General features: G+C 42.6%; 1 protein-coding gene across 1 annotated transcript; it reads right to left on the bottom strand.

Annotated features, from left to right (window-relative positions):
* Positions 1 to 8,668: 8,668 nt before the first annotated feature.
* ANKRD33B (ankyrin repeat domain 33B) lies at positions 8,669 to 90,614 on the bottom strand. Its single transcript, XM_090048352.1, has 4 exons — positions 90,183 to 90,614; positions 40,925 to 41,054; positions 25,399 to 25,539; positions 8,669 to 13,969 (listed from the first exon to the last, which is right to left on the bottom strand). The coding sequence occupies exons 1-4, from the start codon at positions 90,612 to 90,614 to the stop codon at positions 13,116 to 13,118; spliced, it is 1,557 nt and encodes a 518-aa protein (XP_089904478.1). The 3' UTR covers positions 8,669 to 13,115.
* Between the last annotated feature and the right edge of the window lie 39,153 nt (positions 90,615 to 129,767).

Genomic DNA, 129,767 nt, shown 5'->3' with positions numbered 1-129,767 from the left:
TGTAAATTAAACACTCAGAGAAGGGAAAAGGAAAGACCAGGTCAATGGAAAAGAGAAAGAGAAGAGAACTTAGGCAAAGTATAAAGCCAAGCAGTACGCTACTATTTGAATGTCTGTACTGAATCCAAACTACACTGATAATAATGGAAAGAATCCCAAAGCCAAGTTTTGCATCAAACATTGAGAAGAAAGCAGGGTTGTGGACTAAAAGGAAAGATATGAGGGTTAGGGACATGGCAGTGCATGGAAATTGAATGCAGGAGCCCAGTATCTCTCTGTTTCAGGAATGGAAAAGCAGCTTGTTTGGAAGAAGAATTGTTAGGGAAAAAAACACTGCAGAATCTATGCTTGTTTTGTTTTGTTTGCAGTGGAGACTTGGGTGCCACAATGCACCCACAACTGTGACTTTTTTAAATAGCTGATAAAAACTTTTACAATTTGTATAACTGTGTTCTTCATGGGACAACAGAAATAAAGGGTACATATACATCAAGAACTTACAGAGGTCTTTTTGACCAGGCTGCAAGCTTAGTGCCTGGAGGCTTGCTGATTGTCTATTGTACATGTTAAAATCCTGCCAGCTGAATTCTCTGCAAGCTGCACTTTTGTAAAAGAAGGCCTTGGAGAGGCCTGCAAAGAGGGAATTACTCCAAACTAGCCTGGATGTCACGAAAGCATGGATTAATATTTCATCGTCTGCCTCTGACTATATTGTTGTCAGCCGTACTTTGTTCCTGAGTTGGAGCTATGATCCTCCAAAGACAGCCTTGAATTAAAGATTATACCAGTGTTTACAGTAGACATAAAAAAAAAAACAGTCTTGGGAGAATAGTTGGTGTATTTTTCCAAATTAACCCATCACTGCAAACAGGTGTTTGAAATTCCCCAAATCCAAATGCTGTTGTCAACTAGTAATTTGACATTAGTAGATTGCAAAAGGATTTGGGGTCCCCAACCATGACAAGACAGGAGAGTAAAAGACTGTCAGGCTACTCTTTGAGAGAACACCTCTCTGGGTATATAGGGATTAAAGACTGGCCCCCAGATGCTGTTTGCTTTTGTGTAGTTGTATGAAAAGGATGAGAGATCTGAAAATGACAAGCTTTATAGTAAAGGACAAACAAGTTACTGTGGTGGTAAAAAAAATGAAAGCCAAAAGGAATACAGAAAAATGAGATCACTCTAGAGCTCAAACTAGAACATAAATGGACATGTGGCTTTAAGCCTTCTGTACAACAAAGTGGTGTTAGTGAACTTTGATTAGTTTCCAAATGGATTTAATTAAAGCAGGAGATGCAGGGGTAGAGTGATCAAGATTTCTTGCCATGGTTGCAGAGGGTCAGGCTTGGGCCTTGCTCCAGCTGAAGGCTGTCTCCATTTGAAATAGAGTTGAATTTATCCAGGTGTAAATGGATACCTAGTCATGCAGACTGAAAGTCAAAGACAGTATGATGTGATGCTCACTGCATCACTCCCTTTTGTCCCTCTTGACAACCATCACAATCCTCTGGATCATGGTGTATGCAAGGAGAAGTCTATGTGACCATCACTCCATGACCTTCTGCATGACCATTTTCAATGGTTGTATCCTCTGCCAGAGATCAGCAGATAAGAACTGCTGCTGACTGTGTAATACTGTGTAACAGACAGAATCAGCCCTTTTATAGGTGCATTTAGATATGCCAGACAGGGATCTACCCGTACTCTTTGGGGTGAGATGACATAGCTATGATGCCTTTACTTGCGCAGATGTGAAGAGATGATGGCACAAATCATGGGAATAATGAGTGCAGCTTGTGGAACACTGGTTAAACAATCTGCAGCCTGAAATTCGATCTCTTAAATATTCATTGAATGGTTTCACACATGAAGCAAGTTCATAAAATCTGGCTTGTGAAATGAATCCTGAATACAAGAACATCGCAAAAATAATTTAATAAATTGATTTTCCATAAGTAGTTTGTTCAGCTCCACTCTTCATCTAAGCAACAAGGCTTTATTTCATACATAGTAATACACTGGAGGAAATTTAGGAAACAGCTTTTAAAAGAGAAGTTAAGTTCTTCAAAGTAATCGCTTATTATAAAACTATAGAGCTGGAAGGGACCTCAGGAGATTATCTAGTCCAACCCACTGCGCAAGGTAGTCATCTAGTCCTCAGGAGGTCATCTAGTCCAAACCCCTTGTCTAAATCATGCCAAACAAATGTTTATCTAACCTGAACGTAAAAATCTCCACCACCCCTCTAAGTAATCTGTCCCAATGCTTAGCCACCTTCAGAGTTAGATGGTTCTTCCTTAATATAGCTTCCATGGACATTGCAGGTGTCCTGTGTCATACTGGGGTGGGCATGGGGGCCAGGGGGGGAAGAATAGGAACAGGGCTTGTATGATGCACCGATCTTGCCACATGGTGAAGAAAGCACAGCCATTTAGGTAACCTGTGTCAAAGACTGGAAGTAAATTGTGTAATGCTTGGAACGTTCCAGCTGTTTCATGTTATATGAGGAAACGTCACTGATGACTTTAGTGAGACCGGTGGAATTTCCATTCCAAAGCAGCCTGTGGATGCTTTAAAGTTCTGTGAAATGGAAACCTTGGATGGGATGCCAGGTGTGCCTCTGCAATAAACAGCTGGCTGTATAAACACACAGCCAAACTGATTGCTCAGCCTATCCTGTTGTGAATGGGTCAGACTCCAATTTGAACTGTTTGTTCATTCTATGTGTCCTGCACAATGTGTAAATGCTGAGAAGCCTGTATGGTCGCAATGGAAGTCAAAGTCAGTATTCTTTATCCCAAGGGAGGACTCCCCAGGTAGCCATGCTATTTTGTATTAGGACTCAGGTACATCCAAGAACATACAAGTCTGATTATGTGGCTTGTGAAGTAACTCTCTTTACTTAGCTAACGAGTAACATAATTCCTTCATAATATAGGGGCTGTAGATAACAGAGTTTCTACCATCCCCACCTGAGGAGACCCCTGGTTTTTGAGACTTGACTGTCTCAAGAATATAGATTGCTTTAGCAATTGTTCCATTTTTGGAATGACGTATTTGTTTGGATGTTTCTTTCAAGACAGTTTGGAACACTAGTCTTTGTAGACTCCAGCCTATGCCTTTTACAAGTCTGTTTTCAAAGCCTCATTCAGCAACTGACATATTACAAAAGCCACATGTCTGTTCTCAGCTTCTGATGCAACATTGCAGTCTCAATGCAGGTTATAAATCCATTTATTTCTGGGCTCTACAAGGACAAGGTATTTTTGTGCTGTATGTTTTTCGTACATGTACTGGCAAAGGAGGTAGTCTGATGAATGTGGCTTTATAGTAGGGTAGTTCGTCCACTTAAGGGAATCATTCGTGGATACTGGTTAGGTTGTATAGAATTTCTGTGCTATTTTCTACTTAAATCTGTGGGAATGTTGTGTTGAGATAGTAAGAGCAAAAGCTCCACACTTGAAAGCATGAGTTATTTTATTTTGTCTTGGGGTAGGTCTTGTTTTTCCTTCACACCAAATAAGAACTTAAAAGACTTGTTCTTTGTAGATTCCTTTGGTGTTTTGCAAAGAAACTCAGGAAGCCAGGTTAGAATTTGTTGTTGTAATACCCACATCACAAAGTCTAAGGACGGAAGTTAACTTGCTCAAAAGTGGAGTACAGCCCAACCACTCTTGTATTATAGAAAGTCTGCAAAGGAGTGCAAAAACTATGATTTAAAATGTTTTTAAGTATCAAAGTAGTCCAGGAAACAGACACATGGCTGGTTTTCAGGTTACACTGAGTCCATAACCAAAAGACAGGATACATTGAGTTTTTCAGCCATTAGAAGTATATAGTAGTCTTTGCACTTTCAGCAAACAGGGCATTTTCCATATGGGTGTAATCTGTGATTGACTTCTTTCTAGTCATGGGCATCATTAAAAACTATTATACAGGGAAAGAAAGAGGATCTGCCCCTAAGAAGAGTGGATGTAAGCAAAGGGAGACTGTAGGGGGTAGAAGGTTGTGCTAGGAGTAAAAGACTGTCAGGCTACTCTTTGAGAGAACACCTCTCTGGGTATGTAAGGATTAAAGACTGGTCCCCAGATGCTGTTTGCATTTGTGTCGTTGTATGAAAAGGATGAGAGATCTGAAAATGGCAAGCTTTATAGTAAAGGACAAACAAGTTACTGTGGTGGTAAAAAAAATGAAAGCCAAAAGGAATACAGAAAAATGAGATCACTCTAGAGCTCAAACTAGAACATAAATGGACATATGGCTTTAAGCCTTCTGTACAACAAAGTGGTGTTAGTGAACTTTGATTAATTTCCAAATGGATTTAATTAAAGCAGGAGGTTTACTGGACCTGCTGCAGGGTTAAAATGTTTTAGTCTTTTTCTTTTTTTGGTCAGTGAAGACTCTAATTGTTGTTAAGTTATTCAGGATATCCCTGTTTAATCCTATCACCATTTCCTCCAGTCCTCATGTGTCAAAGGGTTTTCTGTTTCAAACATAGGCTGTCTTCTTGGGTGGTTAGTCTGTGAAGAATTATGCATGGAACTTCTACCATTGACATTGGTTTACTGCATCCAGCGTAGACATACCTGACCTGACTTTCAACTAGCTAAAGCAGGTACTAATAAGGCAAATCTGTACCTCTATTTTGAAATGAGTTGAACTATCCTGAGCCATACAAGTTATCCCTCTCAGTGTATGACACCTTTCTATTTTGCCCTGTAAAGCATAGGAGAGATAATTAATGGTCAGACTGATTTCTAGAAAGGCTTTCCTACACAGGAACAGGAAACTCATGCAGAACCCTTCTAGGAATCATGCTATTACTTGTCTCTGTCTCTTGGGCCACCTTTCATTATGGGCAGTACAGATAAAAAGGACCACTAGCAGACCTCCAGTGCTTCCATCCTGACTGGGTCAAGTGACTACTGAACACGTGGGACCATAGGGAGGGTCTGTGTTGGGAGTGGAGAAGCTTAGCCTCAGGTCTGAAACTCAAATTAGCTTCCAGGTTGTGGCTGGCTTGTTGCCACAAAGTATTGTAAAGGTGGTGTATGTCAGAAGGCAAGAGTGATAAAGCTGGCCAGGGTAGTTGCATAGATCTACTTTTAGTACAAAGTTTGGCATGGATTGCAAATTCCCTATGAGAATCTGAGTCAATACTCAGGTAATTACCCTGACCTGAGCTCCACACTACCATGACCACACTGCTAGCAGCGCATGAGTCAGCGAATTTAAAGCTAACCCAACTCTGGCTGGACAATCTGCAGTCACTGCAGTGGAATAAGGGATTCTGCACTAAAAGTGCAGTCATCTATGCTAAGAGACTTAGTGGAAAAGTAACTAATGTGTCATACATTTGCACTCTATCCACACTAAGGGCATCTATACGCATGCTCCGGAATGGAGAGAGGGGAGGCTCTAAGAGCCTGTCTAATTAAAGTACCTGTGGTGTCACGTGTATTCAGTGCCCTGTGCTTTAAAATGGTGTCAGGGTCACTTTAACTAAAGCTCTTTCAACAAGCTTTAGTTAAAGCACCCCCACTGCCATTTTGAAATAGAGGGACCCTGAATACATGTGACAAGGAAACTGGTAGAGCACACTGGTTAGCACTCTCCAGCAGACCTGCAACAGATTCGATTAATCTAATTAGTACGCAGCAGAGCAGAGCTCCATCACATGTATAAGTGCCCTAAGTCTCCAGCTGGTACACTTGAGAAGCAAATCTGTGTCCCAAATGCTATATGTATATGTATAGAGGCATTTGCTACAACCTGTGACAACCAGAAACAAGAGGTGTGAACTACCCCCTTCCTTTTAATTGGCATTACCCTAAAACATCCATGATGATATTTCAGGTATCATTTTATTAAATATACCCTTCCTCATTATGAAAAGAGAAGTGGTATTATGATGAAGACTTACTCTGACATTTCTGCCTCTGCCCTCCCACTAACAAAAAGATGGAAGTGATCCTTATGAGGAAACTGAAGGACTAGAAAGCTGTGAGTACACAAATTAAACTATGTACATCTTTAATTGCACATCATGAGGGTTGCCTATAATGAAACTGGTTTAATTTTCTGGAAAGGAGTCAGTTTCTGTCAATTTGAGAATTGCCAAACTATTGCCTACCATTTAAAGTAGTGGTTCTCAATTGGTGCCATGATGCTGGCCCCAGCACCTCCACTGCTGCCAGAGAATGAAATTACCCCAGATGCCTTTGTCTTCAGGAAGCATGTCAGAGTTGAACCGACAAGCAGCAGAGCAGTGCACCAGTCTGCATTCTGTTAAGCAGGCATTTTCTCCAGCATTTCTCTTCAGGCTGCTGGTGCCACCAGGGTGAACTGTGTGCCTTCATTTTTCTGGAGGCATGTTGGAGCCAAGCCAGGAAGAACTGTAGCAGAAACAGTGTACCTGCCCACAGGGGCTGATCCAGTGGGGGGTGCAGTGTTGCTGGTGCACCCCCATTCCCTTTTGATTCCTCCTCCACCTAAACTTTAAAACCAACCACCAGGAAGGGCAGCAGCATTTCTCTTCAGGCAACCCTGAGTGAGTCATTTGACTTCATGGCTTATTGTAATGCATCTGAGTCCTGCTAATCTCAGGTGATAGTGACCCTCTCTCTTTTTTATTGATTTTGATGTTTCATGAATCAAGTTATCATTTCTTTTGTAGTTTTGGTGTCTGTTAGCCATTCCTGAGAATACCTCTATTCTGTTTCACAGCCCTGCAGTATGTTTTTAGTTTTAGCTAAAAACCTGAACTCAGGTGAACAATAACTTAAGTGTGGAAATGACTGACAGTGAAGTGTTGGAGGCACTGTCAAGATGATCACAAAGGATAGATTTTGTTTTAAGAATCTGAATAAGAGATGTACATTTAACTATAATGACTATAGGACTAATAAAATGATTTGACTACTTTTTCCTAGTCCATCAGGTTTTTTAAACTTAATCTATAATCTAGCAATTTAGTGCACATTCCAATAAAGTTATTCATTTTTTCTTCACTCCTAAACTGAATAATACAGTCCTAGCCCCCTAAAATATTAGTAAACCTTTTGATATCTTTTTATCTGGAGAGAATAGATATTGTGTTATATGTGATGTTGCACCCCCCTTTTCAAAATCCTAGGTACACCTATGCCTACCCACATAAAGTAATGCACACACCCCTTATTCCACCACTGAACTGCACACCCATGCAAAGCCTAGAGAAGGGAGGGGAAGCCAGGCGACTGTGGCTGCTCTTGCAGCCAGACTGAGTGGAGGAGCAGCAGCCAGGCAAAAACCCAGGGGCTGCAACTTAACCCCTGTGGGCCACCCGTTGGACACCCATTGGGCATCAGACTCTGCCCTATCATCACGCCCTTGCTTGTTAAGCAGAAACAAAAATGGGAGAAAAGAATGACAAGTCTGAAAAACAGTATTTTTCAAATCTAAGAAAAGTGCCTTTCCAATAAGTTCTGATAAAACATGGCAGAGGTCAGGAGAAATGCTCATAATTCTCTTTTGGACAGTGAAACAAATTACTGTATTGTATTACTTTATAGCAAACTGTATTGATGTGAAACCTGCAATGACTATAACAGACTATGTCTATTTCCAATGGGAGCTGCAAGAATGAATCTACTGATTTTATTTAATCATGTTTTTTATAAAGAGAGGACCATCGTTGTAACTATAACAAAAGTTAGGAAGAAATACTTACACGTGGACTTATGCAAAGATCAGGAGAGCCTAAGTTAGTTTTACGAAGTGCCATGGCAAATAACAAATGAAGATCAAACTCTCTGGATAGTCTCCAAATACAAGATTATTTTTTATGAAAAAGTAGTATATTTTATCATCTTATTTTTATATTAGTTTTTTCATAAAGGGTGCCTAAGTATTGATTTAATATGTGGTATATTACAGAGTATCTCTTTTGGGGGCTAGTTATGTTTTGGCCCCTATCCCTGAGGTAAATTATATTTTCAGGAAAACAGTGGGCATGCTTTCGAGTTTATTAAGCAAAACTAGATACTTGCAAGATAAATAGCAAGGGTGAAAATACTGCCAGCTTCTTCAATTGATTTAGCAGACCGGCATCCATGCTGATGGAAGGTGTAGCAGCACTCAAAGGTATGACTGTAGCTTTTATAGATATACCTGAGCTAGCTTTCAATAGTGGGTTTTTCTGTCTGCACTGAATTCTGTGCTGCAATGACTATACAGTGAGCAGCACCAAAGTTAGCTAGTTTAAAAGCTTTCCACTAACTAGCCCCAGCCTCTCTACATCAGCTTCAGTTACATCTTTGCCTGCACTGTAAACAGTTGTTCAGGGACCTTCCCTGACCATGAGGAAATTTCCATATCTGTTCGGCCATTAATCCCTCTGCAGAGACACCAACCAAGAATGCTGGATTAGTGACAAACGTAATGGACTTTTTTCTCATAGCGACATAAGTCTACAAGGAATTTGATGGCCCCTTTTATAATAAATCCTTTCAGAGAGGCTAGACTTCTCTCAGATGGTAGAAACTACCCACTGGTATGGATACGCCAATCAAATGAAAAGCAACGACCCAAAATCTAGCTGAAGAACAAGTCTTGTGACGGTTTTGTCAGATTTTGTTTAATTGTTTTAACTGAAGTGTACAATACATATACATGGACATAGCAAAGTACAAAGGGTTAGAAAATGGGCTTACTTTTCAGCCCCTAATTGTAACATTTTATATGTTCATCCCTGAGAGAGAAAGTACCTGTAAATTATATCTCTACCGCAGGTGTTAGTAAGAGTGCAAATTCATATGTTTACTTTGCAGTAAAGATTGCTTTTCTGATACTGAATCTCAGTTCTGATACTTAAATACAGTAGGTTGCCTGTAAACAAAAAATCCCCTGTAAACAGTTCATCTGCCCTATACACTGTATTGGGATGAAATCCATCCTGACATTCTTGGACTGGACACTGAACAGGTTGACCCTGAAATCCCAAAAATAAATGAGTATCAGTTTCTTCCTTGTAACGTTACATTAAGCTCCCATGAAATCTAATGTTTTATTTCTGTTTATTTTAAAGTGAAATTAGTGCTTACAAAGGGTGAAGAATTGACAGGCTTGCAGAGTGAAGTCTGCTGTATAACCAGAACATCTGGACAGTTTAGACAAAATAGTACAAGCTCCCTTCACTCTCAATCCGAAGGATCATCTTCAGTGTAGTTGAGTCACCAGGTTTCAGCACCATAGTAAGAGGTGACCTCATAAAAATCTAGAGAAAAACCTTGCTTGACAGGCCCACACAGGCTCTGCTTAGACTGCACCCAGGGCTGTTAGGACTGATGTTGATGCTGTATGTGGGCACTAGAATTTTAGGAGCTGGCCTTTGAGTCTGGCCAGGTTGTGGTAAGCCTTAGTGTTTTGGCAAGGAGGGGGGGAAAAAACCTTTGCTGTCCTTGCACTTGCACTTCAGAAAGGAGCCAGCTGCAAATCCAGTAGACCGCTGCCTGTGAACACTCATGGCTGCATTTCACCACATGAGGAGCAGCATGGAGCTGTGCTGTGGTGCTGTGTCCAGGACATTGAGCATCCCTGCACCAGCCAGTGGCACCAGATATCATGAAGCATCATATGTGCTGAGCCCTCCTAGACAGCTTCAGAATATATTGCACTGGAATTCTTGGAGACAGAGCTTCTTCTGGGATACAGGACCCCTATATGCTGCATAGAGCTCTTTTAGCAGGAAATACCTGATCACAGGTGCTAAAGAAGCTCCCTTAAGAGATACTAAAACTGTTCGCTCAAATCAGTGCCACTGAGGTGGATAAAGAGTGTGATACAGGAGAATAGGTGAGGAGGTCCCTTATGGACAGCCTCTTAAAGATTTGCATAGTCCTGTTGGGTTCTGAAGTTACTAAATCTATTAAATACTAGCGTCTACTGAAGCTGCAGCCAGTAAATTGTTTTTTTTTTCTTAGTTCAATACACAACTGTTGAAAAGATGCTAGGAACCAAAACCTAGAGAGACTTGCATTCTTTGTACCAATGGGAACGGAGCCTAATTTGAGAAGGCTATAACTCAGGACACTGCAGAGTAAGGTAAGGAGGGGATTAGAATTAAACACTGGTAAGTGTGAAGTAATGAGCATAGAAAGAAATTACCTTAATTGGACACATACAATTATGGGCTCTGAATTAGCCTCTAGCAATGGGGAAAGAGATGTTGGAGTCACTGCGAATCATTCTTTAAAAACCTTGGCTCAGTGTGCAACAATGGTCAAAAAGACAAATAAATGTTAGGATCCATTAGGAAAGGACTGAAAACATTATACCATTATTCAAATCCATGGTGAACCCATATCTTAAATACTGTCTACAATTCTAGTCATGCCAGAACTAGCAAAGGTGTAGAGAAGGGCAACAAAGATGATCAGTAGCATAAGGTAATTTCTGTATGAGGAGAAATTGAAAAGGCATGGCAATATCATCTTTGAGAACAGACTGAGGGAAGATATGACTAAGCTCTATAAACCATGACCAAGATGTAAAAAAAATAGGGGCTATTAAGCCTCACATCACAGGAGCCAGGGGGCTCCCATGGGAATTGCTAAACAGCAGGTTTAAACCCAAGGAAGTGTTTTTTTGGGTTTTTTTTTTAAATACTACACATAGTTAACTCATGCCCAGGACATGAGGGACAGTTGACTCATGTTCCAAGACATGGGAGAGGACAACAATATTATGGGGTTCAAAAAGAGATTAGACAAATGTATGAAGGGCAGGTCCATCCAGAGCCATCTACTACAACAGTCGGGGATGTGAGTTCAGGTTCAGGACACCCCTAAATCTACAACTGCTGGTAACTGGCAGGATATGACAGAAGATGGATCACTCTACACATGCCCCGTTTCTTATACACTTCCTCTAAAGCTACTACTGGAAATAAGATACTGGGACAGATGTATTTTTGGTTTGATCTATAGTGGCAGTTCATATATGCTTATGGGTTACCTAATTACAGAATTTTTCATTGAAATTCTCATTTAAGTTCTGTCTAGTGTTGAACACTGAGCAACATAATGAAATGAACATTTGAAATGGAAGGAAATAATTATTAAAAATAGGTACCATATTTACTGTGTGTCTTGCTGTTTTCTTTTGTACCCTACTTTGATAAACGTAGCCTTTCTTTAGCAAATAGCAAGGCAATAGTCCATACCAGGATTTGCCAGTTTAGCAACTTAAAAGAAATTCTAAAGCATGTTCCTGAAGACGCAAACATTGTCTATGCCCTTTACACAGTTCTCTTGGTAAAACCAAAACAACTTAATTGGGGGCTAAATGACTTTTTGTCTAATCAGGTAAGCTCTCAGTTTCAAAAGTATCTGTGGATATGGTGCTTTTCTAGGCCCTTAAGTGCTTCTAAATGCCAGCTAAGATTTGGTTTGAGCCTCAGATAATTACTTTGAAGGATACTGGGCTGCTGTCTTGGACCACCACATATGGCAAACACTATTACTTTTATGGCATCCAGAAAAGGTAAGGGAAAGTACGGATGACACTGTGATCCCTCTCTGCTAATAGTGGAACAACCTGAGTCATTCCTGCTCTGACTGGGATGTTAGGAAATGTTTTTCTCTGGAGTTGACATAGGGATGATGGAAATAGTCCTCTGCATTTGGTACCGAGGATGTAGTACAGCAAATCTTCACTATGAGGCTTATCTTGGATTTCCATATACTGGTGGGTAGGTTGCTTGATACAGTACATAAAACTGAATTTTCACAGAATATTATTGGCACTTTATATCCTTGGTGAAGACAGTTCTGTTATCAGAACAATCATTCTCTCCTGATTTAGTTTAGCTCAAGAAAACTTAAAGCATTTTTTTAACAGGACCATCAATATTAAAATAAACTCTATGATTAAAGAGTTAATTTATTTGATAGGTGAATATAATGATGGGGTTCCCTGAGACTAAAGAAGAGAAAATGCAAGGGAGGAGGCAAATCTTAAACTGACAATGCATTAAACAAGTACGTCAGATTTACAAGTGATGCAAAATGGTGGAGCTTCACTGCAACTTATGGACCATACCTGATTTACATCTTCTGGGGCTGATTGTCTTAACTGCCAGTCCTTAGGTATTTGGTATGCAGCTATTTTTATCTGGGAGAAGCACAGTCAACAGCATGAAGAATTAGAATAGGCCCATAGCATAAATAGTGGAGGCAAGAAGGGCACAAGCCCTGGGCACCAGTTTGCCCCCTCTCCATGAGAGTCTTTGCCATAACTGGTGCAGCTCTGCACCCTGACTGCAAGAATCAGGCAGACAGATCCCACACCCAGCCGTATATCTAGGGGAAGGAGGGTGAAGGCACAGTCCTGTGCCCAGGGATGGAGGGAGTGAATGGGACCCCACCGGGCCCATAGTGTTGCCTGTTTCTCAGCTGCACCAGCCCAAGTTGCACTGCTGCAGAATCAACCACAGCATAAACTGTCAGGTTAGACTCCACTTCTCCTTCCCTCCTCCCACCTCTGCCCTGGGCTTTGAAAGATTGCTATACCTCTGGTACAGGTGTAGTGTTAGATACCTTTGATACCTTAAGGTTCTGTTTTACAGAATTAAAATATCCATAAAGTGCTTATTATAGTCAAAATGATCTGCATTATACACACCCACCCCCTCCTCCCCAGATTTTATGCCTTGTACCAGTTGCATGGAGATTGTGGCCTACTTTAAACTTTTTGTGGCTTTCATTTACTAAGTGTTGCGATTCATATGCACCTAAAGAGGAGGAGGGGAGAATGATTAGTGTCAAAAGCTGAGACTCTTAACTTCATCATGATGAATACAAAACATGATCCTTTCATACATATGAGCATTGCAGGCTCCTTCTCACCTGCTCATCCAGGATTAGACAAACCTACCAGAGAGCAAATAATCAACTGTTTTCACTTTTTCAATCCCAATACTTCCTCACATGCCACTAGATGCCTTTAGTGCTAGCTCATGTGGTTTCTGTGCTATAGAGCTATTATTCAGTTCTGCACCCCACAGTTTGACAGCATACAGCCTTCTACCCTGGGTGATGACATCGGGACCTTTTGTGGTAATTCCCATAATTAAATCAAGTCTTTTTTTTTTGATGGAGAGAAATGTGCTTTTGTCTCTGGATCTCTTCCGCCCTTCTCTTCTCCTGCTCTTCTGCCTTCTTCCGTTCCTCTCTCAACTCTTTGTATCTCCATTTAGGAATCTGCAGGTACATGTTGTTTCTGGCACTGCTCTTCCTCCTCACTGGCTCTGGCTGGAAGTTGGATGGAGGAGCCTTGGTAATACGGACTTTGGGGATCACAAATCCTGGTCTTACACTGCTCCTTCTGAGAAGGTGGAGTGGGAGAAGGCTTGCTTTCCTTGTGGCAACCACACTCGCTTGAGATGCAGAGAAGCTTAAAGGCTGCAGACTAGCCCTCCGGTCTTTCCTTTTGGGGACCACCATGATTTTGGAGTTCTGAAATAATTTCTCATAGCTACTAACATGATCTCTGTCCTGAGAGCGGATCTCTTGGACTCTCTGCTTCCTCAGGATTTCCTGCACAGACAGTGTGCGTTTCCCCACACAGGGTGGGCTCCCTGGACACACAGTCCTGCAAGACAGGGCAACAAAGGGACTACCTAAACTTGTTGTCACCCTAACCATGTGATTAAGAACACCATCCTCTTCAGGGTTAGAGGCAACCCTGAATGTCACTGCTGACCTCAAACAGTCTGATATCCTCTGAAAACAGCTTTTTGGTTCCGCAGCCTTCTCAAGAAGTTCCTTCATCTTTGGCCATTCTGGTTTATATTGATCACAAAACTGCTCGGGGCGCGGACTGTCCATCAGCTTCTGCATGAGCATAGCAGATTCTGATCTTCCGGTGTAACAAGCCCATTCCCAGGAAGTCATTCCACGATTCGGGTCAGTTGAATGAACATTTGCCCCTTTAAAGGATAGAGAAGAAGAGCATTAGTGTTAACTGGAAAGACTTACTTGTGACCTACCCCAAGCTGAGTTAGACAAGTATCCTACAGAAAAAACACAGCATGGAATATGTCTTTAAGGATAACGTCATGACATGTAAGACCCAAAGGATCATGTTGCTCCTGACATTTTCTAGCTTTAGACTGTTTGACCTTATGACTTCAATTTTTCATGTAGTTTTTAAAATAATGTTCTTAATTCTTTTTAAACAAAACTCAGAAATGTCATCAGGTAGAACCATATTAGTCCCCACATGGTAAATGAGCAGGGTGTGGACCTTTAGCTCTACAGCTGAGGCTTCTAGCACTTGAACAAATGGTAGTAGAAGTAGACTGTTACCCTCTAAGCTAGTGGGAGCCTTTTTGGCAGGTGAGCCCTGCACTTTCCCTGAGTGCCACTCCAGTCCCCTTCCCTTGCCTGATCCCCAGTTCTCCTTTCTGCTCCCTGCCCTGTCTGCAATGTACAATGCCCCCTCCTTGATCTGCCATGTGCCATATATACAGAGACTGCCCATGTGACTTGTCGCATACATGCCACAGGTTAGCCACTCCTACACTTAGCAAAGTGGCTACTATAAAGGAATGAGAGAGGAATTTTGTCAGAGGAGTTCACATCAATTTGCTGGCCAGCAGAGACTCAAGGATCCTGGATTCAATTTCAGATTCTGACAGGAATAGCCTGTGGTAGTTATAACTCTTTCTGTGCTGTCTCTCAAGTTCCTATGTTGGCTTCCTTCTGTTCCTATGCACTCAGTTCTGAATCTCTTCTTGTTCCTTTTTTCCTTTTCTCTCCTTGCATTTCATTGCTTCTCCTTTTTGGCCCTCCACATTCCTAAATCCATTCTGTGATGCCAGAAGGCTTGCAATGAGACTACTAGGAGCACTGGAGAAGGAATCCTCCTACCTGCATTTCCAGCATCCCACACCTCCTAGGACCCTGGTGGGTAGGAGGAGCAATTCCAGAGAAGGTCCTGCTCAGCCCTAACAGTCCTAGGAAGGAGTATGGTTAGCTGCTTCGTGAAGCTGGACAAGACTCAGTCTGATTGATATAGAAAAGCTGCATGAAGCAGAAGCATGAAAGATAGAGATTTTGGGAGCAAACTGCCAAAATCTAACAAGCCACCACTAAGCATGTGTACACTGACATTATGCAAAAGGCCATAAACTGGTGAAATGTAGCATCTGGGTGCATCTACATGAGACATTTACTCCAGAGCTGACTAATTACTTCCTCAGTACAGTCTCTGTGTCTACATGTGTGTTCCTATGAGGCCTCAGTAAACTAATACAATGCCGTCATAGGTTAGTACTTTGACGAATACAAGTACTATTCTGTGGCAGTGTTATTTATTGTGCAGCAACACGTGCTAGACACTGATGGGACTGGCTGGGGCACAAAGGTGCTTCAGTATACAGGCTGCCTACCAGCTAGCCCCACGCTGGAGTACCTCTCATGCTCCAGCTAGCCCCTCCTCAGCATAGTGAGCTGGGTAGGAGGAGCCCGGGGCTGGCAGGCTGACCCTCCTGGCCCTCTTCCAGCCAGGGCTGTTCTGACCTGGCTCAATGTGCTGTGGTCCCTGGTGCACGTGTAAGCATGGCAACTGGGAGCAAGAAAACCCAGTGCAATATGTGCTGGAGGTTATGAGCATTGCATTAATTTCACATGTAGATGCACCCTGTGTTTCCAAAGTAGCAAAAGGTAAATCCCTAACAGAAGGGCAGCTCCCTGCTACATTTTAATGTCTGCTCTCCAAAATAGAGAGCTGAAAGTGTATCTCACTTAAATGGGTATAACATTTTTTTAACATGTTTGGAACCGGCCTATTTTCAAGCAAATCCTCCAAACAAATTCAGCCTGAGGCAGACACTCAGCATTTCAGCCCAAACAGTTAAACTCTGTCAAAGTTATAAACTCAAAGCAGGTCCCTGTAACTGCGATTGGCAGAAAGCCTTTACTGTAAATGTAGCCCTCCTTTCTGCATTTGTCATGTCCATCATTGAATCTGAATTTCCAAACTTATGATAGCACCCAATACAGTCAGATAACCCAGCCTTGATAATGCAAGGTGTCTCATTTTCAGTTGTTCACGTTCTTAAACTCTAGTCATAGAATCATAGGGCTGGAAGGGACCCCAAAGGATCATCGGGTCCAGCCCCCTGCATGAGCAGGAAAGACATCTTGGGGTCAGACAACCCCAGCCAGGTGACTATCCAGTTTCCTCTTGAAGACATCTAAGGTAGATGATTGCACCACCTCTTGGGGGAGCTTGTTCCATAGTCTGGACACCCTAGTTGTAAAGAATTTTTTCCTAATGTTCAGCCTGAAACTATCTTCCAGGAGTTTGTGGCCATTGTTTCTAGTTTTCCCCCAGGGTGACTTGGTGAACAGCTGTTTACCTTGATGTATGCCTCTGATACAATGGTAAGCCACAATCAGGTCCCCTCTCAGCCTCCTTTTCTTTAGGCTGAAGAGTCTGAGATCCCTCAGCCTCTCCTTGTACGGCTTGCCATGCAAGTCCCGGATCATGCAGGTGGCCCTTCTCAGGACCCTCTCGAGCTTTAGCACATCCTGTTGAAGTGCGATGCCCAGAACTGGATGCAGTACTCCAAGAATGGCCGCACCAATGCTGAGTAAAGTGGGAGAATCATTTCTTTGGATTTACTGGAGATGCATCGATTGATGCATGCCGGAGTTTTATTGGTCCTAGCAGCTAGTGCGTTGCATTGCCAGCTCATATTAATGCTAGGGTCTATTGTTACCCCCAGATCCCTTTCATTTGTAATGCTGGTCAGGTTAGTGGTGCCCAACCTGTAGGTGTGCTGGGGGTTCTTCCTTCCCAGATGCAGCACTTTGCATTTCTCTACATTGAACCTCATCTGGTTCCATTCTACCTGTCTAGGTCTGCTTGTATCTGAAACCTATCTGCGGGTGTGTCCACACAACTCCATATCCTGAAGTTGTCTGCGAACTTGGCCAAAGGGCTTTTCACCCCCACATCTAGGTCGTTGATGAAGATATTGAACAGCACTGGGCCAAGTACTGACCCCTACGGTACACCGCTGCCCACATCTCACCAGGACAACACTGATCCATTCATTTGGACTCTGTGTCCTACCCCACAACCAATTGCACACCCACTTGATGGTGCCACAGTTGAGCCTGATATCGTCCACGTTTCTAATCAGTACCTCATGGGATACCAGGTCAAAGGCTTTCTGGAAGTCGAGGTATATGATGTCAACAGCTTTTCTCTCATCCAGGTGATGAGTCACCTTATTATAGAAAGAAATGAGGTTGGTCAGACAAGACCTGCCCATGACAAAGCCATGCTGGCTGTCATTCAGTATCATGCCTTCTGCAAGTTTGTCACACATAGCTCCTTTGATGAATGTTTCTAGGATTTTCCCCGGAATAGAAGTTAAGCTAATTGGCCTGTAGTTTCCCGGGTCCTCATGCTTCCCCTTCTTGAAGGTGGGCACAGCATTGGCCCTCTTCCAGTTCTCTGGGATTTCTCCAGAGACCCATGATTTTTGATAGACCTTTGCCAGGGGCTTTGTGATTACTTCGGCCAACTCTTGCAGCACTCTTGGGTGGAGTTCATCTGGTCCTGCTGATTTATATGTCTAATTTCTTTAATTGATCGTACACCAGTTCTATGGCAATGGTGGGAATGGTGTCAATCCTGCCCTGCTTGTTCTGTGCTCTACCTGGCATGTTGTTCCCCTTGGTCTTGTGAAAGACCGAGGCAACGTAGTCATTTAGGAGTTTCATTTTTTTCGTGAGTGGCAGTGACCAGGTATCCTGAGGTATTGAGCAGTGGCCCCACACTCCCGTTAGTTTTCCTGTTTTATATTCATTTTCATTCCAAAAGGTACGTTCATGTTGATTTTAAAGTTATACTTTTAAGGTTGAAACATTATACATGGTACTGGCCAAAGGGGATGTCCTAGTCAGTGACCTAAGAATCAATGGGAAGCTGGGTGATAGTGACCACGAGCTGATCACTTTTACTATCAGCAATACAGAAGTCCTTGACTTCAGGAAAGCTGACTTTAACAAGCTCAGGAGGCTCGTCAGGGCCCTAAGGGACCACGACTCAACAGGAAGAGGAGCCCAAGAGGAATGGTTGCTCCTCAAGGGAGAGATTCTGACAGCTCAAGGGATGGCCATCCCATCTCGGAGGAAGGGTAGCAAAAGGGAGCAGCAACACCCTTGGCTCAGCAGGGAACTGGAGGACCTCCTATGTCTCAAAAGAGAGACTTATAAAGGATGGAAGGCTGAGGAGTACTCAGCACTGGTCCGTACCTAAAGGGAGTGGATCAGGAAAGCCAAGGCTGCAACCGAGCTCCACCTGGCTTCACCTATGAAAGACAACAAAAAGTCCTTTTTCAGATATGTAGGGAGTCAAAAAAAAAAAAAGCAAGAGTAACACCGGACCCCTGCTGAACCAAACAGGGCAGCTGATAACCGACACCTGGGAAAAGGCCAATCTACTTAATGGGTACTTTGTGTCAGTCTTTCATCAGTCCAATGGGGCCACCCTGCCTAGCAAGATGCAGGACAGCCAAGATGAGGGCATATTTATACCCAGCATCAGTGCTGATCTAGTAAAGGATCACCTTGAGAGGCTGGACACCTTCAAGTCAGCTGGTCATGACAGATTACACCCTAGAGAACTCAAGGAGCTGGCAGGTGTCATAGCCCAACCATTGGCAAAAATATCTGAAAACTCATGGTGCTCAGGTGAAGTACCTGAAGGCTGGAAGAAGGCCAGTGTGGTACCCATCTTCAAGAAAGGGTGGAAAGTAGACACCAGGAATTACAGGCCAATCAGCTTGATCTCAGTCCCCAGTAAGATTCTGGAGAAAATTATCAAAGAGACCCACTGGATAAGCTGGCTGAGGGCAACATCCTGAGGGACCGCCAGCATGGGTTTGTTGCAGGTAGGTCTTGCCTGACCAATCTCATCTCCTTCTATGACCAGGTGACCTATCACCTGGACAAGGGAGAAGAGATTGATGTCATATATCTTAACTTCAAAAAAGATCTTTGATCTGGTGTCCCATGACCTCCTTATGGAAAAATTGGCCAACTGTGGCCTCAGCTACACCACAGCCTGATGGCTGGGAAATTGGCTCCGAGGTCAGACCCAGAGAGTAGTGGTCGATGGTAGCGAATCATTATGGCGCTCCATGACCAGTGGCGTACCACAAGGCTCTGTCCTTGGATTGGTTTTCTTTAACATCTTTAATAACGATGTGGACATTCATGTCAGAAGTGCACTGGCTAAATTCACCAATGACACTATACTTTGGTGCATAGCGTCCACACCTGAGGACAGGCTAGTGATCCAGGCTGACTTGGATAAACTTAGTAAGTGGGCAGATACAAACCTGATGATGTTCAATACTGATAAGTGTAAGATATTCCACCTCAGGGGAAGAAACCCCACAGCATGCTTATAAGCTTGGCAGTGCCACGCTTGCTAGCACCACTGCTGAAAGAGACTTGGGGGTCATGACTGACCACAAGATGAACATGAGCCACCAATGCAATGTTGCACCTGGTAAAGCAAACAATACTCTGACTTGCATCCATAGATGCTTCTCAAGTAAATCTCAAGATGTCATCCTCCCACTGTACTTGGCCTTGGTAAGGCCACAACTGGAGTACTGCATCCAATTCTGGGCTCCATAATTCAAGATGGATATCGAGAAGCTTGAGAGAGACCAGAGGAGAGCCATGCACATTATTAGCGGTCAAGAGAATAGGCCTTATGAAGAGAGGCTGAGAGTCATAGGACCCTTCAGCCTGGAAAAGCACAGGCTCAGGGGGGACCTGGTGGCTGCCTATAAGTACATAAGGGTTGTACATCAGGATCTGGGAGAACATCTTTTCACCAGAGTGCCCCAAGGTAAAACAAGGACCAATGGTCATAAACTCCTCCAAGACCATTTCAGGCTGGACATAAGAAAATTTTTCTTTACTATCTGAGCCCCCAAGACCTGGAACAGACTCCCTCCAGAAGTGGTGCAGGCACCTACTCTGGACTCTTTCAAGAAATGTTTGGATGCTGATCTTGCTGGGAACCTCTGACCATAGCTGACTTCCTGCCCCTGGGGCAGGGGGCTGGACTTGATGATCTTTGGGGTCCCTTCCAGCTCTGAAGTCTATTATGCTTAAGATTATAAAAAAGATGAATGCCCATATTTTGGTGTCTCTTCCTGAAGCATCTTGAGACAACCCCATTTTTAGAAAAAAACCCAGTTCCCAATCACAGATTTTTACCTACATGTTCTCCTCAGGTAACTGTTGAAGTCTACACTTAAGCAGCTTAGAGGTTGGGCAGAGTCTCTAGCACTCGCCTGTCACATGGCCAGTCTAACCTGCTGGTAGTGATTTATAACATGAACTGCTCCCTAGTACTCTAATCATTTTCATTGTAAGATCAGTCTGGCAAGCTTTAATCTACAGCGGTTTGTATCTGAGACTTCCGTAGAAGCAGAAACTTCATTTTTGTTTCCTGGAATGTAGACAAAAACAAAAGTGTGTGTGTGTGTGTGTGTATCCCACATGCACCACCCAAACACACATAAGAGACAGGTTATCATCATACTAGTTACCTTCTCAATAGCAATGAGTTGGAAAGGCAAAAAGGAAAGGAAAAGAATTAAACCAAAAGACTAAAAACTATGAGGTCTATGGCTTACGAAAACACCATGGCAAACTTGTTTATGATTACTAACTGACTGTTTGTTTGCTTACTGCTCAGTAACATTGGCAAGCTTCATGATTGCCATAGTGTGACATATACACATCTGAAAGTGTCAGACTAAAAACCTCATTAAGCTGGAAATAATAGTGTAAATACATTCCAGTTAGTTATGTTGGAGTGGGAGAAAAGGGAGTAGAATCTTAAAATATCATTGATAACATTGATGGTCCTTTGTTCTTAGCTATTTTTAAACTATTTAAAAAAAACAAATATTAGAAACTATGAAAATGCAGAGTTAAAGGATCCCATAGAAATTAACCTTTCCTTGTAGCCCTGCTAAATTCATGAATATTGTACATTTCTAACATCAGCAATAACACCCACCCTCCTATGCTTTACCTTATTTGACATATGAATGCTTGCAGTATCTTTCTAATTTACAAAGGCCATCTGTGCTGTAACAAATTATCCTTCAGTTCACCCTCCATTGAGCTATACACTTTCTCTTACACTTCATACAGATACTCAAGAATTTATTGCTCTTTATCTTATCTTCCCCATTTCATTTCTCTATGCTATCCTTTGGGTGTCTTACAACCATCACAACTTTCTCTTATCCACAATGTAAAGATCTCCAAAGATGCAAATCATTTAACTGCTGTGCATATGGATAGTTTTGTTATCTGTTTCCTGTGACGTTTTTTAAGTTTTCCAAAGGCTCCAATTTCATCACATGTGAAGGCAAAATATGAGACTACGAGAGGTTAAGTAGGCTCCAGTCTGCAGGATTCATAGCTAGGGACCTACTCAAATCACAATTTCACGGATTTCATTGAAATTGCAAAATCAGGCAATCTGCAAAAAAAAAAAAGATGGCTAAAAATAAAATGCTTGCTGCTCAGTGGGAGCCAGAAATACTCCCATCTGTACAGCTTGGCAAGCAGGGAACTGCCAGCATGTAGGAAAGCAGCCACGATGACTGCCATTTCCACCCCTTGCCACTGATTGGCTGAGAGGGCTGCCTGTTGTGCGGCCCTGTCCCTCTCCACCAATCAGCAGCATGAGGTGGAGCCGCATGATAGATAACCCTCTCAGGCAATCAGTGGCGAGGAGCAGCACCATATGACAGATAACCTTCTCTACCAATCAGTGGCAGGGGATGTGGTCATGGGGGCCTCTTGCCAATCAGAGGCATGGGGGGCCTGCCATGATAAGCCCACAAAAATGGTGGCAAGCCCTGTGATCTGCCAGCCACTATCTCAAGTTGGGTACACCCCCATGGTGCCTATAGAATTTAAAAAGTCATCTCATCAGGCCATTTTTCCTAGGCAAGTGCTTAAGTTTTAGGGAGAGACCACAAAGGTAGGATTAAGAGTGATTTCAATGGTTTCTTATTTTGCCAAATTTAGAATTTACTGCTTTTCCAAGAGATTTTTTTTACTGAAACTTCCAATAATCTTTTGATTCCTTTTTTAAAAATATTCAATTTATTAATATGTGCTGACAACCTTCCATCTAGTTTATTAAAGTTTCTTTTCATCTGGGAACATGGGACAGAATCTTTGCATAGTCACCACACTCTGACATCATCCTACTTTAATCAAGGTTCATAAACTGGAAAATTGCTGATTGTAACGAAACATTCCCCTGGGTATGAACCTCACTGGTTGCCTCAGCCTCACTTCATTCCTCCTCTATTGGCTCCACGATTTACCATTCCTTCCCTGCTCCCAATCTGGTGTGACACTAACATACAAACATCCGTATGCCACAGAAGCAGACAATATATTGAAACATACCATAATATACACTCTGAAGAAACAGGGGTATTCTCTGCTAATACAGATTAAATTTATTCTTTTGCCCAGTCATACCAGTCATGGATGTGCATACCAACTGCTGTTGCAACAGGTACCAAAGGTAATGGAACAGCAGACAAATTAACAGTTGTTATATAAACACTATTTAAACTTACCCATTAGGGATCAATAACTTTAAATGTTTATTATTGTGACAAGGTCTGCAAAGTGCAGAATGCAAAAAGCAATTCTGCAGATTGTCAGAAAGGGAGGTAGGAAAACAAATAGCAAATGATCTGCAACTTAAAACCAAACCAGAATGACTACCTAGACAGAAATGTTATGTTGTTTGCTTAGCAGAGGAAACCAGCTGCTCTGTGGTGTCTTGTGTAATTCAGAAAAGTCCCAAATCCATTTGTGGACACTTGCGCAGTTCAATAGGCATACATGCCAGTGGGAATACTGTCCCACCACAATGAGGCAACAGGGGCCTTAGCTTTTGGAATATGGAGAGTGAGATGCTTCTGGGGGAGGTCAGGTAAATGATTAATTATCATGCAACCTTGTCAAAACTTTGATTCCAAAACACCGAGCTGAGGAAATCTTGCAAAAAAATAACATCTCCAGAATTACCCCAGAGTCTCTGGTAATTAATTCTTCACATCAGACCAACTTGTGGAAATTGGATACTATGAAAAATAGATATGTTAATTCTCCTGATGCAATAAGAAGACTGTCATTCAGCAATGTGCAAATTGAAGAAGAGTCTTTCTTCTGTGATATCAAAATGCATGAAAGAAAGTATTTAATCAAACTTTCCTATTTCATGTATTTTCATTCACAAGGCAACTTCAAAGATAAAGTAGAATAGATAATAGTAAATGAACACAATGAAATGAACTATATATAAATCACATTTCAAAATCAATGCAGAATGCAGTTAAGCTACTATAAACATGTATTTTCCTTTTCCAACTTCATGCCAGTGTAATGAAGTCATTAAGCAAAATGCTTCCTTTACTATAATGGATATTATATGTCCCAAGTTTCAGAAAAAACTAATGACAAATATTCTATAAATGACTGCTAATGGCAGAAGGATATATTTACAGAGAAATAAAAATAGTTCAGAGTATATTTTGTTGTTTGTTTTTTTACACTGATCCACTCCATGTTGGTTTCTCAAAGAGCAACAGTGCCACCTAAGAAAGAGTTACATCTAATTACCACATGCAGTTTGTAATATCTCTGCAGTTAATACCAAGGAGCGTTATAATTCTAACAGTTGCCAAGCAGTTATTGCATAGGAAAAAATGCTTGGAAGAGACTTCAGGTGGTCATCTAGTTCAGTGCCTTGCTCAAGGCAGGATCATCCCTGACCATGCTAGTCAAGTGTTTGTTTAACTTGGACATGAAAATGTCCATTGAATGCCTGACCATACTTATAGTCAGTAAATTCTTTCTGTAATCTGTAAATTTCCTGTGCTGCAATATGGGGCAGTTTTTCCTATTCCTGTCCTCTACAGTCACAGTGAAAAGTCTATTTCTCTCCTGTTTATAATCATGTTTCAGGTATTTGAAGACTGTTTTTATATTCACCTTCAGTCTTGTCTCCTCTGGGCTAAATATCCAAGATGCTTCAGTCCTTCATCATTCATGTTTCCAAAGTCTCTAACCATTTCTTTTTGTCTCCACCAGTTCTTTCTTGCAGTATGGGGCCAAAAACTCTCAACATCTTTCTTGCAGTATGGAGCCTAAAACTCGACACAGTACTCCAGATGAGGCTTTGGCTTCACCAGTGCCAGAGTGGAAGAATCATTTCCCTTGATTTGTAAGAGATGCTCCTGTTACTACAACTCACTATGCTGTTGGCCATTTAGGCAACAAGAGCACTACACTGCTGGCTCATATTCTGCTTATGCTCTACTACAACCCTGGGGTTTTTCTCTGCAGTAGCGCAGCCTAGCCAGTCATTCCCCAATCTGTATTTGTGTCTGCAATTATTCCAAACCAAGTACAAGACTCTGCATTTGTCCTTGTGGAATTTTATTTGACTGATTGCAGACCATTTTTCTACACTATCCAAGTCATCCTGGATCCTAGCCTGACCTCCAAAGTGTCTGCAACTCTACCCATCAATATTGCTGTCCACAAATTTGCTAAGCAATCCTATCATCCAAATCAGTATTGTTTCACCAAAATGTTAAACAATACGGAAACACTGTATCGGGCGTATGCCATTTGGACCCGGCAAAACATTTGTAAGGAAACTCAGAAAGAACCACACAAACCTTCCTGTAAGAACCTTGTTCAATTTTGCAGACTCTTACCTGTTTTTGGGCAACATGTCCTATTCTTTTGCAAAAAAGGTGTCTGACCCTGTATTTCACCAACATTAAAAACCTACAGTGCTCTACTCTGTTCATACAATGAGAAAAAATGCCATATTGATTGGAGCACAACAGTGGGGGAATCTACATTTTGTTCCATGCTTTTCCTAAACTTCTCATTATTACAGTGAACAAGTCAATTAACCTTTCATCCCTCAATTTCCCTGTCTAGAAAATGTAAATAGTAATATATCATTCATGAGAAGTGCGTAAGTAACTAATTTGATGAATGCTTGCAATTTCCTTGGAGATCAGGTGGAAATTCCACAGTAAACCAAAGTGCCATTATCATTAACATTATAAAATCACTGCTTCTCTTCTCTATGTATAGGACATTCCAAATGTACTTACTTACACAGCATAAGCTCCACCCTGGCACTCAATAAAGTAAGAGTGGAAGTGCCAGGTTTTCACTGATGCACAGCACTGTCATGTTTTCCATGAGCAATGAGGATGACAATAAAGAAGCAAAGCACTTCACATACCTGCCAACATTAAGGCTCTCACACACTCTGTTCGGCCTTGCATTGCAGCTTTCATCAGTGCTGTGTATCCGAATACATTCCTCTTCTCAATATCAACACCAGGAAAATAGTTCAATAAGTAGTTTGTAATGGTTATGTGCCCTGTAAAGGAGTAAAACAGAGGGGGAGAAGATTTGTTATTGCTAATTAATACTAGATTTAACAGTCTAAAACAATGATTCTCAACCAGAGTGATGCAGCACCCTGGGATGCTTTAACATCCTTTGGAGGATGCTGCGGGTACCGTGCAATGTTAGCAGTCAAGTGTACTAACCATGTGTTAAAACATTCTGACCTGCTGTGGCCTTTCTGAGTTCTTTGTAACAGAAAAAATGCTCTATTATTTTTCTGTAGGGAGAAAAACAAGTGAAAGAAGAGCTGGCATTTTCCAAGGAGTCACTCAAACCTACCAAGGGTATCAAGCCTAAAAAGATTGAGAATCATCAGCCTAATTTTAGATTGCTTGAAACTTTTGATTCTTTTCTTGTATTCTTTCCCACATGCTATCCTAGCAGTGACTACTAGGTGGCATGACTTAAGGGTTGGAACATGGGAGTATGAACTTGGAATCCTACCTCCCATTTCCAGCTCTGATACTGACTCTGACTCTGGCTGCCCCTTTCCATTCAAAACAATCTACATAATCCTGTAGATTGCCGTATATGGGCAGCAGTTAGGAGCAAGTGTGTGGTGGGTCCTGGGTACCCAGACAGGAGTTAGGTGCCTCTTTTCTGGGCCAGCTATATAGCCTGTGGATAGCAATGTAGAACAGAGAATAGCCCTTTATGAAACTACTATGGGTGCATTCCCACGAGCATGCACATGTATTTGCCCAGGGACAAATAGCAGTGGCACACATTTGTGCTGCTACTTGTCTCTAGGGAACGCTCCTACATGCATGCTGTGGCGCACAGCAAATTGCTCCAGGTTGGGTAAAGGAGATCGGGGGGCCTCCCAGGGCTGCAGCAGCAACAATCCAGGTACGTGAAGCCTGTCTGGCAGCCAGAGCATGGCTCTGGCTGGCCAGCTCCGGTTTTGGGTGGCGCACACTGTAGCCACATGCACGCCCACCACCAGCACCACCCCTCACACACTTTTGGAGCATTTTTTTAGATACCAGGACTTCCTGGTATCTAATTCTGCCCCCACTCTGCAAATATGCAATGCAGCAAATATATTAACATGTGCTATGTGCATTTTGTGGTGCCTCAAAGATTTGGAGGTGTCGCAAACCGAAATTTCCCGCTTCTGGGGATGCAGCCTTGTGTGTCCTTCATGCCTAGTTCAACTTTGCCACAAATCCCTAGGATCCTTTGAAAAAAAGAGGTGTGCAGTGTAAGTAGTTGAACATAAATATCCTCCACATACTAGACTACTAAGGAGATATAAAGAGGGCTGGGTCCTCTTGTACTGAAATTATGGCGTCTAATTAAAATCTGGTTACACAAGGTAGATAGAGCTGAAAATCCTTAACAGAGCACTGGCAGCATTGATATTACACAAAAAGGCATTACTTTAAATATTCCCCTTATACTGTTTCTTACCTATTCTTTTCCACTGGGCTGCTCCCTAGCAATTGGACATAGGGATTACTTTACTAACTTTACAGTAAAATGTATATGTCTAATATTTTACTGTCAAATTTTAGTTTCCAAAAGTGGCTATTGCTGCCTTTCATTAATTTTTGCATGTGTGCCATGGTTGTCAGCATCAGCAAGGATACTCTGAACAGTGAAAGACTATCACTGGTTAAATGGTCTGAAGACCAATTAAAACATCAAACCCTTATAACTGGAGTATCAGAACAAGATAAATATCTAGTGCCATTATGATTCATTCAAAACAGTTTTCCCTTCACTTGTCATTTATTTTATGATGGCTGGATGGTTTATATAATAATGCAGTCTGTCAGGCAGCTGCAACATTCACAGCTTAATTACTGTGAGCTGGAAAAAATATTCTCTGATCTCACTTTGTAGTCCAGTTGAATATTCTCTGATGCATGCCATTTAAATTTACCCAGAAATGTTACTTAAACAGCTTATTATTCATACAAAGCAACTTTTGAAAATTCTCCACTAGTGCATCTGGTGCAGTTTTCATCAGCAGTTGCTTTTCATCAACACAGTTCTATGAGAAGTGACTTTTCTTTACTAGTATTAAATAGTTTGTAGCTAAGGATGCTTTCTCTGTGTCACAATTTCTCTTCCATAGTTTGTTGAACTCCATCAGTTCTGTTGTACGATTGATTATATTCAAACCACATGATACTGCTTTCTATCAATAATGAATTTAAAGTCTTATTTCTAATAGCAGTTACTATGGGATTAGCAGTAACTAATTTAGCTAGAATGAGAGCAGGGTAAAGTATGGACTGTGTGTACAAAGCATAGGCTGCGGAATGGGGTGGGCCACCTGGGCCATGGCCCAACCACCTTTTAGCACGTTAATTTTGCTAACTATGCAGTTAAAAAAATAGCTATACAGTTTTAACCAGAATGACATTTGCACATTCGTGGGTTATATAAATTGACATGCTAAAAGACAGGAGAGAGTTTTTTGTCTTGCAACTTTTAGCACGTCAAGACAAAAAACGTCTCCTACATAAAATATGTGTACACTACTATCTAGCTGAGGTGTGTATTTTTCATTATTACCTGAAAGAAAAACTACCTGAAAACAATCTTACATCATTTACATAATATTATTTCTTCTGTAAATCTTATGAGGTAAACCTTCTTCTTATACATCACATTAAGAGCAACAAAACTAACTTTTCTCTAAAAGAGTGAATCTTGCCTTTAAACTTGCAAAGTAGCAGGTGGTACAGAACTCAGTAAATGAGGGAGTCTATTGACAGCTGCCATTGATGATATCATAACCTGTATATAGGCTGAGCATATTTTCTGTGAAATGAGTCATTACCCTCAACCATAATGCCCTGTGATCTGCTTTACTGAGCAGCTCTGTGAGCTCATTCTGATTAGTCCATTAAGGTCTTTTCTATTTAAGTGGTACAGGGCCCCACACAATGGGGCTTCTAGGCTGTTCAGTGCTATAAATGATGATGATTATTAAATATGGCTGCAACATGATTCCAATTCAGGCTGTTTCCAGTTAATTTTTCTCTCTGCGCTTTGCAAATCTCATAATTGGCATTTTACAGGTGAGGGGACTTAAAACAGGATGGTGAAATGACTTTCCTAAAATCACATACCAGTTAGGTTCCTGTTCCTGGACACTAACCACTGGATCATCCTGTTTGCCTTATTGATATGTCCATGTACCAGTGGGCATGATGCCATGCACTAGCACTAACTGTCCTGCAAGTATGTGTAATTCCTTGTATGGTGAAAGAAAGATGCTTAAAACATCAAATGTAGTGTCCAGTCCTATACAGTACCAAGTGCTTCCTAACAGATCAATGGATGCTGATGATACTCAGCACCTCCCATAACATGCTGGAAACTGTTTGATTGGGCCTTTACAGCCTCCATAATGAAAAGGGATTATTCTGATTCTGTGAAGCTATGTTCTACAACTTCTAGATAGCTGCTTTAAAGGCTGACAAGTAATACCACAGCAGGCATCCAGGATACATTTCAAATGACTGAGTGAATAAGGATTCCCGTAAGTTATCAGTACTCCTATTATTACTGGGTGCCTTTGAGAGTTGGTGGAAGCTATCTGGGGTGCTGTACTCAGTGTCCCCTGAGGGTGCACTTTTTTAAATCTTTGATTCATCTGTACATCCTTGTGTCATTTTTTGTCCCCCATAATCAGTTGGTGCCCTTCTTTTCTCTCTCAGCTCCACTGAGTGGTGCCTCTAAGTAACATGGTGGGCATGAACCCACGTGACCAAGGGCATTAAATAGACCTATTGTTACTGGGGTCTGATGATGACAAGGCTATTTCAGCAACAGCAGTTTTGTGCATCCTGACCCCAAGATGTGATATGAGTTTTCAGCATTCTGATTAAATAAAATCACTATAATCTTCCTCCTTTCTTCCCCTTTCCTTACCTTTTTCTTTGTCCTTCATGACAGTTTCTTTTCTTTTACTCTTATGTGGCATTCTTTTCTTCTTTTTGCATAATTTCCCCCCCTCACATTAATTATTTTTCTCTTGCCCTTATTATTTCATCATTTCATTTCACATTCTCTCTTCTTCCCTTATTATCTTTTGTTACCAGTATCTCAATCCTTTCATTCTTCCTCACTTTTTGTCACTTCTTTATGATTTCCACTTTCACAGGACTCCCATCCTTTCTCCATTGCGCCAGTAAAACAACAAAGAGATCCATTTTGTTTCTCTCTGTTGGTAGTAAAAACATTTAAGAGACATGAAGAACCCACTACCACCTTTTGGGTACCACCTATTTCAAGCTGAATTTGTCATTTTAGAAGGCACGCAGCTTCTGAAAAGAGATGCTAGGCTCTAAGAGATATCGAGAGAGGGGCAGGTAAGTTACAGAGGCACACTGGCTTTTTTCAAATTGGAGTCTTACACTACACTGAGGAAAGTGCAGTTGTTTCTCCATGCTACTAGTGACAGCTCTGCTTTTCAATTTTCCTTCATTACACTATCTCTATACATTAGCAAATGCTGCATCTTTAGTGTACACATGCCACAAAACTTTCACGACTGCACTCAAGGACATTCTAGAATGAGACCCTGTGAGATGATTTCTAACAATGCACTTTCCAGCCCTAAAGTGGATAATCACAAAAATGCCTACACTTGTTGGAACCATTTTATATCGACTTCCAATCAATTGGAGTAATGTGGATTTGCCACCAGGCACCACAACAGTCTTAGCACAATAACTGTACTTTTGTTTTTTAAAACGCTACTACTTCACTAGTCTAGGAGTTAGTTCTGATGCATATTTTAAATGGGAAACACACTCAGGAAAAAATAAATTTTGTTTTTCACTTTGGAAAAAAGAAATGTTGTACCACCAGCAAGTATCCTACCTCCCCAGCTCATCAGTCTGGGGCTTCAGATATTTCCAAATCAATGGCAGGCATCCTACAAGCCCAGAGACCTTGCAGTTTAGATGCTCCCTAGCCTTGCTTGGCCCTAACTGAAAGGCCAAAGGTGCAAACTAGAGGGTAAGCCAGAAAGTAATCCCCCATCACCATAAATGTTGTAGCCAATATCCAATAGCTGTAAAAGTTATGTATGATATTAATCCAAAGCCAAAAGGATGCTCATGATTTACCATATAGTTCATTGGGCTGGGCCCCAGCTGTGTCAACAGTGTTGCTATCCATGGTGACCTGATTGCTCACCATTGCACCATGCACTCCAGATACCCATCATACAGGATCACTATCTGCTCATTATTCCCCAACCCATGACTAGAGCTGGGTATTCTTGTCACAAATCCTGGGATCCTCCAAAAATGTATATGCAGATAAGCCTCAGGTTCCACCTCATGCAGGACAAAGCAACACTAATCATAGGTGACATACTGACAGAGGGATTCTTGGTGAACTGTTTGGTGATGTTTGCCAGATAGTTAAGGCTAGTGAAGAAACGCCTTAAATATCAATATCATTCATTGAAAATAGAAAGGAAAGGCACAGCTCAGCTGTGGGAGTGAAGAGGAAGTCAAAATATATTCATTGTAGAGGTTCATCATGACTTGAAAAAGAGTCGGTGCTAAGGGACACTAAGCACAATGGGCACTACCATCTATCTTATTTACATAGGCTATACTAACTTATTCTTGTGGTAGGTTTGCCCAATATGGACCATGTGTTTTATAGTCATGCTCAGTGTTGGCTGCATTTAATCAACTTTATAGTTTGTTTCCATTGCTGAGTATATGCTGCTTCTGGCATCACTTTAATGATTGATGATGTATTTAATCAGGGTTTTTTTGTATGTGAATATAAGACAAGGAGCATTTTTCCCCATGCTAAATATGGTATATATAACTTCAGAATTGCCCTGCTAGTCAGCAAATTAGAATGGATAGTTTTGTACACAGGCCTTACAGTGACAATGTCCTCTGAGATACTATATTCATAGATTGCTAGGGGCTGAAAGGGACATTGTAGATCATCAGGTCCAGACCCCCTGCACTAGGCAGGAAAAGGCTTTCAGGTGATGGTTCAGTCTCCTTTTGAAGATTTCTAGGGTCAGTGAGTGCACCACCACTGCAGGGAGTTTATTCCACAGTCTGGACACCCTGACTGTGAAGAAGTTTTTCCTGGAATTGAGCCTGAAGCAACCTTCCAGGAGTTTGTATCCATTGCTCCTGGTCTTCTCCAGGGGTGCTCTGGTGAACAGCTGTTCACTGAGTTCTTGATGTACTCCCCTGATATAGCAGGAAGCCGCTATCAAGTCCCCTCTCAGCCTTCTCTTCTGCAGGCTAATAAGGCCCAAGTCCCTCAGCCTTTCCTTGTATGGCTTGTCTTCCAAGTCCCTGATCATATGGGTGGCTCTTCTCTGTACCCTCTCAAGTTTTTTCACATCCTTGTTGAAGTGTGGTGCCCAGAACTGGATACAGTACTCCACCTGTGGTCTCACCAGTGCAAAGTATGGAGAACTGGAGGATACTTACTGGGGGCAGCCCCCTGCACATGAGCATTGGCCTGGTGGGAATAGCACAGCCTTCCTACAGTGGGAACTCTCGATCCACCCAAACTCTACTTTACCAACTCATCAGGTGAGGCGGAGTGGCGGGAATCGGCGGCTGGGTCTATATTCAGGGCCGAGCAGGGCACCCAAGGAGAGAGGGGAGTGAACATGGAAGATGACGGGGAGGTAGGGTGGTTGCCTGGCCCAGCCCAAGACTGAAGTCCCTGGGAACAGGGTGAGAGACCAAACTGGTCCCACTAAAATGAAGGGACAGAAAAGGGAGAGAGGAGAGGGGGAGACGTGCTCTCTCTGTTTGTTCCCATTTGGGTAAGTGGCTGCCATGGGTGGTCAAGTAAGCCCGTGCAGTGGCAATTAAGACCAGAAGGAGTCCAGCTTCTGGGGAAAAGTGGAAACCAAGAAGGGAATCTGTCTGACCCCTCCATAAAAGAAGGGGTATCAGAGTTCGGCAGACAGGAGAGAGATGTTTGTAGATTTTTCGTTATTCTGGCCGGTTGCCAGCAGCGGTTGCTTAAGCCAGCATGACAGCAGTTAGGGTGGGAAAAGCAAAGGGAAAGACCCACTCACCTGTAACACGGGCCTTTAAGTGTCCAGACAAAGATGGGCAAAAGGAGAAGAGGCTGGTTTCAAGTCTCGATAACTGAGGAGGCAACCTCGTGTCCACTACAAGGTGGGGGTTTTTTCATTTTTTTTCTCGCCAGAACTGGACCTGGCAACGCGAACCAAGTGCTAGTTGTTGTTGGGTCACGGAGCCATCACCCCTCCCCTCCTTATCATTGAAAACATCAAAGTCGTGGCAGGAAAGAACAGAGAGAGAGAGAGCCGACCCAACGACATTGGTGGAAGGTGACACGCACAGGAAGAGGACTGTTGAATGCCAATCAGGTGCAGAGGCACGTGCCTGTACCTGGTGATCAACCTGGCACAGTACAGTGCGACTGTCACTTACTTAGTTTTGCATGAGATTCAACAGTTAATGCATACTAGTGTGTTGTTTGCATAGCATCACATTGCTGGCTCATGTTCGTGCATTGCTCAATCACTACCCCTAGCTCCCTTTCGGCGCAAGTCAAATTGTTACCATTGAGCCTGTAGGTATGTTGGGGATTATTTGTCCCTAGATGGAACACCTTACACTTTTGAGTGTTGAACTTCATCCGGTTCTGGTTCACCCAACTCTCCAGCCTGTCCAGGTTGTCAACTATGGATTCTTTGCAGGTGACCCATGTCTCAATCATGATCCTTTACAAAGCAACACAATTGAAAGCAGTGTTCCAGTGTCCTGGACACTTCTCCCTTTTATTACAGCCTTCTTGTCTCCATACTTTGGAACCTGACCCATGGGATTCTATGCAAACTACAGAGTCAGGTACTAGATACATATTCCTAGACTACTCCATGCACATCCTCATCAAACTTCCCTACCCCACCTCTGTCATGCATGTTCAGGAATTCTTCGAGCCTTTGCTCCAGAAGGATGTTAGCTTGCTTCTACAACAAAAGCAAATGGTGGTTGGACCAGATGAGGTCCCTTCTAACCTGACAATACTATGATCCCCTGGGACTTCAGAAGGAAGGACTGCCAATCAAGGTACTTCCTCATCCCCAATAAGGGAAATGTACTCTGCCTCATACTATATCTGAGGATGATAGATGTCCACTTCAGGACTTTGAAATTCAGATAACATACTTGCTCATATACTCATTCCCCCAGAAAAGACAGGCACCTCATTTTAGGGAAGACATAATGAAGGAAAAATGATTTTTCCATAATTATGGCTGCAGAGAGCAGAGTCAGAGCCCAATATTCTGCTCACTTATCCTCCTCTTCCTGCTTAACCAATAACTGAAACCTTAGTTGCTGCTGAAGACTGATTTTAATGGATGAATATATTATTTTGAAAAAAGCTAAAAACAGTCTTCAAGGCTCTAAAATAGGAGAAAATAGATCAAGAGTAGCTAAAACACAGCAAAATTGCCAGAAGAAAGTCTAGTCTGATTAGTGGAATATCAAGACCATTAAAAAGGAGAGATGACTGTTAACACATACGGAATGAAAAACAATGTGCTATTAAGTCAATTGACTCCCTCAGCTGCCTGAAAAAAAAAATGCCATTGCTGCTTTGAGTGAAAATTAGAGGCAGTGTAAGAATCAAAACAGAGTGCTTCTATTCTGGACAGAAAATCAACTTCCCTGCTTAAGACCCACACCACAATTTGGGGGGGAAGCTACATGTGGTATGTGAATGATGTGGTACTTTATGTAGAGATCATCATCCTTTCCATGTCCCAAGGAACCAGATACATGTCCCTTGAACTGTTGTGAAAGAATACTTGAGATTTCATCTTGGAAACCTACACCTACAATACAACATTCTCCCCTATAACTTGTCATCTGTACCAAGAATGTTCGTGAAATGTCTGACACGAGTGGCAGACAATTGTAGGGGAAGAGGAATACGTGTATTTTTCTACCTATACAACTGGCTCTTCCAAGCCAGATCTCAATGAGACTTCCTTTGGTCCCTGGACCCAACCTGTCAGTTATTTCTAATTACACGCGTCAATATCACCTGGGACCATTTCAGCATGCCCTGCTTGTCAGAGGCTCAACTTTACAGGCAAACTAGATTCAAGTGTGAAGTTGAAGAGACTCAACTCCTGCCAGAAGTAAAAAACATCTCTACACTTTCCAAACCGCAAATTCCATAACAGCAACCCTGCCAAGTAATATCTTTGTTCTCTTATGGGAATAATGACTTCTTCCACATATGTGAGCCTTCATATGAAATTCCACAGGGACCCACTTAAGTGCTGTTCACAAGAGTACACAGAGAAAAGACAGTGTATGCAGGCTCCTGACCACCCCAGCAGAAATATCCATCTAGCTCTACTGATGAGCTTTATCTATTCTTCTGAGCTATTTACAATACCACAAAAAAACCTAGCCAATCCATGGCGTCCCTGAAGGTCCATTTGGCTGAAATTTCTGACACTTACACTGTATTAAATAGCCTTACTCATAATCATTATGCCTTCTGGGAAGGTCCATGAACTACAGGCTCTGGCAGTGACCCACATTACAGTCACATAAAGATAAGTTCTTGCAATGTATTCACTTGAAATTAATTCCTAAGATTGTGAGGGACTTCCTTATTAACAGACTATACCTCTTATTGTTTTCACAAGTTCCCTATAATACTAGTGATAGTGCTTGCGAAGTCCAAAAGGTTCTTTCTGGGATAAGGGGAAAGATATAAGACAGGATGTTTCCTAACTGGACGACCTCTGATGTACTACATATAGGATGCATGTACATGAGGCGTTTACTGCACAGTAGACTAATTAGCTGCTTATAAAACATCTCAGCATCTACACGTGCACCCCTATTAGGCTGGAGTAAACTAACTTACTCCACAGCAGGATAGTAGTTGTAAATACATGTACATGGTTTTCAACTCTCTGCCAATCAGGGGCAAGTAGCAGGGCCCCTCCACAATCAGCAGTGGGGGAGCGTAAGCAAGGGAAACTACCACTTCCAGGTTCTGCCTAGGAGACAAAGTTTTATAAACAATGCTTAGTGAATGTGTGAACCAAATCCCAAAGAACTGCTCTTCTACTGGCACCCTCTTGAGATGCCAGTGAAGCAGTAATATGTATATGCAGCAAACTCTAATTATAGGTCAAAACCAGCACTTTGAAATTTGCCTGGAAAGTAGGGGGACAGCTGGGCAAGACCATGCTTGGGGCACTCACTGACAGACAGGGCAGTACCAGCTCCTACCATACTGGATGTTAGGGCTGTGTGAAATTTCACCAGGTGCTTCATTTCAAAGCTGTTTCGGTGTGTTTTAAGCTCAAAACAGTGAAATTGAAATGAAACAAAAGCCTTCAAAACAGCTTTGAAATTAAACGATGGTACTTGAAACATTTTGAAAGTTTCAAAATGTTTTGAGTTTCAAAGCCCGGCTTACTTGGCTTCAGCACTGGTCCTAGCCAGCAGCGGCAGCCTGCTGTCACCCATTGTGCAGATCCGGGGGCTGCACCCCCCGGGAGGAGTCTGGCACAGCCCCACAACCTTTCCAGGAGTGTGGGTCCCTGGATCTGCACACCAAATAACAGGAGGCTGCCGCCTGGGATTGGAGCTGGGCACAGCCCACACCCAGCACTGGGAAGACAGCTGCTGTTGCTGGCCCCAGGCAACAGTGGCAGCCTCCTGTCATCCTGCATGTAGATCTGGGGGCCTGCACCCCCAGGAGGGCTGTGGGGCTGAGCTCCGTGGGGCTGGCGGAGCCATGCAGAGTGTAGTCCAGTGGCAGGAGATGGGAAAGAGCAAGGGCTGTGCTCCACCAGCCCCCCGGAGCTCAGCCCAGTGGCAGGAGGCGGGGGAGAGCCACTGTCCAGGGTTGCGCTCAGGAGAGTGCACTCCAAGTGGCTCCACCACTGGCTCTCCACTGCCTTCCATGGCCAGACTCAGTTCCATGGGGCTGCAGAGTCTCCAGCCACCAGCCTGTGCTCACCAAGGCTGTGCTCCAAGCAGCTCTGCAGCCCCATGGAGGTAAGCCCAGCGGTGGGAGGCAGGGGAGAACCACTGGCCAGGGCTGCACTTGGACCAAGGGTTGCACTCCAAGTAGCTCCACCACTGGCTCTCTGCCATCCCTGTCAGAAAGTGGGTCACTGCATCCTGAACCTGCTGCAGCTTCCAGATGGTCTTCACAAGCAGACCTACATAGAAGACATTTCAATAGACAAGACTTAAAGTTATGAAGCCATGGATGATTGTGGCCAGATATGAATCTGAAACAAGATTGCAGCCTTGTCACTAGTTGGAGTTGGTGAAAGGCACTCCTAGCCCCTGCTGCCATCTGAAAATCTAGGTGCAAAATAGGATCCAGGAATATTCCAATGCTGTGAACCTGAGTGACAAGAGGAGGCTGACCTCCTCCATCACTATCAGGTATCCCAATCCCCCTCAATTCAAGCAGTTTGCCCATGAGCATCACCTCTGGCTTGCCTAGATTCAATTTCAATCAGTTCACCCACATCCAATCCTGAAATGCAGCCAGGCACTGGGAAAGGACAGAGACTCTGGGGTCTCAGTCAGAAGAGAAGGAAAAATAGATCTGGGTATCATCAGCCTAGTGATGGCACCTTAGTCCATATCTTCACACAATCTCAATCAGCAGCCTCATGCACACTTTGAACATAAGCCAGAAATGAGAGATAGGCAGGGTTGGATCTGGAAGGGTCAGGAGAGCGCAGTGATGCAGTAGCACCCGTCCCTGCCTCCCTTTGGATTCCTGGTGTATTCAAAGTTTAAAACCAACTGCCTCACAGTGGCAGCAGCATTTCTATTCAGGCAGCAGTGAGGGATTTATTTGGCTTCAAGGGTTATTATAATCTACCTGATTCCTTCTAAACTCTTCAGTCAACAGGTGATAACAATGCTCTTTCCTTTTTTTTAACAATCCACAAATCAAGCAACCCTTTTTTCTGTAATTCTGCTGTTATCTGCTCCTCCTAATGCAGCTCCTATTTCACAGCCACGCAGACTTTTTTTTTACTTTAGCTAAAAATATTATTTCAGGTGTGGAAACAATAACAGATGAACATTAAGTGAGGCATGGAAATAATTTTCAATGAAGCATTGGATGTACTATCAAGAATCTCAAGGAGGCCAGATTTTGTTTTATTTATCTGACTGAGGAAACATCATCTTTGGATTGCTTTTTGCCTAGTTGGTTGTGTTGTCATACAGTTTATAAAACAGAGAAAATTAATTCACAATCCAATAAAGTCATATTTGTTTTTGCTTTGATCTTGAACTGAATAATATAACCCTCAACCCCTAGTATATTAGTGAAGCTTCTAGTTTCTTTTTACCTGGAGAAAAATGTGCATTGTTTTATGTGATGATGCACCACACCATCTGCACCCCTCTTTTCATAATCCTAGATTTGCCCATGGAGGTGGGAGGTTTGCTGGGGTACACTGATGCTCTTACTGGTACTGACAAACGTCTGGCATGCCTGGCTGGTGAGTTTTACTAACCTCGGCAGGAATAAACTGATTGCCAGATTTGGGTTCAGGAAGGAAACTTCTCAGGCCAGACTGGCAGTAAATGCTTTTATTTGGTTTGGTAATGGGGTTGTCTATTTGTTTGTCTGCTTGCTTTTCTCTGAATACAGGGCAGGGTTCACTTCCTAGGATCATCTAGCCATATATTACCTAAAAAATTCCTTATCCTGGCAACTGCCCAAGACATCATGGTCTCTCTTACTTTCTCCCTGTGGCACATTGTCATTTTTTGAAGGCCTTGCTTTTTTTTTTGTACTTAAAGATCCTAAATTGCTATTGGCCAGTACCTTTGGGCTGTGATGTGTAGGAAAGGTCAGAGGGGATGTTCTTGTGGACCGTTTTGGACTAAGTATCTATTACATGGTTGCCTGCAAGCACAAGGGACTGGACTTGATGACCTAGGTGGTCCTTTCCAGTCTTATGTTCCATGCAGAATCTTTGTTTTCAGTTGCCAAAAGGAGATTGTTCTAGGTTACTGTTCACAATTCAGCAATAATTAAGTGGCACCTCTACCAGTTGCAATGCTGATCACATGACAATCTGTACTAATGCTCCGGCAGTATTTTCTGAAAATGAATAACTGCTGTTGACACTGTAGGTGAGGATTAATATGGGGAAAATAACAGCCAAGTTCTTTGGAGTTTGCATAAGCCCCTGCTGACAAGTCATTCTCAACTGCTTTTGGGATCAATATCAAATACTGATGGACAGTGTCACGCCAATGTCAGCACTGTGGATTAATTCTGAGCTCATTATAATGAAATATAAAGGTCAGAGAGAACTAGCCTTAACTTTTATGGGTCAAACGGATGTTGGAACAGATAAAAACAAAGCAGGTTACAGAGCGTCTGAGCTCTCCTAACTATTATTGGAAAGCTACAGCCATCATTAGCTTGCTAAAAATAAAATGATTCTAAAAGGATTAAAACATTCTACAAGAAAGAATTATTATCACCTAGTGACTTCTTTAATACAATGTAGTCCATAATCTCCTTTGTAAGTGTAATTCAGGCAAAGCCAAACACTTATTAGCAACAAAGGTCAAATTAATTTTCATTGCTACATAAAAAAAGAAACCTATAGATTTCTGTTTAGCTGCCAAACAAATGTTGTCATAATTAAGGCCTAAAAAATGACTGTTAGCCCACATCAGTGGTTTTTAAAACAGCAGTAAACATTTAAGAGGGATTTGATTTGGAGCACCTGTACAATGTTGTACATTACATATAAATGAAATATATACCATAACCCGATCTGTTTGCTGTTAATTATTACTGTTTTCATCTCTTTGGATCTCAGATTTGCAATTTATCAATAGTAAATACAAGTTCTCCTTATTTATGTCTCAGAATTAGTTATCATCAGGTACACACTTTCAGTGTGGTGGAATCTTATTTACTGACAGTCAGCCACGCTTTAGGCTCATGTCTGCTCTCTATAGCCATATGCAGAGATTCTGGCTCCTTCTTTATTGCTAGAGCTGGGAAACTTGCTTTTTGCTCTGGGGTGCAGTAGCCCTAGTACAGCTACTGTCATAAGGAAGAGAAGAGCTGGAATAGTCTTTTATCATGTGGTGTAACACCCCCCCAAAAAAAAACAAAAACCCCTCAGCCAAACAAAAAAACAAGCCCATCTAACATGATGTCAGGAAAAAGGGTGCTGATAAATGTTTTTTCCCCTCATCCAGGTGTTGGGAGCGGGAGGAATTTTTGACCCAGTCTTCAGCCTTTGGTTGACATCTTTTCATATCTAGCAACAAAGTTTGATGCATGGGATCTTCCCGGATGCCATTCAGTGGGGAGTAGCTGAATATAGAATATCTCATTTCTAGGCTGGCATTTTGGGGAGGAGTGCTACTTCCCGGTACCTCTTCCAACATGCCTACTGCCACAAGTGTGCCATGGATTCCGTATGCAGGATGGGGAGAAGGTTTGGCAGCTACTTTCTCATGTCATAACTGCCTTTGAGGATTAGGCTGGAGGATCTGGCTAGATAACTGCAGTCCAAAGCCTGGCAGGGTAGGGGAGCTATTTTCAGCTGCACACTACACACAAAGGAAGAGCCAACATTTGGCCAGTGCATACAGACCTTTTTCATCTCTCATGAATCTCGTGTTTCAGGCACTTTGTTTCTATAGGCACTTTGTGTCTACTTACAGTTCAACACTACAGCAGCCTTCAGTTATAATAAAAGTGTACTGATAGTAGATTGTAAATATGCACACAGGCTCAGCCATGGATTTGTAGACGGTATGGGATTGTGCTCATGTCTGAATATATTTCTGATTCTTAACTGGGAATGGCTGAATAATATATTTGCAACAAAATACTTTGAGCTATCAGATAGTTCTTTATTTTCCCATATTCAGCAACTACTGAGGGCCCCTCAGTACAATATATGTGAGAAGGCTATAGCTCTGAACACACCATACCTGTGTACAATTGCTAGTATACTCTGTTAGCAGTAGCATGATCAGCTATTTGTAATGGAAAGGAAAAGGCAGAAAAAATGCAGGATTTTAAATTTGTTATTTATTTTTAAATTAAATTATTAAAACCCTTTATTAAGAATCAACTAATGGTTTGCCCTTGTATATCCCACTCAACTGTTGTTTGCAATGAACTAGTAAAATTTTTATGAGAGCTTTCCTTTGGAATGGATTTACCGGAATTATTTTATATAGTCCTTGACCTGTAAAAAAACAACAACCCTAAAAGTACTTTATTTCAGAAGTGATGCCACAACAAACATGCTGCTTTTTAACAGAGTATACAAAGGTGAAACAAAAAGAAAATATTACCTGCTTGTGCAGCTGTTATTAGAGCTGTGTTCCCTTCATTGTCTTGCCAGTTTACATCAAGATGAGGGCACTGTGCTAAGGCTATTACAATATCCACAAAACCTTGGTAGCAGGCAACAATAAGGCCATTCTGCAAATAACAAAATAGTAGGTAGTTAAGAAAAAGCAAACTCGGAGCAAGGCATCGATGAAATACTGTATTGATGAAACAGCATAAGTTGCACAATACTTAAGTGTAGAGCCAGTACAATGAGGCAATTTGGATTAGGCGTTCTGAGTTTCTACAAAGTTTGGTATATGTTGTTACATCTGGAGGTCTTATTCAGGCCAACATTTTTAGGGCCACAGAAATCCTAGAGCTACTCATACTACAAGGAGTGCTCTCTGCAGTATGTCCCAAGAGTGCATAACACTGCAGGGGGCGGAGAACTCATGAGAGTATAACTGTATCCTCCAAGAGCCAGCAATGAAAGAATGTACTGTAGGCACATTCTTCTAAAGACGTGATTTAGAAGAATCCTAAGCACCCTAAGATCCTTTCAAGGACGATGCAGGGTGCCTTACAATGTGAATCATCTCTGTACCCTTACCAGTACTAACAAGGCAAACCCAGAGATTTCAAATAGAAACCCAGTGTGTCAAAAAATTCTGACCTGTTCTGAACTTTCTGCACTTTTTGCAAAGCAGGATTGGCTATTTTTCTGTAGTCAAAAAACAAGTGGAAACTATGAACTGGCATTTTTTGAGGAGAGCCTTGAGTCTATCAAAGGTTATATTAAGTTTATCAATAGTACTTTGACTCTAAACATGTTGAGAGCCGTTCCTTTAAAAGCAACAGTGGGCAAAATATGGCCTGTGAGCCGGATCCAGCCCATGGAGCAATCTTACCCGGCCCATGATGGGTACCTTGACCCCACCCAGCCCAGGTGTGGGGGCAGCCCAGGCTGTGGTACATACAGCAGGTTCTGCTGCCCCTTGGTGTGCAATGGGGCTGAGGTGGCACAGCAGCCAGACTTCATTTCTCAGCAGCCACAGCAGTGGTGGCTCCCTACAGCTGCTGCTGCTGGACTCAGGCCCATCTGCCCAGCACCCACCACTGGGGGCAGGATCCATGCAGGCAGGGTGTGCAGTTGGGCAGCTGGGATGGGGTGTGAGCCAGCAAAGAGCAGCATCTGGGAGCAAATAGGCAGATGGGGCTGGGAAGACCCCAAGAACTTTGGGCGGTGACAGTGTGGGGCTGTGGCCAAGTCGTGATCCACTGCCTGCAACAGGTACCCAGGTAAGAGAGTGTGGGGAGTGGATAGTGGCTCCATCCCAGCCTGGCCCCACACAGTTACCACCCCATGATCCCAACCCCATATGCAGCTCTCTGCCTGGCCATGTGCCCTACCCACACAGCTCTTGGCCCTGGACTGAGATACAACATGTGGCCAGGCAGGGAGCTTGGGGCAGTGACATCACAGGGCTGGGGCAAAGCCATGATCCATTCCCTGAACACCCCTGCCTGCGGAGCCCATGCCAATCATGGGCACGCGGGCAGCGGATCATGGCTTGGCCCTGCTCCTGGCCTTGCATTGTCACTGCCCCATGACCCTGCCCTGTGATCCTGGCTTCACCTGCTCATCCTGCTCCCGAACATTGCTCCCCATGCACCCATGTCCCCCATCCAACATAGGAGTTTTGGTGACTCGTTGTACAGGGGCAGGGCTGACACAGCCCATGACAGCCCAACAAAACCCCCTATGTAGCCCATGGGTCTAAATAATTGTTCACTCTTGCTCTAAAGGTATCGTTATGTGTAACATGCATTACTGACATAAATGACAAATGTCAATGTTGAGTCTATTTAAAGAGTCAGTGGATTACATTTGGGTTGTTATTCTTTTAATTTAAATGGCTTAATTTTTAAAAAACCCACAACTGCTCATAATATATAGTTTAAAAATACTAAATGATCTCAAACAACCCTAAATGACATGGAAAATGTAACCCATATTGCTCCCTTACCTACCATTTGCAAACAGATAGGCAAGAGAAGCAAGGCTTTTTGTGGTTTCTTTTATTGGACCAATTGTTTAGTTGGGGGATTGCCAGACACGTTTTTGGGCTTCAAGTACCCTTCCTCAGGTTGTAGGCAATATTTTTTCTAGTGTAGCTAGCTCATAAGCACACATTTCAATTATTCAGCAATCAGAAGACAACAGAAATTCAGAGACATTTCTGAAAGCACAACAAAGACTAATATTAAAAGACTGACTAGTGGGCTAAGAAAATTGTAAGGTTTTGACTTTAATTCAGGAAAGTCAAATTTAAAGTGCCTATTGCACACTACCCTCTCTGTCTTTATACGTACTACTATGTGATGGGATGTACATGATATTCTCACATGGTAGTAGACAATCCATCATGCCATTGGGCAAATGATTATTTTATAAATATGCTCCAGCTATATGCAACCATATAAATATTTTGTATCCAAATCATAGTAAGTTAGCAGCTGTTATTATACAGCAGGCTGAACACCACAAGTTCCAAGAACATGGAACAATATTTCATTTGGCCATTTAAAAAGAATGTTTTTGTCCAGTGGGTAGTTTTAAGTTCATAATACCTGTGACTAATTTGAAATATTTAAGATATCACTTTGCAACTAACTTTTATCCTACTATAAATAGATTGCTTTAAAAAGTCCCAACTGAATGTTTTTGAGGACAACTGAAAGTTATGTGAAATCTCCAGGAGGAATGAGGTAGGAATTGCACCTGACCAACCAAATTTGACCTCAGCACTGTTTCACTCAAAAGCAAGGAAAAACTGCTCCCATGAAATATAAAAATAGTCTTGCCATTGATTAAGTGGAACCAATGGACTTAATCCAAAACATTTCACTTGCCCATTAAAATTTTTTTAAAGTCTCATTTTTTCAGGATTACTTTTATAGCTCACTATGAATACATTCACACTACTCCGCTGAATGCAAAATAAGAGAAAGGAGGTTTGGAGGGTGTAAGGTCAAAGGTTCTTCTGAGCCTAGTGGCTAATGGGAAGTGCATGGTTAATGCGTGCCAGTTTCTTCAGTCAGTGGCATCCAAGGATATGATGTGGTCAGTTTTTTTGTTTCCCAACTTGAACAGGCAGGATTTTATTTACTAGTGCATCAGTAGGGGGTCATCCTTGGCACCACCACACCTCCAGAAAGAGGCTTGGAGCCACATCTCCAATGCCATAACATGCTGCCTTAATCACTCTGATACCTTGCCCTACAACCAAGAGGGCTTAGTGAAGTTCAGTGGCTTCTCCTACTATCATTATAAGTACTTAGGAGTGCTGGCTGTGATCTCAGAAAATCTAACAGCTCAACAAAAGATGGCAACAAATAGTGCTCACTTCTCTGGTCCTTTCTCCCTGGATGGAAAGTACCAGAGAAGACTTGTTAAATAATTTATGACCACCAAATTATTAGAAAAATGGAAGCTAACTGGATTTTAAAAAATGAACCCAACAGCATGGCAAACACAAACCTCACAATTTTTTTGCTGTTCAAAGGGTCAGCGTAGTTCCACTTGACTCCCATCTGGTCCCTACAAAATCTGAGGGTTGTCAACATTAGCAGGGTCTCCCTTAACTCCTGCTGATTAATGGTCAAAAAGCCCAAGGAAATACCCTTATAGTTTCCCTTAGGCTACAATCCTTTAGAGACAGGGCAGGCAAAGAAATGGAGTGAAGTAAATACAGGTTTCCCTCATTTTATGCAGGTTCTGTATGTGTGAATTCACTCTTACGTGATGACACTTTTTATACCAAGAATTTGTTATATGCAAGGTAAATTCACTCTTATGCGATTGGTGTGGTGGAAACCCACAGTCAGCTGCTTTGTGCAGTGCATTGTGGAAGTGACATACAACAAAATATAGCCTCCTATGTGGATCTGTGCTCCTCACTTGTTGTCTGCAACATGTGTTTCTGTAGTTGTCATCCCCATTATGGTAACATTCATCACCACCCTGTGCTTGTGTGTACTGTCTGCTGTTGGTGAATACCAAAATTGTCTTGTAAAAGTGGTAGAAATGGGTCTGGGGGTCAGTACAGTCGAGGTCTTGGAACATATCCTTATTTGTTACATTGCAAAGTGGGTTCCCTTTATGCAAATTTGAGTTATGCGCTGTTTTCCAGGAACACACGTACAGCATAAAGCAAGGGAAGCCTGTACTGACCATTAATGTGTATTTTCTTTCTTTGAACAAAGTGAAACCAGCTGCAGGGACACCACCTGATGTATAGATGCTTTTCATGAATTACAAATCTCTAAATTTATATATTTTTCATAGCTATTGGTCCAAATGAGCTTGTAAAGGTCTACAGATACCATCTTTAATCTTGTTTTTTTAGTAAAAAAATAAAAAATAAAAATACTGAATCTATTCAAATGTAAGGTTTTTCCCCCCCAATCACCATGGGGAAAAAAACTCTTCCTCTTATAACTGCATACAAGGAAACTATGTTAAATACATTGTCTATCATTAAACTGCTGCCAAAAAACAGCATGTGCTCAGTAACAGAACTCAACTCTGCAGTTGAGTAAATGCAGCCAACTATGAGGATAGGTTAGTGTAGCTCATCTGAATAAAATATATGCTAGTGTCTATTGCATGCAGTCTCCCTCAACACCAACTCTTTTTCAAGTCAGGTGAGTCACTACACGGAATACATTTTTATATTCTTTTCACTCCCACAGCTGAGCTGCACCTTTCTTTCGTATTTCCAGTCATTGCTGTTTGTTCACTTGCCTTAAATGTCTGGCAAAGATCACCAAGTGGGGTCCCAAACAGTTCATCCAGCATCCCTCGATCACCCCCTCTCTCAGCCTGTCATATATGATTAGTGTGGTCACACCTCAGTGAGGTGGAGCTGGGCCATGTTGCCCTGCACCTCATCTGCATTTTTGGAGATCCCGGGATTCGTGGCAAGAACACCCATTTCTTGTCATGAGTGTGAGGGCGCTAATTAGTATGTGGATCCTTTGTGTGTGTGGGGGGGGGATGTATCTGGAGTACAACACATACTGAACAGTGCTGAGCTGTGGGGTCAGCATGGCTTGAAACACTGTTTGGGGCCCAGACCACTGAATTATATAGTAAATCCTGAGCCTTTTGGTTTTGGACTGATCATGTATAGATACAAAAGTGCTGCTTAAAAGTGTATTTGTGGAGTACCTGTGCAAAAAGCATGTAGCATTTTCAAAAAGAAAAAAATGCCTCAATTCTAGATTAACTAAATCTATGGGTACCTGTAGTAATGTGCCTATATGCAAATTTTGCTCCTCTCTTCTATATGTTCAGGGAGAGCAGGGTTTGACAGTAAGGAGGGTGGAAGAAGTTGGCAGGGGAGCAGAGGACATGAGGGCTGCCCCTCTATCACTAGGTGATCTGGTATATTCAAGGCAAATATCCAATAATTGCATATTATTGCTTGGAAATTTTAACAAATGTATACATTGTCTATATACAGAATCTAATTATTGGGGGTGGTTAGCTTATATTCAGGGTCATCTTATAGTCAAGCAAATATGGTAGGTGACATCTTCAGCTGGTATAAATTCACATAATTCAAGTTAATTTAGTGATGTTTTGGCAATTACACATGTTGAAGGCCTGTCCCACTGAATCGACCAAGAAGAAAACAGGCTACCAGGTGCATCTCAGAAGTGTTTCTGAGACACAGGACTTCCTAAGGTTAGTTGTAGGGTGATGTATGTTATACAGTTCTCTTGCTGTGTGTCCTAATGGAAACCTGTATCTGAGCAATCATCAGATCACATCTGGTCTTAAAATTTACCCAGTCTCCAACTAACCATAATCCAGTCCAAGCAGATATGTCCATGTTTCTAAAATGCTCTTACTAAAGCAGTCCCCCCCCCTTCCCGCCATGGACTACTCTCAACACTGACCCTACTGGGTGATAAAAATACAGCTTCCTTGACATGGTATTTCCATTACAACAAGGTTGCTAGCTCAGATCATTAGTGGTTGTTTCAGTTTCCTCATCCCTTTACATTCTGGGCACTCCTTTCTGTTCAGGTAATAAACAGCTTCATTAAGATACAGATACAATGTGTAATCTCTTTGATCATACATAGACCATAAAATTTCTCAATTACACCTTTGAATAAGATTGTTACTTTGATTTATTTTCTACACAATTTGTCCTTCCACCCAATCTTTAACAAAGCTTGGTATTTCTTGATAAAGTATTTTTCAATTTCCTTCGAGTTAATGTGCAATACTTCAAAGCATTCATTTGAAACTGGATAGGGGATCCTGCTAGATAAACACATCCTTATCGTCATACAACTTCAGGTAATACTTACCAAAAGGCAGTTATCCTCCTAGTGAGGCTGTCCAGGCTAACTTAAAAATTATTGCTCTCTCTGCCCTTAACATTACTATATTCCTTTAATAATTACTTCTCATTGAATGCTCAGGAATTAAATGTCACAACTCCAAACCTCTACATAAAAGAAATACACTCTGACTGAGTGGAAAAAAAATTAAATATTAATGACATTGCAAAATAAACGTGCAAAAGCTTAGAAATTAGGAAGTGAGTTGTTTTATTTTCAGAAGAAACTGTTATGTATCACTCTTAATTTCATGGTATTTTCAACAGTGTAGTTCTTTTCAATGGGTAAACCTGTTACTGATTCACTCTGTATTTAAAATTTCAATTGTACAGCAGAATAACAAAATTCTTCAGGGCATCTCAGAAAAAAAATCTCCACTTGGCGACAACTTTACCCTTATATTTTTGGGAAGGTTACTGCCTTACTGCATTTTGGGACTTTCCTCTTATTTTGAACACCTTCTAAGAAAAGTTTCTTTGTCAGGCAGAACAGGACCTATGTACTACCACATATGCATTAAAATCAATGGCAAGTCTGACTTCACTAGAAACTGCAGCAGGTTGTAAAGCGGGGCTCCAGATGCAATACATCTCTCCTGTCACCTGCAAGGAGTTTGCTGATGAACTTCCAGTTTTAGATTAACTGAGTTCAGATACACATTGAGAAAGATATTACAGGTTTAACTCAAAGGCTAAACTCATAAGACCAAATAAAAACAGTAGACGGTACATCTTTCATTCAATTTTGACTTTTACATTGCAGAGAAATGAGTTTAACTGCAAACTTTTTTCAAAGTATCCTTGGTGTAAATGGCATAACTTTACTAAATACATTTGAAATATGCTCACTTTCAGTAGCTGAAGATGTGTCCTTAATAAAAATTTAGAAAAACATTTAGGGGAGTAATCCCTGAGCTTCAGAAACATTAAATAGGTGGCTTTACTGTTAATGTCATTTAACACCTAGACCAGGGACAAAAGTTGGATGTCCATGTACTTTGTGGTCTCAAGGTGACAGTCTGATCCATCAAAACCATTGTAGCCTATTGCAGCCTTCAGCAAAAAAGCTAAGGCCAGAGTCAGAAGTAGAAGAGAAGATACAAAAACTATCTAGGACACTCAGCAAATCACTAATTAAAATTTTACAGAAGTCAGCAGCATTAGTCATGAGAGACCACAGCATCTTGAAAGGCTGTTTTAACATTTAAAACAATGAATATGGCTAACAGATGTCATGATCTGCTTAAAACTGTTTTAATAGTGCCAATGAGAAATACAACTGACATAAAATTGCTGCCCCGCAAACCATTTCTTGAGGCTATTAATAAGGCAAAAAGATAGGGCTGCCTATCCTAATCCACAATAACATACAGTGGTTCACAATAACATACAATTCTGCCCAAGAAGTCTTTAGAAAGCAATTAAAACAAGTTGTGGTCCTAGGAAAAGGTTCCTGGTAGGTAGCTATGGAGTCTGACCCCATCTTGTTTTCTATACAACAGATGCAGAGCTTTCCCTTGCTGCCTCATTAACACTACATTTACAGTGAGCTCAAGGAAGCATCCACAGAGACAAGAACACAGCTTGCTTGCATCTCTGCCCGTTCAGGCCTCTGTCTCAGGTGAAAACAAATAAGAAAAACACCTGTAATCACAACCCTCCTCAATGTTTAGGCATATACTATTAGAGTGGCCCTTCACAAATGCTCCCCAGCCTGCAGAGTTAAGGAAGTTAAGGTTAGTTCCAATCCCAAAAGCATTCCTGTGACCACAGGAGGTAGTCTTAGTGGGCAGTAGCCACACATTTAGGTTGGGGAGGAAGCCAGTAAAGAGTTTGATTTCTCTCCCTGTGGCTGTCCCATCCTTACAGGAAGAGGGAGGAGGAGTCCTTTTCCAACAGTTCTGAAGACAGTACTTGGAAGATAGCTACTCTCTTCCTCTTACTGGAGGAAAGATAGTACTGGGAGGCAACAGATGTTTCCTAATGATGATCCTAGGGGAAGCAGGAGACAGACAGCTTAGCAATGGGATACCAAAAATGAAAGGAAGAGGGAAACAAAGTTGTTGAAAAGCAAAGCAGGGCATCAGGAATAGGGAGCATAGGTACTGACATAAAAGAATAAGGGAATACAACATAGGTATCGACATAAGGGAATACTAGCATAATTCAGAGGCTAGTAGAGAATAGATAGGGGGACCAAGGAGCCCAGAATGAAAGCAGTATAGGGCAAATGCAAAGGATGGACAAGGTGCAGGGTACACTGGGGTAGATTAAGAAAGAGTAATCTGAATGCCACGGGCATGCCCATGCCATGGACACATACATGGAGATACAGGCACTAACACTAAGATAATTTAAACATATAATTTAAATACATGCATATTGATACTAATATATAATAGGCTTAGAAAACATAACATTTACCTATTTTAGGTGTGCTTTATTTCACCTGAGACTGGGAGAATACTGCTTGTATAAAAGTATGTTCAAAACTGTTCAGCAGTATGGAACGGTGTACCTAGCTTAGTAAATTAAAATAAAGGATTTTTATGTTGGGGGAATATTATATACATTAGATCTTATGTTAACAATTATATAGACAATATTACTTGTTCATCACATAATTCTAGAAAATGAAGAAATTGCAAGAAATACCACAGGATTGATAATGAACCCAAGGTGAACAACAAAGCAAAAGAGAGAAGCTGTAAAATGATTTTAGCTTTCCAGAAAATCTCTTCAGACATTAATTTTTTTCCTCCAAGATGGCAAAAATGAAAGTAAATTAATTTAGCATTTCACTATTTGCTTGGGACAAATAAGGTGTTTGGCAGAAGAATAAAATACCATTAGGTTGCTGGAGGCGTCTTAGTAAAACACTAGCAAAAGGCATTTGAGCCTAGACTGCTAAGCTTGTGTGACAGTTTTATGGTAGCTGTAATTAAGCAAATATGTAATTTTACTGAATCAAACGATGATGAACTTTAACAATGTATATTCAGATAGAATTATAGCAAAAGCATTTATAAGTATGCAAATCCAACAGCATTTATAAGCAACAGAAATTTAAAATAGAAATAATAAGAATACTAATAGCATGCAACTTATGTTAAATCTCATCCTTGTTAATTTAGCAAATAATGGTGTCACATATTAAATTTGCAATGTTATGAGAAGCATTAAAATTTATGTCTTTTTTATGTTAAACGACCATAATACAAAGCAAAAGCATCCAAGTGATTCTGTTCATTTCAAAAGAAATTGGCCAAGAATTATTTGATACAGGGCAAATATTGTTCTCGTTAAAACTGTATAAATCAGGAGCCACTCAAAAGTAAAAAGCAAACTTCCAAATTTACATAAGAGCAATTAAAAATAATTTAGTACTGAGCATCAGTATTTGATATCACCCAATACACAAACTGAATGAAATCTTATAAACTCTATATATGCTAGTAAGATAGAAGGCAGAACAAGGTGGCACTGTAACTAGTTTAGAGAAGCATCAGCTTTCATAGGCAACAGCCTAGTTCTTCAGATGCTATGAATAAAGTCTCCTGTACAATGTCACTCTTCCCTGTCTTGTGCCCAACTTGAGACTAATACAGATAACTCTCTCTCTCTCTCTGCTAGTGAGAAAAACATTTGCCATTTGCTTAAAATCATATTTATAATGGGTTTTACTGATTAGGTCAGCAGAGAATGATGCAGTAATTATCCAGATCATTAATCCCGGAAGAAAGGTTGTTTGTGCACTACAGAAATCTGTCAGGCACATATATTTTGATAACACTTATATAAGAGAATTTAAGGTAATGGGGTGCGCGTGTGCGTGTGTGTGTGAGAGAGAGAGAGTGAGTGGACACTCATGGATGCACACACACGTCACACACAGATTGCTGAAAAACTGACAAAAAGAATCAAGAGGTTGAACTAGTAAATTTTTGTTTGAATCAAAATATAGAAGTCAGCAGGAAGATGCTGAGTTTGCCAATGAAAGTAATCAGACAAGTGCAAAAGAGTATATTTCAGGAAGGGCTGAAGCAGCAAGGTGTAAAACATTGTGATTCTGCAAAGGAACATAGTAGCCTAAAGCAGAATGTTGTTTCCAACAGTTAAGCTTAATGATGTTATCCATTCCTCTGCCTGAATAAGAAAAAAATCACAAAAAAATGTCACCTCTACTGCAAAAAATGCCAGGTAGAAACATTACACTTTTACCAGTAGGGATGATGAAAACAAGTCTATACCCATAGCAGAAGAGAAGTTTGGCACACTTAGACTGGTTTAAAAATGGTGAAATCTAGTCTAAGATTTGCCCCCTCTGCCCCACCAAGGGCCAAATGTGCATTCTGTTCGCCACCGATCTAAACTACAATGCTTACAGAAAACCGTGTAACTTACACTGATTCCACCTCAGGCTTTTTGAATATCCATACCTAGCCCAAGAGCTCTAAGAACTCAGACTGGAGTTTAATGCAGCTTTCATTCTATTGTGTAAAAACATGAGATACTTTTTGTAAAGTCTGAAAACTAATATACAACTCTCAGCCTCAATAAAATGAATGAGGCAGGTTCTAACCTTTGTTATGCCCTAAAACACTACATGCCTGTGTTGCTGAACTGATGTAAATAACTGAAAAATTTAGCCTACGTATCATCTCCGCAAAAAATCCCTACCTAATCTACTGTAATCTAAATCTACGGTAATCTCTGCTAAGAATAGCTTGTCTACTTTTCTACCCTTGCAAGAGTTTACATTGCTCAACAAATAATCCAGCACCACTTGGAAAATAAATCAGATAATGGAAAAGAATGTGTTATCTGTTAATAGAGTTAATTTTATAATCATTTTGCTATTGCTAATATAGTAATATTGCTGTTGCTATTTTTTAAATAACCTCATTATCATTAATGTCATATACAAATGAAGAGGGTAGCTTTGCAGAAACTTCAAGTTTATTGAAACTAATTTCCGATTTTCATTAAAAAGCAACTAGGTGCCAAGCCACAATCCCACAAGGACATGGTTACTCCTGTTTCTTACAGATATCCTTTTTAAAAGTATCTTAAAGTGCTTAGGTGAGAGGTAAAATGGAAAGATTTTAGCTAATTATGAACTAGTGACTTGTAATGAGTTAACTAATATCATCAGATTCAAGGTCTTGAGGAGGGAAAGGCTCCAGGGAAAAACACTTTTAGCTTCTGGAGACAGCTGGAGGTTGTTTGCTTCAGCTCCCTGGCTTGCACAATTTATTTGAAAGGATCCCTGAGAGATGAGCTTAGATCAGAGTAAACTTTCCTCTCTGTGTGTTTGCACTAGTTCTATCAGTGAAGAATTTAGTATTCCTATGGTATCAACACTTCCTTGTATCTAGGATGGGAAATAATATTTGAAATAAATTATAGTGCTATCAGATGAAATCCTAAAAACTTCAGCTAATTGCTTGGGATTTTGGTGATCAGAAACTATCCTGTTTCTCTGCCCCTCTTCTTCGCTTCTTTCACCTAGTCTGTTGGCCTTGCAACCATCTTTCCTTTCAGGTTACCCATACCCCCTCCGAACTGTGCTTGAGGAGAAACACAACTGTAAAGTCAGAAGGTAAGAGTCACATCCATAGCCCCAGTAAAGCTGCTTTGCACACATCTAGCAACCTGAAGCAGTCTTACAGCAGGCCATATGGGAAACAGGGAAATTCTCTTGATGTTAGAATAATTTTGGGGTATATGGAGCCTAAAATAGTAACTGACTGTGTCAAGGATCCTCAACTGAGCTCTACTTGGCTGAAGCTATGCACTGAGTCCTAGGTTTAATGCATCCCCAAACATCAGAAGGCCTGCCAAGAATGGAAATCTGGTTCCTATGGACAAAATAAGAGGCCCAACTGTCTTCTCACTCCAGCAGTGTTGTCAGCGATTAGGTTTTTGATCTTCCTGCAAATAAAACACTTTTGTGTGTGAGAGAGAAAGCTCAGGTGGTAAGTTGCATTTTTCCTACCCCTCCAACCCTCACCTGGGGTGTATTAGTAGTAGAAGGAATAAATGTGTTGGGAATTATTACAATTGGTAGGAATGAAAATACTTTTGTGCACTAGCACAGAGAACCTGGCAACCACTATACCAGTGGCCAACAATGTCAATTCATGCATACATATATAGGTACATATATTATAAACATAAACTTTAGCCAGTTCTAATACTTTTCAACTACAAGAACTTGTTGGGTTTTGGGGGGTTTTTTTGCTCTTAACTTTGCTACACTTGAACTGCCCAGGCTAAAGTTTTCCACATTGGGTGTCTAACATGGGCAGAATTGTTTTGGAAAGCTTTGGTAGAATGAGATTAGGAAAAAATACATCTTCTTCATGTTCATAATAACATTAATAAGAAAAATAATAAAGCCAGCTGCCAGAATTTGAGAGGCCCTAGTGCTTCCACATAGTTGGCCAGGAACATTTGATTAGGCATATAAGATGCCTTTACATGTGCTTTGGGGTGGGGAGGCAGGGGGTGTTAATTAGAGCAGCTCTCAGGTGCTGCTCTAATTAAAACACCTACAGTGTTTCATGTATTCAGCACCCTATGCTTCAAAACAGCAATAGGGGCATTTTAACTTGTTTGACAAGTTTTAGTTAAAGCACCCCTGCTACCAGTTTAAAATGCAGGGACACTGAATACATGTGACACTGAGTCTGCTCTGATGTGTTCTAATTAGAACCCATTGGAACGGGTGTCAGGCATGTGTATAAGCCAGCATAAGTGACAATATTAGTAATGTCTGGAGATAAGATTGCCTAACATTCTCTGCTTTTACTATCTATGTGAAAATTCACCCTATTTTGGACAAGGCTTAAGTCTTATTCTCTCCTCACTTCTCCCCTCAAAAATAAAAAAACAAAAAAGTCTGTTTGCCAGTGTTCACTAAGTTGTTAGAGTTTTGAGGTTCCTAGCTAAATTCTCTAAAACACTGATTCTGAATGAGAGTGCCTTGAGATCCTTTCAAGGATGGCATCAGCTTAATACTTAAGGGGTGCATCTACACAAGATGGTACAGTGCACCCAGGACTGCAGCATGTTAAGCCAAGTCAGAGCAGCCCCAGCTGGCAGGGACCTGGGGGCTCAGTCTGCCAACCTGGGGCTGCTCCCTTCAGCTCAAAGTGTTGTGGAATGGCTGGCTAGGGCACAAAGGTGCTCCAGTGCAAGGCTAACCAGAAGGCAGGCCCCTGCACTGAAGCATCCTCATGCACCAGCCAGCTGTGCCAGCATCTACATGTGCACTGCCATGGAGTAAAAAACTCAGTAGCAGGATAGTACTATCCTGCTGTGGAGTTCATTAGTTTATTCCAGCCTCAGGGGCAACACATAGGGGGTGCACATGCACCCCCTGAGCATGGCAGTGCACCCCCTACAAAAAGGCGCTGCCTATATTTTCAGCGGTGCCTGAGGGTGGTTGCCACTTCCTACCCCTCCGCTGGTCTGTGATCCCTGCTGGCCACCCCCCATGCTGCTGCTGGTGACTGGGGGTGGTCACCAATGCTTGATTGGCATGTAACCCCCCCCCCCCCCCACTGAACGTGCCAGCGGCATCTGCAGGAGCTCCTCCACTTATTGCCACTGAGCTCCTGCCGCTGCCATGCCACCCCAGCCTCCAGTTGCATGAGTTGTTCATGTCTAGCCTAATATCCCTGCACATGTAGATGTGAAATGTTGACTGCAGAGCCAATTAGTCTACTCCACAGTAAATGTCTTGCATAGATGTGTCCTGTAAGAGGTTCTTGAGGAGGCAGCTGCGAAGAGAAGGAAGCAGAAGGAGAGAGGATCTGAGGGAGATGAGTTTAAGCGCTGGCAATGAGCAACCTTAATTCTGCAAATTCCTAACTTCTGAAGGCTTGACTTCAGGTTCTTAATATTTTTTAAGTGTAGGGTTTTTCCTGGATATTTGTCCATTTCTCCCCCCTCCCTCACCCCCCCCCTTTTTTGGCAAGATACTGGCATTTATGTACCTGTGTACTCACAATTAACTGCAAATATTAATTTACAGTGGCAGGATAGATCCACTGTACTTGGAGTATTGTGATCAGTCTTAGTCACTTTACGTGAAGAAAAACACAAAGTTACACTTGCTGAAGAGATTAGATTGTAGTGCAGCACAGATGATTAATGGAATGGAGATGGGAAGACATAAAGGGAAGGTGATTAAGCATTGAAATAGATTACCTAGAGAGGTTGTGGAATCTCCATCCTTGAGAGTTTTTAAGAGCAGGTTAGACAAATACTTGTCTGACATGGCTTAGACAGGAATGATCCTGCCTTGAGCAGGGGCTTGGGCAAGATTCCCTCCTGAGGTCCCTTCCAGTGCTATTTTTATTATTCTATGAAAGAGAGAGGCAATATAAGGTTTGTTGTTCAGAGGCACTAGTTGGAAGTATTCCAATAGTTTATAAAACTAAAACTTGGTAGTTTTTTTGAGATCTCTGGATAAAGCAGAGCTGACTAAAGAACGCATATCTTTAGGTAACAAGGAAACATATGCAAGAAGAATTTAAGGAAGTATTATCTTGCTATCAAGGTACTTAAATAAGTGGAATGAACTATCAGCTAAACAGTTACTCCTAACTTAGAGCAGGAAGATAAAAATAAGTCACCCATGGCCCTGTGAACACTGTGCTATGTGTGATTGTAAAAAAGGCAGAGAAGTATGGGGGAAAACTAACCCATGTGTTATTTTTACAAAATCAAATTCTGTATTTCCAGTTTAGTTAGGTTGTCAGATTGGGATTAATACTATTAAGCAGCAGTGATTCCTAACAAATAATACAGCCCTATTCATCTTAGCAACACAGTTTGTACAGTATAGACTAATCAGTATTAATATTGCCAAATATTAGTGCTAAATTTTGATGGTGTTGGCAGGAATAACACAGGTACTTTGGAAAATTGACAGCCCTCCTAGCTCATCCCTACTTCTTGATGTTTATCTGAGTCTGTTTGCTCTCTTTCTTGTTTGCAGGAATGTAATTCAAAGCTGGGAGATAAGACAAAGAGGGCCGATTTGCCAGATACGAATGGGAATGGCACACTTAATTTTAATGAAAGAGGCACTAGTTGGCACCCCACTGTATTTAGAAGACAATTGCCTCATAGTCTCTGTCTGCATTTTGAGATATCAAGAAACTTACCAATGAAAAAAGTCACCTCTCTTTATGCCTCACTGGGGAGCAAGGGTCGAGTGCATTAGACACTCTCCATAATCTCTAACCATTGTTTTGTTGTTTACAGTTTACACACCTCTGCAACAATGCTTTTGCTCTGATATAATCAGGCTATTCTCCAGTCTTTTCCAGGAGCTTCTACAAATATTTTGGCAAAATCTGTCCTCATGAGTTTTCCACCTATGAAAGCTTTGCAGCTGTGCATCTGTTTGTTTTGTGGAAGAGTTAGTTTCTGAGTAATGTGTTTCAGATATGCCAAGTGTCATACATCCTGAATGGTGGAAAGCCCTGTCTCATAAGCATATATCTCAGGTAAAAATCACACATGCAGACAGAGAGTATTTTCCATAAAATATCTCTTGACCAAGTGAGCCAGGAGACCGTGGTTCGTTTCACACCTTACATTGACTGGCACAGATAAATAGATAATTCTATGTAGTCCATAACTCTTATTAACCAAGTAAGGCCTTACCCATCATTGTAGGAAGCAGAGAACTAGTAATACCCCTCTTTTGCACCCTCCTCCCCTGCACCATCTATAAATAAAGTAGTTGAGATATTGCTCAAGATCACTCTCACTTGAAAGGAGAGCCTAGGAAATCTGATTCCCTGATAAGGGGTGCCTCTTCCTGAGAAGGGTATGCTGTCTTTCATAAAATGTAGTACTTACTTGGCAGGGGAAATACCAGGACCACTAAGGCAGTTTTCCTAGTTGCGGGGGGAAATCACTTTTCTGGCAGGGGGCAGTACCCTGGCTAAGGTAATGCCTCCCACTTTCTCTTCCAATGAGAAGATCTTTGCTAAATGCTGACTTTATGGAAATGGGAGACTCCTCCCTAGCTTGTTCCTGTGACCATACAGCTGAGGGCAAGTGAAACTCAAGGGCATCCGAACTCCAGGCCTCTGAGCTTAGACCTGCATGTAGGATGCCCACCAAATGATTTGGAAGCATCTGAAACCCCAGGCTTGGGTGGAGGATGTTTACCAATAGTACGGCCATATATGGTTCTTGAATGACTCACGGATTTGAAATTGATTGGCTGATTTGATTTGGGACACGAAAAATGTTCCTTAACATATATATATAAAAAATACTGAATTAATATTAGTTAAATGATGCTGCTATTGGCTTTGATGCTGCAGACAGTAGCAGTAAACTCATGGTATTAAGCATAGTATTGAGCTCATGGTGATCTTTCTAGATAACAAGATAATTTATTATTTGAGGAGATGAATGCTGCAAGAACAGACTGTTTTGTTCAGGTGAAATTCATCTCTTTGCATCTTGCCACCTATTTTTATAAATAGGGATTTTTAAAGAGAATGGGATGGCTGTAAAGCCTTTTTTTTTAATAATGTGTATCTGGTCTTAGTTGAAGTTCCTTGTTTTATTGACTCAGTTGACTAAATGAAGGTCAGAACCTGCCATGGCTCCCACAGGTAACTAGCAACGTGCAGCCTGCTCAGTTAAATATGGATTTCGCATTTAGAATATCCAACTGAGAGACAGGCATCATAATTTTAGCCATTCTTATTAAATAGGCACATTCATTTGGTTCACAAAGGCCATGTCTACGTGAGGGTGGACTGTACAGTTGTTACTGCACAGTCATTTAGTACTTGCAGAAGTACTACTAGTTTTTTATGATGCTGCAGTAGCAACAAGCTACTGTGCAGTAGCTCCTTGTTACTGTGTGGTAGCATCTCACATAGACGCACCTACAAATACTGCATTTGGAATTGTAGGCAGCAAATAGAGTAGACATTCCCATTTCCATAGTATTGCATCCTGTTACCCCAGGTGCAAGCCCAAAGTGACTAATTCAAGCCTCAAGTGGGGATTTACCCACTAGTTATGTGGTATCTCTTTTATATAAGATCTGGGCTGAGTCAGCAAACCTGAAATGAACATGCAATGAAGGCAGGAAAATAGCTTTTCCTCTTCATCTAGAACTTGCCCAGGAATCTGGACTTCTGTTGAAGTTGCCTCAGTTCAAGCAGAAGTAGAAAGGCATGGACACAAAAACAGGCTATTGCCCGATCAAGAGAGGCAGGACTTTATAGTGTGCCAGCTGCCCAGTATGCACACTTTAACCCCATAATAAATAAAAGCTAATATGCAGTGGCTTATCCCTCCAAACTGGCTCAGTTGGGATAAGACTATAAAGAACAGTTTTGGCTCCCTGCCTGATATATTTTATCTTGATTTGTGAGGCTGGAAAAGGTACAGCTTTTCCTAGTCATAATGATATTACATAAAACAGATTATTTTTAAGAAAGCCCAAAACAGTAAGACTAAATTGGCTGTAGATTTTATGCCTCTAAACATTTTTGTCAAGTTGTCCTGGTCATATTCATGCACTGAAAAATGACACTGAGTTAGTGAATGTGCTGATGCTACCTCAGCTGCTACATCCCTGACAAGCCCTATCCTTTCATCACCAAAGGAACTATGGCTAGAGAAGTCTGCCTGTAATGGGAGGTATTTCTAAATCAGCTTGCACTCAGCACCAGGGCCAAAAGCTATCGCAGTTGATTGAGTCTATTGTTGTTAGTGAGCTCAGTTTAACCAATAAGGCTGATGAACCAAGTAAGCAAGATGTGGTATTTACTACAGATGGAATTGCTGCAACTGTCAATGTCCTTATTGTATGGAGGATTATGCCCAGAACATACGGAAGGTTCATTGATCGAAGGTTGAATATTCTTATCTATTCCTTCAGCTCTAAGTATCTCTGGGTTTGGTGCTCATTTCTTTAGACTGCAAACCAGACCCATGAAAAATGGGAGTGAGGGTAATAGCTTTTCGCTGATTCTTTTAGGTTTCAACAGAACAATACACCTGAAAATGTATGTAAGATTGTCTCTCTTCCATGGCACATATAACAGCAATATTTATCAATGAGTAGATGAAGCAGATAGTTTTTCTGTGGACTCTATGCTTAGCTTTTGCCCTACTCATCTGTTTTTATCCACTTCATTTGTTTCATTTTTCTTCTTGCTTTTTAGCTCAAGTAGAGCATGTCTGGGCTATGGGTCTCAGGGTCCATAGTCAAATTCTAATAACCACCCACACAGCATAAAATCATGTGCTAACTGAAGACTATATCATATTGGCATATAGTGTAGGTGGTATTGTTAGCAATGTGTGGAGGTAAGGCTGAGTACTGGCTTCCAGTACAAGACACTGTTTTAAGGCACTTTTAGGTTTACCAGACTTTAGGAACTGAGGCTGATTTTTTTCTAAACTGGGTGTCTGCCTTAGGCCGATTTTCTTTTTGAAAGTTTTAATAAAAATAGTTCACTTAGATGATGTTGGGGGAGAGGACAAGTTTTGTCCATTCCATGGGATGACATTGCAGAGAATGGATGGTGCACAGACTGAATGATGACTGTGGAGCGAATTAACCTGTTGTTCAGCCTTAAATATCTTTGACTTGTGTTTCAGAAGTTGGAAAGTATGAATGAGAACTGCAGGAAGGAAAACATTGATATAATGGTTAAGTCAGCTTCATGCTACCCTCCAGAACAGAATTCTATTCCTGCCCCTGCCACAAATTTCCTATCCGTAAATGAGAGTTCCTATACACTAAGTCACTTTAACAAAACTTTTGTTTTTTTAAACAGAGATGGCCATTATCTGCGTTCCTCCTTTCATTAGTGTCTAGCTTCAGACTCCTGGGTCTGGTTTCCAGGCTGCCCAAATTAATTTAATTCTGGCATTTCAACATTTGTTAAAAGATCATTAGTATCAAGTAGTCACGTTATACTGTGCGTCATAACAATTCTCTGGTAAATTAGCATTTATTGAGGACTACATGCCTTAAGCATATTACTGATATTACTGATAAGCTATAGCAGGGGTAGGCAATGTTTTTTGGCCTGAGTGCTGAAAAAATCACAATGTCTACCTTGGGAGATGCCGGAGTGACAGCATGCCAGAAAACCAAAATGGGGGAGGGCGGTACAAGGCAGGACGCACTGCATATTAGTATATTTAATAATCATAAATGTTGCCTTTGTTGTTGTGTGCTTTTTTTGGTAAGCGTGTTGCAGTGAATGAGAGAGAAAAAGAAGAAATAAGAGAAAGAGGAAGGAGCAAAAGAGAAAGAGGGAAAGAGAAAGAAAAAAGCGGAGAGAAAGGAGAGCAGAGAGAGAACCAGGCAAATACACACGCACACAGAGAACCGCACACACACAGAGTACCACATGTGCACAAACACAGAGAACTAGAACAGTCACATGCACACACACATCCAGAACCAGACACATGCGTGCATGCACTCCCCCCCCCCCCCAGACAGAGGCAAACAAACATACAGAACCACATGCATGGGTGCACAGAGCCAGGCTGCTGGGCCACTGGACAAAGTCCAACCCAACAATGCCCTGGGCCTGCCGGAGCCCCTGTGATTTCCTGGGAAGCGAGCCCCCAGGTTGCCATGCTGCCAGCCGAGGCCTCAGCCGAGAGCCTGCCCAACAGCTCAACCACCCACCCACTCCACACAGCTAAGCCCGCAAAGGTGCAGCACTCCTGGCAAGGGGCAGCACGAGCCTCATCCCAGTAGGGGGCTGGGCCAGTGGGTTTGGAGTGGGTGGGAATCAGGCTGGCTCAGCTGCAAGCCCTGCTGCAAGCAGCCCAGGCTCTGTAGTTGGCAGCAGGGCTTGCAGCTTCCCAGTCACCTGCTGGGAGCAGCCTGGGCTCTGTGGTTGGCAGCAGCTACCCAAAGCCAGAGCTGGTGGTGGTGTGCTGAGCAAAATGGCCTCGTGTGCAATGCTCGGCACGTGCGCCGGGGGTTGCTGACACCTGCACTGTAGGGTTTTTCGTGTATAGGTCACCAGTTGTTTCTAATGGATTTTTGGTGGCTCCTGTGGAAAAGGACTCCCCTGAGTCTCAATTCCTGTTTCCACATCACCAGCTCCTTATGAGGCTTTGTGCTAATTGGAAGACAAACACAGAGGCCAAGAACTACATAAGCCATGGAGGGTGAACCCACTTGTAACTGGTAAAATGCTGGCAAGGCATTCCAGAAGCCTGCCTGCTGCTCCTGTATTGATAAAGACTCAATGAGGCTGTTTACACTGGGCACTTATTCAATGAAGTCTTTTATCAGCATTAAAGGCCCACTTGATATTTCTCTAGCCATGTTTCAGGAGTAAAATATCTTAAAGTCTTTCTTTCTGTTTTGTATTCAGTGGTCCTACTAACAGCCCATGTTATTGTTTGCTGAAGTCCCATATGGATTTTTCCCCCTCCCCCCACCTCATTTTTCTGTCATTGAAGATACAAGTATTTTTCATTTAATTAAAAAGTGACATGCTATCTCCATAATCTGTGTTTCTAATATATCTTCCTGACTTGGTATGGTTTTTTGTAGGTGGGCTGTTGCTTGGTTTAGTTTTTTGGTTTGGGGCCTTTTTTTTTTGGTTTGTTTTGCACCATTTTATATTTCTACAACAGCTTATCTGGTTCTTGCTCAAAACAATCAAAATAATACACGTGAACCTTCCCCAACACATTTTGGGTACATAAATTGCATGAAATTCTGTCAGCAACATGAATGGACGCCTCTGCTATTCATACAGTAAGTAAAGAACACGTACGTGTTCAGTGATCCCGAAGGGAGACACTGTTCTTTACTCTGCTTTTTTTATTTGGAAGTGATTCTTAACAAAAGATGTGCCAAATGATCACTCAGCTGGTTAGGAAAAAGAGGAGGAATACCCTGACCCTTTCTTTTGTGAGAAATTAGTGACAATTTACAGTTTCCCCTTTTTCATTTCCTGCATAGGGAGAGTAGTTTTTAAAGCCATATTCTGATACTTATATTTTGATGCAATAGCACTTTTCTGCACAGGTCTCATTGTTCATGTCAGTAGAACTATTTGTAGATTAAGGTATTAGTCGGCTTGACATAGACCACTAGTATTTGTGTCAGATATTAAACTTTAGTGTTCCTTGACCTTAATGCTTGGTTAGGGCCAAAATGTTTGGTAAATTTGGCAGAGGTTAGCATCCTTGCAGAGGAAACTAAATAGAACTCCGAAGTAATTTGCTTTTCCTTCATCATGCCCATTAATGGGTTTGCCATTATTTACAAATGAACAGCCTGACTTGGGTTTAGGTTGCAAGTCTGTCACTCCTAATGACTTAATTTCCAGTTCAACAAGTGCTATGGTCATTTAGTACTTTGCAGGAGTCGCTCAGAACCTTGTAAGATTGATTCTGAAAAGCACCAGTGAACTGAAAATAGCAGGAAGCTTTTTTTAGATTTTCTTTAGCTAGCTCTGATCAAAAAAGGGCTGTGTTGCAAAAAAATGAAACAGCAACTAAGAGATGTGAGAGTCTCCCAAATGGCCTGGAAATCTCTTTGTTTTTCATACAGCGTTTGCTAGGGCTAAAGAATATTTCTGGCATTGCTAAAAGACAAATTTCATTTTTAAATAAACATTTAAAAACTGTGAATCAATGATCTGTCAGACTAAGTCATGAAGGTTTTAATCTATTAGCCAAGTTTTGTTGTTTTCCAACTCCATATTTGCTAACATTAAAACTATTAGATAAGGAATGAGTATGTTTGTAAGCATAGATGATTATAGTAACTAGGTTATAGCCTAACGCTGGGAAAATGGGGTGATTTAAGATTTTCCCTTCCTCAATTACCCACCACCAAATCCAATAATAAAGCATAGATGCTGATTCCTCCTTATTTTCCGTAATAGATTTCTATACACTTTCCCAAGCATTCTCTAAACAATACATTTTGGTGGCACACTGATGTAAATAAAGAATAATACCACTGAAGCCAAAGATCTGTATAGGCCTGTAGTTGAGAACAGCACTTTATGACTTCATCTTTCCTGCTTGCCTGTCAGAGGCAAGATGCTTTCTCTCATGTACCTTGAGAGAAACTACCTCTATGTCTCAACTAGCAAAGGCACAAATGGGAGGCAAAAGATTTGAAGTGACGACCACAGGAAAAATTAATGATGTCAGAAGATTTAAAGAATGTATTTTCTGTTTCATGGTCATAAATAATTCACTCGATCAAACCAAAGTCACATGTCAGCACTAATATAAATCAGTTATGATGGGAGGGTGTGTGGGGGGTGGGCTGGGGAGAGTGACTTTATGATAAATTTAGATTGTAAAAAGAATCCTTCAAGTACTTAGTCCTTTGTTGAAAAGAAATTTTTTATTACTCTACAGTTTGACCCAAAGACCACTATGTCAACAGGAAGACATACAACTTTAGTGGTTTTATCTCTCTCTCCTACTTATTATCAGCAGTTAAGTTGTACACAGGAATTTTAAAACCAAGTCTAGCTGAGTGTATATGTAGGCAGGCCATTCACCCAGCTTCCTTAGTAAGGCCAGTGAGCTCCATGCCCAAGGTTTCCAGACAGTTTTTTTACATGGGACAGTCTTGCCCTGACAGTGAAAGAAAACAACAAACCAAGCAAGTGTGCAAACAGCAAAAGAACAAACCTCAAAACCTGTGGTCTTTCTTCAGACCCTGAGAGGAGTAACACAGGTACTATGCTGCTCTCTAAACACCACAGCTTCTTTTCTTTTTCTTTCTCTCCCCCTCTCCTTCTCTTTCTCTTTGTTGTTTCACCCTCATTTACTCATCATGAGCTGCAGTTGGCCTCTTGTCTCCCAGCTAGGAAGCCTATGAACTGCCACCTACCTGCTCCAGTGGCTTCAGCCCCTGAAAGCTGTACCTCCTTACAGTATAGTTGTATGGATCTCAGCATATCAAAATACATACATTTTCCCGTGCGTGCGCACATGCACGCACACACACACGCACAAAATTATCCTGGTGGGTGGCTAATTCCTCCTTAAACTACACTTGACCCATTTAAAGGCATTTGATTACAGTAGATGACCAATCTAAGGGCTCCTATACACGTGCAGAGAGACTGCTCCAATGCACTGAAAAATGGCGGCAGAGGAAATTTAATTAAAGCTTGTTTGATGAACTTTAGTTAAAGTGCCCCTGCCACCATTTTTCAGTGTGGGGACTCTGATACACGTGACACTCTGGGTGCTTTAATTAGCATAGCTCTCAGAGCTTCAGTAATTAAAGCACCCCCCCCACACACACACAAAACACACACCTCCTGGACCATGTCTATAAATGCTCTAAATGTCCTAAAATATTCCAAATGAATTCAATTAATTCCTCACAGCCAGTGAATGTGTTCTGGCTGTTTGTAAGGACAGCAGTTCTTGACTAGATTGCAGTGACAGTGGAACTCAAATAATATCCATGCAGTTTTAACTTGTCACCAACTAAATGGTCTAACACGTCCCACACCTGTTCTTTGCCATCCTGTCAACAACAGACAAGTAGAAAGATTCATCTTTTGGTGCACTTGATACGTGCTACAGCTTGAAATAAAGGTAGCTGACTACACAAGGTTAAAAATATTCTGCTGGCCTATAGTAATATTAATGGTACAAATTTGACACCAGCCAGTTGTTTATATGACAATGTAAGGTATAACCTGAATTTGTTAGAGTCTGCTCCACGAAAGGATGATCTGAAACTGTGATCAGCTAGTTACAGACTGTTGGACCTGACTTCACAGGTTTCATATGGGAAAAACTATTTTATTGGTAACCTGGAGTGATTACATTCAGAGCCAAATGCCTCTTTTACCAGGTAGAGGTGCCACCAAACCCTGAATAAAACTTGGCCATTGAGTTCACTCTCCAAACGTGACATGGGGAAGATGGATATATCAGCTTTCAAGTTCTAATGCAGGCATATGTTCTATACCAGTGACATCTGTTGAAATTAGGACCTACAATATAGCCACACAGGGACTTGTAATAGTGCATGTTAGCGTCACAACTCCATTTCCAGTAAAAAAAAAAAAAGACCCTAAAATGATAGATGTTGCTGATGCAGCTAAAAATGCCTACAATCTTCCAGTTACTGTTATGATGCCTCCAAAATATTTCCCCAAGAGAAGTCATAAAACAACCCTTAGACATGTTTTATATTGTGTTGCATATTTAGTGCCAGTACATTTTATATTTTTGTATCTTTTTATATACTTTTACAGTTAAGGGGAAAGAGTATACAGTGGATAGGAATAGTACAGTATCACTTAAATGGTTCTTTACTGTAGAAACCTGTGATACATCTAGGTTGCGATATGTTAGTGTAATATTTAGAAAAATGGGGTTATTTGGCAACCAACTGTGTCTCTGCAGTTTTTTCATACTGTTTCTATTTTGTAAGAACAAAGGAAAGAAGTATGCCAATCTGTTATCCCACTGGGTCATAGCCTACCTCTGTACATAAAAGCAACTACATTTTGAAATGCCTGGCTGCTGTTCAGGTATGTAATACCAAAAACTCGAGTGATATGAAAGGGCTAGAGAACTTGTACTGAGGGGAAAAGTGAGGTGTGGAATAATTACAGTATTTTCTTGTAAAGTGAATAAAGAAAGTAATTTGTGTAGTGGGGAAGAATGATTGTCATATAATGTGCATTATTTAAGGAGGCAATGTGCCCATTTAAGGGCATTTTAGTGGGCTTGAGGAAGAAACATTTTGGAGAAGGGGGGAGCTATTCTAAAACTAGACAGGTGCAGCTGCTAAGTAACGATTCCCTTATTCTTATAGTCATTCTCTATCCAATTATTTTATTTAATTTTTTATTGTAGCTTGCACTGCAGCTCTCATATCTAGTATTAATTTTTTTGTTCAAATGTTGCATGCATAATGACATTTTGTTTTAAGATATAACATTCATTGTATAAATATTTTTAAAAATTATTGTTGATTTCTATTTTTTTATTGCAATGTCTATATATATATATATATATATATATATATCCCCCCTGGTGCTTTACAATGGTGTTGTTATTTTATTCCTATGACAAACTGTAATCGCATCAAAGTTAACTTCAGATTGTGGGCCTTGTTACGTGGTAATTTTGGATGTCTCCTGGAGTGCTTAGTAACACCTGGATTGTCTGCAAATTAACACCTGGGAAGGATTATCCTTGACCAATGTTACCCATCTCTGTTACACTCAGCTGCAGCCACTCTAGGCTACACCTTAATGTAAACACCCCACCTGGCCCAAATTGGGCCTGTGGCCTCTCCCCTGCTCTCTCCAGCAACCCAGATCCCTGCTTACTGCCTCTCCCATTTCCCTCTGTGCTGTAGCTGTCTACTCTGTCCCAAGGGAGTAAGCAGGGACCTGCCTGACTGGCTGCTACCATTGCTGTCTCCCAGGGCTCAGCCCAGAGAAAAGCAGCAGCCCAGGAGCAGCTGGGCAGGCAGGTTAACCCTTCCCTGCTTGCTCCCCTGGGACAGACAGTACAGGCTGCAGTGGGGAGGGGTGAAGGGGAACCCTAGGGGCAGGGGAAGCAGCGAGGAACCCTGAGGAGGACGGGGAGCTGGTGGAGCCCTGGAGCGGCAGGGGCCAGGGGGAAACCCAGAATGGGATGGGAGTGAGATTTTTACTTTTCAGTCTTCCAAGCCCCTGTTGGCCTGAACGTGTGACTGCTCCAAACTGGAGCTAGTACTAACACCAATCAACATTTGTGTGACTCACAGTGTAAAGTGTAATAAAGTCTTGTGCTATACCAAATACCTTCTGTGGTTGAGAACACATTGAATGTATTCATGTATCTGCCACTTTCCTACAGTAAATAACTATTTTCGTCCGGTCCTTCAATATAAACAAAAGCGAAGCTTCCATTGAAGCTAATGGGGCCTGATTGACTTCTAGGGACTCCGAGAGTCTGCCATATAGAGCACAGGGATTAGGGGATGTCAAGATACAGCTTGCTGAGCATATTGCAGAATCAGGCCCATAAACGCTACAGGGTTGGTCTCCAAAATTAAATGCATAAAAATGTATTGTGCATTAGAAACCTGGAAATGAGTGTGAGCCTCATCTTGAATAAGTCTGGTTTCAAATTGTTCCCTATACAATATAAAAGATGTAGTAAAGAATAATGGAATCAAGAAAAAAAAAACATTTATATATTTCGTATTTTTCACAATGGATGAAATTTGAATTGTTAATTAACTGCCAGATGTGCAGCTACAGACTGTGTGACAACTGTCCTCTTTATGTGGTACATAATTATTCCTTATTGTGAAACATAGGATATGTTTCAAAATCTGATATATAGTACAAACTGGTGGAAGTGGAGAGTAATGGATACATAAATTCAGAAATTTGAAAATACACTACATAATGTGGTTCAATGATTTACTAGGAAAAAAGCTTTCAAATGAAGCACGATATGTAAGCACTGAAGTTAAACTCCTGGAATTAATGGAGTTTTGCTTCACTGTTCCATATTTCAGACTCCTTTTTTCAGTATAAAATCTCACTAGCGAGTTATATGAATCCCTTTGTTTGTACAAAAAATATTCAAACACAAAAGTTGGACCTACTTGCACAATGTAACAGCAGGTACAATGTAGGAAGTATGAGCAGAAGAAATTTATTAGCAAATGATATGTTCAATGTGAATGTAAATCATGCTAAAAAGTTGCCCATGATAATGATATTTGAATTATGTAGTATGGAGTGCGTAGAAAAAGTTCATGCAGTTTGTCAACTCATTCCATAATATAGCACATTTTCACAATAAAACTATAGTACATATTGTCCTATTCAAAATAACCATGTAATTTAGAACTATTACATCTATTATTTTTCATTGCAAAGCAAACAAAATAAAGAAATAATAGTAACCCTTATATTTCAAGGAAGCAATTTTAAAATTAGCAAAAAACTAAAATAATCATTTTGCATCATAAGGTATAAAAATAAGTGTAACTATTCTGAAAAAAAGACTATTCCTGATTTATGTTCATTGATAGTTAACTCTGTTTGAAAGCAACTCTAGCAATGGACGTGCCATTCATAGAATAAAATGCTGCTGAGGATAATAAATGATGTTTCAGGTTTAACAATACAGATATGAAAATGAAAGGGATATAAAACCATGTGAGTATATGTAAATAGTGACTTTGCTAAAATTGTTATTATTTATCCAAACCTTTCAAGAATTTCCCATGAAGAAAAAAATATTCTGGTATGTTTAAATTGACCCAGATATTTGACTCCCACAAGTTCTAATAAATCTAGTGGAGTTAATTCTAAATGATATACCAGGTCTAAACTTCGCTTTCCAACTATTAACCTATCTTAAACACATTTGAAATATTTTACTTAGTTTCTGCATCTTGAATGGGGAATTCGGGTTAAACCTTTTGGAAGTTTATTTGAAAACATGAATGATTTGGTATATAATATAGATCTTCTCTTAGTAATATATACTTCAGGCAAAGACATGAAATTCAGAGGAAAGGATTAATAAAAATGGATTTTTCTTAAACCCTCTATTATCCCAATGAAATAGCATATCAAACAGTTTGTTCAGAATATATAAATGGCAAGGCTATAACATCAACTGGGCAGGTATGTTGCTTTAAATGACCCCAAAGGGGAAGTTCCAGAAGCCAGACTACAAGCATGTGGTGTAAGTGAAGGTGCAAAGGGCCTAAGTGTTTGGTGGTGATGAATCCCACTCTGTTCACTGAATATAATTCTGTCTACTGAAAGGAAATATGTTCCCTGTGACCCTCCAAGTCAGAAAGACTCATAGGAAGTGGAAGGGCATCAGCTCAGGAGGTGGGCCAAGTCATAAAGTACTGCCACTCTCTCCAGGAAGTGCCATTTTTCTGCTGGGAAATCCAGCTTTAAAGCACCGCTGCTTTCTGACTCATCTCAGAACCAGAACGGGTGGGTGGAGACAGCAGGCTCAGTAAAAACAACTTAACTCATTGAGTGCATAGCTGCTTCACAGACGTCCTCTACATGTTATGGGTATTGTGCAATTAACTGGATAATGGCACAAGTATCTGAAGACCAGCTACACGTGCAAAGTGCCTATCACGCAATAAAAAGCTCCAGTCAGCTATGAAGTTAGACCTTTGTACTATCTACTAACTTTGTAGCTGGTTGCTATCAAGCTTTAATCTCAATGTACGACAGTGTCTTTCCTGCAGCAGGGAGCCCTATCAGCTGACAGGGCTTCCAGATGCAGGGGTGCACCATACCCAGCGTAAAACCCCCAAGCCCTTGGGATATGACAGCCATGATTCCCCAGGGTTCAGGAGTTTATGGGAAACACCTGGGTCCTGGGGTTTGCAGCTGCCATGATCCCTAGGGTTCTGGAGTGTGGGAAGCCCTTGGGGCCAAAGGATCACTGCAGGGATGATCCCCCAACCCTGGGAGTGCAGGAAACCCCCAGAACATGAGGATCACAGTGATCCTCCAGCCCCAGGGGTTTCCCACATGCCCGGGGAGAGGAGATCACCATCTTTCAGCCCTGGGGGTTTCCCTGCCCCCTTGGAACAAGGAGATCACCACAGTGGTGATCCTGCAGCCCTGGGGATGCATGGGGTAGCTAGGAGCCCTCAACTGGGGTGCACAGGACTCTGAGCTGCAGAAGCTTGCTTCTTGTCAGTGCAGGGGGAACCCAATCACTTTCTTACTGCTGGCTCCCCCTGCACTGGCAATAAGGCACAACAGGATCTAATGCACGATCCCACAATTACACTTCCTGCTGTGCATGTCTGGCATGGCAGAAGGCGCAACTGTGTGAATTGCACATTAGATCCCATTGCACCCAGTGTTCCCTCTAAGCTGCATGGTGTGCACAGTTGTGCAGGCACGTTCATGCCGCGTTGCCAGGCATGCCTGTGTGGCCACAAATACCACACAGCTTAGAGGGAATGCTGATTGCACCTTTACCTACACATGTAGAGGGGGCAATACTTACATATGGTTCAGCAAATAGAAGGGCTTAAAAAGGCTTTTTTGGCACTATAAGGAGTTGATGATGGTCTTCAGGTGGGGAAGGAGACTGATAAGGTGAATGAAAGTATGTTAGTTGTGATAAAAGGGAGGTGGGATAAGCTTCAAAATAGGGAAAGGAAAGAAAGGTAAGTTAATATGGCCTTCACCACAAAAAACCAAGAAAGTATTCTCATCTTTCTGGTTCAGTTCTTTAATTTTTGTGTTTTTTAATGAAGATTTTCTCCTTGTTAATAAATCTATTTTAATGGGAATAATCAAAGTGAAGGGAACCTTGATCTCCCTGGTTCCAAAGAAACACATTTTTTACTTTTATTAACTAAGGAGGTGAGTTTGTGTGGTGGTTTCTTATGAAATGCCAGAGAAATTCATTAGGAAATTGGATAAAGTACCAATAATATTGCAAAAGTAAATGTTTGACATCTCAGATTCTTTTTTTTTTTTACCATCCATAATGATTCTGTTTTGGAAATCTTCATTCATATTGCACGTATGAAAGGGGAAAGGGGTCCTGTTTACAGGCCATTGAGGCCCATGAGGGCAGTAGATGGCAGGGCTCCACTGTTTCTTTAACGTTGGCACAAGAAGGAGGTGACGTGGTCAGCACCACCCTCCAACCACTTTTACACCTAGTTAGCTCCTGGTATCCACTGGATAACATGGCCTCAGGGCCTACCTGGAAGTAGAAACAATTAGTAGAAATCTACCACCCTCACCTGGGATTGAATCCAGGTCCTTTGAACCCACAGCCAGTCACCTTATTGGTTTTTTTTGAGTTATGTGGCCCACATACTTCACATAGTATCCTGTCATATTGAATTTCTGGAAGTATCAGGAAGAGTAAGAAAAAAAACAAGAATTTGGAGATGCTTAGTCCTTTATAAAAATGCCTGATATTTGTTTACTTACACACAGTTTAGTAGTTACAGTCCAACTATTCAGTTGTTTAGCTGGCTCCCAGATGTTATGATGATAGGTGCCCTAGAAATACATACTATAAAGAGAGCCACAGTAACCCTATGGTATGGCTTTGACACTTTCCAGTACCAAAAATTGTGAGACCATTTTTAGAAGTGCAGATACCTTCACACAACAGCAACAAAACTTGAAATTTGGCAAGGTAGAAGTTCTGGGGTCACGACCTTCACTGCCTTCATAAAAATCTATTCAGATTTGGTCGTTTTATAAATGAAAATGACCACTGTCATGTAAACCACACTAGCTACATTCCAATTTTGATTGCCAGAAATCCTTAAGATATTGCAATACTGAGCACACATCATTCCAGTGTCTCAGCTCAGAGTTTTACACAGTTCTCAAAGACAGACAAGATAAATCCCCAGTCCTGAAATAGGATCAGGGTGCTCTAAACCTAGAAACAGGAGACGAGGTATTCAGAACTTGTGTTTTCCTTTAACTAATGCTAATAGTCCTTTGCCATACACAGTTTTTATTCCAAAATAAATTATTCTGCCTTCTAAGAGATGACATTAGCTGAAAACAGAAAATGTCAGTGGGGGCCAAACTTTTGGGCAGGCATGCCACAAATTAGCCCAGCAACCTTCACCCCAATCCTCTTTCCCTGCCTAATCTCCTACTCTGCTTTCTGCTTCCTTCGCTGCACTCCCTGCATGATCTTCCAATCTCATTTTTACTTCCTGCCCTGTCTTCTGCTGTGCTGCCTGACCCCTCCCACATCTACTGCATGCCACACACTGAGGTTGCTCATGGCACTTGTTTGGCAGGTTGGCCGCCCCCAGAATAGTCATCTCTTTGCCCACATTACATCTCAAAAAATGTATTGATGTTAGAGCTGTCCAATGTTGGCATAGCTGAAGGTCACAGGGAGTGCCAGTGTTTTGTCCCTGGGCCACACAGCACACAAGCCATGTGTCATGGCTGCCCCGAAAACCCTATGCTACATGGACTGTGCTTGTGGCATGTGGCTCCCCCACCCCACTGTGAGTGGTGCATGGCCCACCCCAACCCTCCTGCCATGTGGGCTGTGCCAGTGGTGCTTTGTCCCCCTTGGTTCCCCCCAACTGCTTGGTAGTAGGAGAAGCAGCTACCAGAGCCTGTAGCCTACACATGAAGCACTTGTGGGCTGCATGTAGCCTGTGGCCCACATGCCAGTTTCCCATAGGCTGTGGGCTGTCCATTGGACAGCCTTATTGTAAATACATCTCATGAGGCTCAGTAAGGAGAAGTGCAAAGTCCTGCACTTGTGATGGAATAATCCCGGCGCACCACTACAGACCAGGGACCAACTGGCTAAGCAGCAACTCTGTCAAACAGGACCTAAGGGTTACAACGGACAATAAGCTGAATGTGAGCCAACAGTGTGCCCTTGTTGCAAAGAAGGCTAATGGCATACTGGGGTGCACTAGTAGGAGCACTGACAGCAGATCAAGGAAAGTGATTATTTTCTTCTATGCAGCACTGGTGAGGCTATATCTGGAGTCCTGTGTCCAGTTCTGAGCCCCTCACTACAGAAAAGATGTAGACAAATTGGAGAGAGTTCATCAGAGAACAACAAAAATGGCTAGGGGGCTGAGGCATATAACTTATGAGGAAAGGCTGAGGGAACTGGGCTTATTTAGTTTGCAGAAGAGAAGACTGAGGCGGGGCTATAACCACTATCTGAAGGGTGGTTCTGAAGAGGATGAAGCTAGACTGTTCTCAGTGGTGGCAGATGACAGAACAAGGACCAATGGTCTCAAGCTGCAGTAAGGGAAGTTTAGGTTAGATATTAGGAAAAACCTTCTCACAGGCTACTCAGAGAGGATACAGGCTCTCCATCCTTGGAGATTTTTAAGACCTGGCTAGACAAAGCCTTGCCTGGGATGATCCAATGGTCAAAACTCCTGCAAGACTGTTTTAGGCTGGACATAAGGAAAACCTTCTTTACTGTCCGGACCCCCAAGGCCTAGAACCTAGGGGCTGATACTTCCAGACTCCCCACAGAGGTGGTACAAGCACCTACTCTGGACCCTTTTAAGAAACATCTGGATGCTTATCTTGCTGGGATCCTTTGACCCTAGCTGACTTCCTGTCCCTTAAGCAGGGGGCTGGATCCGATGTTCTTATGAGGTCCCTTCCAGCCCTAATGTCTATGAAATCTATGAGAACTAGTTTGGGGATGGTTCTGCTTGAGCAAGGCCCCTCAAATCTGCACTTTCAGTATTCTTCCTTCACCCACATCCCCAGTTCCCATCACAGTGGGTGCATCTACACAAGACATTTACTGTGGAGTTGCCTAATTAGCTCCACAGTAAAGTCTCTGTGTCTACACACATGGCCCTATTAGGCCACAGTAAACTAATAAAAACCACCATAGGATAGTACTTGTAAACACAAATAGTATCCTGCAGCGCTGTTATTTACTTCACCTCAATATTTGTGTAGATACTGATGGGGCTGGCTGGGGTACAAGGGTGCTTCAGTTTGGGGGCTGCCTGCTGGTTAGCCCCTGCACTGAAGCACACTTGTGCCCCAGCCAGCCCCTCCACAGCATGTTGAGCCAAGTCAGAGCAGCCCCAGGCTGGCAGGCTGACCCCTGTGGCCCCCTGCCAGCTGGGGCTGCTTTGACTCAGTTCAATGTACTGCAGTCCTGGGCACAAATGCAAATATAGCACCTGGGAGCAATAAACTCTGGAACAAACTACACTGGCATTTATTCAGTTGCATTAAGAGCACATGTAGATGTGTGCACTAGTGCAGAAGTATATTATGTAGCCAATGTATGCGCATCAAGCTATGGAGGAAAATGGGATTCTGCAGGGGACATGGGGAAGAGAGTATGTCTTTACAGTCAACAGCTATCCAGGTGCAGAACTATTGGGGATTCATAAAAACTTCTTTAAAAACTTTTGAGACATGCTCTTAAGTACAGGAAAAAGTTTAGTTAAAGCAAACAGTTAAGGATGATGAGTTGAAGCTGCCATCAGCTCAGTCAGGGCTTCCATTTCACACAGAAGCAGCCAGGAAAACTACTAAGAGAACCTGTCTCCTGCAATGAAGAATGAGGATTTATTCCCCTGCCAAGCAAGCCCCAGTCTAACATACTTTAGCAGATGATGATCTGCCCAGTGCTGTGCAATTACTGCTTAGTAACTGTTTACCAGAGATTTGGCTAAAGTAAATGCAAAAAAGAAATTATATAGTTAAAATGTATTTCATTTTACTCTGAATTTTATCACACAACTGGCTAGACTCAGTGCTGTGAGGGAAAACAATATGCTGCCTTGTTTCAAAAGCAAGTGATTTGTTTTCTTAGTAATGTTAAATCTTGGGAGTGGAACAGTTTTCCTCATTCAAATGGTAGCTGTTGTTTATAATTTCATAGTGTTCCAAAAATGCTGTGGCTAGACAAGGATCAGGCAGTCAAAGAAAGATGGACCATAACTAAAATCCCAATCAGGGCTTCTTCTTAGTACCTGGGGAAAACGGGAACCAAATGACTTAAGACATTTACCAAATGAAGTGATAAAGCAATGGAAAATATTCAGGTAGGGAGAAGTACCTTGACCCATATTTGTAGGCCATGTCTATACAAGACACTGACTGTACAGTAACTACTGCACAGTCGTTTAGTATTTGCATACCCAAGTCTCACTGATGTTACTGTGCAGTAGCTTCCCCAGACAGCTTCATGGTGACCCTGACTGCACAGTAGCTCATTGTTACTGTGCAAAAGTGTCACGTCATGGTTCATGCCCTGTGACACTACTGTGCAGTAGTAAAGAGCTATTGCCCAGTAGTAACAAGCTACTGCACAGTAAGCGTCTCATGTAGATGTGGCCATAGTGCATTTGTGTGTCATGATAACATGATAAAATGGTGAGCCCTACCCTACAGTCTCAGTTTTGACCTCCTATTGATTCCCCTAGGAATCAAGTCACAGCACACAGTACTAGTGTACTCGTATTCACGAGTGCACTAGTAGGGCCAGGAGGGAAAGTTTTGATCATTTTGTCTGACCTTTTGCAAAATATAGATCAGGAGTGTCAAACTCATTCAGCCCTGCGGGCTAGAGGAGAGTCCCTGGGCTGGCCTGATTTGGGTCCTAGGCTCTCCAAGCATGCTGGCCCTGTATGTGAGGCCAGTCTGGCAGGGTGCCATATGCCTGCTGTGCTGGCCTGTGCTTCATTCACTGTGAGCCCCAGAGTCAGATTGGCCTGGCTGCACGCACTGAACGCAGCACAGGGAGCCAGTATAGGATGTGTGCTGCATTCAGTTATCCATTTTAACAGCCCTACACTCTGGCTGTGGAATACATGCAGCCCAACCCCCAGACTAACCTTTTGTTCGGCATACAGTGGCTGCAGCACTGGGTCCAGCATACATGCTGCATGCAAGACTGGGGCTGAGATATGCTCTGTGAACTGTGTGGGGTTGGTCTGAGATTCATGGGCTGGACCCGACCCAAGAGCCATGTGTTTGACATCCCTGATATAATATAAACCTTAGGACATCCCTGAAGTCCTGCTTCAAGTACAGTGATGTATTTTAATTGGTGAGCAGATGCCTTGTCTTACAGAAAAACTTCTATTCTCAGTAAATGCAATTTAAAAGAAAGTGAAATTACACTAAGCTTATGACAAGACAAGACAAAAACCTGTAGAGTCACATGGGAGTTAGCATTCAAACCCAAAATCACTCTGCTGTCTGAAAAGAAAATATTACTGAAAATACAAAAGTATTGCATTGACAATACGAGTAAAACATTATTGTAAATTGCCTGCCTTTTTGTTGGCATCTATCACAAAGTAATCATTATTGAAAAATACAGCAGGGTTTTTTGTTTGCTTGCTCGCCTGAGCTTGACTTCATCCCTTTTTGAATTACTGGAAGCACTTATTATTGTTTTGAAACAAAATCTTTGCCAGAAAGTCTAACTATCCCCCAAAAAGTCATTTTGATCTCCTGGTTAAAATTTTCTGAGGGTGTTAGTGTTTTGTATTCACAAACACACATGCACAAGGCACCAGAGGCTAATACGGAAATCAGGTTAGACAAAGATTATTTTTTAGGCTATATGCACCTATGGACATCTTAAAGACCTCTGAAATTATTTCCTGAAAACCTGAAGATATCTCAGATGCAGTGGGGGCCAAGTCAGGAAAATCCAGTACTAAGTTCTCTAAAAAGACTCTTGGCTGAAGAAGAACCATACAAAGTTCACAACATTTTCAGGATTAAAGGATTCAAATGGAATTGAAGGTCTGCCTAACATAGGGTTTACACTCAGAGAATATGGAACTGAGGAACTGCTGTTATCCACATTCCTCTTCTAGACCCATGTCCATAAAGCTGCTTCCACGAAGGAAGTCCTGAGTAAGAAGCTTAAGATGGGAACATTCATATCTATGTGGCTGCCTCCTTGAAGCCCAAAGGAAACTGCAGACCGCGCAAGTGCTGGGCCATGATGGACATCACCGAAGGTGCTGTTAAAATCAAACTTTCTCCACAGCTTAGGCATCTCAGTTGTTGGGAGAGTAGAGGTGGTCACAATTAGGAGTGAATCAGATCAACTGTTAGGCACCAGTGTAATTAGAACTGATACAAACAGCTTGATGCCTCAGTGAAGCCAGAGATCAATTCAAAACGGACTGAAACTGAATAAACTGACTCATTTCTAAAGGGAATGGTGGAACGGTACTGAACACCAGTGCAGAGCAACTGTGTAGGTTTTAGTCCCCTTGTGTCTTTTTCTTTAAAAAAAGTACTGAATTTAAACAAAAATGTTTGTTAAATATATGAAAATTAATCCAGCTGACCACAGAATAAATGTTCATGAAGAGAAGAACCAGAACAGGAGCTGAGGGAAAAAGTCAAGTGAGCCCCTGGGTAGTCTCGCATTAAATAAAGATGTACTTTGTAGATGGTTCTGAACTCGTAGCTGGAAGGATACGTGCATGAGGGTGTATCAAGGTCATTTTCAAGTGACTTGGTTGACTTTCTCATGAATTTTGGAAACACATTTTAGGCTCGATCTTTTCAGACTTAGTGTCTGTGTAAAGGTGAATTAGAGATTTTGATAAAATCAAATCAAGTCATTCTTGAATTATGGGAGTGTGAAGAATATACACTTCTCCATTAGAAATCAACACTGCTACTGAAAAAATGCTTACATTCAGAAACTGACATAGGAAGAACCGGATCTTCATACAAAACTATCATCTTTGTTTGGCTTGGGAAAAAGGAACTTTAAAAAATTTGGACCGTGACAGAAAACTCACTTCTGAGGATTGGTCTGCATCTGCTAACTTTTTTTAGCTGAATACAATAAAGACCTTTTCATTTTGTGACATAACCAGATTCTCCCTAGAACTTATTGGAGAAAAACTGATGTAAACATATTCTGTAAAAGTTGGAGCATTTTCTGAACCAGCTTAAAATGCTAATGGACTGGTTTTTTCTATTTTGAAGAGAAAATAGAAATAACATAGGTATGGTATCAAACTCAACATCATTTTACTTTCAGACCTTGATGATATTGTTCTCTTGGCTTAATATGGTGAATTGCTGTAGTTAACTGGAGATTTGATGGGGAAAGAAACAATTCATGGTGAGCTGGCTATTAATCCAAACAAACCTAAAAATGCAGTAAATGCTATGTGAAGTTGTAGTATGTTTGGGCCAGAAGTACAAGATGCAAGGATTTTTGTGATATCTTTATTAAACATGGCACCTCTTGGAGTAACTAGGAATTGCTGCCACAAACTGACAAAGAGCAGATTTAAGTTAGACATCAGGAAGAACTTCTTTACAGTAAGGGTTGCCAGAATCTGGAATGGACTTCCAAGGGAGGTGGTGCTCTCCCCTATCTTGGGGATCTTTAAGAGGAGGCTAGACCTGTACCTGGCTGGGGTCATCTAACACTAGTGCTCTTTCCTGCCCAGAGCAGGGGGCTTGGTTCAATGATCTACTGAGGTCCCTTCCAGCCCAAACATCTATGAATCTATGAAACTGTATAGTTGGGAAAGATGTTGAATAAACCTTTGGGCCTAAGTCACCCTTTTTCAGGTCTGAGAACAAAGCAGATGCAGTAAATAACACAGGGGAAATAACAGTATGAACTTGGCCAGCTATAATCTGAGCAGGTAGTAATTGGTAGACCTTTCAGACCTATAAACACTACTGGAGTATGTGGAGATTCACACAGCAGTTTACAGCAGTGTTTCAGGGTTTTATATGGTCTCCATGGAGGCATCAGGGCATCAATCAATCAACCGGCAGACTCAGCCCTGAGACCAATGATTGAAATAACCTCTCTTCTCTTTCTTCCAAACAATCACTCTCAATCAGGTTTCAGGAATATTCATGCAACCACAATTGTATGTTCTGCACCTGCGCTGTGGGAGAGCTCTGCTTTGCAAAATGCCTACCACAGAAATACCCAGGACAGTGCCAACAGCAAGCTCAGTGTCTGTCACCAAAGTTTTTCTAACCTTGGAATATGGGAAAAAATTGTCATCTTCTCCCCATTCCAGGTGACAGGGTTTAATCTCTATCTGTCCTAGTTTGAGTGCAATGAGATAGCTGGGACGCTGGCAAAGGCACCTCTGTTACCTTTATGCCTCTGCTGAAGTTGGCCTGGGGGCCCAACTCTCAGTGCCATCTGTCAGTGACTAGTCTGACAAATGGTGATGAGAAGAGCACTTCCATCCCCTCCAGCATGTCATACCTCTTTCCACTCCCACTGGAACACCTACAGCACGGCTCTATGTAAGCTTCCTGCTGAGGGAATCCTCCACTGCCCCTCCAGAGGGCAGATGTAAGGTCTCCTGGTGCTGCCTGGATGCAAAGTGATCTTTGTGCGGAAAGGATTAGGCCTACAGTGTTTAAATTCAGAGTCCTTACTATAAAGTATTTAGGGGGGGAAGACAGGAGTTAAAAGCAGGTATTGAAAGAATGGTATGTAGCCTCATTGGTAGTCCGGCTAGCTGGAAGCGACACTGCCAAAAGGCACATGTAATTCCTTTCTCTTCCCCACCCAGGATATCATTGAATGTTCCCTATCCTATGTTAGCCTGGAGTGAGAAACTGAAGTCTGCTATATGGTAGTTTAGAACCTGCTGCTAGGTAATGAGGCCAGCAAAGTCATCTTCCTTTTCTGTCTCCTTTGTAATAGGAATTAGATATGGCTTTAATAAGGAAAATTATACTCTTTATCTCTTTTCCTCTTGTGCAGCTCTCATTCCCAAAATGTTCTGATTCCACCATTGTTCTCTAAACCTGCTCTGACATCTAACACCAGTGTTAAAAGGCAAGCTAAGTGTAAATTTCCTAGCAATTATAGGGTGTTGACTATATACAAAAGACTTTGAATTTAGTCTTTTGATAATCAAACAAAAATAAAACCAGAAATGCTAAAAACTTTTCTCTAAATTTAGATTTTTTACTGGATGCTATCTTATGTCTCAATGAAATATGAGGTGGGAGAACCCTTTAAGTGACAGATCTGAAGATACTGGAGTTCTTGAAGCAGTATTTCACCAGAGTCCTGTATGAAGAGTCTTTAATGAGATGGAGGAGGGGTAAAGCTCACAGATCCTACCTTAAATCATTAATTCATTAATAACATTACAGCTTGAAAGGAGCATGGTGAAGCTAACCTCAAAGAGCCTCCTGGAAAGTGCAGTAAGGCATACTGAAGTTATATTTCATAAGTGCATTTGAAGCATGCTACATTACAAGTATCTTTTTTATAGTTCTGTCCTTAAATTTGTTCATAACAAATCTCTACTGCTATCAGTATGAGAATTTCATTAGTTTTTAAAGGTAACAGTATTCTGTCAGGTGTGGAGCTGATCTGTGCTTGAATGAGTTAGTCTGTGATTGTTTCTAGGCTTGGAAAAAAGCTCTACAAAAACAATATCTAATTTACTATAAAATATCCATTTGGAGCAATCATCAAACTAGAACAACTATTGACACAGACTCATTTTCTAAGCTACAATCATCCTAAAAGCCTTCCACTTCCTATGTCTCTATATGCAACAGCCTCCAAGCCACTTGAATTAAGTTATTTATGTACTCTCCATTTAGTTTCCCTAAAAGCTCTCCTGAATTCAAATTGAACTGCTGCAACTTTTTTACAGAGACAAGATCCTGGAATCCAGTTTCTATTGATTCCAATGAGAGTGGTGATATAGACCCGGTGTGGCATATAAGACTAAGGATAGGCCTTATTTGGCTAATCATTTCTTGCAGGTGGGTGTAGGAATCTACCTGTACCTATCTGACTGTGCACAACACAACCCCATTTTCCTTATTTATTTCTCCATTTACTGGAAGACATAATCTTTTTTCATGCTTTCCGTTTCTGATATATTTAGAGACATTTATATTTATTTACAGGCCAGATTTCTAAAGGATGTTTAAACACTGAAACATGTAAATTGGTGACTAATAGGGGTTTCCTGACATCTAACCTGTTAGGCACTTTTGAGATAAATCAGACACTTGTCTGCATTTTTAGGTGCATAATAACTTTGTAAATCTCATCTGATCTTTGGGTATTTGTTCATCAATTTCCATTTTAAGCCCCCTGAATTTGCCTAGGTTACACTTATTTTATATTGGTTTCACCTTGGTTGGATTTCCATATTTTAAGGAATACCTATTTGAAGAACATTTATATTTTGCCACTTATTGTTCCTTGCTCACCTGCCTATTTTTTTTAATAAAGAGCTTAAATTGTTTCCACACTCTTTATAAGAATGTTAATTTCTTCACTTTTAACTTCAGGGTCTTAAACATTTTAACCAGCTTTCACATTTACTAATAAGAAAACCCCCTTTCTAAAACAGCATCATGATGCTAAGTTTTAACAAAGTCCCTCCCTCGAGAATACGTTGTGTGAGAGAACACAAGAGACCTGAAACTTTCTACATAACATGTAGAAGGGTTTCTAATATTCTGTAGCAAAACACAAGCCTCTACAGTGGAGCAAAAAGCCTGTTCTCCAGATGTGGCATGTTACTTGTACTATGGCAGTTCTCTTTTTCTTGATGCCAGGAAATCCCCTACAGGTGACAGTTATAACTCGCCCGTTGCAGGTTTGGTCTGGACTGTAAACTTCTAGGGAATCTCTTAGGCCTGGTCTATGCTTAAAGTTTTGCCAACACTGCTTATACTAAAAGAACTTTTGTCAGGGTGGCTTAAACTAGTTCCCTAGAATGGAGTAAGATGTACCAGCAAAAGGGCTTTTCTTTGTTAGTAAGGGCTGTTGTTGGTAAGGTTATTTTACAGTTAAAGAGGAAAAAAGTGACACCCATATGTAAACAAAATCCCAACGAACAACTGAGCTCTATTAACAAAAAAAACCCTTTTGCTCACGTAACTTACTTTGTTTGGAAATTTTATATAACTCATTTAGTATTATAAATTGCTTCTCTACTAGGAGACTTTGCCAGTACAGCTATGACACCCGACCCATTTAAATATAGAAAAAGCTACCTTAAATAACTGTGCAGTGTGTGATCTCTGTTGGCTCCTTTAGTGAGAGTTCCTACAGTAGGGACCAAAATCATGTTGCTATTTCAACATTTACAAAAAAGTCAGGTACCAACAGTCTAGCTCAGGGGTGTCCAACCTTTTTGAATGTGGGGCTGGATCATGAACTTTTAATCACCCAGTGGGCTGGCGAGCCATATTCAAAGACCTCACAGAAAGTGGTATCACATCAGGAAGTGATGTCACGTGACCTTTGACACCAATGAAGTTACAGGAAGTGACAATGAAATGGGTCTGGAAATGTGCCTAGAGAAGTTGTGGTTTTCAGAAAGTATGTAGGTTTGGTATGGCTTAGGAACAGGACATCATTTTTCTGTGCAGGGGGTTGGACTAGATTAGGGCTGCCCAGCTGACTACCTGCAGGCCACATGTAGCCTGCAAAGGGTCAGGATGTCACCCACTGTCTACATGGGGTCTGCAAGCAGTTAAGTATATAGGGCATGGGCCTGGGCAGCCACCTCTCCCACTGCTGTGCAAAGGGGAAAGGCCTGGGGTGGGAGGAGTGGTCCATGTCCTGCAACTGTAGCCTGCATGGCTGAGAATGGGGGTCTGCGTGCTGCTAGAGCAGCCCGTGCAGTGAAGGGATCCTAGGCACCCACCCCCACAGCATGCAGCCTGTGCAACACATGCTGGTGTTATCTGGGGCCCACAGCCTCACCAGATGTGAACAGCCCTGGACTGGCTTATCCTTGAGATCCTTTACTAACTTGATCATGGTCATTGTGGTTAATTAAATAGAAATTGTAGGCATATACTGCAGAGATGTGGAAGAGATCTCAAGGATAAGCTAGTTCAGGGCTGTTCAAATCTGGTGAGGCTGTGGGCCCCAGATAGCACCAGCATGTGTTGCACAGGCTGCATGCTGTGGAGGTGGGCCCCTAGGACCCCCTCACTGCACAGGCTGCTCCAGCAGCATGCAGACCCCCATCCTCAGCCATGCAGGCTACATTAGCAGAACCTGAACCGCCAAGGAGGTGGCTGGAGGTAGAGCGCCTCTGGGCCTGGTTCCTCCTGCCTCCCGCCCAGCCTGGCTCCGGCAACCACATGCCCCGCAGCCCCAGCCTGGCCCCGAGGCACCCCCAGCTCTGCATGGGAACTTGCCTCATGCCTCCGTCCACCACACATGTGGGCAGGGCACAGGCCATGCTGCAGCTCCCCTGGCCACGGGCCGGGGGCAGAGCCAGAGAAGAAGCTGCACCCTGTCCCCAGCTCATCTAATTAGGCATGGTTGGGACAGCCCCACGCTGTGCAGCCCTCAGCACTGATGAGCCTGGCCCCAGTGTAAGCAGCTCCCCTCCCCTGGCTCCCGGCTGGGGCCCGGAGGCCAGCCCTGCCTGCCTTGCCTGGCTGCTGTGGCTCCACTCTCAGCAGCAGCTCCGTGCTCGGCGGCAGCTCCGCAGCAGCAGCTTTGCTGCAGCTCTACGCTCTACAGTGGCAGTGCAGCCGCAGGCCAAATAAAATGGCTTGGCAGGCCATGTGGCGGCTCACAGGCCGTATGTTGGACAAGCCTGGTCTAGCTGAACCAACACCTAGATCAGTGTAAGATAATTTACTCTGCTGAGAAGCAACCCAGAGATTTCAAAAACGAATTCATAGTGTTAATTTTTGGTTTTGATTTGTTATGGTGCGTTCTTTGCAACAGAATATTTGCCCCGTTATTCTTCTGTAGTAAAAAATGAATGAAAACTAAGAGCTGGCATTTTTTGAGGGGTGTCTTGAATCTAAAAAAGTCGAGAACTACTGCCTTTAGGGACTAACTGGTTCAAGAAGGCATAAGCTTTTGCAGGCAAGCACAAATCCCTCATACAACTAAAGCCAGATATATATTGCAGTCAGAGAAGCATTTCTGTTTGACTTTTTAAGTCTCCAACAGAATATATCCCCTAGAAAATCTTCTCCCCTGGCTCCAACCTACTTATTTCAAAGGTTGAGACCAATCCCTTTTTTCCATAACAAGATTTTAAGAGATCATGGGTTCACAGCCTGATGTGATCTTACCCTTTTTTCTGTTTGTTTGTTGTCTGAATAATAGACAGCTAAGGGCTTATGGTGTAATTTTGCCCTCTCCAGTGAATTTTATTATTGGCTGACGCTTAGTGCCAAGCACCTAATGAGAAACTAACTCCAGGGGAGTTAAGATAATGAACAAAAATCACCCTCTACATTTTGCCTGTCTCCTGCAGAAAAAAAAAAAAGAATCAGAAAAGTATGGCCTGTGACAGAACTTTTAAGCCATCATTCCTTGAAAGGGAAAGTTAGCATAGAATAGTACTTTTTAACTCTTTATAGAACACAATCATTATTGTTTAAAATTTTAACTGTGCTTATATTTGCATTTTTTGAGGAGAAGAATGCATGTGAGGAAATGAGGAAAAAATAAGAGCTTACAGGCAGAGGCATGATTTTTGAGTTTTCATAGATTTTAAATGCAGTAAAAGCAAAGAACAATCATAATCTTCATAATGCAGTGTTTAGACACACAAAAATAATAATTCATATGGCTGCAACATGAGTCTTCCCGGTGGTGGTTTCTATCTTTGGCAGAACTGCAGGGGAGATCTATGTAGTACTGGCACTAAGGAAAAAAAAGTGAAAAGCTAGAGAACGAATGTTTGTGGCATCTGATTTAGAAAAAAGCTTGAACTCTAAAAGAAAAGTTAACTATCTGATATTTCTGCAAAAGAAAAACCTTTCCACTCTACATTATTCTCCCAGCTCTACCCTAAAAGTTGTATAGTTACATGGACTCTTATATATGGAAACTGAATCCTTCCATCGCAGTTCCAAACATGCTGACAATGGATCATTACTACCAAAGGACACAGGAATAACCCTGATTAGCTAGTCATGCTAGCTTTCAATAGAGTTGTATGCTTCTGACCTGTCAGGCTGTAAATATGCAAGGTGTTTTGCCCTGTGACCCTACAGATGTACAAGACCAATGCCCCACTTTCTGCTGAAGTAGGTGGGATAAAATGTTCTATCACTTTTCCTGGGACATTGAGGTGTGCGTCTGTAACGTTATTATGGGCTATCTAATAAACTGGCCAGGAAGTGTAATCTCATCAGCTACCTATTGGCAGAGGAGCAGCAATGGAACTTAAGCTATGAACAGATGTCACATTTGTCCCAAGAGAAAGTCTTTTGTCCAATGATTGTATGGACATACATGTCTACTGTCACACTAAGTCCTTCTCCAGTATGCCAGTTAAAATGCTTTTTCCTGGGGTAGCCTGCTGTATATCTGTGCAGTTACTTTGTAGTTCATTTCTGTGACAAGCTAGCCAGGTGATTCAAAAGCCACAAACAAGGGTAATTATAAATGGATCGAAATCAGAATGGCAGGAGGTCTGAATGGAGTCCCACAGGGGCCTGTCCTGGGTACAATGCCATTTTACATGCTTATTAATCATTTGGATGCTAGAATTGAGAATTTCTTGAGCAAGCTGGCAGATAACATTAAACCTGGAAGTCACTCAGAATGCAGTTCCTTTAGAAAGGGGTCTGAATTCAGGCGTCTCACATCCCAGATAAGTATACTACTTGTACCATTTGTTGTTCTCGGCTCAATCTTATTTGTCCTCATGTCTACTGCAAAGAAGCTGAGAGTCTTTGTAAATCATAGACTCAATATGAGTCTTCAGCATGATGCAGTGTCACAAAAGGCAAAGGCAGTTTTGGGATTCATCAATAGAAGTATTAGGTGCAAGACACAAGAGGTAATAGTGCCTCTCTATTCATAACTATTTAAGCCTCATCTGGAGTATTGTGTGCCTCCATAAACTTCTAAAATCCTCACTGTCATTCTGACATGGAATTAAAACAGATTTCAAAACCTCAGTTATTTCTGTGAATCAGAAAAGTATTGTTTTTCAGCCAGATCTAATTCCCAATTATTTTAAATTTATAAAATATAAGTACGTTTGAAATTCAGAATGATGTGATAACAATTCCTCTATGCTTGCATCATGTATACTACCCATTTGATGTATAGCATCACCAGGGTCAATATATGGGTGAAATCCTGATCTCCTTGAAGTGAGGAGAGGTGCCATGAATTGAAGTAAAAGTACAGTTTCAGCCTTTATAAAGTTTTCAATTTTTTTGTAAACTACCCTATATTCTGAATATGGAAGATGTGAGTTTATGAATATTGAAGAGTAAGGAACAGAACCTCCTCTCCCCCATGATCTGTAACTAAAACTAATACACCAAAGGAATCACCATAGTGTATTTCTAAGTGTTTAAGTCCCATATTCAGTTAAAGGAGAAAAAGAGTAGCACTATGTAGGCCTGCTCATATTCTCCACAGAGAGAAGAATGAAATGTTAAGAGGTAGAAATCTGGTGTCTTATGAACCTATATAGACAAAAACATGTAAAACTTGTTGCCTTGCCATGGGAGAGTGAAAGTAGGGAGTGACGTCTTCAGGGTTAATCTTACAGCTAACAGGCTGGACACCTGGATATTGATGAACTTAGCTCTATGTAGGGGGATGAATCTGAGGAAGGGCCTTGCTTAATTCACAGTCTGCAGTTTTATTAGTAAATAGATACATTATGGGAAAGGTATGTTCCTCACCTAGAAAGTGCATAAAAAGATGTGCTGTGGAGATGGAAGACACTCATAGGAGTGGGGTGTTGGAAAGACAAGGTAGGGAAGAAAAGAGGTTATTTATCTGCGGACCTTAGCTCAGAATTTTCGGACTTCCATTTCATCATTAATTAGACTTACCTTAGAATTGCTCTGGTTTTTAGGTCAAGATTTTAAAAATCAGGTGCCTATGACTGTACTCCCATATCCTGAAAAGCCCATTTTTTAAAAGTACATATATTTTTTAAATGTTTAGACTGGATTTATTTCATAACACTGGAATGAGGGATTTTTTTAGTCAAAACAACTGATATCTTTACATTCTTATTTGTATCTTAAGGAAATGCTTTGTTTAGGATTTTTGTTTCTAAGGAAAGAATTTTTAAATTGGAAAAATGGAAATGTGCTCCGGCTTGTTATCTTATCCTGTGACTTGCACTGTATATCACTATCCCTACAACTGTAGCATGAAAAAGAACATTTACACTCTTTAATAAACATGTCAGCATAATGCTGGAAACAAATACTACACTGGCAAAAGTAGCCTTCTGGAAGCTAATGGCATGATCACAGTCACTTAGAAACTGTATGAACACCAGTGAAGTTTATAAACTTGTCCAGACCTGTCACTTTTTAACAGTTGAAAATAAGTTTTGTCTACTTACAGTATAAACATATAGTGTTTATAAATATCAAAGACACTCCATAAAGTTTATAAATATAGCTGGGCAAACTATTTTTGGCAAATAGAAAATTAACTGAAAAATATGGTTTCAGTTATCCCCAGACCATTTGTGAACTTGACCTAAATTTTGCTTTTTAATATTGGTTGGAAAATGAATTTCAAGATTAGATTTGGAAACCCAGAGAAGAAAGAAGAAGTGTCATCCCTTTCTATCCCGTATCCCAGTGGTGAGAGCACTCACCAATGCTATGGAAAGCCAGGGTTCAGTTTCCTCCTATTCCTGAAGTGATTTGTACCCATATTTCCCAGCTCTCTAGAAAGCGTGCTGGCCTCTGAACTACAGGGTACTCAGAGGTGGCACGGTCGCTCAAATCTTTCTTGTTGACACTATCTTTCTTTGTATAACATAATTTGCTTTGTATAACACTTGCTGCAGCCTGGACAAAATTCCCAGTGTCCCACCTCCCAGTTAAGTACCCTAACTTTTACACTGCGTAGTCATCCTCATTCATTTGCTCTTTGTTTCAGTGACTATTTAAGGACAGTACAAATTGAAACAGCTCCAAAAGGAAGGACTGAGAGAACCTGCCCACCCCAAAACATCCTAAAGCTAGCCGGTTAGGTCACTCCTGTGTGAGATGCGGGATCAGAGCCCTTCAGACAGGGGAGGGAAATGAACTCAAGTCTATCACATTCTGGGAGACTTTTCCTCCAACAGTTTTAGGAAAGGAGCCCATCTCTTTCTTTGCTTTTCTTTGACATGCCTGAAATCCATTTCTTGTGCCCTGAATCAGATCTTCCCTTTTCTTTCTGATGCTCAGAGTTTCCCTGTGTTAAACCCCTTTGCATGTGCAAGAGCTTCTTCCTCCCACATTAGAGTTCATGGAGTTTACAGAACCTATATCAGAGCTCAAGAGATTATAATACCTACAGGCTTTCAAGAGAGATTACAGTGACTGTGAGAAAAAATCCTATGAGAATAAAGGTTTATAAATTCCAAAAGAACTAAAACTAGGCCTCTGTGCTAGTTTTAAATTGGGATAAAGAAACAGAAACATTTTTGAGTCTTCAAGTCAGAGTAGATTAAAAAGGGAAAGGCCATAGGTTTTATCACAATTTAAATATCACTTGACAGATTTTAACTCAGCCTGTATTCCAATATTATCCTCTGTAAAGAAGGCATGGAAAATTTCAGGGTGAAAGATTTTTGGAGGGAGAGAGTGGGATGGTATCTGGAGATGGTCAAACTGGGCTTTTAATTAATATTAACTATGTCATAATCCTAAACATCTGAAGTCACTGCTGCAACTCTATAGCTGCTCAGCTGCACTCTGCACATACATGTCTATTGTGTTACCCAGAAAATCTTTCACTAGTCCTCCTCTGCTGCTTCAGTAAAATAAATCTTTGTTCCTCCAATGAATTAAACAGCAAAGTGCCAAACTAATAAAAAGATATTGCACAGATACAGAAACCAGAAAATACATATAATTAGAAAAAATAGCTCTTAGTGTAGGAATTAATGAAATCCTGTTTAGCATTTGAAAACTAAGTGAGTCCTTATATTTTTAGTGAGGATCAGTGATAAAAGAGACAGAAAAGGAGAAAATTATTAACTTCGATCAATTGTTAAAGTTCCAAGAACTGTAAAGTATTTTGGGGAAAATGTGAGAATTAGCAAAGCACTTGGCTTGTTTCTGCAAAGCAGAATGGTTAATAGTAAAATGCCATCCCTTCTAATAATACACATGAATAAGCATTCAATTTAAATTAAGATTGAAACATCAAGTAAATTCCCAAATGTTAAGGAAACATCAAATGTATCCCAATAATTGGAGCCCTGTTGTCAGAGTCATCAACAGTTAGGCTAAACAGTAGTCAGTGCTATTGTCTCCTATTCCTGAGCACATAATTATGCTGCTTTGCCTGAACTCCTTCTCCACCTGGGATGTGGGTCATGTTTCTCCATAAAAGCCTTGGCATTGAAACAAAACCATCACACTTTTATTTTCTGCTCCCATCATATTCACATGTGTATTCTGTGAGTGAGTAAGTGTCACATGGGATGCATGTGCCTGGGGAGTCCAAAGCTGAGTCTGACAACAGTGTCAGGAGCTGGGGAAAGTGCAGGAGGGTGCAAGCATGTGGATGCACTGGATAAGATAAGAAGGGATTCAGAAGGGCAAAAAGCAAATGGATGAACTTAGGGTGCTGCATTGCACCTGAAGGGTGTAGGAAGCAAATTGCAGGAAATGTTTGGAGAGGCCCCATGGCTCTGACCCTTGTTCCTCTGACGAAGTGAGGGACACCCACTATAACCCTCGAAGGGCATGTGCTGCTGTGGGAAGAGGCAAAAGGGGGTTCTATTTCACAGTTTTCAACTGTAGTAAAGGAAGGGGCTTCCTGTTCCTCCCACACCAAGGGAAAGCATAGCAATGATGTGCCTTGAGGTTAGGTTAGAGGCCTGAATTGATTCTACCCACCCCAGGGGATGGGAGTTTTTTAAGCACGAGTGACTGGTGCCTCCTGAATCTGGGGACAGTGTTGGTGTCATCTGTCGGAGGGGGCACATACACCCCCGTGCACCCCCTACCAGTCGCCTATGGTTTTAAGGTGATGCAGTGGCAATGGATCAGAAGTATTGAGTGTGTGTTTGTGGTGTGTGGACTAGAGACTGCATGTCTGCAGCATGCACAAGGCTGCCTGGTAAAACCTAGGTCATGGCAGGGTTCAGCATGGGGGATTAGGCAGAGTGCAGGCACAAAAGGGCACCAGGATGCTGCAGTGATGGGCGCTGACCTCGTGTTATGGGCGCAGGGAGAGTATTGGGGCAGGAGATGCTGGGGGGACATCTAGGGAAGGATGTCTCTATGCATGGGTCTGAGGTGTGCCCTATGAGGCTCTGGCATGGGGGAGGGTGCGGGTCTCTGGAGGTAGGGGTGTGGGATATGAGGCCCACAGGCCAGTGTCTCACCCGGCGGTTGCGGTCGGCCTCGCACACCTCCTCCTCCTCGGGGCCCTGGCGGATCAGTGCCTTGAGCAGGACGGCATTATTGGTGCAGCAGGCACGGAAGAGGGTCAGCGGCTCGGGACTCTCGGACTCAGATTCACCCAGTGACCAAGTCTCACCCCCATCGTCATCACCGCCCGGCGGGTAGAAGGAGTCATCCGAGGCGATGCTGCAAGTGTCAGGTAGCTCCGAGAAGTCTTCATATTCCTCATAGTCCTCCTCACCCTCATCCTCAGCATTCTCATCTTCTTCCCCTTCATCATCACCATCATCCTCCTCCCCCTCAGCTGCTGGCCTCTCCTGCCCTGGGCTCTGCAGTTCCCTCTCCCTGTCTGAGCTGGGACAGACCTGTTGCTGCTGTTCCCCCTTCAGCTTTTCCCCAGACAGCAGCACCATGGTCCACTCTCACTGGGGATGGGCCCTGTTGCTGGACCTTCTCCTCCAAAATAAGAGGGACTCTACAGGTCAGGGAGAGACCCCTTGGCAGGGGAGCAGGGACCTCCCCTCGCCCTGAGATCCCTTATACCTACTGAGACACCCCTGGACACATACTCATGACCCTACACTTGATATACACTGATATACACTGAGACACACACTCACACCCCTACATCCAGAAACACCCCTACACCCACTGAAAATCCCTGCCTCCCCATAAATCAAAGTGCCTTGAGCTCCCACCCTGCCCCTTGTGCATACAGGCAGCCCCTGGCAGTCCTCCACAGGCAGCTTATCTCAGTGCCGCCCACAACTCCCTTATAGAGCCCGTGCCACTCTCCCTCTGCTACCTCAAGGACTCCCCAAGACCCCTCCAAGCAGCTAGATGCAGCCCCCCAGCCTCAGCCCAGCCGCACTGGGGTCCTGCTTGCTTCCCCCAGGAGCTGTGATTTCCAAGAAGAGCATCCGAGCAGCTCCGGCAGGCAGAAAGCCCCGAGGAGACGCAGGGCAGCCTGAGTTTTCTGTGCGAGTCACATGCAGAAAGAGAAACACGCTGGGTTTTCCCCTCCCCAGCCCTGCTTCAGACAATGCCTCCAGCAGTGCCAAACATCCCCTGGCGTGCTGTCATGTCTTTGGGCTGAGCGGATAATCCCACTCCTGGGGGCTAGGAGCCACTACACGTGCCCACGGCAGTCCTCTGTCCTGCCTCAGTTACAATCACAAATAGGTTCCCACAACGCCCCCCCTCAAACCGGATCAAACAAGACTCCCTCCTCCACAAAATCATAGAAAAGGAGGGTTGGAAGAGACCTCAGGAGGTCATCCAGTGTCCAACCCCCTGCTTCAAGTGTGTAGGGGGTGGAGAGCCTGGCTGCTGATAGGAAGAGACATTTGGAAAACTCCTAGTCCATAATCCGATCAGCATCTCTGTGAAATGATTGAGGCTCCAGCTTAGCCTGCTGACAGCAGGGACCCATTTTAAAGCTGTTTAGTGGGGGACCTGCATCTGTCAGGACAGCTTTTTTAAACCACGAGGCAAAATGAAATTGAAAATGACAAGTCATTTGAACTGCAAGAACACCTTCAGCTTCTTCATCCTGTTCAGTGTGTGGCAACCCCCTGCGGTGTATCAGGAACAATCACTACAGCCAACAAGGGGTTTACTCACTTTTATATACAGCGTCCTAGGGATCAGCGTCACAGGCCAATGGGAAGGGATAACTACAGGTAAATAGGCATTTGAAGTACAACAACAGACACTTAACACTTAAAGGGCTAGTAAACAGGCAGTAGTCAGTACTCCTGGAGTACATACATTCAGCACATACGTCCCCCCCACCTTCTGAGGCTTCCCCAAGAACCAGCCTTTAGTCCAGAGTCACTCTGTGCAGGTCTGTAGGTCGGGGATCACATGCTGTTGGTCTGTGGTTCATCTGTGCTGTACAGAAGCTTCCCTTTCACTCCATTCTTGGCTCTCCTCTCTCTCCATCCACCCTAGGCTCTCTGGCACACAGCCAGCATGGCTGTATGTTTCCTTTCTCGTCCTCCAGCTGCCCCGAGATCTCTAGGATTTGCAGTCCACAGAATTACAGAAGCAGTTCTCTGCAGGCTTGCTCATCACTTTCTCTTCCTGCTTCCAGGCGCCTCTGGGATTTGTAGTCCATGGTCACAGCCAGCAGGCCCCCCCGCAGGGCTGTTGGTTTGTACCCAAAAGCTTGCAAAAACAATTTTTCCAACTATTTAATTGGTCTAATAAAATATATCACATCTACCCAAACAACCTTGTCACCTGTTACACATCCATATCACATTTCCAAAGCACACAATGTATTACAATGCATACACGTGGCTCATCTGGATTAAGTCATGTGTTTGCATTTCTGGGTTTTATTACTTCTCTGTGAATAGAGATCACCATGAGATTTGTGGTACAGGCAGTGTGTGTAGGAACAGCTAGTGTGTTAGAAAACAGAGGAAGAGGGATTACAAAGCAGTGCAAACCTAAATGTCTAAAAACTACTGTGTCATGAAAGTCTGTGAAACTTCTCAGCGGTGCTGCAGTCCCTGCAGAATTCCGATTAACTGTATTAATGTTTCCAAACTACTTAAATGCTAAAGGCAACTTTAGAATTAGGAGAAAATCATTATGCACAATTAGAACATGTAGAGGGAATGAGAGCAAGAGAAAGCTTCATTTCAGGTATGAATTCTTTACATCACATAACTCATCAAAAACCTTACCAAATGTAGCTAACATGAAAATAATAAATTCTGGGGGCTGTTAGCAATTCATCTCGGCATCAGTTACTTTAAGAACAAGCTTCTGCCACCTGTATTCACTTGTGGAATACCATAATCCACACAATAGTCCCACTGAAATCAAGATTTTTACTTACCATCAGTAAGAGTGCCAAAATATTGTACAAAAGTGATCCTACTGTTATGAGCTGTTTATTTCATTTTTATTTATTGAAAATATTGCATAGATCAGACAAAAAGTGAAAGGCACAATGCATGTAAAAGTGGAATTCATACATATGTATACTTAATATTTCTTTATTAAATCTTTTGCCAGATTTCTTTTGTGGTCTCCTTCTCCCATCAAATGTGATGAATTAAGACAATTCTACCCTGTCAGCAGGAACATGGAGGGTTTTTTGGAGCCTTTATGAAGGCCTTTAGAAGCCTCTTAATAATGCTTCTTTAGCCAACAAACAGGGTGTATACCTTCACAGCAATATGAAGTGACTCTCCCTACATACCCTCTCAACTTCTAGATGTTTCTCTAGTGCTCCAAACTGTTCTTGGTTTAAGAAGAGAGAAATAAGATTGGATTTCTATGAGTTGCATTGTGTATATAGATTGAAAAGAAAATACAAAATTGATGGCAAAAATTTCTGAATAGCTTTTCAGTGCTAGATTACTGCAGTGAATCAAGTCATTTGTGATCAAAGGCCCAGTGACTTTTGTGTGATCTACAAAGAATTTATAGCGGGGTTTTGGCCCAGGTTCTAAAGTAAATATACCAATAATTAAAAGTAGAAAAATTAGCTCCTAATTGTCTGCTTCAAAAAAAGGTTTAATCTATACAGGATTAAGATTAAACTAGTTTATCACCTTTGAGATTACAGTTGATGTATATTGACAGGGACAGGGACAGGGACAGGGACATTCCTACTGCTGCAGCCTATCTTGTACCTATTCTCTGAAAAAATAAATTATCTCATTCTCTGAGATTATTCATTCACAAATCAAATATAAATTCAGTTCTGGTTGTAAGGTAACTAGCACAAGCGAAGGTTCTAATGCTTATTACATTTCTATTCTTATATTTTGTGTGTACTTCTAGAAAAGTCAGGGTCAATATTCAATCTATTTTGCTATTGAACTTGATCACAAATCTTTTCAATAATGTGTATTTTAAGAGTTTTGCTTAGGCTTTGGTATAACACCATTGCAACTTGCTAACATGTAGCCAGATGGGCATGTTGGGTATTTGATACTTATCAGGCAGTGTACTTGCATCTAGATGATTACTTACCTCATCTGCAAGCACTGAGTATTCTCTTGCCAGTTTGATGAGGGTGAAATTGCAGAAATCTTAAGATTTAGTGTAAAATGTATATATCATTTGTCAAATAAGCCACAGACTCTAATGATGAACAGCAAAAAAAAAAAAAAAAGAATGTTTAAGTTCTAACTAGAGATGAGCAAACATAGGGATGATGTTGATTTGGGAAAAATGCATGGGTTGAAGTCTGTTTTGGATGTCTATCTCATTTTTATCTTAAGTCTCACCACATGGAAGAAGAAGGTTATTAAATAAGTGGTTCTAGTTTGGATCTTTTCTGTGTCTAATATAACAGCGACAGTTGCACCCCCTTTGATTCTGGCTTTATCCAAACTTTAAAACCAACTGCCTGGGAGAAGCAATGGCCTTTATATAGAGGCATCCCTGAGATAGTCAATGTAGGATTCATTATAATCTACCCCCTCCATTAGCTGTTCCTGGGCTGGCAGGAAACAGATGGGGGGATTGGCCAGGGAGGAGGAATTTGCCCACTGCCACTGTTGCTGCTGTCCCCATCTGAGCATGGCTCCTCATGCAGTCTGGCTGAAGCAGGGCAAGAGTGGCTCTGGAGCTCTCCCTGCTGTCGGGTCTGCTGGAGACAGTGGGGGCAGTGGCAGCAGGGGGTAAGGAAGGCAGGAGTGGGAGAGGAGGGGATATGCCACTTAGCATGGAGAGGAGGGGGCAGTACCAAGAGTAATGGGAGGTTTCTTTGTCTAACTCAGGGACTTTAAAAAGTCCTTAACTGCTACTCAAATGGCATGGTCTGCCCATCCCAGTAGGCGGGCAAGAGAAGCTGGAAACAGCCACCTCTGCAGTGCCAATCACTGCTCCCATGGCTCCCTTTACAAAATCCTGAATTCACCCATGGCTGTGCCTGCCATGATCCTACATTATTCTGATATTCTCACTGATGCTCTGAGTGTAGCTGCAGCTGCAGTGATACAAGAATCAGTTGCCATGAATCCTTAACTCTTGCCTTGCAATCTGAGAAGTGCCCCTCCATCAGACTCTCTTGAGTACTCCAGCACCAACATTTCCTTTTTAGACACTATGATCAATATCCAGAATGGTAAAATGCAAATCACCATGTACAAGAAACCCACGAACCAACATATATATCTACACAGAACCAGAAATCATCCTAAACACACCAAGAAAGCTCTAATATACAGCTAAGCCCTCTGATACTGTCAAAGCTGCACTGAAGAGAACACCTGCAATCATCACCTTGCAAATCTCAACAGGACTTTCACCCATAAAGACACTCCTCCAGAGAGATAGATTGCTTTTGAAAGAGCCAGTCGGATACCATGTGAAGAATTGCTGCAATACAACATGAAAATCCCCACGAATCGCACAACGTTAGTTATGACATACCATCTTTCCCTGGAACCTATATGGAAAATCCTCAAACAATTGCAACCCATACTAGAAGACCCAATTCTTAAAGAGATCTTTCCAGAACCACCCAATTCAGCTTTAGCACCTCACCAACCTTATTACCAGAAGCAAACTTCCAGTGGCCAGAGCACACTGAATGGATCCAGACCATGCCAGGACAAGAAATGTAAAACTTGTCAACACATCTCCAGTACTGCCATGATAACTACACCCTACAACAAAACCATCACCATTCCTGTAACTTACACATTCACCTCCAGAAATGTAATACATCTCATCCAGTGCACTAAATGCCCTGATAGAAAAGATGTAGGACAAACTAAACAAAACCAGCAAACCAGAATGAAGAACACACACTGAAAAATCTATCAAAGACAAAAATACCCAGTTACCCCTTGGGTTCACATTTCTCACAAGACAACCACTCTCTCCAATCTTTCAGTTCTAATCCTCAAACAGAATTTATAAAGAAAATGTTTTGTAGACGAGCCTATGAACTTCACTTCATAAATTTAACGGATACAAAAATTCATGGACTAAATATAGACATTGGATTCATAACCTGCCTGCCATCTGGTAACCCCAGCTAACCTCTCTACATTTTACCAGCTATGTTCTATCACCAGGTCCCCTCTTTCACTCCTTGCACACCTATTTGTCTCACATCTGTTGTCTCCTATTCTCTCGGATCCTCACTGCCATGCATTTGCATTTTCATAGCCCTGCTTTTTACATATTGGCTTCTGTTCCACCATGGAGAACATATAACACCAGCAGACTCTTGCTATGCTTGAAAAAGGGTGTTTGTGCCCGAAAGCTTGCTAAGAAAATTTTTTCCAACTACTTAGTTGGTCTAATAAAATATATCACATCTACCCCAAGAATTTTGTCTACACATAGAGGAACTGGACTAGTTCAGCAAGACTGCCTCTGTTTGTCCAGTTCATCTCTCCCTTTGATGATACAACACAACACTATTATGTCAGGCTGTCTCATTCTGTGAGGTTGAGTTTCGAAATAAATGACTTTACAGTTAGTGTTTGGCTTTTTGCTACCAATTGCATGTGATTGAAATGGTTTGGCTCCAGTTCAGATATTTCAGTTTTTCTTTGTACTCATTAGTCTGTTCTGAGCAATATTACATCCTTGTCATGACAGTATCAGGTTAGGGTATTTGTTTTCTTTTGTTTTTCTTAAAGATCTTCTCTATTTTTGGAAAACTGGGCTGTTTGGAGAATAGATAAGCTAATCTTTGTAAGCAATGTGCATACACTTGCCACAATATAAACTTTTCATGCAAACATTACTTAAAAGTTGAACTGTGTACCAGACTTGTGATCTAATGGTTTCTTCTGGCCTTAAAATCCATAACCACAACATTACAGCTCAGATGTCGAGAGAGAGCTATCAGTCATTACAATACCATGCTAGCCTCTATTTCCATGTCCAATAGCATCTATAATTAGTTTGCTTAGTCCACAGGTCAAATGACGATTTTTTTCCTGTAACATTTGGCTCTTCAAATTCAGTTTTGGATTTGAAAATCATCCTTTGTGCTTTCTTCCTCATGCCAATAATAATATTTATGTAGGCAGAATTCAGACAACCACTTTACTGATGCTGCTTGAAGCAGAAAAATATCAGTTTGTCCTCAACGCTGTACTGACTGAGTAGAGCTCACAAAAGTAAAAGCTGCTTTCTGTCATTTGAAAACCAGATGCTTATTCCGCAGGAAAAATGCCACGTTCTGTGAGTTCACAAAGCTACTGCTTACCATAACTATGACAGAATCTGATCAAAATAAATGCCAAGGCGAATGTGGAACAGATACCAGGCATTTTAGGTTGAATAACAAGTTTCTACTTTATTGACTGTGGGTCAATCACCCTACTGACTGTTGGTTATATTCTGCTTTGTGTACTATGCAATGAACAATGATCTAACCTAGAAAGAGACACCAAGTTGTAATATGATTCTGTAGCATGCTTCCACAACTATATCATTTTGTCCACACAACAGATAAGTCAGTCAGCATGGTGCTGCTAACCAGGCCAGATAATGTTACATTGGTATGCTTAAAGTACAGCTGGGACCTAATTCATTCAATGTGTGTGCAAGGTGAGCACGTTTTGACTCTGACTGCACTTTGGTCTGGAAATCAAAATAGATAAACAGAAAGAAAATAATATATAACATAGAACTTGTGGGACAGACCAGCTGCTGATCTGAATTTGCCAGAACAAGGACATGTGAGACCTTCTCACTGTATGTGTAAGAGAACAGACTAGACTCTCCACTCTAAGACATCAGTGTATTCCACTGAAGTTAAAGTCTGTATGTAGGGGTCTGGGAACAAAGGCAAAATAGAATTATTATCTTAAAACAGATGAGCCAATACCAGTAGTGACAATCAATAGCAGTATTCTATTCAAAATTTATTGCAGGAAATTAACCCTGCAGGCAACACAGGCTCAACTGCAGCTACTGCCCCTGCTCTCCCCAAGACAAAACGTAAAGTGTTTGTTTTGGGAGACTCCATCCTGAGGGGGACTGAGGGGGTAATCTGCTGCCCCGACTCCTTAGCCCGGAAAGTCTGCTGCTTCCTGGAGTCCCGCATCCGAGACATTGTGGAGAAGATCCCTAAGCTCCTCAAGCCCACAGACCACTATCCCATGCTTCTTATTCTTGTGGGCACCAATAACATGGCTCAGAGTGCTCCCAGCCAGGTCATGAGGCACTACAGGGATTTGGGAGTGGGGCTAAAGGTCTTGGGGCACAGGTGGTGTTCTCGTCGATCCTCCCAGTCTCGAGCTATGGGCTGGGGACAGAGAGGAGGATCCACGTAGTCAACCAAAGACTATGGCGCTGGTGTCATTGGGAAGGCTTTGGCTTTCATGACCACAGCCCGCTTTTTGGCGAGAGAGGCAGCGAGCTGCTGGGAAGAGATGGCCTCCACCTCTCTCCCCTGGGGAGGAGGCTCTTCTCAGCCAGACTAGCTCCACCGGGCTTTAAACTGAGCCCGCTGGGGGACAGGGAAACTACCGCCACTGTTGGCCCGCTGAGCAACCATTGGAAAGCGAGCAGGCCAAGGCACTTAAGGGAGCCCACCCTGCCCCAGCCCTGGTACAATCTGTGGGCAAGGCAAGAGCCCCCAAGGGGCCACTTGCCTGCCTGTACACAAATGCCAGGAGCTAGGGGAATAACCAGGAGGAACTTGTCCTCCTGCTCAATGCAAATAATTATGATGTCATAGGGATAACGGAGACCTGGTGGGACTCCACCCATGACTGGACCACAGGTATAGATGGCTATACCCTATACAGGAGGGATCGAGTAGATAAAAGGGGCGGGGGTGTAGCTCTCTATGTTAAGGAAAGCTACATGTCCCTGCAAGCTGAAGTTGACGACCAGGTGGATGACTGGAGACCCTCTGGGTTAAAATCCGTGAGGAACACGGCACAGGGGACACAACAGTGGTAGTCTACTACAGACCTCCCACCCAAAGTCAAGAACTTTACAAGGAGTTCTCTCAGGAACTGGCTAAGGCCGCATGCTCCAGGACCATGGTTGTCATGGGTGACTTCAGTTACCTGGACATCTCATGGGAGGATCACTCAGCAAAATCCGAGCAGTCACAAAGCTTCTTATCATATGTGGATGACCTCTACCTGACTCAAGAAGTCTATGGGCCAATGAGAGGCAAAGTGCTGCTTGACCTGGTACTGGCTACTGGGGATCACCTAATCGGTGACCTAGTGATCGATGGGAACCTGGGTGACAGCGACCACAAGCTGATCACCTTCACCATCCTCTGTAAAGCTGGCAAGTCAGTTAGCAACACTGAAGTCCTTGACTTCAGGAAAGCCGACTTTGACAAGCTCAGAAGGCTTGTCAGTGAGGCCCTAAGGGACCCCGACCCCAGGGAGAGGGGAGTTCAGGAAGAGTGGTTGCTCCTCAAGGGAGCAATCCTCAATGCACAAGCTAATTCTATTCCATCTCAGAGGAAAGGCAGCAAGACGGCACAGCAGCCACCCTGGCTCTCCAGGGACCTAGCAGACCTCCTGAGGCTAAAAAGAAAGGCCTGCAAAGGATGGAAGATGGGATTCACCTCCAAGGAGGATTATTCTGCACTGGTCTGGTCCTGCAGGGAGCAAACCAGGAAAGCCAAGGCTGCAACTGAACTCCAACTAGCTTTGAGCATCAAGGAAAATAAAAAGTCCTTTTTCAGATATGTGGGGAGCTGGAGGAAAAGCAAGGGCTACATTGGACCCCTGCTGAACCAGATGGGGCAACTGACAACTGACACCCAGGAAAAAGCCAACCTATTAAATGGGTACTTTGCATCGGTCTTTCATCAGTCCCATGGGACACCCATGCCCGATACAGGACAGGGAGGTCCAGGTGAGGGAGATCCCCTACTCTCCCTTAATGCTGGTCTCGTGAAGGAACACCTTGAGAGGCTGGATACCTTCAAATCAGACGGCCTTGACAATCTACAGCTGGCCCTTGACAATCTACTTAAGGAGCTGGCTAGCATTATAGCCCAGCCCCTGGCACGGATCTTTGAAAACTCCTGGCACTCTGGTGTAGTGCCCGAAGACTGGAAGAAGGCCAATGTGGTGACTATCTTCAAGAAAGGGAGGGAAGTGGATCTGGCTAACTATAAACCCATCAGCCTGACTTCTATCCCGGGGAAGGTCTTAGAAAAGTTTATTAAAGAGGCCATCCTTAATGGATTGGCTGACGCCAACATCCTGAGGGATAGCCAGCATGGGTTTGTTGCAGGTAGGTTTTGCTTGACCAATCTCATTACCTACTACAGCCAGGTGACCTATCACCTGGACAAAGGAGAAGAGATTGATGTCATATATCTTGACTTCAAAAAAGCCTTCGATCTGGTATCCCATGATCACCTCTTGGCAAAACAGCCGAATTGTGGCCTTGGGGCCACCACAATCCACTGGCTGGGGAACTGGCTCTGGGGTCGGACCCAGAGGGTGGTAATTGATGGAAGTCAATCGTCATAGTGCCCTGTGCCCAGTGGGGTCCCCCAAGGCTCTGTCCTCAGACCCATATTGTTCAAGAACTTCATTAATGATGTGGACATTGGAGTCAGAAGCAGACTGGCGAACTTGGCCCCTCCAAAGGGCAGGAAGTCAGCTGGGGTCATAGGATCCCAGCAAGATAAGCATCCAATTTACTCTTGAAGGTGTTCAATGTAGGTGCTTGAACCACCTCCGCTGGCAGACTGTTCCAGACCTTGGGGGCTCGGACAGTAAAGAAATTCTTCCTTATGTCCAGCCTGAAACGGTCTTGCAGGAGTTTGTGACCGTTCGACCTCGTTATCCCTTGGGGCGCTCTGCTGAACAAACGTTCCCCCAGGTACTGGTGGTCACCCTGATAAACTTATAGGTGGCCATCAGATCATCCCTGAGCCTGCGCTTTTCCAGGCTAAAGAGCCCCATTTGTCATCGTAAGATCTGTTTTCCTGACCTCTGATCATGCGCGTGGCTCTTCTCTGGATTCTCTAAAGCTTCTCCACATCCTTTTTGAATTGTGGAGCCCAAAACTGGATGCAGTACTGCAACTGCGGCCTCACCAAGGCCAAGTACAAAGGGAGAATGACATCCCGGGATTTGTTTGAGAAACATCTATGGATGCAAGCCAGCATTTTGGTCGCTTTATGAGCCACAGCATCGTATTGCAGGCTCATGTTCATCTTGTGGTCAATGATGACCCCGAAGTCTCTTTCTTCCATAGTGCTAGCCAGTGTAGCAGTGCCAAGCCTATAAGGATGCTTCAGGTTTTTCCTCCCAAGGTGGAGAACCTTACATTTTTCAGTGTTAAACACCATCAGATTCTCATCCGCCTATTTGCTGAGCCTGTTCAGGTCAGCCTGGATCACCCTCCTGTCTTATGGATGCTTTGCCCCAAAGTTTGGTGTCATCAGCGTTAAATATAAATCTCATATTTAAAAATGTATGCTCAGGGAAAGAGTACAGAGACATAATAATGTTCTTAAAAGTAAGTGTAGACAAAATAGTAAGAAATTATTTTTGTAATTTTAAATACAAATTATTATACATTTTGTTATCTAAATAATTTAAAATTATGTTGAACTTTAAAGTGATGTAATCATACTTTTTGTGATTACTTCCAATTATTAACATAAAGAGAAAACAAAATAAACTTGACTTCCAAGCCTTATATGTGTCTCTGCTTGTTATGGTGTCACTGATTCTGCATAAAAGTCTCTTTTAAAATAGATATTTAATGATTTTCTTTATTGAGACACACAAAATAAACAAAACAGACATACTAAAGGAGTAGATGTTTGATTGTCAGAAGCCTGAAAATAACAATAAGGCTATATATGCGTGTTATTGCTCATCTGCATGTGGGAGTGAAAAGTGCTTGTTACGTATCCACTTCTGAAAATTTTTAACCTTTCTCACGTTTCCTCAGTTTAGCCATCAGTTTAATGGTTGTAATGCTTGTACAGCAATGGAGTTATTATCTTGCTTGATAATTCTTTGTAAAAAACTTTACACTGCTAATGTATCTTCTGAACTAGGGTCATAAATTAGCAATTTAAAAAGATTTTAACTAAAAAGAAGTGAATGTTCTTAATTATTAGGATTGTGTAAAGTCTCAGTTATACCAAAAAAAATGTTAAGAGTAGTTTGGCATGATATCCACTGCCTTTGCAAGTTTCTGTGAGGGTTATGTAAGAAAGATGTGGTCATCTATTGTTACAAGACTATGCAAACAATACTAATGATTTCACACTATTAAACATAATAGTCATCTAGGTTCTGCTTTTTTTCCCCATTGAATGGCTTATAAAAGCTTTTTTGGAAATAAATAAAAGCCTTTCAAGGAACACTGCAAGTTCTTTATTTTTGACAAAGCCTAAGACTGGCAAGGTAATCATACAAAGTGGGGAAAAAAACCTTCTCAAGTAAAGTCTTCTTATCCAGAAAAGGAAAGAGATCAGAAAACTCTTTGAATTCTGCCAAGAATCTTACAGTGCAGGTTCAACTTGCCTAGAAAGTGCTTAGGTTTTAGAGATACAATTTACTGAAAACTCTGACACAAAGAGATGACTTTAGGTGGGCTGATGTAAGATAATCTCTGTTATCAGCTCTTAACAGGCTTTTGTCTTCTGTTGACATTGCTCCACACTATAAAAATGTGCACTGGAGCAGGGGCTGAAACTCACATCTCCCTACTCTCAGGTGTGTGCTTGTAGGCCTTTCAGAAAAGATCAAGCAAGGCTGAGGGCATCTGAACCCCATAGCCTCCAAGCCTGGGGCTTACATGCAGGATGTCTGCCTGGGTTTGGGGAATATCCAAAGCCCCGGACCAATGGGTCTGGGAAGAGAGGATACTTGTCCAGTGGTAGAGCCACACAGTTTGACAACTGATATATATAGCAATGGGCTGCAGGGTCATTCTCTCTCTCTCTCTTTTTCTGGCCTATGTATATGTAAAGATGTATTTAAAATTGAACAGTTTCAACAAGAGGGATTGAGGTCTTGTGAACCCAGCATTCATTCCTGCCTGTGGCAGGGGGTCAGGCTAGATGATCTGTTCAGGTCCCTCCTGACCCTAGCTACTATGAAACTATGGGAAAGCCTCATCCAAAAATGCCTAAAGCCTTCTGGTTAAAGCACTCTCCTGTGATGTGGGAGGTGTGAGTTAAAATCCCTTCAGGCAGAGGGGGATTTTCCTGCATCCCAGGTGAATTGTGTAAATTCAATGATGTTTGACAAAAGATACAGAGATACAATCACAACTTCTGCCAGCCATATTTTGTGGGAGGCATATGTGATCTGAAGATGCTTACCCAATCAGTTCCAACAGGTGAGATAAGCAGAAGAATGCCTATTTTGTGAAACCTACTCAGGTTAGGAATGAGAGAGATATCTAGCAGGTTAGCATTGTCAGGAATTGTGCAGCTGGTCACATGTACAACAGCAGGAATTTAGGTGGCTGGGAACTTTACTGGCACAAACTTAGTTATTGATGGACTTTAGGCACTTGGGTTAAGTGGTGGGGTTGTGAATGTCTGTGGCATCTAAATGGTGGACATAGATGTTAACATCCTCCTTTGTTTAGCCCTATATAACTGGCCGTTTACTTGCCCCATTATTTTTTTTTCAAAGCCAAATGGCCACAGTTTCCACAAATAGATGCCTCATGTTAGATGCTGGGTTTTTGGTTGTAGCCATGTCGGTCTAAGGACATGGTTCTTTGGGTAGATGTGATATCTTTTATTAGAACAATTCAGTAGTTGGAAAAAAGTTCTTTGCAAGAACTTTTTACCAACTACTAACATGATATTTGCAAAGAATTTTTTCCAACTACTCAGATGGTCTAATAAAAGATATCATGTTAGATGCTTAACTCTGTATTTAGGCATTTAAATAAACTGATGAACTTTTAAAGGAGCTGAGCAGCTCCTGCTAATTAACAAATGCACAATTTATTTACCATTTGGTAAAAAATTGATATTTTCCTAGAGCTAATATGGGATCTCAGCAACCAGATGCTGTAAGAGTAAGAATACAATGAATTTAGTTGAGAACAAGTTGTTACTATAATAATTTCAAATGTTGCTGCTGATATGACAGGCATGGAGAAGAGATGTAAGGTGAGATTAAGTAAATTCAGGGGAGACAAGCATAAAATGTTGTGTGTTGATTTGAAGAGTAATTAAAGCAACAAACGAGAACACAAATGTATTTTAATGTTTGCCTGTTTTTGTTTTTCTCTTATTCCAGTCTAAGCTGGACAACCCTCATCCAAAGACAAGAGCTGATCTCACTTAAAAAAATATTTCCAGAGGCTGCAACTGAAATCTCAATTTCTCTGTCCTGCTAAATTCTGGGTATTAGCAGGCAGTAAATCCTATTTGTATAGGGGAGTAACCTCTACTGAAGAGCTGCTGGTAGCAATTAAAATGTCTGACCTAGAGGGCAAATCAGATATGAGCTGCAGGATGTCTGAAACTAGAGACTGAGAAGTGTCAGTCCCTATTTTGCAAAGTCATTGTTCTGTCAGTTGTTTAAATACTTGATCAATGTAAATGCTGTTTAAATATATTTTCAGCACTAACAAATTGGCTTCTATTTTCAAGGCAGTAATTGTAGAAAAAAGGTGTGGTGGTGCCTTAAAGAGCAGCTCTCAGAAAGGCATAAGCATCAATGGACAACAGCCTACTTCCTCACATGTAAAATAGGCTGTTTATAAAATCTTATGACTTTCTGAATAAGGTAGCCCTTAGATGCCACTCTGCTTTGCCTTCTGCCTGACTTCAAACTAACATCTCTCTCAAGATGATAAAGTGAGAGAATATATAAATTCTGAGTATTCTGATACCTGTGATTTTCATTTTCCTTAACTAGTACTGTCTGGATAGCCTTATGTAAATAATGTGATCTGATTGTGGTAATAACCTACCTATTACTGTCTACTTGGAATTTAAAACCGAGACTTCCCTAAAAAAGATGCTTGCTGTTAAGGAATGACACCAGGTCCAGCTGACCTGGTGCTAAACACAGTTTAACTGCAAGTCTAGACTTGAACAATTTGCATTTGGCAGCATTTCATGCAACTATGGGGACTTGCTCCAAGCATTTTTAGGTGAATAGAAATGATGCTAAACACGGTTTGTTTTTCTATGTGCTTGAAGCTAAATCCTATTTAATAGAATGCATGCTGAACCCATTACAAGCTGAGTTGTTAGTAATTCGCATAGGCAGGGCAGATGAGCTCACTCCTTCTACATGCTCAGCATACACTATACAGTTCTTAGCAGGATGCCAGTTCTTTGGCAATGATAATTGTGCTCTCTGATTTTGGTGGATCAAACAGTCTTAACTTCAAGGGTGTGGACACACACACACTTCAACCCCTTTCAAAAGGGGTATGTTTCAAAAAGGGCAGCAGCTGGTACTTTTAATTGTTAAGTGCGAACAAGCTGAGAACAATTCAAATGTAGCAAAACCACTCCAGCTTTAACAGTCCTTCATCCAAGGTTAAAGTTGGAGAGGTTTTGCTACACTTCAGTTATTCTCAGTTCATTCACACATAACAATCAGAACATGCCATTTGCTGGCCTTTTGAAACTGAAATGCTCCAAAGCTAAGTACAGACAGTCAGAAGGCCAGAGGCTGAATTGATTCAATCTTCACATGCTTCCCTGATTAGCTGGAGCAGGGCTAAACCAACCAACCTGTGAGGTGGGCTTGCAGGGAAGGTGAAAAGCTTCCTGGGATGCTGAGGGACTTGTGAGTTACTTGAATCAGGAAGGGATCTGAGACAGAAGTTCAATAGAATGATTTAAGCTAAATCAGTTAAGTCTGATACTACATCCATCCAGGTTTATCTTAAATCCATTTCAGCCACTTTTAAAGGAGTTTATACATACTGAACTTCTGTTGCATTACATATTTGAACTGGTTTCCAATCACTTCTACTGGTTTATGTGAAATTTCTGTCTCTACCCCAAGCATTCATGTGTCCAGACCCTAATGCAACTGAATGGCTGGTTTGGGGCTGCTTTCTCACCTCTGTAGGAAATGTTATGGATTCAGTGAGTGTAAATAATATCTGAATATTTTATGTCAATATATTTTTTAAAAAGCTGTAGATCATTTCCCAATTCACTGCTGTTCCCCTATGTGAATTAATATACTCCCAAAGGTAGAGTAGTAATGGTGAAGATCATCCCACATTAGGGATTATAGGATTATGTTTTCTATTCCTCAGGCAGCTTCAGCTTGGAATGTACTTGTGCCAAAGCTCACATGTGCTTTTTCCTACAGTGTGTCAAAATAATAACATTATTTGCAAAACTGATTCTTCTTATGCATGGCAATAATCAGAGGCCACAATTTACTAGAGCAGGGATGCTCAGCCTCCAGCCCACAGGCCAAATGCAGCACATGGAGCCTTGAAATCCAGCCCACAGGCCTCCCTACAGGTTGGGAAATTTGGCGGCAGGGGAGCAGTGGCAGTACGGCCACCCCTTCCTGCTGCCAAACTTCCAAGTGCTGCAGGGTGGATCAGAGCTGGGCCAGGACCCTCCACCCACATGGCCAGATTCAAGGCAGGCCATGCCACCTTCTCTCCAGGCAGCCAAGTTGGGCCTGGGCCATGCCTTCTACCCCTCCTCCAGGGCCAGGCCACTTCCCATCACCCCTACACAACTTATTTAGGGCCAGGTCATGCCCCATTCCGCACATCTCCCATACCCATGGGGCCAGGACATGCCCCTTCTCCCAACCCAGCCAGGCTGGGGCCAGGCCATTCCCTCTCTTTCCCTCCGGAGCCAAGCCATGACCCCTCCCCTCATGTGGCTGGATCATGGTTGGGCTATATTCCCTCCCCACCACAGGGCAAGATTACAGCCTCTTACCCCTGTGGGGCCAGGTTGGGGCTAACCCAAGCCTCTTTCCACCATGCAGCTGGATTGGGCCTGGACTGTTCCCTTCCCGGCTCTGCATGGGTGACTGGAGCCCTGCTGGATCCAGCCCACAGAGGAATTGGGCCCTGCCCATCTGGCCCACTGGCCAAAAAGTTTGAGCACCACTGTACTAACTAGACTATTTAAGGGTGTGCTTGAGGCACATGTTTAGGGATAAACTCATGTTTTCACATATTTAAAGGGCATCCCTCCTGTATTTATGACGAAGTGTAGGTTTAAGTATTCTATTGAATCAAAAATGAAGAAAATATTAATATTTTTGGAAACTTCATAGAAAACCAAAGAATAACTGAGGGGCCTATTGTATTACTTTTAATCACTGGCACATAGTCTCTTAAGAGATCATTTGCATTTACTCTGACAGTAGCACATTTACTTTACTCTTGGCCAAATGACATTAGCATACCAGTAATTACCAAGAATAGTCACTAATATAAAATAAAATTCCTATCTGATATTTTCCCCCAATTAAATTACCACTCAATCAGAACAAAAGAAATAAAATATCCCCCACTCCTGCTGCCCTCCCCAAAATGTTTTTGTACAATTCTGTTTTCCTAATACAGTTTTGAAAAAATCACAAATGCTTCTAAGTTTGCCATTATTAGATGGAGCAAATCATGTGGTCAGACAGCAGCAAAATGCCAGCCATGTAGAAGACTGACTTGGGCTCCATAGCTGACATTTGATCACAGTTTACATCAAGTTTATTTCTTGCCACAGAAGTTGCTGGCTCAGGTTGAAGTGTTTGGTTTAATCAGATCCATAGAATTCTGTTTAAAGATGGAAACATTACCATAATATTCAACAGGACACTTCTAAAAACAAACATGTTATAAATTGAATTCTGTAAGTTTTAGAGTAAATTCTGTTGAATCCAATGGATTTCAGCCCTTTTATGTTCTAGTCTAACTGCTCAGACCAATGCAGATAGGCATTTTTCACATATTCCAAATTGCTCTGCAGAGTTAGTTAGTAAATTGTAGCAGGATGGAGAGTGTTATATCTACTTCATGCATTATTCCCGTTGTACATCAGATAGGAAACATTTCCTTTTAAACCTAAAATAATCTCAGTCACCAATTCACTAAAAAAAATACCACACAACTCTGTGTAGCTGTATCTTCTTTTCTTGAAGATATCTTGCTAGTCTATAGATCTTTTTTCTTTTAACTCCCCCTATTAAGAGCTTCCATATCCAGCAACCAGAATTTTTTTTTTCCATCAATAATGGCTCTTTTGAGGATGAGCAAGGCCAGAGAAGTGTACTGCAAAGAAAAAGTAAAACTCAGAATTTACAGTATATAAAATACGCATAGCCAATGTGCCGTACAAACACCACCAAATGTTCACAACACATTCTAAGAGAGATAGGTAAATGAATATTATTGCTGTTATTCTGACAGTAAAGAGGCCCATATAATGTCATCATTTTTCCAACTTTGAATGTAAATCTATGTGGATAAGTTAATGGAGTTGCAAAAGTGCAGAACTCCTGAAATCAGTGGAAGCACAGGATGCTTTTATTTAGGTGTTTGTCAAGGGTTTTAACTATACCTAAATTGATGTTCTGAAGCTGAACATTTTATATGACATGACTAATCCAAGTGAACATGGGAGATCAGTATCAGCGCTAGCATTAAATTCCATGTGTTCTTGGTATTTACTCTTGTTCTCTGCCTGGGGGAAAGCATCATATTTAGACCATGCCTCTCTAATTATTAATAATATTAGTAGTTGCATCATAAAATCAAAATCTTAGAGAGTAAAATTGCCATGAAATTTAAACCCTTGTAACTGACTAAATTGATGTGTGCAGTTTTCCTTCAGCGTGCTGCACTATGAAACATCTCCACTTTATTATGCTGAACATACCAGACCAGTAGGTTAAAATTAAACTGTTTTATATGTCCAGCTGGTGCCAGGGAGATGCAGTGCAGGCCATTCAACTCTCCCCACCTCCAACCCCTGGCTCTCCCTCCCCTTTTCTCTCTCCCCGCCCCCCCAAAAAAGTGTGGACAGGAGCCTGGGAAAAGGGGAAAAAAGGCTTTTTTTCTCCAAAAGACACCAGTGGAGAAAGGGATATGTATCCTCTGGCTGTCTTCAAAACACTGTGTGCATCAAGTCCAAAGAATCACAAGTAAGAGGGAGAGCCCTGGGCACTGTGGTGAGTGGGTGGAGCTCCCTTTTTTTTTTGTAGATAGTTAATAATGTGCTAGTAGGGGACACTCAAGAATGTGTACCATTATTCATAGGTTTTGAAGGACCAATAAAACTTGTGAACTGTAAATGCCTTCACTGACTGCTTTTAAAAGAGACATTTAACTGTTGGCATATTCCTTCCTTCCTCCTTGAGGACAGGGAAGAAGAGAGAGGTAAGGATCTTCCTTCTTTCAACAGAGGCAAGAAGAGTGTGGTGGCACGTTGTGAACATTTCTTCTCTTTTCTTTTCCACAGCATGAGGTGTAGGGGCTAGGTTGAGGTTTCTCCTCTCCCTCCGCATTGTCAAGAAAAAAGAGCATGTTCTTCCTGACGGCTTAACTTTGCTATGTATCGAGCACCCTGACTACACTCTGCACATAAAGTGAAAAACAATGATTTTGGAGCACAGGCTCAGAGCTGCTGCTGAGTGCAGCTAGTACCATGCCTGCTAGAAGCCCTGGGTTGGTATTTGCCCAATACCCCCAAAAGTTTCAAGTTTTGCCCCTAGTTTTTGAAACTCACAATATCTGAGTGGGTGAAAAATTAGGCAAAGCACTTTCTGCTTCTGCTGGGCAGAGTGGAGCCACCACCATATCAGCTTCAGCAAGACCAGGGCTGCAGTCCTGCAGCTCATTCGTTCTGACCTCCAGGAGGACCAATTCTTTTTCTTCCAGAGCTCAGACGGTCCCCACTGCACCATACCCCACTGGCCAGGCTGCTGGCCTGCTGGGCACCGACCTGAGTTCTGAGGGGCCTCATCCTTCTTTTCTCCAGAGCTCAGGTGGCGCTCACCACCCCCACCCCACCAGCTAGGATGCCAGCTGGCTGGGTGCTACCTGAGCTCCAAGGAGCCTAATCCTTTTTTTCTCTGGAGTTCAGACAGCAGTTGCCCCCTGCGCTGCCATCAGTGGGAAGAGAGCTGGTCCAAGCAGCAGCGGGTGGCACCATGGCCACCAGGCACTCAGGGGAAAAAGGGATCAGGCCCCTCAGAGCTCAGGTAGCACCTGGCTGGCCACAGCCTGGCCAGTGGGGTGTGGGGCAGCAGCCAGTGCCTGAGCTTTGGAGAAAAAAGGATCAGGCCCCTTAGAGCTCAGAGCATTCTGGGATACTGGAATACTTCAACCTGGGCAGAATAGCTGTGGAAAGTGGCCACATATTACCGGAACAGGAGCAAAATTAGGTGAATTGGAGATAATCCTGCCCTGGACTGGTATAACTCTAAACCAATTAATGAATGCTTCAAGACACTTAAAATGTGTTAATGTGCAGCCAGTCCAGGGGTTAAGAGCTCCAGAAGCTGTCTAAACTTAGCATGTATCAAGACCCTTACAGTAGCATAACTAGGGCAAGGTGAGCAGGTTACCTGTCCCAAGCACTCAGTATGAGGTGACGCCAGGATCCCCTCCAGGAGTGGGAGGAGAAGCCCTGCACTGCGCTGCTCCTGCCCAGCTACAGGAGCTGGGTTGTGCGGTGCCTCACCTAGCAGCAGAGCAGTCCCTAGGGGTGTGTGGGGCCTGGGGCATATCAGCCCATGTGGGACCTGGAGGTAGCGAGCAGCCAGAGCGCAGAGCAGGGGGAGGGAGGGTGGTGAGCAGCTGGAGCATGGAGCTGGGGGGGGGATGGCAAGCAGTTGGAGTGTGGAGTGACAGTGGGGTGGCGAGCGGTGGAGCGCGGAGCCGGCAGTGCATGGCAGCCACAGCAGGGCCTGTACAGCACTGTCCATGGGGCCACCCAAGCGCAGAGCCTGGGGCAATCACCCCAATTCGCCCCCACCGCCTAGCAGTGTATCTGGCAGTGGGGGGTAAGTGGGATAAGCAGAATGTTGCTTGCTCCATGCTCTGGGGAGCCTTTTCTGGAGCAGACGTAGCCCTGATCCCAGTATGTATGTATAGGGGAGAGTAAATGGGGTACCAGTATCTTGCCCTGAGTAAGCTCAGCCATGGTAGCTGACATCCCTGATGCTGAGTAGTAGCAGCAGCAGTCTAGACAAGTAAGACTTCCCTTCCCTTCACTCAGACTTCCCTGCCACTTAGCCCCCCTCCCCCTATAACTGGCATACCTTTGCCCCCCCCACCGCCTGCCCCAGGCACTCCATGAGTTTGCTACCCCACTGCAGTTTTGCACACAAATTATTACACCATTTTAAAACATATACAGAAAAATAAATCCCAGCCTTGCCTAGGAACTCTCAGGATGGACTTCCTGCATAATATAGTGGCAGAGTTTAGAATCTATTCACAAGAAAGTAGAGAATTTATATTAAAATACATCAGGAGATTATACAGGAAACCTAGAATCTGATCTCAGCTCTGGCTGAGCAACATTGGGCACATGTCTCAAGAGCATGGAAAGTATTGGCTTACATCATTTTTATAGAATACCAATTCTGGGACAAACTGGGAGCCTATTTAACACTGGCATAAACTGGAGCTGTTTTGGGGCTTACTATCCTAGGCACTGAATTGCCTGTGTCCCTGTATGTTATGTCAGTGGTGGGATTAGCCAGAGCACTGAGACTAGAGCAGGGGTAGGCAATGTTTTTTTGCTGGAGTGATGAAAAAAACACAATGTCTACCTTGGAAGATGCCGAAGTGCCAGGATGCCAGAAAAAAAACCAAACGAGGGCAGGGGGCACTTGGCAGGATACACTGCATATTAGTATAGTTAATAATCAATTAATCATAAATGTTGCCCTTTTTATGGTAAATATCAGATTTTCTAATAATTGTAAGCCTGGTGACAATAAAACTTCTGATACTACCTTTGATCTTGTGTATTTGTTTTTTGTGGGTCCCCCCACAACAGCCCCCCTGCCCTGCTCATGCCTCTTGCCCCCCCCACAAAGCCCCTGCCCCCCAGCTGTGCCAGGGGCCCCCCAGATGCCAGGGCTATGGGGCCAGGGACCCAGGTCCACAGCTCCCTGCTTGCCCCCAACAGAAGGCAGTGGCTGCTGCAGCAGGAGCTGGCTCCCCTACTGCTGCTGCCTGATGTCTGCTCCAGGCTTGAGCGGTGGGTGGGGCCAGCTCCCGGTGGACATGTGCACTCCCGGGCGGAAGGGGGACCTGCGCCCCCAAGATCTGTGTATGAGGGGCAAGGTGGAACCCAGTGTGGCAGGGCACAGTGGGGAGGCATGCAAAAGCTGCCTACCACTCTGAGTTCCTCGCTGCCATGGTCACACTTCTCCTGCAGGTGGGGGCAGCAGCGAGGGGCACAACCCCACATTGCTGCCCACACTGCTTCTGTGCACACAGGGAAAGTGTGATCAGGGTCAGCGCAGAACTTGCAGCAGCAGACAGCTTCCCTGTGTGGCCTTTCTATGAGCTGATGCTCTGGGTAGCACACGCTGTCCCGGGGGAGGGCAGCAGGGCCGGGAGCACAGCGTGCTGTGCCAGGTTCCACACTGCTCTGCAGAGGTGGCGGGGAAGGCAACACAGCAGGGAGGCCGGTGCTGGGAGGCAGCTAGGATCAGGCCTGGGGCCAGGGCCAGGGCCAGGGCAGGGAGACAGCAGCTGTTTGCAGCCTCCTGGCTGCAGCCTGCCCAGGCTCTGGATAGCTGCTGATAGCCACGGAGCCCGGGCTGCTCCCAGCAGGTGGCTGGGAGGATGGAAGCCCTGCTGGGAGCAGCCTGGGCTCTGTGGCTATCAGCAGCTATCCAGAGCCTGGGCAGGCTGCAGCCGGGAGGCTGCAAACAGCTGCTGCCTCCCTGGCCTGGGCCCGGCCCCAGCCCCAATCCCAGCTGTCTCCTGGCCCTGGGCTCCAGAAAGGCAGCAGGTCCTGGCACTACACTCAACAGGGCTGGGGCTGGGAGGCAGCAGCTGTTTTCAGCCTCCTGGCAGCAGCCGGCCCAGACTCTGGGGTAGCTACAGCCAGCCATGGTGCCCAGGCTACTTGGAGCAGGGCCTGCAGCCTCCCAGCTAGCAGCAGCTACCTAGAACCCAGGCTGGTGGTAGCATGCCGAGGAAAATGGCCTTGTGTGCCATGCTCAGCACGTGTGCTGGGCATTGCTGATCCCTGGATGAGCCTCATAGGAAACTAGTGGTAGCATAATGTCACTGTTCTAGGCCTACCCAGATTAGGGATTCTATCACCACAGCAGCTATTCCCACTTGTTAAGATGCACTGCCAGGCAGTTGGTTTTAAACTTTGTGTGGAATCAAAGAGGGTGAGGGTTCAGGGAGATTGATACCAAAGTAAGTATCAATATGTTTTATAATGAAAGATACATATTCAAAGAGACAGATATAGATTGAAGATACATTCTTTTTATTTTTCCAAAGGAAGTCATTTGTGGTTAGAAATGGGTTAGGAGAAAAATCTTACATGGGTGCACATCTAAACAAGTCTAGGATTTCATAGATTTCATAGACATTAGGGCTGGAAGGGACCTCACAAGATCATTGGGTCCAGCCCCCTGCCCAGGGGGCAGGAAGTCAGCTGGGGTCATATGATCCCAGCAAGATAGGTATCCAAGTGTTTTTTGAAAGTATCCAGAGTAGGTCCTTGCACCACCTTGGGAGAGCCTACTCCAGGATGCTCAAGCTTCAAATATGACCGAATTTTGTGGCTGTGTCCCATCTCTGCTCATAAAGCAGACAGTGCATAACCAGATAAAGATTCATCTCTGTCATATCACGTCTATATTTGTGAAGAAGATGGCATTTTTTCCTCTTTTAAACTTACTAAATTTATTTTCAATTAATATATTTTTAAAACTGCAAATCTAGTGTATCAGCTGGCAATGTGGTTTGCAAAACAGGAAAGTATACATTGAGTTTATTTGTAATCACTATTGTGATTATTCTATTCATTTTTCATTTCATTATTGACCATTGTCAATAATGTGATTCTATGAACATTAAAATATTTTATTTTTGTAAAAGACTGCAATCTTGCTTGCAATTAACCTAGGAAATATTGTCTGATGACATCTGAAACAGCAAAGGAACACGTTTCCAGATGATGGTTTGTATAATGGGAAAACCCGACTCAACTATAACAAAGCAGCTATAATAAAATTTAGCGTTGCTCTACAATATTATTGGACATGCTAAAAAAGCAATGGACATGAGCTAAATCTTTAAAAGTTAACCTCAGATTTACAAAATAGTTTAGTCAATTAAAAATAAGCAAATTGCATTTACTCTCCACACTGCTTCTTCTGCTTCATTCTATAGCTTCGGGAGGGGGGAACCCAAGCCCCTTGACAAAAGCAGCACACAGCTGCTGGCTTAGCATTGCCATGACTGAAGCTGTGATGGGAAGAGTGGAGCTGGGGAGAGCAGCAGTTTGGCAGCCTCCTATGAGCACCCACATGTGCTGGCCAGGGCCGGTGCAGGTAGCTAGTATTTTTCTTTTTACCACCATGGTTAGTCATTTCAGAATACATGGGGTTTTTATTCTGCAGTCAGCTGAGTAGCAGTCACTGCTGAACAGGCCGTGGGGCTTTACTGTTTCCTCTGAAGGGGAATTCCTTTTTCTTCATTTGGGTATTGTTTATCTATAATAAAAGAAGTAGTAGTCATGGTGGTGGTTGTGGTGGTAATAAAAATACCCAAGTCACTAAAATAAATGCATTGGTAATGCCTGATAATGTTTGTTAGGCACAGAGTTCAAAGGGTAGCATGAGCCAAGGTCAATATACACAATATGCGTATTTAATTTTTTTCTGAGTTACAAACTCTTAGTACACAGAGAAAAGTACTATGGCAGGAAGCACTTGTATTTCTACATCCTAGTATTGTGAGTTTATAATAGATAGCTTCTGCCTGGCAGTTTCTTTGCTAATCTTACTGCAAAATGCACAGAAAAGGTGGGCAGAGAAGAAAAAGCAGGAAGAGAAGTAAATTTATAGGAGAAAGAAGTTATGGAGTAGTACAACAGTTCATATACCAAACCAGCCATAGACTAGTCAGTAGAGGCACAGGCTGCTTGCCTGCAGAGTTTTGAAACTGCTATAGAATCTTCTCTTTCTCTACAAGCCCAAATAAAAAAGCTTCAGTCTCCTTCATATCACAAGATATATTGTTAGACTAGCACAGGTTTGTATCGACTGTTTGGAGGAAATTTGATACTATGGATGCTACTGTGGTTTCTTCATTCAAAATGGATAGCTAGTCTTCCTTACAAACTGCAGAATGTATGGAGTGGTAGAAATTTTGAGCATAGCAAACTTCCACCTGATTATATTTTTCTGCCTAGGTCAGACCGGGAAGGGAGACAGAGTAATCAGAAACATCTCTTCCTTCAAAGCGTTTTGAAGGGGAAAAACATGACTGCTCTCTATATTGCCCTGTGCTGATTTCATAGACATTTGGGCTGGAAGGGACCTTGGAAGATCATCGAGTCCAGCCCCCTACCCCAGGGGCAGGAAGTCAGCTGGGGTCATATGATCCCAGCAAGAAAAACATCCAGGTTTCTCTTGAAGGCGTTCAAAGTAGGTGCTTGAACCACCTCTGGCAGCAGGCCATTCCAGACATTGGGGGTTCGGACAGTAAAGAAGTTCTTCCTTATGTCCAGCCTGAAACAGCCTTACAGGAGTTTATAACCATTTGACCTTGTAATCCCTTGGGGCGCTGTGGTGAACAAAGGTTCCCCCAGGTCCTGGTGAACACCCCTGATAAACTTATAGGTGGCCATCAGGTCGCCCCTGAGCCTGCGCTTTTCCAGGCTGAAAAGTCCCATGGCTCTCAGCCTCTCATCATAAGGTCTGTTTTCCTGACCTCTGATCATTCATGTGGCTCTCCTCTGGACTCTCAAGCTTCTCCACATCCTTTTTGAATTGTGGAGCCCAAAACTAGGTGCAGTACTCCAGCTATGGCCTCACCAAGGCTGAGCACAAGGGGAGAATGACGTCCTGGGATTTGCTTGAGAAGCGTTTTGCCTGCTTGCTGGCTGCAGCATCACATTGAAGGCTCATGTTCATCTTATGGTCAATCCTGACCCCCAAGTCACTCTTGTCCATAGTGCTAGTCAGCGTAGCACTGCTGAGCCTATAGTCGTGCTGCAGGTTTTTCCTCCCAAGGTGGAGAACCTTGCATTTTTTGGTGTTAAATACCATCAGGTTCTCATCCGCCCATTTACTGAGCTTGTCAAGATCAGCCTGAATTACCCCCATATCCTCAGGTGTGGATGCTTTACCCCAAAGTTTGGTGTCATCAGCAAACTTGGCCAGTCTGCTTTTGACTCCAATATCCACATCATTAATGAAGAGGTTGAACAATATGGGTCCAAGGACAGAGACTTGGGAGACCCCAACGGTCACAGGGCACAATGACGACCACCACCCTCTGGGTCCGACTCCGGAGTCAATTCCCCAGCCAGTGGATCATGGTGGACCCAAAGCTGCAGTTGGCCAGTTTTGCCAAAAGGTGATCATGGGATACCACATCAATCTCTTCCCCCTTGTCCAGGTGATAGGTCACCTGGTTGTAAAAGGAAATGAGATTGGTCAAGCAAGACCTACCCGCAACAAACCCGTGCTGGCTGTCCCTCAAGGTGTGGCCATCGGCCATTCCATTAAGAGTGGCCTCCTTGATGATTTTTTCTAAGACCTTCCCCAAAATAGGGGTCAGGCTGATGGGCCTGTAGTTTGCTGGATCCACTTTCCTCCCTTTCTTGAAGATAGGCACCACATTGGCCTTCTTCCAATCATCGGACACTTCACCAGAGTGCCAGGAGCACTTCACCAGAGCATGAGAGCACCAGATGAATAACCAGGTAGGAAGGCTCTGACAAAAAATAACAAAATACTCTTCTTCTCATTTGAGAAAAAATGACTGCTCCCCTAAGAATAAGGCCAGTTGGTAAAGATCTAAAATCCCCTTCCTCTCCCTCAGCACCATGTCAGGAATATTATGTCCCTCTGGAACGTTCATGACCAGTCTAGGGGGAAGAGGCACTGCACTCCCACGCAAAACTAGAGGAGATGGCTGCTTAACTTGCACCAATCAAGGACTTGTGCACAGAATGAAGGCACATATTCCTCTGGGTATAGGTGAACCTCTTTTGATGCTCCAGGAAAAAGAAAACCAAGTGAAAAAAGATTCATGAACAAATTCCAGGCAGATTGGTTCTAAGGGGAAGCACAGAGACCTGCTAATTATCACCACTATTCTGAAAGGAAAAATTGTGTCAGCAAGAAAACCCCTACATGAGACAAAAGTCGAGGTACAAAGTCCAGTGTGGTAACTCTCACATTTTCACTACAAAACCCATTATGCATGAAATGCTGCTGAAATCCAAAGTCCTTGGAATTAAGTGAAAATTTTAGCTTTTTAATTTTAATTCTCTAGCCTTCCTGGTTATGGAGCTCTTGGAAATTGTGAACTGAAAGCACCTGCAGGGCTCAAAAAACAGATGGCAAATAAATTCAGTATTTTTGCAGTCTCATGCATGTCGGTGCCAGATTCCTGATTTTTTAAATGTATTGGTTTAGCTAGGCCTGAAACACTAAAGTTCTGATAGGGTGTCATCTACTTCAGCAGACAGGTGCATGAACAATGAAGAACCCCCAGATTTAAGCTTAACTGAGCTCCTTTACTAGATCTTGGGATATGGCTGCCAGCTTTCAGAAGGAAAAAAGGTAAGAATGTTTACCAAAAGTAGCATTTTATGCTAATGATTGAATGAGCTGAATTTTAGATTTGCATAGAATCTGCCTGCAGCTTTTACAAATACTGTGGATTTTGTGCTGGCAAAAGTTGTTACCACACTGAGCGACTTGGCTCCCAGAGATCCCGGGAGCAAGAGGTTCACTCCACCCCCCTCAACGAACCCTGAGCAGTATGGGCTAAAGTACAACTTACCTGCCTTGTAGCAGCCCAAACCGGAGATGCTGTGATCCATATGGCATCTCCAGCACATTTTAAAAGCATGCTGTCCCTGAGTGTGGGAGAGTGTGCCTTTGGTGACATCATAAAAAGGCACCTGGGCATTGGCAAGCCCTGGACACTGGCAGCAAAGTAAAGGCAGCGTGGCCTGCAGGGAGAATCCCTGCAGACTCAGCAGGAGTTGCAGAAGATGCCAGGGAAGACTGCACGGGCCGGCACAGGGGAGAGCTAGGAGTACCTCCACATTTAAACACTGGCAGCAGAGTCCTCAGATATGACTTGTGGGACCCACTTCAGAAGTGAGTCCACATAGCGCAATGCTGGACACAAGTCCCAAGCCCTGAGTGTCAGTATGTCAGAAACCAGGGCATTTTTGAGTTATCATCTTTATTAACTTAAAAAATTTTGATGTACACTGAGGCAGGGTTGATCCAGGAGAGAGCACCATGGCAGGATCTAAAGAGACCCAGTGGAGAGAGCTGGTAATAATCGACTTTCCCCTTTAAAAGGGTATGGCCACAGCAGCATAGGTTGGCTGGTGGCACTGGACATTACCCTGGCAGGGGAGAGAGTCAATTTAACCCCAAAGGGGGTGTGATAGACTGAGCCAATACTGGGTGGCTGCCAAGCTTAGGCTGGTGCCATGGCTGTATTTCGGTTGGCGAGTGGATGGGGTGTAGGGAATGTGGAGCCCCAAGTCACTCGCTATTGCACCCAGCCGGCCTGAGAGTGGGAAGACATCCAATCTTCAGGGGAACCTCCCATTCTTTTCTTTAATCCATCAAGTCATGGCAGGTGAGTAGGAGGAAGACCCACATCAGGTGTTGAGGCTTCAAGTGGCAGTATAGCTTCATCTGGGACAGTTGTCATGACAGTCCTGGTGAATAAAGTCCTCTGATTGCTGGGCGGGAGTAGAACATACTCTCCCTCCCCTCTGTCCTGTTGGTATTCCTTCCCTCCTCATTAAAGTAGAACATCCTTTAGATAGTCTCCATGACTTGTATGGTCCATAGTCTGCCTACTGAGTCTGCCAACTCATTTTAGTTCCCACATCACAACCTCACCATGATATTTGGCCCTAATATCCAATTCAGCCATTTCATACAGGGGCCACCAAATAAGCACCCATTAGATGGGAAAACCTTCGGTCCCTATTGATCTGTACAGGACATAGACTAGTTGCTTTCACCCACCAGAAATGGATCCCATAGTAAAAATAACTGAATCACTGATCAAGATTCTATAGAGTCAGAGGTGAGTTGATTTTTGTATTTAAAACAGGGATGTAAGCTTTTGTATTTATATTAGGCAGAGCTGGCTGCACCATCTATAATTAAGGGGCTCAGCATTTCCATTATAAGAAAAATGTTTCCAGATGCTCATAACTTTGCAAAAGTTCAAGCATTCAGGCTGATATCTTCCATAGCAGGTGTCTGCCTCAGTCTTTTCTGTTACAATTTTAGTTAGAATAAGTCAGCTATTTCTAAGTATAAGGCTTGGGGGGAAATGTTATTTTGCCATTATTTTTTAAAAATGGTAACATTCTTTGAGCCTTCTTATTCATTAAGTCAGGAACTAGAAATTCAGTAGGGAGGTTCTTTGTGTGAAGCATATGCTTTTTACGATCTTTGTCAACCAAATCAGTACTTTCACAGCTGATCTCTAACTACATATTCTTAGTTTTTGGAAGTGCAACTGAACTCAAACAGATCTGTATGGTCACCAAATAAAGAACTGTAAAATAGTTTAGGCAAGTTTGTGAAAAATATTTAGACATGAAAAGTAGGTACCTAAATAACTTAAAAAATTCTCATCTTCAAGTCCCTGAAAAATAAGGTCCTAGACATCTCAAAGGAATATCTGGAACTAATGGATATTTTTGTCTTAATCTTTAGTTATAATTTCCCAAGTTACAAAATGGGTTTAAGAATCATTTATGTTACAGGTGCGCTATGGAAATACAAACATTAATTTCTGTAGTGCACTCAGATACATAACAATTCTGACTTCAAAATGAAGTTGGAACATTACACAATAAATAGAGCTTTGGGCCACAGAACACCTCAAATAGGCATGCGTTAAGTGTTTGCTGCCCATCCAGCAGACTAAATGAGGCATGGGTACTATGGAAAACTAACATATAATAAAATCAGAAAAGACTAAACTGGAATGTTGGGGGGGTATTTTTCATGAAAAAGTTCAGGAGAAGACAAATAGTTTTAATTTTTTTCTAGTCTTTTCACATTCTTTTATGAAAAAATGTTTAATTTTGAAAAAAATTAATGAGAGTTTTCAGGTTTTTCCCCCCTATTTCTCTCACATTTTAACTGTTTCCCCCTTTCATTTCCATAAGGAAAAAACAGGGTAATATATAGAAAGGGAGAGAGAGAAATTTGATTCTTAAAAAAAAAATTTAGAAATGAAAAATAAATAGAAAATTGATTGTTTTTGCAAATATAACTAATTTTCAGTAAAATTCTGAAGTCAATACTTACTAGAATTAAGGTTATTCACGGAACTTTAATTATGCCTTTTTGTATATACATATTATAATACCCTCTCTAATTATACAATACAATACTATTCTTTTTTCTAATTGGGTTATGAACAGGTCTGAATAGACCTTTCCAATCTACACAAGTACTATGTAGAGAGGAAGGGGGGAGGGCAGGGAGGAGAAAAATGGCTGTTGCCTCAGATGCACAATCATGCCAGAAGTGCAACTGTGTGCAGCAGCTGTCCTGGGTGCCTGAGTGTGTCATTATGCCCCTGATAATAATCACACAATAATAGCACTTTCCATCAGTGCACTCTACAATTATATACACAGGAAGCTAAGTATCATTGTCCCATTCTGCATATTCTGTTTTTGGCTGGAGAAGAGTATTTTCTAGTGGTTGCAACAGCGGTTACAGACAAGGTAATCCAGTACAAAGATTTATCCCACTTTTGATGTGTGAGTGGATGAGATTTACGGAACCTCCTTGAACTGGCCTTCTTAAACCTTCTAGTTACCTCTTTCATAAAAGAATGACTACTGCTACTGGCTTTGCTCCTAGATATATCTTGTGAATTGCTGGTATGTATTAAAAGTAACACTAGTCAGTGTTAAAAGTAAGAAAATGACTCCTGGGTCCCAGTCAGTGCTCCTTTTCCTAGGCTGAAAGGTGCTTGAATGGGAAGAGACTCCCTCTCAAATACATACATTAAGAAGTGTACAGGTAGTAACACCTATATTAGGTTACCTATAGTTGTTCACTATCAGATTCTGTTTTCAGGTGTGTGCACTTTGCCAAACTTTAATCATTTTGTCTGAAATTTTCCATGTTGGGTATCTGTCTTGGTCTGACTGTTTAATTTTCTGCTGAAACAAGTCAGTAATCTCCTTAAATTAAGTGAAGCCAAAATATAGTTACCTATATCATTGAGAAGCTCTAGCATCTGCATGTTTTGGAACATAGACTTGAAACTTGGCATGGCCATGGCCTGTGTGTCAGGAATGTGCCTTTGCCAACGCTGAAAATTCATCCAAGTTTTGGGCACCATAGGGCCAGCAGAAGCTAGTCTCAGTTAAAGGCTGTCTGCATACTTAGCTTACTCCATCTCCACTCAAAGCTTAATGTCAGCTTGAATTTCCTGCCTGTAAAGTGGTAATAACATCACATGTTTTCTCTTAAACATTGGCTGATGTGTCTGCTTGAATTGTAAAAGTTGGACTCTTACATATATGTACATTGCCTAGCACAAAGGGGACGCTATCTTGTTTTGAGGACTCCAAGGAAATATCTACTCTGATGTGATGAGCCCTGAAGCACCACTGAGAACCACTTACTTCTGCTTTGCACATGCAAACAGCTGGAAAAAATGCAATGTAGCTGTGTGACAGGTTCATGTCTTAGGAACAGCTGTGATGCCCCTTGGTGGCCACATAATTCCTGCAATGGCTTAAACTCTAGGGTCTAGGGTCCCCCACCTCACCTCCCTAGGGTCCCTCACCTCACTTTCCTGTCACACCTTTGCTGTTAATATTTAGAGAGCAAAGAGGCTGCCTGAGGGACAGAGGGAGAACCTGCCATTGCTCATTGTGTCAGGACTCAGCCTTCTCAGCCTCTGCCCTTTTTGCTCTTGCTGAGCCCTCTAACTCTAGTCTACCGACCAAACTGAGCTTCGGGGTTCCCAGCTTCTAGTATGGCCCTCCAAGGCCTTTATCTCTGCCCCTTTCTGGGACTCCCTAGGGTCTCTCCCTAGGGTCTCTCTCTGTTTGGACTCCAAGTCCCATCTGTGCCCTCCACAGGCATTGGGCTATCTGGCCTGCAAAGTGTCAGGCCTGCCCTTCTCAGACTCTCTGCAACTGCTGTGCCCCTTCCCTCCAGTTGCTATGGGACCTCCTAAATTAAAAACACCCCTCACAGCCCTTCCAATTGACCAGGTCTTGTTTCCAGTATATAGTCCTTGCTAGGCACTGGCCCCTCCTAGTCCCTCCCAGGGACACAAGCACAAGGCTTGTGCTCCCAGTCCCTCCAAAACACAAGCACAAGGCCTTCTGATCAAAACAAAACTATTACCCACCCTAGGTCTTCACTAGTCACTAGCCCTCAGCTTTCATAGCTGTCTCAGGCCCTAGCATATTCACAGTCTGCCTCTAACTCACAGGTACCTCCACAGACTCCTCCTTGTTCAGCTCCCACAGCCAGGCTGCCCACAGGCTTTCTGGCACAAGCTACTATTTGGCACATGCTCAGGGCTGCCCCCAGGATTTCAGTATCAGGCACAGTTATTGGCATGTACCCATTTATTACATGCAGAGCAAGAACAAGGTGTGCCTACAGAAGTTTAGATAGCCTGTCGGGGAGGCGCTGTAACTCATGGCACTTTACACAAAGCACCATAAATTAAAACATCACTGAATCCAACAGGGGCTTGCCTGTCTGCCTGCACCAGCCCTGGCCAGCACATGTGGGTGCTCGTAGGAGGCTGCCAAACTGCTTCTCTCCCCAGCCCCACTCTCCCCATCACAGATTTGGCCATAGCAATGCTAAGCCAGCAGCCATGTGCTGCTTTTGTCAAAGGGCTTGGGTGGGGGGAGAGAGTCCCCCTGCCTCATGCCCCCCCCAGTTACCCCAGCTGGGGTATAGGGGAGAGCTGAACCAGACCCATGAGATGGAGGGTCATCTCTCCCCACCTCTACCCTCACCAGAGCCTCTTGACAGCTCAGCTTTGCCATGGCCAGGTGGAGAGGGTTGAAATGGTGCCCCCTTGCCTCACAGACCCAAGTCAGCTCCCTACAAGACCCCAGCAGGGGTATCTTCCACCTCCCCTAACCTCCCTCCCCCTTCCTGTCCTGCTGCACAGGGATGGGACTCTCTCCTTTCTGTAACAGCCCCAAGGGCAGGGCTGGGCTGGTGTTTACTGGTGTGAGCACCAGCCCAATCCTGTAAAGACTCATAGGATGTAGGCAGAATTGCCTGCCCTTAACCCCTGCAGGGAACCTGAACAGAAGTTCCCTAGGGTGCTCTGCTCTAGAACACCTTCAGCTAATGGCTGATTTAACAACGGTTAATTTTTCAGGTGATTGGCCATTTAGAAAGTGCTTGGCAGCTGTGAATGTGTGTTATGTCATGGCTATAGAGCACTTTCAGGGGCTCAATCATACAAAAAATGTAAGTGTAAGTTCCCCAAGTTGTACATTTTAGCAGTGCTCCTGGGCTTGCGGGAAAGGCAATACAGTCATGCCTTATGTGCAACTGCATTAGAAATAATAACATGACAGTGTTACAGATAAATGAGCTTCCTAGAGTCAAGGGTGTACTGTATAATAACTTTCTGAAAGAACTACTTGGTAAGAACACTGAGTGTATCTCCCAGGAATGATTGTTTCTTTGACCTTAATCCGTCATTGGCAAAGCTTGCTGGCTGCACTGTATTATAGCAGATGGATAATCGGATCCAGCTAAAATTACTTGTACAGTTAAGTAGTTTATTTTCCCATTTTCCTATGGTGACAGTCCTTAAGAATGCAGCTGGCCTATAGGAATGCATGTGTCTTCCTGTGAGTATTTATTTTGCTGTTGTGTTGCACTGTTTTGAGAATGAGGCAGCTGAAAGTGGAGCTGTATGCTATCATTCATTTTCCAGTCCTTCTTTCAAGGAAACCAAAACTAAGTAAGGGTGTTAACTGATTAGTGCATTGCACTTGGCCAGGGAAAGTTCTGAAGGGCTAGATATACTTAATGTGGAATATAAACCTTTCTTTCCTCCTCTGCACTCCTATAATGGGAATATTGGCAGAAAAATCCAAAGCTTGGATCAGGCTTTCTGATTTGCAGACAGTTCCAAAACCCAGAGGATGAGTCTTCCCATTAATTTCAGATGGTTTTTGATTTGGCTATTGGCTCTTTTCAGATGCCTTACAAGATTTCCTTATCTTGACCTTTTCACTGAAGTCTCCACTCCTTGTGCAGAGAAACAAATTTTCCTAGAAATTTTACTGATAAATTGAAAGGGTCATGTGCAAAAGTATCCAAAGAAAAGAGAATACAAAATCTCAGGCTTGCTACAAAGAAAAGCTTCCTTATGCCAAAACCAGGATGTGACCAAGAGCTGTGGTATTCAAATGAACAAAAAAGGTGTGAGCACTGAGAAGTCAAAAGCAGTGATATAAGTATTCCCTCCAAATACACATATTCTAATAAACCTGTAACTTTTCTAGCCTAGCAAAGGAAGGTTCTTATGAAGTCTTTTATAAAATTGTGAACAATCTTGAAGACTAATATAGCAAATTAAGGCAATAGCTCTTTCCAAGGATATTCATCCAAACAACTTTCAGTTCTTCCTTTCAGGGGCTCAATCTATAGAGTCTATAGAAAGTAATTCTTCAACCCAGCACTGGGTTTGATTGTGTGTTTTGTATCAAGAGGACTAGCTTACTAAATTGTTCAGAAAGGATTAAAATAGTCTTAAGTGATGTGCAATGATTGTCTCCATCTTTAAGACAGTAGGCCTGGAAATTTCTCCCACAAACACATATAAAAATGTTGTCCAACTGAAATGATATAATGAAGAGATTAAATATGAATATAAAAGAAAATGAATATAAATAGAAATAATATTTAAAATATTTAAAAAGTGTGAACATACTTTGTGCCATATCTAGGGAGATTTAATAGGTATGGACAAATTTGGTTTACTTAACATCCTGGCATTAGTTAGGACCATGCCCGTCAACCACACTGTCCCAGTTTGTGAGAGCCAGCTGCACATTGTGACTGATGAGGACAGCAAGCGCGTTATGATGGTATATGTCACCATTCCCTTTGAGAATTGGTGACAAGCCTTTTTGAAGGCCCATGAAAGGAAGGAAGAGGAGTACCAGCAGCTAGTGGACATCCTGAGGACCTGGTGTGATAGTTGAGGAACTGATATTTGGGGCGCTTGGAGCTTTGAACCCCAGCAATGAGAGTGTCCTGCATTCCTGCTGCATAACCCACCACTGATGTGGTGCTTTATGATGTTCAACACCATCTGCTGATCCAGGGATATTTATGTGGAGCACAGCATGGGACAGCACCAGTACATGTACTCCACCAGACCACAAACCAGAAGCGATGTACAGGGGCCTGCCTGACCACCCTCCACTGCTACACCTAAAGGACTGGACTCTTTTCTACCTCCACAATTGTATCCTGCATATCACTATTTGTAACTGTGTGTATGCCTACAAACCAGCTCTCTACTTGAATGCAGTATTGTTGTGCGGTGTCTCCTGTATATTCCTTGCAGTATAAGCATCATGTCCCCTCCTTCCCTATTCCCTTTGCCACCCCTCACCCCAGGCTTAGTTGGCTGCAAGTTTCATATGTAACTTAGTTGCATTCACACCCATACCCCACCCTCTACTATGTAGCCCCTCACTCATATCCTCTGTATTTTCTTGTGCCTCAAACTTTGTCATCTTGGACTTGAACATTTTCTAATAAATTACATCTATTCTATAGCAGTGGAAGCCAGCCTGCAGCAGGAGATCAGGAAGGAAGTATAGGGCAGGGAGCAGGAAATAGAGCAGCTGATTAGGTAGGGGAAGAGGATCAGAGTGGCACTCAGGGAGGATGTGGGGCTAATTTGTGGCATGCCTGCCCTAAAAGTTGGCCCTCACTGTTCTATGCCATGAACAATGCTATAGGACCTGTGTGTGATAAGTTGCAACCTAAATCTGTGACCATATGACTGTGGACATTTATTTCCCCAGGGACAAGAAGCAGTGCCACACATTGTACCACTGCTACTTGTCCCTGGGGAATGCCTGTGTCACGTGCCCTCTGGTGTGTGGCAGCTTGACCTGGCTGGGGTAGGGGAGGCTGGGGCCAGCATTGGGGTGGCCTTACCTGGAGTCCTGGGGGCCTCCTGGGGCTACAGCAGCAGCGATTACGCAACTCGGAGCCTAGCTGCTAGCCGGAGTGTGGCTCTGGCTGGTCAGGCTCCAGTGATGGGCATCGCATGCTGCCGCCATGTGCATTGCTCCAATTTTTTTTTTTGAAACAGGTTTTTTTGACCCTGGGATTTTCCGGGATCAAACCCCCCCTCCTCCCTCCCAATATTGCTACCTTGCAGTGCAGAGAACCTCTGAATGTGTGGTATGTAGTGCTGCAGATACGTCTGTGGTGCCACATACCTCAGGGCCACGCTTGTCTGGACACGGCCTAAAAGCTCATGTTATAAAAAGGAAATGGCCACATAAAGATGTTTTGTTTTCGTGGTAAATTTCTGGAAACTGGATGCTTGTATTAGGCTAAGTTTCTTAAAGAAGGGGTTACCTCACATGCTATTTGACTGCCTCTGCACACACCTCTGTTATGTTCACGTAAATAATACAAGTTACTAGGACTGTGCGAAGCTATGATTTGATTCATAGGAGATTTCGCCCATTTTGGTGGCTGAATCTTTGAATCTGAATCGAATCAGGAGACCAATGAAAAGGTCTGAATCAATTCAAAGCTCTCTGAATCGATTCAGAAAAGATTTGGAGAGCTTTGGTGATTCGGGCAGTCCCTACTGGCTGCAGAAGGGAGCTGGACCCGGATTCCATGCTGGTAAGTAGGGGGCAGGGGAGCAGGGCTGGAGGAGGGGGGAGAGGACCATGGCAGGACCCCTGCCAGACTGTTCTACTGCACATTAGCACATTGTAGCAGGCTTGCCTGTTGGAGTTTGGGTTGAATCTCAGGCTTGAAATCTTGCTGTTTTGATTGATGGAGCTCATCCCCCAATCAGGAGGCAGCAAGAGGAGTTCACTTTTCATGAGGGGAGGGGGAGAGGAGCCCCCCCTCTCCCCCCCCGTGGACCTGATTGCAGACTGCAACACTCAGGTCCAGAAGACTTCGGGGCGGAGCCGTGGCGCATATAAAAGGAGGTGTGAGCCCAGCATGAGGGGACACATCCAGGAGAGAGAAGAGCAGGGCTTAGAAGAGCTGAGGAGAGCTGCTCAGCAGGGCAAAGCAGTAGCCCAGAAGCGCCCCTGAAGACTTCCATCAGCCGGGAACGGCAGACGGCTCCAACAGCTAGACTCTCGGTGTGCAGCCCGGCACATGGTGTCGAGACCCTTGGAGCTGCATGAGGCGGCTCAGGTCTGCAACCTCTGGCATGCAGCCAGAGACACAGTGCACAGGACGGTGCACAGAGATGGACGTTTGGAGTGCTTGGGTGGCTCAGGTCCTCAACCCCCAAAATGAGACTGGGAGCTCAGTGCAGGAGGCGCTGCACGGAGGGTCCAAGAGTGGATTGAGCCTGCTGCTGCACAAGACAGCCCAGGCCTCTGACCCATAGCAAAAGGTTGAGTCCAGAGAGCCAGACAGTGATCGGGCTACTGAGCCAGCTGACAGAGCCAAACCAGAGGCCCCAGAAGCCCTGCATAGTGGAGCCCTGTTCCAGGGGACCGTGACCCCCCTGAAGCCCACTGCAGGTGAGAGCAGCCTGGCGCAGAGGACGAGGATCCCCTCCAGGCCTGGGAGCCATGAGTTGCAGGGAAAAGAGGATTCCCAGAGGAGAGGGGAGTATCCCCCACCCCCACCCCAGTTAGTTCAGGGCTCCTGAAAGGAGAGGTCCCACTGAGAGGGCCCCCCTAAAGTTACCAGCTTCCTTGTAGGGCTTGGGAAAAGCCCAAGGGCATTGGGGTTTCCCCTTGGGATTGAGTTTATCTTTGGGGTTTATCTGTTTCAAATCAGATACTTACCTGTGACTTACCTGTATCTGGAGCACTGGTATAAGGTTTTATGTCATTTACCCAGAGGGTATTGTTTATGTTACTGGTTTAGGTATCTTCTAAATATATATATATACACATTGTACCTATATTTATATCCATGTTCCCTTCCCTTGTGGTAAGTTAATGTAAATAAATTTGTGTATAGTTAAGTCCCCTGACTGTCCTGGCCTGTATCTATAGGGATGGAGGGAAACTGAGCGGTCTGCAGTTCCCCGCCACAACACACCTGCCAGCTAACAATCCCCTTCAATTGGAGAAGGGGAGTATATACCCAAGTTACCTGGGCTACAACATTAGCATGGGTTTTACCTGCCATGCCAATGTGCAATAGAATTAGTCTTCTACACAATAAGCATTTTGTGTAGAAGTGCCCACTGTTACAGCATAACAGCTTCTGTGGGTTCAGAGCAGCAACTTCCTCTCCCCATTTCAAGCTGCATGTTTCTCCATACCCAAAGGCTGTGCTTTGGTCAGAGAAGCTGCAACTAGGACTTAGAGGACTAGAAATTGTTGGGTGAAAAAATCCCAATGATTGCAAAGTCCAGTGGAATCCAGTTGCCTGAATGAGAATAGAATATTTGCAACATTTTTCTGCTCTGCTTGTATCCCCAGAGGAAAAAACAGACTGCCACAGCTCAATTTGTATGAAAGAGAAAAAAATCTTCCTGAAAGATTTGCTTATGTCCTTTTGACACTGGAACCCAAATAAGGGGTTTCTAGAAGCTAATTTGAACAGCCTAATTCTGATGTTGCCTTAGAATGCCAGGAAAGAGACTGAGCTATGTGTATTTATTACCAGTGGTTTGAAGACTACTGTAGTAGTGTTGGAGTGACATTATAGCCCTCCTGATCCAGGAAATATGTGAGGCAAGAGTATTTTAGGGAGCGATATCTTTTATTGAACCTATCAGTCTGAGCTGGACGTACTAAAGGGTGAAATGAAAAAAAAATTGGAGTGTCAGAGAGCCTTATGATATTGGTGCATCTGGCATACCCAGATATCAAGAGGATGTACAGAGTACAATGACAATGGAGCAATTTATCAATGCTTGGCTAGACTTGGACATACTGAGAATAAAGAATTACATAGCTTAGTGATTCAACCAAAAATGACCCCCACCCCTAAAACAAAACATTTCCTTAGGTGGCCCAAGACAGCTTGTTTACCCCAAAACTAAATGTTTTGCTTCATTTTCAGGTTATTTTACACTTTCTTTACCTTATTTTCTTTCAAACATTGTCTAAGTTCTGAATGAAAATGTTGCTTCCCAACTAAATCTCAAAAGGTTCCATTTGGAAAATGTCAGACCAAAATGTTTTTATTTTCCTATTTTTTTTCTCCTTTTTGTGAATTTACTGT

This window comes from Crocodylus siamensis, chromosome 5 (assembly GCF_052110815.1).
Source record: "Crocodylus siamensis isolate JL-2025a chromosome 5, ASM5211081v1, whole genome shotgun sequence".
Classification (NCBI taxonomy): domain Eukaryota; kingdom Metazoa; phylum Chordata; order Crocodylia; family Crocodylidae; genus Crocodylus; species Crocodylus siamensis.
The sequence above is the reverse complement of the archived record's forward strand: the minus strand, read 5'-3'. Positions and strand labels throughout refer to the sequence as shown.

Excerpts from the sequence above, each read along its gene's own strand:
- ANKRD33B (XM_090048352.1), bottom strand. The coding sequence starts at position 90,614 with ATGGTGCTGCTGTCTGGGGAAAAGCTGAAGGGGGAACAGCAGCAACAG. Across the intron at positions 41,055-90,182 it reads AGGCCGACCGCAACCGCCGG|AATGGCCTTATTGTTGCCTG; the intron begins GTGAGACACTGG and ends TGTTATTTGCAG. Across the intron at positions 25,540-40,924 it reads AATAACAGCTGCACAAGCAG|GGCACATAACCATTACAAAC; the intron begins GTAATATTTTCT and ends ACTCCTTTACAG.